The 144,179-nt window shown below is 43.4% G+C and overlaps 1 protein-coding gene across 3 annotated transcripts; it reads right to left on the bottom strand.

Moving 5' to 3' along the window:
- Positions 1 to 37,894: 37,894 nt before the first annotated feature.
- LOC124616146 lies at positions 37,895 to 114,116 on the bottom strand. Of its 3 annotated transcripts, none has more exons than XM_047144422.1 (5): positions 114,042 to 114,116; positions 70,550 to 70,628; positions 38,939 to 39,190; positions 38,191 to 38,854; positions 37,895 to 38,122 (listed from the first exon to the last, which is right to left on the bottom strand). In XM_047144422.1, exons 1-4 carry the CDS (start codon positions 114,087 to 114,089, stop codon positions 38,220 to 38,222), a joined length of 1,014 nt encoding a protein of 337 aa, XP_047000378.1. In that variant the 5' UTR covers positions 114,090 to 114,116; the 3' UTR covers positions 37,895 to 38,122; positions 38,191 to 38,219. The 3 variants fall into 3 exon arrangements, with proteins under 3 accessions (XP_047000378.1, XP_047000377.1, XP_047000376.1); XM_047144421.1 differs by having other exon boundaries at positions 38,200 to 38,854; XM_047144420.1 differs by having other exon boundaries at positions 37,895 to 38,854.
- Between the last annotated feature and the right edge of the window lie 30,063 nt (positions 114,117 to 144,179).

The raw sequence follows: 144,179 nt of genomic DNA, 5'->3' as shown, positions 1-144,179 counted from the left end.
GAGCTAGCTGCGTTGCACAAGAACGATGTTTTCTGAAACCATGCTGATTACGCATCAATAGATCGTTCCTTTCGAGGTGATTCATAATGTTTGAATACAGTATATGCTCCAAAACCCTACTGCAAACCGACGTCAATGATATAGGTCTGTTGTTCGATGGATTACTCCTACTACCCTTCTTTTCCAATCTGTAGGTACAGATCTACCGGTGAGCAAACGGTTGTATATGATTGCTAAGTAGGGAGCTATTATATCAGCGTAATCTGAAAGGAACCTAATCGGTATACAATCTGGACCTGAAGACTTGCCCGTATCAAGCGATTTGAGTTGCTTCGCAACCCCTAAGGTATCTACTACTAAGAAACTCATGCTAGCAGCTGTTCATGTTTCAAATTCTGGAATATTTCATTCGTCTTCCCTGGTGAAGGAATTTCGGAAAACTGCGTTCAATAACTCCGCTATAGCGGCACAGTCGTCGATAACAGTACCATCGGCACTGCAGAGCGAAGGTATTGACTGCGTCTTGCCGATTGTGTACTTTACATAGGAACGGAATTTCTTCGGATTTTCTACCACATTTCGAGACAATGTTACTGTTGTGGTTGGCAGGAGAGCCAACACCGTGTTACTAGAGGAAGCCGAAAGGCACGCGTTTTAGCTCACGCAGGCCGTCGTGAGGTCTGGAACAGGACAAGGAAATTAGAATTTAGAAAAAACGGACGTAGCTGGTGGAACACTTAACTTTAATCCATTCACCGTGAACGTCGCTCTTCACGGTACATGATTCAGTATCAATAGTAACTGGTAATGGCGCCTTGCTAGGTCGTAGCAAATGACGTAGCTGAAGGCTAAGCTAACTATCGTCTCGGCAAATGAAAGCGTATTTTGTCAGTGAACCATCGCTAGCAAAGTTGGTTGTACAACTGGGGCGAGTGCTAGAAAGTCTCTCTAGACCTGCCGTGTGGCGGCACTCGGTCGGTAATCACAGATAGTGGCGACACGCGGGTCCGAAATATACTAACGGACCGCGGCCCGATTTAAAGGCTACCACCTAGCAAGTGTGGTGTCTGGCGGTGACACCACATTCCTCCCCCGCAAACCGGCGCACGGTTGTGGCATAAGGCTTCCGCCCGCCGTGGGGAGGACCCCATGTTGACGTATACGACGAGGTGGGGAGCCTAACAACAGGCGAGGCAGTGCCACCCGCACCCTGCCATTCGGATCGCGGGGAGCTAGGAAACACCTGAAAACCTGCTCCAGGGCGCACGCCAGCATGCGGTGTATGCGCCCGCAGAGACACAGGAGGGGCCGAAGGGTCGACCTCCATCGAGCCGGGGCACCCGACGGGCGAAGACGACACATGGTCCGGAGCGGGAAAGAGTTCCATGTCGGAGGACAACTGGTCACGGGAAGCGATCGGCGGCGCGTGACCCAGGGAAGCGCCCGGCGGTTGCAGCGACACGTCCACTGCGGGCGTCGCCGGCGGGAGAACAGGCGGCGGCGGCGGCGGCGGCGGCGGCGGCGGCAGCGGCAGCGGCGGAGCGTCACCATGGGGCAAAATGGAAGGCAGCGTCGGTAACACCTGGGGCCGAGGCGAGCCAGTTGATGGGTCCCCAGGGCGCTGACCGGACGGCACCGTCGCTGAAAGCAGACGGGGAGCGGCAGATCCCGCGCGACGACAGAGGCACAGCTGATTGCGATGCCGACGCACCTCACCAGAGGCCCCCAAAACCAGAAACATAGCGCGGCCGAGGCAGCGAAGAATGCGCCCTTCGAGCCAACGCCCTGAGCCTCGGAAGTGGCGGTAGTAGACAACGTCGCCTGGGGAAAAAACAGGTGTCTGCCGCTGCACAGGAACCTGATGCGGCGGATGTAGCAAAGAAATCAAGTTTCGATGAGGGCGACCGTGGAGCAACTCAGCCGGCGAGCGACCATCTCGGGGCTGAGAGCGATACGAGGACAAGAAGAGCAATAACGCGTCCTCCCGAGAATGCGACTCTTTCAACTTCAACATAATCAACATCTGTGACTAGAAAGTCCTGACCAGTCGTTCAGCGGCACCGTTTGACTGTGGCGAAAACGGCGCGGACGTCAGATGTTGAATACCACTGGCCTTGCAAAATGACTGAAATTCTGCGGACATGAATTGTGGGCCATTGTCGGAAACAATAGTCTGTGGCTGTGGAAGACCATCAATGCAAAAGATAGCAGATAACGCGTCGATGGTGGCAGATGACGTCGTGGAAGACGTCCAGACAACAAAAGGAAAATTACTGAATGAATCTACCACAACCAACCATCGAGCATTCCAGAATGGACCAGCAAGATCGATGTTTAAGCATTGCCAAGGGGAAGTGGCCTTTGGCCATGCAAAGAATGTCCGCGTTGGTGCGGATTGTTGTTCGGCACACACCATGCAAGAAGAGCGCATATTCGTAATCGCGGCATCGATTCCGAACCAAGTACAGTGCTGACGAGCAAGTTGTTTCGTTATCACTGTACCCCAATGTCCTTGGTGGAGAAGCTGTAAGACAGAGGACTGTAACGAACGTGGGACCACGACCCTGGACTGATCATTATCAGAACGCAACAGCAAAACACCACGTCGTACAAAAAGTCTCTCCTGGTGAGCAAAAAATCGGCGAACCAACGGATCCCTTATCAGTGACTTTGACAAGGGCCATTGCGTAGCAACAAAACGCAGAACGGTAGCAAGGACAGGGTCGGCAGCTGTGGCTGTAGCTACACGACGAAATTCAATCGGAAACGATTCGACCACATCATCGGTTTCCGAATCAATAAACATGCAAGCAAGTTCGGAGGAATCGAATGCTCTATCCTCATCAGCACGCAAATGGGACAACGTATCGGCGTTTCCGTGCTTAGCAGTAGACCGATACAAGATATCGTAGCGGTTCAGCGAGAGGAAAATAGACCAGCGAATGAATTTCTGCACTGTACGTGGAGGTACAGGCTTGGTCGGATGAAAAAGCGATGTCAAAGGTTTGTGGTCTGTGAGGATGGTAAAGTGACGACCATACAAGAAATCATGAAACTTTGTAACACCATATACGAGAGCCAATGCTTCTTTCTCGATCTGTGAATAATTTCGTTGCGCAGACGAGAGCAATTTGGACGCAAAGGCAATAGGGTGATCGTGCGAACCATCTTTGTGCGCAAGCACAGCACCGATCCCGAAATCCGATGCATCCACAATCAAGAAAAGGGGCTTCAGGGATCGAATGGCGTAAGGCAAGTATTGGAAAGCAATGCCGATTTCAACTGGCGAAAGGCGCGTTCGCATTCCGTCGTCCAGACGAATGGAACACCTTTACGGCGTAAGCGATGAAGCGGAGCTGAAATGGAAGAGACATGCGGCACGTATCTGTGATAATAGTTAATTTTTCCCAGCAGACTCTGTAGCAGCTTCAAAGTCTGCGGCGAAGGCAAGTCTTGTATGGCACGGAGGTGCTCGGGACTGGGATGCATGCCTTGGGCATTGAGTACATGTCCCAGGTAGGGCAAGTCACGAGCAAAAAACACACATTTGTCCTACTGCAAGCGAAGACCATTTTGTCGCAAGACCTGAAATAATGTTCTGAGATTGGCTAAATGTTCTTCTTCCGTCTTTCCGGAGATCACAATCTCGTCGAGATAGTTTGCTGCAGTAGGGACCGACGCACAAACAGTTTGTAGATATTGCTGAAACAATGCAGGGGCGGATGCACCCCCGAATGGCAGTCGTTTGAATCGGTACAAACCAAGGTGCGTGTCAACCACCAAGATGCACTGGGATTCTTCGTCCACCGGTATTTGCAAGTACGCATCTGGTAGGTCCAACTTTGAAAAATATTTACCCGGGCACAGTTTGTCAAAAAGATCTTCCGGCCGGGGTAAAGGAGAAGTTGCAATCACTAGTTGTGGATTCATTCTTGCCTTGAAGTCCACACAAAGTCTCAATTTTCCCGAAGGTTTTGGCAAAATTACTAAGGGTGATTCCCAGAGAGAAGCCTGTACACATTCAATTACACGTTGTGATTCCAAAACGTGTAATGTTTTTACAACCTCATTACGCAATGCATGGGGAAAATTGCGCGCTCTGAAAACTTTCAGTTGCTCGTTTACTTTCATTTCCAAATGTGCTGTATATTTCTTAGCGCAACCAAGGCCCGGTGCAAAAATGTCTGCAAATTCTTCACATAGATGAGAAACACTTTGCCATTAATGTCCAAGTCCACAAAAAGTTTATTGCCCTGCTGTCGACAAGAGTGACTGTCTCATGCAACGTGAACTGACACTTGTACAAAATCACTTGCGGCTTGACGGGAGTTCCGGCGACGTCGACGCACACTATTTGTGGGACGAACACAGTCACTGTTAGAGAGAGTGGCACTGGGCGGAGTGGAATGGACTATATGAATTTCCATGGGCGAAGTTTCACCAGCCTGAGTATCCCTGGTTCGATTCCGATTCCGGCCCGAAGCAAAGGGCCTGGAATGATTTTGAGTTTCTGATCTGAGCTTTTTCTGGCAAACACGTTGAACATGTCCTTTTTTATTACAGTAAAAGCAAATAGCTTGGCATGACAGGCAATTCTCACGCGAATGTCGAGCAGCACACCGCGGACATGATTTTAGCACTGCATTTGCTTGCCGGTGCGGTGCACGTGGCTGAGAGCCTGGTGGCAGCGGCGCGGCCGGGCGCGAGGGCTGTTTACTGTTCCGTGCAGCTCGCCCGGCGGGCCAGTTAACCTGACACACAGGTGGCGAAGTTTCAAATGATTACTGAGCAAAGTCAAGTGTGTCCTGCTGATCCAATATGTCACATTTTGTACGAAAGAAGGTATACCGTTTGGCAACTACATTGACTGATTCTTTGAAATATGCATCTAATGCAGACAAAATTTCGTCGTAGCACAGTGTTGCTACGTCGCATCAGGGAAATAATTTGACTATCACACGGTACATTCGTACGTCGACTGAAGACAACAAAAATGGCTGCCGCTCGTTAGCTTGAATTCAGTAGGCGGCGAGATGGAATCCAAATTGGCGTGACCACTCCATCCAGCTGTCCAGTGCAGCATCAAAAGGACGAAAACTTGTGCAACTGCGTGTTGTGGCTGCGTTAGCGGTGGGGCGGCGGCTGCCGCATCATTTTGCATTGCACGTTGACCCTGGACGAGCTGTCCCAGGGCATCGAGTAAGGCCTGCATCTGCAGATTCTGCAAGCGATAAAATTCAGACAGTACATCTGGAGATGGTGGCGAAGCCATTACACAATTAAATCAGGGCAGTATAGTTAAGAACGCGGTATTGCCTCGTCGCCAATGTTGCTGTTGGTAGGAGAGCCAACACTGCGTTACTAGAGGAAGCCAAAAGGCACGCGTTTTAGCTCACGCAGGCAGGTGTGAGGTCTGGAACAGGACAAGAAAACTAGAATTTAGGAAAAACGGACGTAGCTGGTGGAATACTTAACTTTAAACCATTCATGCTGAACGTCGCTCTTCATGGTACATGATTCAGTATCAATAGTAACTGGTAATGGCGCCTTGCTAGGTCGTAGCAAATGATGTAGCTGAAGGCTATGCTAATTATCGTCTCGGCAAATGAGAGCGTATTTTGTCAGTGAACCATCGCTAGCAAAGTCGGTTGTACAACTGGGGTGAGTGCTAGAAAGTCACTCTAGACCTGCCATGTGGCGGCGCTCGGTCTGCAATCACTGATAGTGGCGACACGTGGGTCTGACGTATACTAACGGTCCGTGGCCGATTTAAAGGCTACTACCTAGCAAGTGTGGTGTCTGACGGTGACACCACAGTTTCGTTGTGGAACCTGTTAAAGGCATCTCTCATTGAAGTCCGTGCCAAATTTCGCGCGTCTGTAAATTTTAGCCAATCCTCGGGATTTCGCGTTCTTCTAAACTTCGCATGCTTTTTCCGTTGCCTCTGCAACAGCGTTCGGACCTGTTTTGTGTACCATTGGGGATCAGTTCCATCTTTTACCAATTTATTAGGTATGAATCTCTCAATTGCTGTTGTTACTATATATTTGAATTTGAGCCACATCTCGTCTACATTTGCATAGTTAGTTCGGAAGGAATGGAGATTGTCTCTTAGGAAGGCTTCTAGTGACACTTTATTCGCTTTTTTAAATAAAATTATTTTGCGTTTGTTTCTGGTTGATTTGGAAAAAACGGTATTGAGCCTAGCTACAACGACCTTGTCATCACTAATCCCTGTATCAGTCATGACGCTCTCTATTAGCTCTGGATTGTTTGTGGCTAAGAGGTCAAGTGTGTTTTCGCAACCATTTACAATTCGCGTGGGTTCGTGGACTAACTGCTCGAAATAATTTTCGGAGAAAGCATTTAAGATAATCTCTGATGATATTTTCTGCCTACCACCGGTTTTGAAGAAGTATTTTTGCCAACATATCGAGGGAAGGTTGAAGTCCCCACCAACTATAACCGTATGAGTGGGGTATTTATTTGTTACGAGACTCAAATTTTCTCTGAACTGTTCAGGAACTATATCATCGGAGTCTGGGGTCGGTAGAAGGAGCCAATTATTAACTTAGTTCGGATGCTAAGTAGTACCTCCGCCCATACCAATTCGCATGGAGTATCTACTTCGTCTTCACTACATGATAAACCACTACTGACAGACACAAACACTCCATCACCAATTCTGCCTAATCTATCTTTCCGGAACACCGTCTGAGACTTCGTAAAAATTTCTGCAGGACTTATTTCAGGCTTTAGCCAGCTTTCTGTACCTATAACAATTCCGACTGTTCCTTGATCCAAGCACGTCCTGTATTTGCCACGCACCCTTTAAGATTGCAGCCCACCCCGTACTTTCCCGAGACCTTCTAACCTAAAAAACTGCCCAGTCCACGCCACACAGCCTCCGCTACCCGTGTAGCCGCCAGCTGACTGTAGTGAACACCTGACCTATTCAGCGGAACCCGAAAACCCACCACCCTATGGCGCAAGTCAAGGAATCTGCAGCCAACACGGTCGAAAAACCGTCTGAGCCTCTGATTCAGACCCTCCACCCGGCTCTGCACCAAAGGTCCGCAGTCGGTTCTGTCAACGATGCTGCAGATGGTGAGCTCTGCCTTCATCTCGTAAGCAAGACCGGCAGCCTTCACCAAATCAGATAGCCGCTGGAATCCAGAGAGGATTTCCTCAGATCCAAAGCGACTCACGCCATTAGTGCCGACATGTGCCACCACCTGCAGCTGGCTGCACCCTGTGCTCTTCATGGCATCCTGAAGGACCCTTTCCACATCAGGAATGACTCCACCCGGAATGCACACGGAGTGCACACTGGATTTATTCCCCTCCTTAGCCGTCATATCCCTAAGGCGCCCCATTACGCGCCTAACTTTGGAGCTCCCAACTACCAATAAGCCCACCCTCTGCGATTGCCCGGACCTTGAAGGCTGAGAGTCATCCTCTGAAGCAGGGCAGGCAGCTGCATCTGGCTCAGCCAGAGACAGTACCTGAAACCTGTTTGTCAGACGCACCGCGGAGGCTTTCAGATCAATAATTAAAGTTCATTAACTTGTCGTATACTATTAGAATATCACTTCCTTTCAAGTTCTCAAGTCAGAATAACTGAGAACAAAGTCCGCGCATCTCTATCACTTTTTTTGAATAGAAACAATCTCGTAGCGTTCCGTTTGTAGTACTATAATAACAAGCGGCGCTCTCTCACGACTTGATAGCATGCAAGCCAGCAAGCGACTAACATTTCCATGATTGAGCACTGTAGGCGCATTGAATTTGCTTTTCGCCGCGTTTGCAACTCTCTTTCACAATGAATGTTATGCCTGACCGACATATTACTTTGGATCTAACTTTCGTCGTACTGATTTGCAGTGATTACTGAGATGTTTGATACCTAATTAAAAATAAGTCAACTTGTGAGTCATGTTAGCACCAGTGACACCAATCACCATGGTTCTGATGCTACCCTATCTCCATGCAGGCGGCTCGCGAAAGCTGCTGGCTCGTGAAGGCTGCTGCCCTTGCTGGAGGCTGGATGCAAACAGAGCTTACTGTTTAACGTCTCGAATCCAGAAACAATAGGAGTCCTTTTGTTTGGAGCGGGCAGTTAGGCCTCCGTCGACTCTGTGATGGGCTTGGCTGCAAATTTTTGAACTTGCGTTATGGCGTGGAGAAATGTAGGACTCCTCTTGATAAGTCAGGGGTGCACCACACAAAGGAAGCAACTACTCGCGTAACAGAGCAGTTGCGCGATGCACATTACGCTGTGTGATAGTTTGAGGCCCTGTGGCTAACGTTCGCCAGTAGATACTCAGAGATTAAGCTACACCGCGTACGGTGTAAAGATGTTTAGCATCTCAAAATTGCAACAGTTAATTTCTAGAGACTTCGTAACAAAATTCCTAAAGTTGTCATTCTCGAGAATTAGTGCAGGTGCTAATACTGGGAATCGAGAGCCAGTAGGAGGGCCAGGTGTGTCAACGAAGTGTCAGATGTGAGTTAAAACCTGTGCGAGGAATTCTGGTCATGCACGGTTGGTTAAGTTTACAGACACTCCTCCAAAAAATGGTGAGGTTTTCAGACATCCTTAAAGATGACTAAATTACAGCTTTCTGAACTTCGACAGTTCCGTATTAAATGGAATACGTCTGCGATCTCAGAAAAATGAGACACACCCAATGACACAACAATATTTCAATATCCTTAAAACTACAGAAGTTAATATTTCACAGCAAATTCCCGCAATACAGGTGTCAATGAGCGTCTCCTATGGAAGAAGACGTTTCGCACCCCCCCCCCCCCCCCCATGAAAACGAATGAATCAGAATTCGTTCCTAGTTGCCGATGTCATGGTGTTAAAATTGGCAAATGCATGGGTCGTTGGTTAAGAAGGCCCATCTTTAGGTGTGTTCGGTGCACTGTGTGTTCAGAAACACTTGCACTCTGCCAGCCTAAAAGTCTGATATTAGTTCCTCCACAGTCGACGCCTGTCATGTTTTACTAGTCTGTCCAGCATATGGCATCCGACATCTGTAACGAGGGGTGGCCGCCCAAAATCACGACATCTGGACGTGGTTTCAGCGTGCCTTCACCACGTGTTGAAGACAGTCACCACAGCACACCTCGAACAGCTGATAATCCGTGCAGTTTCCGAAATGACACTTGCTATACCGCGATAGCGACAACAAAAACAAGCGACGCTGTGGGGCGCGTGATAGTTGGGGACTAGGCCAACTTTGCCTCGCAGTGCAGTGCCGCGCAGTTCCGCTGCCACGTAGTGAGTTCTGCGTCATACTACTGTATATAAACAATAGATGGTCGCGCCTTTCCCGCCGCTCTGCTGCGGCGCAGTTCTGCTCGGTACGGTCTTGCCTTTAGGTCCTGTACTCATTCGTACGTAGCGTAGCGGACGAGGCAGTTGCCTGACCAGCAAAATATTACATCTCTATGGGCAGACGCGAGAACAACGAACACAGCCGCCTACGTGCTGCCATCTGCTTCGGAAACGTTTCAGGGTCGTTCAGGTCGTGCCCTTTGATGGAAGTGAGCGGACCGTCGCGAGACACCTCAATAAGCCCTGCCAGCTGCTAAGCAGGTCGCCGGGGGCTTCGATTTGCAGCGTCTCACAGCTGCGTGCTGCCCCTGCGTGATGGAACAATGGGCGCCGCGCCGGCTATCGGGGACCGCCTACCGCCTACCACCACCCCCACCCCCACACCTACCTTTGTAACGAGCTGTCCGTGACAGGGTGGGGGAGGAGGGTGGGGGCTTGGGCCGAAGAGGTGGGAGGAGAATGGGAGGCGGAGGAGGATGGTGATGAAGCCGAGGCACAGAACATACTGTCGCTTATAGTGTGGCAGTTCACATCTACTACCTGTGATTACTACTGTAATAACGCATACGTTGGTAGTAACCAATAGACGTACCGGAGGATTATTCCGCCAGATATGAACGAAATCTTGTTGCAAAGATCTTTACATCTCCGCATCCATACAGAGACTTTACAATACAGAGTGAGTCAAAAATCCTTGGACACCTTCATAAGTTGGAATAATAAAGGGAAAATTGAAATGTGATGATGGAAACATAGTTTTGACGTGGGGCCTCAACTTTTGGATTGAAAGTCATTTATGGCCGCCATCTTGAAATCCGCCATTTCGGATTCAAGTCTTTTTTTTTTTTTTTTAATGGGAAGGGGGGTGATGACACATCAAATAACACTCGCTTGAGCTCTGGAATCTAGTGGTGCAATTTGTTTTTGTCTGTCTTGTACAGTTTAGAGGTTATTAATGTTCAAAGCTGGGAAATTACCTCCATACCGACTGCTACAACACATGTTCCACGTGTTGTCCATCCCGTGCAGTGCACAACTGTTCTTGCCGCAACCACATTAATAACTTCTAAACTTTTGACTCGCCTTGTATTTGAGTGGTGACCATGGAAAATAGTAGGCTTTCAACGGATATCCTGATGAGACGTTAATGTTCTCGCGGCATCTACTTCATCTAATCGGACCCATATGTGATGCCATTCCGTGTAGAATGGAAAGTTTGTCAGTGTCGATGAGTACTGAGGTAGTGGAGGATTACTTTCGTGTGCAGAGCGTTCCAGCCATCCAACGCGCAATACAGTGTGGAAAAGACAGCCGTTCCTGTCTTCCACATAGGAGGACAATTTCCTAATTTATTTGTGTGTTTTCCCTTTGAGCAGCAATGACCATAGAGCCAGCAGTATGTACAACAGTGGAACGTCAACTTAAAATTGCACAGTACAACAATAATGAGAATATGATGTAGAAAAGTAAGTTCCTAATGTAAGAGCCGCACTGGATCAGCCGAGCGGTCTTAGGCGCTGCAGTCATAGACTGTGCGGCTGGTCCCGGCAGAGGTTCGAGTCGTCCGTCGGGCATGGGTGGGTGTGTGTTTGTCCTTAGGATAATTTAGGTTAAGTAGTGTGTAAGCTTAGGGACTGATGACCTTAGCAGTTAAGTGCCATACGATATCACACACATTTCATTTCTTAACGTAAGAGAAGGACAATACTCTACTGAATAAAAGAATGGCCTTAGTCATCTTTTGTAAACAGTTTGAGTGGTAAGGGACTTGAGATGATGATTGGAACGCAGGAAGAATCCGATATTTTCGTGTAACTCTGCAACGAAGACCATGGCGGTCTGTCCGTCTCCGATCCTCAACATTACTGTTCTCTTGTACATGTTTCCAGAGGATTGTGAAACAAGTTTTAATGTTTCATCCATAACAAACTGCAAGAGCCTTAACGGTTACGAGCGAGAAATAAAGTGAATAGGTGTTATTTCTGCAAAACTTCACCTGAGAGAATTGGTCTAAGCATTTCTGACAAATCTTGTGATATCTGATATGGTTTACCTTCATCTTATTATGTTTGTCAGTTAACAGAACCTCCAATATTACCCGGACGTAACCCTTTACCTCATTCATTAAACTTCTTTTGGTAGCCCCACAGGTCGTCGTCTGGTTATCTATCGGAAAATCTACTGCAGCCTTAGGAAGACACTTTTTGAAAACAACAAGGACCAACCAGTGAGTGTATTCGGAGCGGTACGCGACATCGATTAATAGTTTGTTCATTCCAAAGCAGCGGCAGTTTTTCTGTCTGAACGGAATATGATTTCAGCAACATGGAGCTACAGTCCGCACTGCCTGTAATTCATTCACTACGCTGAGGCAACAATTTCTGTATCGATTACTCTCACGATTTATAATATCACCTGGACTTTCAGACCCTGATGATTTTCACCACGGCCTTCTCAAGAACAAAGCTTTTTTTCACGGTGACTCAATAGTACTTAGGAATGCAAAACCACAATCCGCCGCAATAAAGGCCACTCGCGAACGTCTTCAGCAATATATCACCAATTATGGGCCATCTGTATGATGAAACTATAAGAAATAAATTTGCGTTCCGCTGTTTGGTTGTGACAATGTGCATAGCTTATCTGATTGTTATACATGTGCAAATTTACGTAAAATACCGTAATACCTTACTGAACATCTTCTACGTAACGTGTAACTGTTACTGATCCCGTGTAAAAATAATATTCTAGCCGATTGTGTACTCTTCTGTCTCCGAATGAGAAAAACAAAGAAAAAATTTTCAGTTATAAACGTGGGCTTCCGCAGCCATTATCACAGTCGATAATCTTCTCTATTGCCTTCATTCTTTGTCGCCACTGCTTTATCTATTACTTTCATTCCATAACGACTGGTATAAATAATTGGAATTCAGGTTTGTAGTTCTGTGGCCAGATAACGAAAGTATCGTCAACATATCGGAGCGAACATTCTGGGCGTAATGTTTCGGACTGGTGGTTGTTTCTTCGAAAACTTACATAAAGATATCTGCTGCAATTGCTGAGAGAGGGGAACCCATAGGTACATCATCTGTCTGTTCGGGATATTCCCCCTTCCACCTGAAATAGGTGGTCGCTGAACAATGGCGCATTAAATTGCAGATATCGGGTGCCATGCGTTCCTCTAAGATGGTTCAAATGGTTCAAATGGCTCTGAGCACTATGGGACTTAACTTCTGAGGTCAGCAGTCCCCTAGAACTTAGGACTACTTAAACCTAACTAACCTAAGGACATCATACACATCCATGCCCGAGGCAGGATTCGAACCTGCTACCGTAGCGGTCGCGCGGTTCCAGACTGTAGCGCCTATAACCGCTCGGCCACCTCGGCCGGCCCTCTAAGATGTTCACAGTGTCTTGTACCGGTACATTCGAGAATAAAGACTTCACGTCGAACTAACCATCATTTCTGTGGACGAGATACACTTTTCTTTTATAAGTTCCACAAAATTGGTGGAGTCCTTAACGTTTGAATTTGCGTGGCCCACCAAATGTCGGAGCTTTGGAGCCAGCTCCTTTGCTAGACGGTACGTCGGTGAGTTAATGGTACTCACAATAGGTCGTAAAGGAAAGGCCTCTTTATGGATCTTTGGTACACAATATAATTATTGGTGGCTGTGGAACGTGTGGGATGAGTCTTCTGAACGCGTCGAAATTCATTCTAGTTTGCTTTAGCAGTGCTTGCGCCGATTTGATTATCCTGGCATGAGCCACGCGTGGCTCAGGCAGATAGAATTCACAAACTATGTGCTGCTGGAGTTTGCGAAATCAGGTGCGAGTGTGTATTAGTGTATGTAGGCGAGACGGGGCGAAAAATCAGCACACTGATATCAGAACACAAAGGATATATCCGACTAAGACAGCACACCAAGTCAGCGATGGCAGAACACCAGGACGAGTACGGCAAACATTGCTTTTAGCGAAGCCCGCATTCTGGCGAAACAGCCTCTTACTTTCAGGAGGAAGAAAAGAGTGGCAATAGAAAAAGCCAACCGACCGGCCAACATGAACAGAGAAGACGGGTACCGACTTCCGAGGTCTTGACTGACAGCAATAACAGGGCCACGGGACTGTAGCTCACGTGAAGCAACACACACAGGCGCGCGGGCGACCGCAGCAGCCGGAGGTACATAGAGTACTGGTGCGCCTCGGCCGGCGCTAGAAAGCAGTAAAACAACGCCACATTACACCTGCCATCTGGTTTTCCGTTCACCGATTTCCATCAATTACGAATCAAAACATCCGGTTTCCTCTAATGAAAAGAAATAATGAAAACACCAATAAAGACTTCTAACATCCCTCCCCTTCATCCTAAACAGCCTATCAGAATGAGATAATAGCCATGTCAGCAGGTATTTAAGAAATAAAGTTTTGTCATTCGGCAGCATCCAGCATCTCAAGGGTTCGATTCCCTCATTTCGAAGTCGACAGATTACCGCGCGTTGGCTACACTCAGGAAGCAATCTACTGTTTTGAAGCGTGCCTTGCTGTGGCTCTTGCTGCTGCTGTCCTTCTGCCTGCCTGCCTGTTCGGCTGCCTGCGTGCTAGCCAGCCATTTTCGTCCGTCCGCCGTCGCTCCGTCTTGTGTTCACCTCCCGGTGCTCGCCGCCGCGTGCCGCTGTCGCCCTGTTAGGCGGCGCCCGGAGGTCATCGCCGCCGTCCTGGTCTCGCCGCCGCCTGCTGTCCGTCTTACGCCGTCCATCATCGACGTCGCCTGCTGTCCGTCGCCATCCGTCTGTCCGTCCATTTGTCCGTCGCCATCCGTCCATCATGAGCCATCTCACCTCCACTGTCACCTACACCTCACCCTCCCCCACTTCCACTGTCACTTCCTGGAGTGCTGCCCCTGGTTTCCCTCCTTATACCTCACCTCTCCACCCCTGACTCACCCATCCCCCATCTTCTCCGCTGCTGTTTACCAGCCCACATCTACACCCGTCCCCCAGCCTCTACACCCGCAACTGCTCTTTCTTCTGCCCCCACCCGCATGTATGCCTCCACTGCTGCCTCTGTTGCCACCCCTCAGGTGGTCAGCTTCCCCTCTATTATCCCCCCCCCCCCCATAGCTCCATCATCTGCATCCCCCACACACATCATGTCACGCCAGGCCACCAACTTAACCAACCTCATCTCCCAGCAGCTCCATCCACCTACAGGATCTGCTGCCTGCCACCTCCATCTCCTCCACATCTCTCTCCCCTCCTCCCAGGACCCAATGTCCAAAAAACCCCAGAAGCACATCGTTACTGACTCTGCTCCACCCACTTCCCATAAAAAAGTCACCACAACCTCCCCCTCCCACCGTCATCTCCATGGACACCACTCCTCCTCCTTTGTCCTGTCCACCCCAGAACCCAATTTCCTGCCTGTACCCTCACCATGGAGATATGAATCTACTTGGTGCTCTCACCTCCCAACTGATTCCCCACAGGGACTCAGCCTTCATCAATACTCCCTCCCCATCCTTCATACAGACCTCCTCTGTAAACTCCCACACTTTATGTTTGGCCCCCACATGTCCCTGACACCCTTCTTCTTCTCTTCCTCTCCACATCAGCACCACACTCCCTGTCGCTGCGCCACCTACACTGCCAAGATCACCAAGCTCAGCCCAATGATCATGGATGATGAGGTGTTGCCAGAACAAAACTCCCACTCAGACCTGGAAATCCGCTCTACCTGCCATATCCAGTGCCTCCAGTCCCACCTATCTCATGCGGAAGTTTTCGGAGTCTGCCCCCTCCATCGACTACTCCTCCACCAGGTTGCCCTGATTTTTCACTGCTGACACCACGTTAATCCTCTAAATTCCCTCCCCAATATTACCACCGCCAGTGTTGCCTCATGTACAACGTTCACCTGACCTCCAACTGTAAAATCCCCCCCCCCCTCCCAAACGTGTCTCCATTGCAAGTCCTCCCACTTCCCCAAAAACTGCCTCAACCTCGCCACCCATTCTTCCTGTAATACCTGCAATGACCCTATCCCACCTACTCCCACAAGTGTAATGCTAGCCCTCGTCCTGCCACTCCCAAGGTTACTGTCCCTGTCTGTTCCACCAATCCCCCATCCATCCCAACAGCCCTCTGTCCACCCCTATGGCTGAGGATCCATTTTCAATGCCCCCACATCCTCCTACAGATCTCCCTCGCAGCCTGCTCCATCTTTCACCTGAACACCTTTGCCTGAACCAAGCCCACTTTTACTTTCACCTGCCCCTACACCTGAGATGAAGCCTCTTCCCTTCCTTCTCTCCCTCCCCCTCTCTTCCATCTTGGAGCAGCATGAGTGTTGCATACTATTCCATAACATATGCTCCTTCTGCGCCAACAAATATCTACTCATGAACTCCCTCTCCCACCACCAGGCCAACACCTTCCTCCTGAAAGAAATCTTTCTCGAGCCCCACAATACTATCTATACCTCTCCCTATATCCTCCACCACACTGATGCTTCTGGACCTTGAGCAGAGGGTGGAGCCGCCATCGGCCACCTTGAGCTATCCCTGTCTGGCCAAAATCCTTCCTCAATGACACCATATCTTCAGTGTCTTCTTCCCCTCCCTCACCATTACCTGCACCACCATCTATGTCCACTCCACTGCTGCTCTTCTCTTCATCTCCCACATTTACCACACCATTTCTGTGACCGCCACCAACATCAACATCCATAGCCACTCCACTAGCACCCTTCGGCAGTGGCATCAGTTCCTCCACATTATCCAAGGTGACCTTGTTCCCCTGCCCCTGCACACCTGCCCCGAAAGTGACACCACCCCCAATGTTGTCATTGCCCCTGACGACCTGCTTGGGCATACCACAACTGACATCCTTGATCCGACAGGTAGCAGCCATCTCCCTGTCCTTGTCACCATAACATATGCTCACCACTTCTCCTCATGTTCCATGCTCTGCACTCCCTCCCAAGGTAGTTGATGACTACTGTTTGTGCCAACTGGGATGCCTACTGGGAATACGTCACCACCCAGGCCGAAAGGCACCTCCTTACCCATCAGCATCCTGATGACATCATCCACACCTTGTCTTTCCTTCAGAAGCCCATTACTGATGCAGTGGAGGCCCATGTTCCTAGTAAAACCATCCACCTCGACCATCCCATGCTGTACTCATCCTCTGCAAATTCCACCACCTCTGTCACTCCTTCCTGTGCACTCGTGACAGGCATACACTCCAATGCCACCAGCAAATACAGCGACATGTACAGAACCTTATTACAACCAGACCTGTACATGACTCAACACCACTCTCCCTATCAACTGTTGAAAGTACTTCCATCGCCCCCTTCTCCACAACGACCACCCCCTTCCCGACAATCTCACTGAAGCAAACCACTTTCGTTTTCACCTTTCTGAGGTCTTCTCCATCGCTCATGATCCCCACATTGATTATTTTACTTTCCCCACCATCATGGAATGTGCAGATACCTCTGTTGCTCCACTTGCTCCTAGTCTCCAGTACTTCAGGCAGTTAGCCCCCTCTGACATCAACACTCCAATCAAGACACAAGACATTAAACGTATCCTCCAGCCCAAACACAACATGGCCCCTGGCCACGACTGTGTCACCTAATGCTACAGCCACATTAGAAAAAGCCCCTTCTCCTTCCTTAGTGCCATTGCCAATTCCGACAATGTCATCCTCTCTACCGTCTTCTACCCTGAGCTGTAGAAGACTTCCCATGTCTTCTTATTACTCAAACCCAACAAACTCCCTTCCATCACCTCTTCCTATACTGTGACACCATCTTCAGTATGGTCTTTGAATCCATCTACTCCTGTCATATCCATCAGCACCTTAATCACCACCACCTCCTCTCCCTTATTCAGTGTGGCTTCCGACCCTACTTCACCGTTATAGATCAGCTCCTAAACCTGGTCCACCTTCTCTCCCTCCAATGCCTATGACCGTTTATGGCATCCCAGTCCCTTCTTTATACTCCAAACCTACGAGCTGCCTATCAATATTGTCCATCTGATCGCTTCCTTCCTCTTACGCCGCCGTTTCTATGTCACCCACCACAAAAATACCTCCTGTATCTTTTATGCCATTGCTGGCATCCCACAGGGCTCTGTCTTCTCCCCTCTCCTCTATCTCCTGTACACCACACCATCTCGTGCTGATGACACCACCTTTCTGGCTCTCTATCGAACCTTTCAACAGTCCCAATGCACCCTTCAAACCCACCTTGACCATTTCACCACTTGGTGTCACCAGTGGTTCCTTTGTATGAATCCCTCCAAAACCCAGGCCAACATCATAGGCCCCACCAACCACTCCTTGTGTCTCTACGATTTCTATGTCACGATTTATGGGTGTCCCATCCAGCTCACCCCCACCCTAAGATACCTTGGCCTCACCTTCGATCGGCACCTCACTTGGATCCCTCAGCTCCTGACCATCTAGCAGAAAGCCTATTCCCGCCTCCGCCTCCTGAAACTCCTGTCTGGCAAGACGTAGGGATTGCATCCTCCTACCATTCTCCACACCTACAAATCCCTCATCCATCCCATCCTCTGTTAAGCCAGTGTAGCCTAAATCTCCACCCCTTCCCCCTGCTTTTAGAAGACCCTCCAAATCCTCGAACACCATGAACTCCACCTTGCCTTCCATATCTGCCTTCCTGTTCCCACATGACTCCTGTATGACCTCATCCCTTTCCCCCACCTCCTCCTTTTCCTCCATCTCTGCATCCTTTACACAGTCCACAGGCTTGAACCACCCAGCCCCTGGTTTCATCGTTTCTATCCACCCCCCTTTGCCACACCTCTATCACTGTATCCTTCCCTCCCTCTCTTCACCTCCACACCCTCCATCTCCTTCATCAGGGCTATTTCCAGCACCTCCCCCTCCCAGATGTTGAATTTCGCTGTGATCTCGACCCTTCCTTCCAACTGTATTCTGGCCTTGTTGCCCCCTCCCACAGAGCCTCCTTTTTCCTCTCCCCTCCTTTTCCCAGAGTGGTTTTTTTCTCCTTCCCTCCCTGAGTCCGTGCATACCCTCCTGGGCTGTTTTCGTCTCCAGTCCCTTTCCCTCCTTGGCGAACTTCTGTGTGGCCCCTACCTCATCCCCCTTTCTCCTCGCCTCCTTTTTTCTTCTCCCTCCCCCCCCCCCCCCTCCCCAGCAGATCCTCCCAGATTTTTATCCATTACCAGTGTGCTGCATTAGTGTTGTGTTTCGATGGTGTTATGCGGTGTCATCTAATGATGTGGTTTTAATTATGTGCTCGACCTCCATATCGTCCATGTTTGTTCCGTGCTATGCCGTCCGTGACGTGACTCTTTTAATCGTTCTACGAGTTTTTATGCTCTGACCATACTTTGCGTAGTACACTTTAATACAGTGTGTGCTTTTTGTGTAAAATATTTTTACATTTTTACCTCCGTTTTGCTGTCACCACTTTGTGTGCATTCTTTTCTTATATTTCCGCCATTTTTGTTTCTGTATTCCGCCATGTTTTCTTCTTTACATTGTTTTAAATGTCTTCCTGTCTGATTATGTCTCTCGGTTAAAGAGCAGTGCTTATGCTGCTGGGAGTCTGCGCCTGACGAGGAATGGAAATTACAATAAAGGAAAAAAAAATCATTCAGTAGTAAACAAAAACATCCTGAAGAAGGCCGGTTCCAACAAGGACCCAAACATCGGTAGTATTATATATATTGACAATGCGGTCACAAACCCAGGAAAATTCATTGAATTTTTCAGGTGTACTTTAAAGTTTCAGTTTTTATGAAGGTAGATCCCATAAAATTATAAATAGTATCTTACATCACTGATGCACATTCTGAAAGTAATAATCGTTGTGCTCCTCTTCCGTTAGGGGCACAAAGTCGAAGTTGAGATCGGGGAATAGTTTGGCTTCCAAATCAATAACAATAACACTATTCAATAAAATGAAACATTTTTCTGCGGCTGTTGTCTCATGAATCGGGTTTATCAAATTTTGGAGTGTTGAATTGTGGCATGCACCAGATTTCCTGTGTCACATCACGCCTCTGAGACACAAACTATCAGTAAAATAGTACTGATTTTATTTCCAATATACGGTAAGTATGTCGTGAATTACACGAACACTATTAGAAAGTCTGCATAAAACATCCAAATAGTCATCGTAAAGTGCGAAGAATCACAGTACTATCAAAACAGTAATTACTATTTAATGTGTTAATGTATTACAAAGTTTAAAATCAGTTCACTAGGAGCACTGCAATAATGGTACTTTTCTGTTGAGGATTTCTCAACAATATCTCCAAATAAAAAGTGACAGTAATTGCAGATAATTGAAGGTATCCAGCGCCCTTGATAGCGGTGTTCCGAGATAAGAATTTCTTGGTTGAACCACTCACTATATTCATCGTTAAGAGCACCAATGCTTTGAGGGGAAAAACAAGGCAATAATGTAAACACTGAATTCTGAGTTGTAGTCTACACCTTACTTTTCTGTAGTTGTCCAGGGCTTCACTCACTGTAGCTACATAACTCCCTTCTCTGCTATTGTCCACAAAGCCATCAACATTGACTCTGAGAAAAGTATAACCTTCTAATATACATTTGTGTGGTTTGCTTCAAAGATCTCAGTCAGCAAAAGTTTCCTAATTTGTGGTCAAATAAACGCAACTTATCATAACCAGGGCCCAGTGATATGGGGAAAAGCATCTCTCAAATGAGTGAATTCCTCTCCTAGATGATTAAGAACCCACGCAAAATACTTTACCAAGCTTGACGCAGTTGAAGTGGAGAAAATTGGACTTCACTTGACCCAAGTAACAATTTTATCTCAATTTCATTTTTTTCCACGACACAGAATCTTCAGCTAATTAGTTCCTTGAAAGCGATATGTAATTTCGAGTGTAACAAAACTACTTTTTTATCTTTACATTTTAGTTGGTGGTAATATGCTAAGCACACACGTCGACATCAGTTACAAACAAGTAATTTACATGGGAAATTATCAGGAATTATCATCATATATAGTTCACCTAATAAAAGATTGTTATGGATGTCATAATACAGATAAAATGAGAAATATAAATATATACATAACTGTGGCCTTTTTAATTTAATTTCACTTATTGGTTGCGTCCGCTGTAGAGACAGTCATGAAGCGTATTTTTGCTGCTGCATCCTCCCTGCTGGCTTAGCGAAAAGACTAATGATGTGGTGTCGCCTTGTTGCGGCCCTGTGTTTCTCCTCTCGTTGTCCTTTTGTACCTTCATACTCTCCCCATGCTTACACCAGACAGTGACTGATCCGCGAGTCTAAGTTCTGGTCTGAACAGACGTGTTACATTTTTCATTACAGGCGCAGATCCAACAGAAGCGACATCATGTGAGTCATGACCCCATCATAAAATAACATTTTAGTGGAAGTGTTTAAGTTTTTATTACACAGGCGAAACTCTGCAGATACTTCTGTGACTTAGCTTGTCCAAAAGTTTGAAAAAAACTTAACGATTGGTGATGGAATACAACAAATCGGCCGGCCGAAGTGGCCGTTGCAGTCTGGAACCGCCAGACCGCTACGGTCGCAGGTTCGAATCCTGCCTCGGGCATGGATGTTTGTGATGTCCTGAGGTTAGTTAGCTTTAACTAGTTCAAAGTTCTAGGGGACTAATGACCTCAGCAGTTGAGTACCATAGTGCTCAGAGCCATTTGAGCCATTTTTGAACAACAAATCGTTGAAATCTATAGTTTCATTGGATACATAGGCGAATTGAGAGTTCACTGCGTCCTGCACGCTATCAAGCGTAATAGTTCACTGTGAAACTTCCCCTTAGAAAAATTATTGAATTACTGTGCTGATAAACCTCTTACGTTGTTTGATTTTCAACAGAAACAGAACGTAGTCAGACATTTCTCTCGTTACTTATTCTGATCATCACTAAACTGAAGCACAATATTTTTAGCGCAACGCAATCTGACTTTCAATAACCCCTACAAAATAATGGCCCTGACTAACAATAACGTATACCTTTCATGAATCACTTACCTCCAAATATCTTCGTTACTCGAACTACTGTAATACAGCGAGCGCCAACACTGCCAGCTAAATAAAAGATTCTAACTACCGAAGCCACTAACTGCTTATAGGCATAGTTAGCAAATTAAAGATTTTGATAGAGAACAAACAATGTATTTACATTAATAATGATCAAAAATGATCATATATATATATATATATAAATTTGTATTACTAGATATTATGAACAGATATATATATATATAAATTTGTAATACTAGATATTATGAACAGATATATATATATATATATATATATATATATATATATATAATACTAGATATTATGAACAGATATATATATATATATATATATATATATATATATATATATATATATATCAGTTCATAATATCTAGTATTACAAATTTACTCTTTCTGATGAACACACGTCCAGATCGTCCGCTATCAAAATTCTGCCATCTCTCTTCCCACATCCACCACTGCTGGCGGCTCACCTCCAACTGCGCAACGCTACGTGCCGTTCACATCCAACAGCCCAACACTACAATAGCGAATATTCCAACAAACCAAAAAGCCACAGACTGCACACAGCACAGCCAGTGATATTCATACAGAGCGCTACGTGGCGTTACCAACATAAAAACCTAAACAGCCTGCTTACAGCTGGAGCCTTCTAGAAACAGCATCTTGTTTCCCAGCGACAGCAGTCGCTGCTGCAGAAACGTGGCAGTGAGACCTGTCCCAGCTGTGAAATTGTGTGTTATTTTGCGTGATCTTTAGACTTGCCTCAACAAAACTTATTTTACTATTATAATTCGATAGTGCATGCTATTAGCTGACAGTATTATGGCTTGTGCAATGGTGATGGCCTGTATCAGCGTCCTTCTTTGCAGTTTACGTTCTCAAATGACGTGGTGCATGGTGGGTCATTCCGTGGCTAGTCTGTCATGTGTTCGCTCTTGGACATTCGTCCCTTCGATGTGTAGGCGCATATGGGCTACAGGCTGTGCCTTCGCACGCCATACTGTCATCTGTCGTTCCGGTGTGGGTGGCAAGGAGGCCCACTGGCGAAGGACGGTGAAATAAAAATCGAGCGGGCATCGCATCCAAGGAGCGGGCTCACGAGCATACGTAATGGAGGTTCCCCGTAAAGCCGACGCAGTTTAAGCACCAACTGATCGATGTAGGATACGTCGGGAGGTGGCGAATGTACGAATTCCGCGTGTCCTCAACAGCAAGGCGACAACCCAGAGAGGCGAAATGTATGAGGTTTATCTACCAGAGATGTCAGCTGCGCCACATCCGTTGGCCTCGAAGCGTGATGGCACGTATCGAGGCCGCGTGGTCAGGAAAGGCTGCTGGCTACACCTCCGCGTCGCTCACTGTTGCCGCGAGAGAACGGGAGACGTAAATGCTATCGATGTGACTAGACGAGTGACTCATGAAATGAGTGAATTTCAGTCTACTTCCTTGGACATGTTCCCCTGTATCTCCCACCTGGAGATCGCTGATGAGTGTCCCAAGTTCGGGGCATGGTGAATGGTGGGGCAACTGAACTTTAGGTGCCTGCGCGCTGTTGAAATCATCCCATAACCCTAACTCGTCGTGCCTGCCCTGATGAAGCGGCACTATTCCTTCCACGAGGACGAATGATCGGTCTAGACTGCGATTCTTTCCGGAACGAGTCTACACATTGATAAACTGGACGTCTACACGATTACAGCCATTTCTCTAGCGTCGGGGAGATATCGCACTTCGTCCTCCTCCCGCCCCTGCTTGAGGAGAACTGCGACACCACTGTTGGTTGGCGAGGCGTGGGACACACGAGCTGAACAACCACGCATACCCTGAAAATCGTCGACGAAGATCTCTTGGAGAACGACAATGTCTTTGTTTGCTAGCGACAACCTCGTACATGTCTGAATGGTGTTAACGTTAATGGTTGCTAAGCGACAGGCCCGTAGATCATCTACTGCAATGGGGGCTTCCGTCAGCGTCGCCGTAAAACCTGCAGCCTGTTACCTGCAGACCGCGTTCACGCCATCGTCTGCTTCTATTTTGGAGGGGCCAAGGTGTGTGACGAGAGACCGCTCTCCTCATCCACCACAGTGGGCGTAGAATCGTCTTCATTGTTGTCTGCCCAAGGTACGTAAGTGAACTGTGGCTACCGTAGGACACTTTCGAGCTGAGTGATGCCGCGCTGAGTGGCCGCACGATTCTCCATGTCACGGAGTGCGCCACCCCTTCCGCCGGAGGATCGCGACATCCCTCGGACATTGGTGTGTGTAATCACGCTGTAATAGCATGCGTTCCCAGAAATGATAAGTTCACAAAGGTACATGTGTCACATTGGAACAACTGAAATAGTAAAATGTTCAAACGTACCTACGTTCTGTATTTTAATGTAAAAAACCTTCCTGTTACCAACTGTTCGTCTGAAATTGTGAGTCATATGTTTGTGACTATTACAGCACCATCTATCACAAAGCGAAAAAAGTGGTCCAACTAAAACATTCATATTTATATACGTACTACACGAATATGTAATAAAAATGGGGGTACCTACTTAAAAAAAACGCAGTTGGTGTCCATTTGACCTATGGCACCGCCATCTAGGGGGGGGGGGGGGGGGGGGGGGGCAACCATAGCGCCATTTGGTTTCCCCCTTCAAGCAAGACGAGTTTCGTTCGTTGTAGCTTTTTCGTTTGATGTTTTCTCCGTGAGATATTTGGCCCGGTCACTGTCAATGGACCACCTTGTGTACGATATTGGTAGGGCCTGTCTTGTTCATAAGTACGCTGTGCAGTTCCTTCGGACATGCATGTCTTCTGAACAACAGTATCCCATCGTACTCATGAGCAGAGCCTCCGACCAGACGGAGACGGCGAGTTCTCTGGCGATTTGGAAGTGAACTCACAGTGCTCGTTTCTCATCTCTAGTTGGAACGGTACGTCTCGTCCACCAGTCGCAGCCCAGGGCGCTGCAATAACGACAGTACAATGGCATAGTACACTTTTTAAGTGCAGCTCAATTGATATACTAATGCTTTTCTGTGATTAATGGATGTGGTTGGGTTATGTTTTCAGATATACTGGGAAGAGGAGACAAACCAGCGGCTGTCAAAGAGAGTCTGTTAGGTGAACAGAAAGTCTACTTGCCAATGCTCGCCGAGGACCGTTTCAGACATAATTAGTGACAGGTTGCTTTCCTGACGAATCGAAAGTTTCTCGGCTAGCGACAGTATAGCGTGGAGGCACCATGGGGTGAATTTCCTACCGGCCTTCATCCTGGAACGTCCGCATTTCTATGCCGGATAGCAAAGGCAGGCGGCCTAATAGTACACTCAAAGGGTATCTTCGCTACCCCGGGCATGCGACAACTGTGTCCTCAGGTGGTAAATGTTCGCAACATGACCAGTCTCTGGCCAGCAAGTCAGCATTGGTGCAGGAGTCTGAAATGTTTGACACTAACGGCTGTAATCGTTATCATTGCAACACCTTTCAATCTTGTAACAGTACAGAGCACTGATGACAGAAATTTCTGTATGCGGTGGTAAATAGTAATTTGATGTGCGGCTGATTCTGTTTCACTAAGACAATATTTCGCCCATTGGCATACGACCTGTATATTTCAGCCCGAAACAGAAGTTCGAGGGAAAGAAAGGCATACCGTTATATCAAGTGGAGGTCTTCTTAGAAACTTTACATTGTACGTTTGACGACAGGAAGCATAAAATGCCTCTCTGTACCACAGTTCATCCATTTGGAAACAGGAAAAATAATCTTCGACACACTGCCAGACAGTAGCGAATCCAAGGGAAATTGACTGTTCTAGAAGGAATTGTCATATTGGCGGAAGTATGTGGCTGCCAAAACGGGAACGGTCGATCACACTCACTAACCACTACCACAGCTACCTTCATTTGTCGAAGCGTCGGTGTACGTAAGTCTAGTGTTGCTATATTTGGAAAGTTATTCCGCCAGAAGGCAATCATTTGGGTATCCATAGCACAAGGATAGGTCAAATTAAGTTACTGATTCCATTATGGCTACACCAATACCCTAATCTGCTTCTCTTTCAATGAATTAATTCAAAAAATTATGCGGAAATGCTTGTACCTGTGCCCAATGATACGCAGCTCTAATGATATCATGTCCTTCATATGACACAGCCTGTCAAAGAAGATGAAGCAAGGAAAAGGAGACGAGGTAACGAAATTAAAATACAGCATTTAAGATAGTATGTGATAGTATTTGCCACGCGGGATAAGCCGAGCGGTCTGGGCCCAGCAGTCATGGACTGTGCGGCTGATCCCGGCAGAGGTTCGAGTCCTCCCTCGGACATGGGTGTGTGTGTTTGTCCTTAGGATAATTTAGGTTAAGTAGTGTGTAAGCTTAGGTACTGCTGATCTTATCAGTTATGTCCCACAAAATTTCACTCACATTTGAACATTTTGATAGTATTTATGTGATAACAAAGTTGAATCAAGTTTACAAGGAATTGGAAATATCGGCTAAATTATCAGTATGACGGTGCATGCTCTCTGGTCTGGATGGATGTGCTAACTCAAAAGATCGGTTGTTGCTCTTGTGAGGAAAGCTGGCACACAACTGCTGTAATTGGTCCTTCACGTCTTGGGTAATTGTCATGGGATAGAGTTTACGGTCGAGTTGGTCCATTGGTGACGGATCTGGAGACAATGCTGGCGTCGAGAGTACATCAGCATCACACAGACAGTTCATTGAGGCACATTCCATGTGTGGAAGACCATTGTCCTATCGAAAAATGGCATCAAGATACCGCTGCATGAGGAAAAGACACGGGTAGTGCATGAAGTGGCAGAGTGTCGTAAGATTTCCCTCATTGGGTACCAGCCGTGTATTGAAATCATATTCGATGGCTCTTCATAGCATGGCACCAGGAGTAACACGTCTGTGCCTCACCGAAACATTAGGTCGTCACCATACTCGACGAAGATGGATATTCGAGGATTCACCGATGAACACAGTGTGGCAGCATTCATTAGCTGTACAAGCTTCTGCGTCACGGCACCACCCTGAACGCAGTCGTTTATGTGGTGGTGTTAGCGGCAGCCTAAGAGCAGGACGGTAATTCCGTAGTTGCAGGGTTCGCAGGAGAGCTTCTGTAAAGTTTGGAAGGTAGGAGACGAGGTACTGGCAGAAGTAAAGCTGTGAGTACCGGGCGTGCGTCGTGCATCGGTAGCTCAGTTGGTAGAGCACTTGCCCGCGAAACGCAAAGGTCCCGAGTTCGAATCTCGGTCTGGCACACAGTTTTAATCTGCCAGGAAGTTTCATGGTAGCAATGCTAAACACGCTCAGCACTTCTGTACTAAGGTGGCCCTCCTACCTGCCACAGATGACTGCAACGTCGGTCGTTTCGACAAGAGCCGATGGTTCGTACGTTTACGAAGTTTTATTAACATCGGACCATGTTTTACGGGTGCTTCACTCCTTTGTTTGGCAGTGTATATGTCTACAGGGAGGATCTTGACATATCCTTAAATTATGTTCTTCCTAGAACAACACTTATATAAAACAACTTACCAACTGCGGAATAAACTGATTTAAAATACAGCTAGGTAGAATAACGTAGTTCCTCAAGTTTATCGATGCTGTGCCAGATGCTGTGTCAGAAGAAAATTAACGTACCACTATTTTCAGCGTAAAAGCACGTAATCCATTTGAAGCTTTTTTTTTTAGGGCTAAAAATGATAATTACTGGTTGTTGGTGCATATTATAAATACTGTGAACAATATACAGCGGCGTTTTTCCTTAACTCTCGATGTTTGACAAAATAGCACCAAAAGCGTAATGCACTGGACATTAATTTACAGGAACCTCTAGTTTCAAATAACGTCCGGGAATTCAGGCAGGTAACACTTTCAGCGACCGCCGATATTTCGGCGGGAGATCACCCCGTCATTTTCAAGGCCAGGAGAAACTCAGGTCTCACATTGTTTACCTCTACGGGGAGGAAATGTATTGGTGTTTACGTAAGTTGGATAAACTTCGTAGCTGTCGACTTAGACTGCAATGTGCTTTGTCGTTTTTATTGAGGTGTCGTGATGAAAATCATGTCCCGACATTTGCTAAGGTTGTGCACCATATTAATTCTCCTGCCGCCAATCGTATCAAGCAACGTGCTGGCTTGGCTCTTGTTCGCGAAAGGATTCGTTTTACTCGTCGACGTTTGGATTCTGTTCCCAAATAATTGTATCGTTTTCATTTAATGGTTGCATCTGAAGTGTCTGATTTCACTTGGGATTGGTTGGACGGTGCCTCATGGACCCAAGCTGACTGGGAGTACAACTCCGTTACTGCCCGGCATTTGGCTAAGTTTGAACGTTTTCATCGCGCGGAGTCGGATGTTATATCTCGACGTTGTGTGATAAATCTCACAGAGAAATCTTTTGACGACGCAACCTTATCCGTGCTAGGGAAGGGTTTAAATTTTGCACCCACTCCGAAGAATTTGCCGGTAGTTGATTTTATTAGTTCAATTGAACAGGCAGTTTGCAAACTACCTCCTGACGCTGCAGAGGAAGTTAGGAGGGAGGCATGCCGTGTTTTGACTAGGGCTCGTCTACCCAAGAGTAATGTAACAGCAGCAGAGAGGGCTGCTTTACGCTCTCTCAAAGTTGACCCCAATATTGTTATTTTACCTGCTGACAAGGGCAATGCCACCGTTGTTTTAAATAAACATGATTATGTACAAAAGATGCAACGTTGACTATCTGATTCAGCGTATCGCAGAATCGATGCTGACCCTACGAAAAGTGTTAGAGAAAGACCAACAGCCTCCTGAAGAAAAGTGGCTTGTCGCAGGACACAATCAAGAGGCTTAACACCTATAGTGCGGTTCCCCCTAGGTTATATGGCCTTCCAAAGGTTCATAAGGAAGGGGTTCCTTTCCGTCCTATAGTGAGTAACATCGGCGCTCCGACATATCGTGTATCCAAGCATCTTGCTTCTCTGTTGAGTCCACAAGTAGGACGGTGTGAACATCATATCAGGAACTCAGCTGATATTTTACGTCGTTTGGAGGGACTGAGGCTGAATGACTCTGATATTTTAGTGAGTTTCGATGTGGTCTCTCTCTTCACTCGTGTTCCTCTGTCTGATTCGTTGCGGTTAATTGAAGCCAGGTTTGGTGCTAATTTAACTAATCTCTTTAGGCATGTGTTGACATCCACTTACTTTTTATTTAATGACCAGTATTACGAGCAGACAGATGGAGTTGCGATGGGTAGTCCGTTGTCTCCTGTGATCGCAAATTTGTTTATGGAAGACTTCGAGGAACGTGCATTGGAGTCGGCGTCTTTAAAACCCGCCTGTTTCTTTAGATACGTTGACGATACCTTCGTTGTTTGGCCTCACGGTAGGGAGAATTTGAATGTCTTTCTAGAACATCTGAACTCGATCCACCCGAACATTAGTGTTACGATGGAGGTGGAAGAGGATGGTTGCCTTCCCTTTCTCGACGTGTTGGTTAGGAAGAAGGATGATGGATGATTGGGACATGCAGTCTACAGGAAACGTACTCACACCGACTTGTACTTACAAGCTAATAGTTGTCACCATTCGGCTCAGCGTGAAGGGGTACTTCGTACCTTGGTACACAGGGCACATGTTGTTTCTGACGCTGAGACTTTGCCAGCTGAGCTGTCCCATCTTGATGTTACATTTCGTCAAAATGGTTATAGTGATAGATAGATTGAACGTGCGTTGCGCTATCGACCAACTGTACATCGTGTGATTAATGATCATTCTGAGTCAACACCTAAGTCTGCAGCCTTTTTGCCTTACGTAGGAAACACGTCCAATAAGATCGGTCGTATTTTACGGAAATAAGGTGTGAAATGTGTTTTCCGACCTCCATCTAAAATTAGATCACTTTTGGGTTCCGTTAAGGATGACCTTGGACTGCGTAAGGCGGGTGTGCATCGTATTCCTTGTAGCTGCAGCATGGCATATATTGGTCAAACTATGAGGACCGTGGAGGACAGATGTACTGAGCATAAACGGCACACACTATTACAGCAGCCAAATAGATCTGCTATTGCCGAACATTGCTTGGATACTGGTCACCCCATGTTGTATAATAACACCGAGATATTGGCATGCACGTCCAGCTATTGGGGCAGTGTCATTAGGGAGGCAGTTGAGATTAAATTAGCGAGCAACCTCGTTAACAGGGATGGAGGTTTCTGTTTAAACTCTGTTTGGAATCCGGCTCTCTCCCTTGTCAAAAATCAGAGGAACAGAGCCAATGCTGCCTCACCTGCGAATTCATAGTCTCACTATCGATAGCTCTTACTTTGGTCATCTTTGGTGGCACTAGTGTTCAGTGTGTGTGTGTGTGTGTGTGTGTGTGTGTGTGTGTGTTATCTTTCCTGCTTCTGTCCGAGAACCGAGGTATTAAATTTGCATGTACGCCGCCTGTCCGTTGCAGTTTGCCTTGAAAATGGCGGGGTGTTCTCCCGCCGAAATATCGGCGGTCGCTGAAAGTGTTACCTGGCTGAATTCCCGGAAGTTGTTTGAAAGTTGTATACGCCAGGAGAAACTCAGGTCTCACAGGAACCTCTAGTGTCGTTTGAACAAAATCTCTGCTCTGAGACACTGCAATAGGTCACAGACTTTAAGTGGGATGATAGTTGCTGTCACAGCGAAAGAGGGTTGAACGACCACGCAAAAATACAGACTCTTAAGTCAGATAACTGTAAATACTCATGGGAACATGTGTTCACTCATGCAAGGCGACATATACGAGACCTCGCGCCCGTAATCTGTGATTGTTGCTCGTCGGGATGGGACTCAAGAAGTGTTGATTAATGGGAAAAAAGGAAAACATTCTAATGCAAACTAAGTGCACTGGTTTCTCCTCGCAGCATACGGGCCTTACAAAACAAGGAACAAACGGCATTAAAGCATTGTCCATCGTGGACGAACCACTCTTAAAATGTTAAAGGCACAGATTCCCAAGCGAGACAAGAAGCACACTGTTTCTCACACGATACGTCACTCTCACCGAGCAGGACCAAAAAGTAAATACATTTGCGCTCATACACAAAGTTCCCTCATAACATTGGCAGTTCTCTTAACATAGAGTTAAGCAAATTCGAACAATTCGTCGATTGATCCAATCGGAGCTGTGACTTCATTTTCTAAGTATTATTGTTGTGCTAAAAATCCACTGCACTCACACTTTAAGTTATTGTAAAGTGCTACTTTTAATGTATCAAATGCGCATCAACAGCATCTAGGCTGACCACTTAGTACGCCTGAACACTGACACGTTCCCTAATACATCTTTCAAACACCATGTTTCAGAAAAATTCTTCCCTTTTCACAAAACTAGATCTTCTACGCCAAGGAACACCAAAACGTAGACCCAATTTTAAATTACTCAAAGCAGTGGAAACTTATGTTCCTAAAAGAACTATAGAATTTGTCAATGACATAACTTTTACATGTATGCGCCTACAGTTTTGGGATACTTTATCTATTCCATTCTAGGATCAAACATCAGACGTACGAGATCTACATCTGCCTGCAGATAAATCCTCCTTAAGACCCCGCGTGGAGCATGGCGGAAGAAACAACGTACTATTTACTGGCATTTTCATTTCCGCTCCACTTCCAAACAGAGCGAGGGGAAAAAGTCTGTCTATGAGCCTCGCTGCGAGCCCTAATTTCTGTCACTTTATCTTCGTGGTCCTTGCGCGAAACGTACTTTGGTGGCAGGAGAATCGTTGCACGGTCGGCATCAAATGGTAGTTCACTAAATCTCCCCAATAGTGCCTCGCGGAAAGAGCATCGTCATCCTTCCAGAGATTGCCATTTCAGTTAATGAAGCATCTCCCTACTTGAGTGCTGATCGCACCCTCAACCAACACATCTAGCACAGCTGTGAATTGCACCGCCGACTTCCTATAATCCGAGATGGCGGCGATCCCAAACACTAGAGCACTGCTGAAAATGGGTCGCACTACGCCTGTATATGCCGTCTCTTTTACAGATGAGCTAAACTTCCCCAAAATTCTCCCAATAAAAGGACGACGACCATTCGCCATCCCTATTACCAACCTGACGTGTTCGTTCCGCTTCGTACACCTTTGCAACATTACGCCTAGTTATTTAATATATGTGACTGCGTCAAGCAGCATAACACTAATGCTGTCCTCGAAACTTACGGGACCGTTTTTCCTACTCGCCACCATTACGTTACATTTTCCTATATTTAGAACAGGCTACCAACCATAAAACTAACTACATTACTGGCCATTAATATTGCTACACGAAGAAGAAATGTAGATGATAAACGGGTATTCATTGGACAAATATATTATACTAGAACTGACATGTGATTACATTTTCACGCAATTTGGGTGCATATATCCTGAGAAATCAGTACCCAGTACAACCATTTCTAGCAGTAATAACGGCCCTTATACGCCTGGGCATTGAGGCAAACAGAGCTTAGATGGCGTCTACAGGTACAGCTGCCCATGCAGCTTCAACACGATACCACAGTTCATCAAGAGTAGTGACAGGCGTATTCTGACGAGCCAGTCGCTCGGCCACCATTGACCAGACGTTTTCAGTTGGTGAGAGATAAGGCGAATGTGCTGGCCAGGGCAGCAGTCGAACATTTTCTGTGTCCAGAAAGGCCCATACAGGACCTGCAACATACGGTCGTGCATTATCCTGCTGAAATGTAGGGTTTCGCACGGATCGAATCAAGGGAAGAGCCACGGGTCGTAACACATCTGAAATGTAACGTCCACTCTTCGAAGTGCCGTCAATGCGAACAAGAGGTGACCGAGACGTGTAACTAATGGCACACCATTCCTTCATGCCGCGTGAAACGCCAGTATGGCGATGACGAATACAGGCTTCTAATGTGCGTTCATCGCGATGTCGCCAAACACGGATGCGACCATCATGATGCTGTAAAAAGAACCTGGATTCATCCGAAAAAATGACATTTTGCCATTTGTGCACCCAGGTTCGTCGTTGAGTACACCATCGCAGGCGATTCTGTCTGTGATGCAGCGTCAAGGATAACCGCAGCCATGATCTCCGACCTGATAGTCCAAGCTTCTGCAAACGTTGTCGAACTGTTCGTGCAGATGGTTGTTGTCTTGAAAACGTCCCCATCTGTTGACTCAGGGAGCGAGACGTGGCTGCACAATCCATTACAGCCATGCGGATAAGATGCCTGTCATCTCGACTGCTAGTGACACCAGGCCGTTGGGATACAGCACGGCGTCCGGTATTACCCTCCTGAACCCACCGATTCCTTATTCTGCTAACAGTCGTGGGATCTCGACCAACGCGAGTAGTAATGTCGCGATACGATAAAACGCAATCGCGACACGCTACAATCCGACCTTTATCAAAGTCGGAAACGTGATGGTACGCATTTCTCCCCGTTACTCGAGGCATCATAACAACGTTTCACCAGGCAACGCCGGTCAACTGCTGTTTGTGTATGAGAAATCGGTTGGAAACATTCCTGATGTCGGCATGTTGTAGGTGTCGCCACCGATGCCAACCTTGTGTGAATCCTCTGAAAAGCTAATCACTTGCATATCACAGCATCTTCTTCCTGTCGGTTAAATTTCGCGTCTGTAGCACGTCATCGTCGTGGTGTAGCAATTTTAATGGCCAGTGGTGTAAATAGATGTGACCGGCTCAAGCAGCACGATGCTAATACTATCCTCGAAAGTTGCTGGATAGTTCCTCCCTACTTGTCTCCATTACGTTACATTCTTGTACATTTAGAGCAGGCTACCAACCATCACACTAACTATAAATTCTGAGCAACTCATCCGGTCTTGTCCTTCACACTACTTGTCGACGTCTCCTTCCAGAACATCAGAACTTCATCTGCAAACGCTCGTAAATTGCTGCTCATCCCGTCCAACTGATTATTTGTGTCCTTAGAGAATAAGAGCGATCCTATCGCACTTCCATGGGGCACTTCGCACGATACTCTAGTTCATGCTGAATACTCACGCACGAGGACAAAGTACTGGATACCACCACATCGTAAGTGTTCGAGCCAGTCACGTATTTGGAAACCTAACCCATGTTCTCGGAACTTCGTCACCACATCTCTTGCATGTATGCTTTGAATTATACTTATCACTTCTGTTTGTAAGCCGCGTGATAGATCTCCCGACGCAGTTGGTACGAAGTGGCCTGTGTGCATCACGAGAACAATGCTCTCCCTATGGCTCATCCATGGCTGAGGTAACTTACTGTTAAGAAGGTCTGTTACACAGAGTTACAAATGAAGCCGAGATGTCTTCCTGTTTCCTACGCCTCAACCGTTGCAGCAGACGAGCCTCCAACAGCCAACAGGCCATGCAAGACGATCGTAACAACACCACAGCGGACGTGCAGCCTTAGGCCGAGACTCGACACCCAAGGATCTAGAACTACACTACTGGTAATTAAAATTGCTACAACACGAAGATGACATGCTACAGACGCGAAATTAAATCGACAGGAAGAAGATGCTGTGATATGCAAATGATTAGTTTTTCAGAGCATTCACACAAGGTTGGCGGCGGTGGCGACACCTACAACGTGCTGACATGAGGAAAGTTTCCAACCGATTTCTCATACACAAACAGCAGTTGACCGGCGTCGCCTGGTGAAACGTTGTTGTGATGCCTCGTGTAAGGAGGTGACTTTGATGAAGGTTGGTTTGTAGCCTATCGTGATTGCGGTTTATCGTATCGAAACTTAGCTGCTCGGGTTGGTCGAGATCCAACGACTGTTAGCAGAATATGGAATCGGTGGGTTCAGGAGGGTAGCACGGAACGCCGTGCTGGATCTCAACGGCCTGGTATCACTAGCAGTCGAGATGACAGGCATCTGATCCGCATGGCTGTATCAGATCGTGCAGCCACGTCTCGATCCCTGAGTCAACAGATGGGGACGTTTGCAAGACAACAAACATCTGCGCCGGCCGTGGTGGCCGAGCCGTCCTAGGCGCTACATTCTGGAACCACGCGACCGCTGCGGTCGCAGGTTTGAATCCTGCCTCTGACATGGATGTGTGTGATGTCCTTACGTTAGTTAGGTTTAAGTAGTTCTAAGTTCTAGGGGACTAATGACCTCATAAGCTAAGTCAGATAGTGCTCTGAGCCATTTGAACCATTTGACCCTTCACCTGCACGAATAGTTCGACGACGTTTGCAGGAGCAAAGACTATCAGCTCGGAGACCATGCCTGCGATTTCCCTCGTCGCTGCATCACAGACAGGAGCGCTTGCGATGGTGTACTCAACGACGAACCTGGGTGCACAAATGGTAAAACGTCATTTTTTCGGATGAATCCAAGTTCTGTTAACAGCATCATGATGGTCGCATCCGTGTTGGGCGACATCGCGGTGAACGCACATTGGAAGCGTGTATTTGTCATCGCCATACTGGCGTATCATCCGGCGTGATGGCATGGGGTGCCATTGGTTACACGTCACGGTTACGTCTTGTTCGCACTGACGGCACTTTGAACACTGGACGTTACATTTCAGATGTGTTACGACCCTTGACTCTACCCTTCATTCGATCCCTGCGAAACCCTACATTTCAGCACGACCGCATGTTGCAGGTGCGGTATGGGCCCTGGCCAGCACATTCTTCAGATCTCTCACCAATTGAAAACGTCTGGTCAATGTTAGCCGAGCAACTGCCTCGTCACAATACGCCAGTCACTACTCTTGATGAACTGTGGTATCGTGTTGAAGTTGCACGGGCAGCTGTACCTGTGCACGCCATCCTAGCTCTGTTTGATTCAATGCCCAGCGGTGATTGTTCTGGGTACTGATTTCTCAGGATCTATGCACCCGAATTACGTGAAAATGTAATCACATGTCAGTTATAGTATAATATATTTTTCCACTGAATACCCGTTTATCATCTGCATTTTTTCTTGGTGTAGCAATTTTAATGGCCAGTAGTGTAGGAGTGGGACGACGTGAGCTGCAGTGTGGCTGAGCTCCTCATTGGCCGCGGCGACGCTCTGGCTGGACGGGGGAGTGACCGCTCGTAACCAAGGAGCCGGTGGACAACAGAAGAGGCACGTGCGACCTCAGAGAACTTCGCAGCACCTGAGAAACCGGCAGTGTTTGCCCAGAGAGGGGAACCGGTGGAGATGACAGTGGTATGTCTTTAGCAAAAAACTGGTGTTTGTAATGTTTATAAATTATTTCTACTAGTTACAGAGCACCATTTTGACAGATACAATGGTAGAGGTTGCAGCAAATAACTAGTTGAAATGGTTCAAATGGCTCTGAGCACTATGGGACTCAACTTCTGAGGTCATTATTCGCCTAGAACTTAGAACTAGTTAAACCTAACTAACTTGAGGACATCACACATATCCATGCCCGAGGCAGGATTCGAACCTGCGACCGTAGCGGTCTTGCGGTTACAGACTGCAGCGTCTAGAGCCGCACGGTCACTTCGGCCGGCACATAACTAGTGTTTGGTATAATTAGGTATATGCCGGCCGGTGTGCCCGTGCGGTTCTAAGCGCTTCAGTTTGGAACCGCGTGACCGCTATGGTCACAGGTTCGAATCCTGCCTCGGGCATGGATGTGTGTGATGTCCTTAGGTTATTTAGGTTTAAGTAGTTCTAAGTTCTAGGGGACTGATGACCATAGATGTTAAGTCCCAAAGTGCTCAGAGCCATATAATTAGGTATAGTAACCGATGTAGTTTTCATTAAAGGCGGAAAAAGTTACAGTGATGGGAAATAATGTTGTTGTAGCAGTAATAGAGCATATTTCGCTATTACTTATCAGAACATAGGAAAAACATAAACAGTTAATGGCAGTAAGTATAGTGAGAATGAATACCCCTTTTGTTTACATGTTTTCCTGACTGAGCGCCTAGAACCGCTAGACTACCGCGGCCGGCTGAGTGAGTGTGAACGTGGAGTTACAATCGGCTCAAGAGTGACATGACACAGCATTTCCGAGGTAGCTATGAACCATTCTCATGAGTTTACCGTGAATTTGAGGAATCCGGTGAAACATCCAGTCTCCGACATCGCTGCCGCCGGAATGCAACAACGGGGCCAACGATGACTGAAGAGAATCGAGAAGTGAAACTCTTTCCCAAATTGCTGGAGATTTCAATGGTGGGCCACCAGTAACTATCAGTGTTGGAACCATTCAACGAAACATATTCGATACGGGCTCTCGGAGCGGAAGGCACAGTCGTGTACCCTTGATGACTACACGACTACGCCTCGCCTCGGCCCGTCAATCAGCAATGAACTGTTGATGACCGGCAACTTGTTACCTGGTCGGACGAGTCTTGTTTCAGATTACATCGAGCGGACAGACGTGTATAGTTACACAGACAAACTCACGAATCCATGGACGCTGCATGTTAGCTGGGGACTGTTCAGCCTGGTGGAAGCTCTATGGGACATAGGCAGTTGGAGTGATACGGGACCCCTGATACTGCTAGATACGACTCTAACACGTGACATGTACGCAAGAGTCCTGTCTGATCACCTGCATCCATTCTTGTTCATTGTGCATTCCGACAGACTTGGGCAGTTCCAATAGGACAACGCGACGCCCCACAGGCTACAGAGTGCATCCAGGAACCCTCTTCTGAGTTTAAACACTTCCACTGAACACCAAACTTCCAAGACATGAACATTATTGAACATATCTGGGATGCTTTGCAACATGCTGTTCAGAAAAGATGTCCACCCCCGTGTACTCTTAAAGATTTATTGACACCCTTGCAGGATTCATGGTGTCAATTCCCTCCAGAAATACTTCAGATATTAATCGAGCCCATGCGAAGTGGTCTTGTGGCACTTCTTCGTGCTCGCGAGGGGCGTACACGATGTTAGGCAGATGTACCATTTTCTGCAGTTGTTCAGTGCAGATGACAGGCTGCAGCGTAATAAACAAATAAATTAATAAATTTCGATGGGTACGTTAAAATTCAACCGACGCTTCAATCTACATTGATGTAGAGGATGAAGTATTTTGAAATAGCTTAACTGTTTTTGAAACGTCTTGTGCAGTTCATATATCAACTTGGGTATAATGTACACAACTGATAAAGTTGCAGAAGGTCAACGTATAAATGGCATGTTGCCCGTCAGTATACGGACTCTGATGTATACGCTGAGGTATTGTAACGACAGTTGAGAAAAAAAAAAAAAAGATCAATGCTGAAATGAGGTGAACCTATATGCTTCTGGATGTATCATTTGATAAGGATTTAGTAGCTGTTATTCTCTGAAGTGATGTTATTTAACTTTTAATTTTAACAAAATTTTACAGATCCTGTGAAATCATGAGTTAAATACTGGTACATAATGTACCCTTCACCACACACCTTAAGACTGTTTATGCAGTGTAGAGGAACATGTAGTTACGCTTGAGGAAGGGGAAGTGTCACAGCCAAAAAATAAGAGAAAAATAATCATGAAATATAAAAATTTAATTTATTGCAAGTCATTCAACTGTAGCCACAAGCTGCTCAGCGATAGAGACACGGTTTCCTCATCCCTCCTCGAGTGCCACTGGCTCCTTGTCCCAATAGGAGTTGGTTTAGCATATCAGCGGTTGCACCAGGCGATGCTGTTCCCTCTTCTGCGGTCGGCGTCGCGGCCATAGCGTCTGTTGCGCAGAAGCCGCCGCCTCCAGCACCCTGTGGGAAGCAGAGGCAACCATCCACTGGTATACTCGCAATCGGGAAGGGTGCGGGCACTGTCTTACCTGACATACCTGGGTCTGGAATCGGCATATTATTGACGCCGCTGGCACCCGGTGGTAGAAACGGCACTGTGGAATCCTGCAGAAAAGCGGTCCACTAGAGGAGACCTCATCGTCGTAATAAGTGGTGGAAATGGAGCTCTATACAGCTGTTGGCCAGGATAGGTCTGGAGCCCACCAGATGTTGTCGATGGCCTTGGAGGATTGGCGAGCTCGCCAGTGCCACGTACTTGAGGATAACCCGAGAGTTTGCCTAATAATAAAGATGGAGCTCCGTATGTCTGTTGCCATGCATAGGTCGGTGGCGCACTGTATGCAGTGGGTATAGCAGGAGCAATGGCCACTCCGCTAGTGCCCGTCAACAAGCTGTTTAGCAGGGTGGCGATGTCGAATGAGCCTGTGGGCCGCTGGTAGTCTTCCACCTGATCCAGAAGCTCAGCACTGTGGAGGATGTAAGGGTCAGTCGTGATGCCAAGACCCTGAGAGTGTGGAACACTTGAGAGTGGATCAGTGTAAGTTGCCAAGTTAGAAAACTGTGGGGCCATGTAGAAGTCTTCAAGCTTCTGATACTGTTCCAACTCGTCCATAAGTTGGTAACTATCGAGCTTTAAAGGTTGGGACATGGCGCCAAATCCCTGTACTGCCGGAGGAGTGGTGACTGTGGAACCTGCAACAGGAGTACCGTCTAATAAGCCTGTGGCCTGCCAGTGCTGTGCCAGGTCTGCCAACTCTGCCAGAAGCTGATAAGTACCAAATTTCGCCACGTCGCAATTGTAGCCAAAATCCTGTGGCGGCCCGACGATGGCTTCATACAAGATCGGAATCAGACTGTTGACGAGATCTGCAAGGTCAAAATCTGGCTGCGGTGACTGCGTAACGTAGATGTCGATTTCATTTCCCGGGACGGCTTCACTCACGCTGAATTGCTCCGGATCTGTCTCGGAACCTGCTCCTTGCACGGTCACGGTTAGACTTGCATCTTCTTCCCCATTGCCGTCATACACTGCAAAGAATTTTTTTTTATTAATACCACGCAACATGAACGATGGACAAATATGAGAATAGTTCTGGCGTTTGCAGCTGCTAAGTTATTCATGTTTCTTTTGCAAGGTGTATATTACGTGCTGTGGGACGATCGGTATGTTTGAAAATAAATCACTTCATGCGTCGCAAGGGCAGTTTAGACACTTTTGTCGCTCCAAGGTGACCGGTTTCAACAGTTTTATGCTACTGTCATTTGATCTGCGGGAAAAACAAAGATAATAAGGAGCGGGTTGTTGAAGGAGACTAGAATTCACGTGATGGATATATAAAATATACAATATTCCACAATAATGTTTGGTACTTTGCTATAAAACTGCCATGTTTCATTACAGGAAGTCATAGCACAAAAGTCACTCCCCAATACATGCTTGTCTTGACAAAATTCCTGACGATAAAATACACGCAGTTGATATGAAGCACACAAATAATAAAAAGCACCCAGTTAAAATCCTCTTATCGCCATGTAAGCAGGTGGCGAATACGATTCTCACAAGCTTGCCGCACAGCACCACTTGGCCGGCAGAGTGTTGACTAAATGATCACATACAGTGACTACAAGCACAGGAAGAAAGCTGGATTTTTCAAAGTGCCGGTTATTAATGGGTGTCCCATGTAGCAGTCATTTACTATTCCATCTGGACTGAATTATTTTGAAGCCTGGTTATCATATAACGTTGGGTGTTGCAGATATTGCAGACCCCGTTACATCCCTTAGCCATAACATTAATTATGGCCTCAGGCTCGTCTCATCTACTTGAGTTTCGTTAGCTCTATTTTTCTTGAATGCCCCCATTTACAGCAGTGCTTGACCCACAGCATGGGATACAGACAAACTCTACGTGCTGAGCGAGCGAGGTTCCGCAGTGGTGAGCACACTGGACTCGCATTCGGGAGAGACGGTTCAAATCCGCGCCCGGCCATAATGATTTAGGTTTTCCGTGATTTCCCTAAGTCGCGTGAGGCAAATAGATGGTTCCTTTGAAAGGGCACGGCTGTCTTCCTTCCCTCATCTGATGGGACCGATGACCTCGCTGTTTGGCCTCTCCCCCAGATCAACCAGCCAACCAACCTACGCTCTATATGATGTATTCACATATGCTATTACGACCCATCCATAAATTTGATATTGGTGTTGTCATTATGATAATTTTTATGGTATACATCATTTCGCCCGGCCGATGTGGCCGAGCGGATCTAGGCGCTACAGACTGGACCGCGTGACCGCTACGGTCGCAGGTTCGAATCCTGCCTCGGGCATGGATGTGTGCGATGTCCTTAGGTTATGAAACTTCCTGGCAGATTAACACTGTGTGCCGGACCGAGACTCGTTCTAGGAACATTCCACAGGCTGTGGCTAAGCCATGTCTCCGCAATATCCTGTCTTCCAGGAGTGCTAGTTCTGCAAGGTTCGCAGGAGAGCTTCTCTGAAGTTTGGAAAGTAAGAGACGCGGCACTGGTGGAATTAAAGCTGTGAGGACGGGCCGTGAGTCGGGCTTGGGTAGCTCAGTGGTTGAGCACTTGCCCGCGAAAGGCAAAGGTCCCGAGTTCGAGTCTCGGTCCGGCACACAGTTTTAATCTGCCAGGAAGTTTCATATCAGCGCACACTCCGCTGTAGAGTGAAAATTTCATTCTAGAAACGTCCTTACGTTAGTTAGGTTTAAGTAGTTCTCAGTTCTAGGGGACTCATGACGTCAGACGTTAAGTCCCACAGTGCTCAGAGCCATTAGAACCATTTTTTATACATCATTTCGATTGATTCTGTAGCAAACACCCAGTAAGGCTTGAATCTGCTCTTGGATTAGATGACTTCTGAAATACATTCGGCACTGCGCATCCCACGTCCCCTTTTTGTGCCTCTGGGGATTCTTCACGGGACCATTCCAGATCTGGCCAGTTAGCATTTCCTCTGGCACCAGAGCGGTTTTCTTCTTTTTACGTGTTATTAAACTGTAAATTAAAGATACCGGTTTTTCAAGTTTTTGATTTTTACTGTTATTTTCCCACTGTCAGTAAGTACACAGTGTATGATTACTTCAGACTTTGTATGGGTATAGGCCCACGTTAATTGTACCTGTATGGCCAAATGGTATTCCTAATTGTTACATTGGGCACTTTATGGTCCACCGCTATTCATTGGTTGTATGTGATGATGTAACAGGTGCTACACACGCTATCAAGTGGCGAGGAGATAATTGGTAACGAGTCTGCCGCCTCTAAGTCAATACTCTACCGGATGTGTGGTGCTGTGGTGCAAGCTTGTGACAATCATGTTCGCATGGACGACACGACGCTTTTAACAGTGTGCCCCTTATAATTTGTGTTTTTTACCAACTGTGTGCATTTTACCAACTGGACATCAAGAAGTCGGGAGCGCCTTACTTCGTGTAATGTAATACGGCAATTTTATAGCAAGTTCCAGAAGGTACAGTGGTAAGCACACTGGACTCGCATTCGGGAGGACGATGGTTCAAACCCGCGTCCGACCATCCTGATTTAGGTTTTCCGTGATTTCCCGAAATCGCTTCAGGCAAATAGATGGTTCCTTTGAAATGGCTCGGCTGTCTTCCTTCCCTAATCCGATGGGACCGATGACCTCGCTGTTTGGCCCCTCTCCCAGATCAACCAGCCTTCCGCCGCCTATTATTTTCGGTTTTCCCTTAGACCAGATGACAGCAGCATAACACTGTTGAAACCGGTCGTCTTGGAGCAATACACGTGTGTACACTACGACCGCAGCGTATGAAGTGTGTTCATTTTACACATGTTCCTTTACATAATTCTTGTTCACATACTGCACGATACAAAGGTCACCATAGGTCAGTTGAGCGCAGAAGATTCTAAAATGAGATGATAATGCTATGAGGGGGCTATAATCCCATGCAAGATGAATGTAAGTCCCTCAGTGACGTGGCACTGAGTGGAGTGTCTGATCTGACCTAGGCCAGCGAGACAAAGAATGAATTTTGTAGGAATATCCTAACGTAGAGATCCCCTGTTCAAATCCCCATCTGGCCTCCAGATTTTGGGTCTCCAGTGATTCCCTAAATCGCTTGAGGCCGTAACAGGGATAGTTCATTTGAAAACTACAGGGTCCACTTCCCTCCCTGCCTTAGCACCAGTTTGTACTTGTATTCTGTCTCCAGTGACCTTGTGGTGTACGTGAATCTTAACCTTATTTCCTTTCCGTACACTCACGGAATGCCGTTTCCTGACTCGATTACTTTAGTGAAACTCAATGACGCTGAATTGCTCTAGATCTATCTTGTGTTCTGCTCTTTGAGTGGTGAGGCATTAGCAACTGGGGTGATCTAACTCTTTCGGCGTTGATGACATCGTACTTCGTGTCACCCATAAGGTGTGCAAAATTTTGATGAAAACCTATAGTACAATCTATGATAGAAGACAACATATCAAGAAATAAGCTGGTCTGTCACAGACGCATATGATGGTTGAGAAATTAATGGCATTTGTCTGTCACATCGATTGAAATACACTCCTGGAAATGGAAAAAAGAACACATTGACACCCGTGTGTCAGACCCACCATACTTGCTCCGGACACTGCGAGAGGGCTGTACAAGTAATGATCACACGCACGGCATAGCGGACACACCAGGAACCGCGGTGTTGGCCGTCGAATGGCGCTAGCTGCGCAGAATTTGTGCACCGCCGCCGTCAGTGTCAGCCAGTTTGCCGTGGCATACGGAGCTCCATCGCAGTCTTTAACACTGGTAGCATGCCGCGACAGCGTGGACGTGAACCGTATGTGCAGTTGACGGACTTTGAGCGAGGGCGTATAGTGGGCATGCGGGAGGCCGGGTGGACGTACCGCCGAATTGCTCAACACGTGGGGCGTGAGGTCTCCACAGTACATCGATGTTGTCGCCAGCGGTCGGCGGAAGGTGCACGTGCCCGTCGACCTGGGACCGGACCGCGACGCACGGATGCACGCTAAGACCGTAGGATCCTACGCAGTGCCGTAGGGGACCGCACCGCCACTTCCCAGCAAATTAGGGACACTGTTGCTCCTGGGGTATCGGCGAGGACCACTCGCAACCGTCTCCATGAAGCTGGGCTACGGTCCCGCACACCGTTAGGCCGTCTTCCGCTCACGCCCCAACATCGCGCAGCCCGCCTCCAGTGGTGTCGCGATAGGCGTGAATGGAGGGACGATTGGAGACGTGTCGTCTTCAGCGATGAGATCGCTTCTGCCTTGGTGCCAATGATGGTCGTATGCGTGTTTGGCGCCGTGCAGGTGAGCGCCACAATCAGGACTGCATACGACCGAGGCACACAGGGCCAACACCCGGCATCACGGTGTGGGGAGCGATCTCCTACACTGGCCGTACACCACTGGTGATCGTCGAGAGGACACTGAATAGTGCACGGTACATCCAAACCGTCATCGAACCCATCGTTCTACCATTCCTAGACCGGCAAGGGAACTTGCTGTTCCAACAGGACAATGCACGTCCGCATGTATCCCGTGCCACCCAACGTGCTCTAGAAGGTGTAAGTCAACTACCCTGGCCAGCAAGATCTCCGGATCTGTCCCCCATTGAGCATGTTTGGGACTGGATGAAGCGTCGTCTCACGCGGTCTGCACGTCCAGCACGAACGCTGGTCCAACTGAGGCGCCAGGTGGAAATGGCATGGCAAGCCGTTCCACAGGACTACATCCAGCATCTCTACGATCGTCTCCATGGGAGAATAGCAGCCTGCATTGCTGCGAAAGGTGGATATACACTGTACTAGTGCCGACATTGTGCATGCTCTGTTGCCTGTGTCTATGTGCCTGGGGTTCTGTCAGTGTGATCATGTGATGTATCTGACCCCAGGAATGTGTCAATAAAGTTTCCGCTTCCTGGGACAATGAATTCACGGTGTTCTTATTTCAATTTCCAGGAGTGTATGTACCCTTCTGAGAAAGAAATAGATGACATGCTCCATCATGACCTACTCGTACGCCCACGCACAGGTGCCAGGAGTGGTGGAATTTGTCTGCTCAGTCGACAGTGGGGTCCTGTGATGGGACGCATGTTAAAAAGCACTGTAGGGTAGAGTTTGCGTGTAGTGGGGACTGATGGTTCAAATGGCTCTAGGCACTATGGGACTGAGATAGGGGTTGTACACATATTATATTATTCTGCCAAACCTATATATATTAACGATATAAACATTTCCACACAATCTAAATAACATGAACCATATGTTAAATATTAATAATACAGGATGTTCCAAAAACAATGACTTTATTTCAAGACTTCATATTTATTGATAAAAATATATTAAAACGTCGGATGAACTGCAAAATAGTCAAATAATCTTAACGTTTCAGCCGTGCTATGCTCTACGTGTCCAGCAGCAACAACACGAAAAACATCTAGACGATAGGCAAGTTCGTAGCACACGTTACACAATGTATCTGCTTTTCCAGAACTTATGGCAGCTTATGTTCTGTTCTTCACTTGTTCTACGAGGTAAAGAGCAAATGAACACACATTGCTTCACATATCCCCACAAGAAAAAATCGCACTGGTTCATGTATGGCGATCTTGGAGGCGAAGAATGCAGGGCAGGGTTTCGGAGTCCCATGCGCCCTATCGAACGTAGAACGGTCTTAAACCACTGTAGAACAGGCTACTTTCAGGACTGCCAGAGGACTCAGATGACTTCATTTTCCAACAGGAAGGAGCTCCACCATACTGACACAACAACTTATGTCAGTGTGTTAATGAGAGCTCGACAGGGCACACGAAAGACCGAGACACTGTCCTGCATTCTTGGCCTCCAACGTCGTCAGAAGTGATCAGATTCGATTTTATCTTCTGGTGGTATGAGAACGAAAGTGTATTCATCCGCCCTGTTCCTCATGACATAGAATAAGTGACTAACAGAATAGCAGCCACCGTGACTTCTGTAAGAGCTGATATCTTGTGCATAGTTTAAGACGACTGCAGCTATTGTATAGATGTTGTTCATGCTCCTGCTCATGGGCACGTAGAGAATTTGTATAAGCATAGCTAGAGGTTTACGATTTTGTGACTATTTTGCCACTTATCCTACGTTTGTAGTATTTTTTACTAATAAATATGGGGTTTTGAAAACAGGTTATTCTTTTTGAAACACCCTGTATATAGATTATATACTGCACAGAGTGAATCCTTGCATAAATCTGGCACTGGACAGTAATATTACAGTTAGAAAGAAACACTTCGAGATATATCTTGAAAGTAATAATGGCATTGGCAAGCTGCGACACTTGAATGACCTTGAAAAGTGGAAACATTGGAGTGGGTTTCCTACATACAGGGGCAGTAGTCAATGACCTTTCCCTTGACCTTGACCCTTACCTTTATCTCATGATGTAAGCAAACCCCTCTCCATTGCCTACTCCCACCTCCCTCCCTTACCCTTCACCCCACTCTGTCTCCAACAAATCGTAGAAATGAAACGTAGCCCACTTTCATTAGAGGAAAATTGAAAACCATGTTGTCCTTGCCATATCTGCAACCATCCACACACTGAAGTACTTATCTCCAGTGTAGTATTAAAACAATACGATACAGCAGAAATAGTCAAGCTGTCTTTATGGGAATTTAACAAGTCCTTTCGCTGTACCTCCAAACAAACATAGAATGATATTAAAAACCCAAGTAAGTGATGGTAGACCATTTGTGTGCATTATATGCCACACACTCTCCTCTTTCCAACGAGTCGGCGCATATATCAATTAAATTGTGGAAAGCCATACAACACTTATAAACACACACTCACGAGAGAGATGACCAAAGACGACAACATTGAGAGACTTGACCTCTCCAAAGATAATCTCAGAGTTGATATTTCGAAAATAAATAAAAGTGTTTGTAGCTTATTGTGAGATATTTAACATTTTTAAGCACAATTAAGTATCAGAAATTATATTTCTTCAGCATCTTCTACATTGGTAGCATTAATTACTAAAACACGTACTTATCATAATTTATGACATATCTCCAAGAAACTGTAGCAAAATAATGTTGCTTTATATGTAACATTTCTCAAACATTCCAAGTACAACTAAGCTTCAAATTAAATACTTCCACTCCTCCACTTTACTCATTACAACTCTCGCAGCTCACTTATTGACACTAGGAAAGTGTGGAACTTGGTTGCACAGGAGCTCATGATGTTAATAGCTGCAAAAATGCAACAGAATGCATGGGGCAATTTGATACAGTTTGAAGGATAATTTAATACACTTTTGGGACCAACTGATGCAGCTTGAGAGCCAGTTTGATAAAGTTTAATGGGTAAAATGACACAGTTGGTTGGGGAAATCGGATACACTTTATGATAACAGGATACATTTTACGGAGGAAGTTGATACAGTTTGAGGGGCAAGTTGAGATTGTTTGAGAGGCAAGTTAATACAGTTTGATAGACAATTTGATGTATTTTGGGGAATATTAACTCTACTAGTGCCACATTGATACAGTGATGGGCTAGTTATCTAGGATAACTGATCCTTGGTGATCAATGATGGTCAGCAATAAATGATGATCAGTGATCAGTTGGCCTTATGAATTGGGCCTTACGTTATATGTTAGCCCCTAGGCCTTTACATTATACGGTATGTGTAGGAAATTAGATGTTACACATTGGCTTTTAGTTGTTAGCCACTATCCATTACAAGTTCGACCTTAGACATTAGGTATTAATCATTATGTATTAGGGACTAGGTGTTTGTTGTTAGGAATTACATGTTAGCCATTAGATGTTAGGCATTAGGCATTAGCTGTCAGCTATTAGACAATTAGCCATTAGGCACTAGGCATTATCTGTTAGCTATTACACATTATGAGTTATGTAATGTATCTGAGCTGTTAGGAGCTATGCATTATTTGTTATGCACTGCTCATTGGCCGTTCACCACATCCCTCCGAACTGGAGGCGTTTGGATCTAGACGTCCTCACTTCATGTCATGATGCTGGGGGAACTTTTCCTATGATGCCATGAGTCACCTTCCAGCCAAGTGGTGTCCTGTAAGGTTAATGACCTTGACATTGTGATTTCATCAGGAAAGTTGATAGTTTAAAGAAGTTAAAATAGAATTGGTAGAAATTGTGCTTCGACGGCAGTAGTAACTGAATCATCTTAGCCCAAAACTGAAATACAAATGTCACAAATTGTGTTATACGGTTGATGTGACACATCACAGAACATGTATGTTTTTGAAGTGATAACTAGCTTCCTTACAACAGATATATTATGTACGGGAATTCTTAATTTGAAGCTTCATCGTGCTTCCACCTAGTATGTAAAAACTTACATATAACACAATTTTACTGTCGTTCGAAATTTCGTAGAGGTCTTGTATATATTACGATTAACGTGTAACTGTGTGCATTTTGATAAATAATACCGAAGTTTATATGCAGAAATATGTACTCTGAAGTTTCGTTGTGCTTGCAGTATGTGATAAATTTTACATTTAACGCACCTATATTTAGCTTGTATTTTTGTACAGCTACATGTACATATATATGCATATATTATTACGAGCATGCATTTCAATAACCAGAATGGACAGCGCTGGACATTCTGAAAATATTTAATTTTTGAAACTTCCTTGAGCTTTCAAAGTGTTAGAAATTTCACAATAAATGATAAATAATTTGATTTATTTTCGAAATATCGTCTTTGACATTGTCTTTGGAGATGGTATGTCTCTCACTGTTGCCGTCTCTGTGTGTGTTTCTAAACCATTCACCTCATTCTACAGTTTAGGTGGCAGATCATAATTAAACACTTTATTCGTTCCTAAAATCGAACACCTAAAAACCTTCCTTCCACGAACAAAGTCGTAGGTGTTTGCTTGTGCTGGTACCTTTCTTTGGATGTTGACGTAGATGATTATGGTTTCTGATTTAGAGATCCATACACTCCTGAAATTTAGTAGCAGTTTTAAGTATTTCTTTTCATTGCGTGTATCCTTTCTTGTGATGCAATATCTACTCTATCCACATCCTATAAGTGATGGCAGTACACACACACATTATAGGTTTGCAACACATTAAATGTATTTACATACTGTTACAACACGTACTTTACATCTTCTGACGCATTTTGGAGTACGTATCATAGCAGGATTAAAGTAATTAATTTGACCCTTCCAATATTTATTGTCTACTTGACCTCAACTAGCTGTTCAAACAACTGTGCGATAATTATTACCCAATGTACAGTTCTAACGATACATTATCTTCCATCTCCCCCAGCAAATACAATGGGGGTTCTTTAACTATTGTCACTAATTTTTTTCACGGCTAGTTTCGTTTGGAAAATTCGAAGTTTCCTTTGGGACAAAGTGGAATATTCACGCTTAAGCCTGTATAGTTCCATAAAGTTCCGATACCTGTCGACGATGTACGTAGTCTTCAAAATGGCATCTGTAATATAGATACGTTAGAAGCAGAGAACTGGCGTTAGGTTTCTTTTGGTGGAAACCAAAGAATGAAATGTCTTTGCAGTTGAGAATATGGACAACAGTCAGCTGTATAATGGATTAGAGACAGTGAAAATTTGTGGCGGACCGTCACTCGAACTGCAAGTCCCAGCTTATTATGAGCGGTCGAGTTACCATCAAGCTATCCGCGCAAAGATCACTACCAGACAGAAACTTCCGTATCTCGGCAACTATTTGTCTGCAACACAGTAACTGAAATATCGAAAACCCAGGGCTTCGCAATACATTCATAGGCTCTTGCAAAATGTCTACAGAGACCTGATAGTGAACAAAAGCAAGAGGAGTCGTTGTCTGAGACGTCTTTCATCATCGCATCTAGGTTGCGCAAACTATCTCCTGCGTCCCGGCCACCCCCACACTTCTGTCACCACTGCAATATAGGAACATGCAGACAGTCTCGTTCGAGGTGACGGACAGATCACAACTATACACTTCGCAGCACATCTGGACGCATGTGTTGGTATTGCTAATACACCGTCCATCATTTGGGTTACTGCAAGGTATATACCAGCTGGATTCCTCCCTTCCTAACAGACGAACATAAAAGGCAACGAAGGATATACTCAGTAGTAAGCAAGACATGTGTAATAGGGAGGTTATAGATGCAGCGAGAGGCCTTCGATCTGACGTCGATAAGTAAAGTGGTACCTCCCACTAAGGTGGTGTGAGGCCGTAGTTCTGAACGGAGATTCTTTCGAAAAAAAAAGAAAAGTGTTTTGCAGCGAAAGAATGGGGAAATAACATGGTGTACTGAAATACTGAATATAGCCACCCTACTTTCAGAAATAAAATGTGTGCAGGATAAATTCGAAGTAAAGACACTGTGACAGTCCTCACATAAAGCATGCTTCTTATGACAGATTCAATACACTTTACATACTGAAATACTGAATAAAAAGAAAAAGAAAATTTTTTTTGCAATTTAGAATATTGTGACCTCACAGATGACGTAAGATATTTACTTTGAGCGTTATAGCGATTTTTATTGTGCTTAAACTCTATTTTATCATCTACAATATATGTAAAAATCACACATTTTGCAGTGCCAAGAATTTTGCAGACATTTAGAATACTATGAAATCATTGATGTGGATTACAATTAATTTCACTTTCAGTTGTGCCTTAAACGAAGTGTGTTTCGTAGAGCAAGCTAGAAACTCTTTTACCTACAGCAGACTCACCTGTTGGTAACACAGAACGAATGTTTGTCAATTTTCTGGCGAGCGTGGCCTATATGACACTACGCACTCGTTGCTGCCCTCAGAAAATGATTAACTCTCTCTGCCATTTCTAGATTAGTGTAGTGTGATGAGGTGGTCAAAGGTTTATTTCCCTTGAAGACTCGGTGCGTAAACACCATGGCACTATCAGATAATAAAACATGGCAGGGACAAAATGGATCGAATGGCTCTGAGCACTATGGCACTTAACTGCTGAGGTCATCAGTCCCCTAGAACTTAGAACTACGTAAACTTAACTAACCTAAGGACATCACACACATCCATGCCCGAGTCAGGATTCGAACCTGCGACCGTAGCAGTCGCGAGGTTCCAGACTGTAGCGCCTAGAACCGCTCGGCCACTACGGCCGGCATGGCAGGGACACGATTAGGGACTTCTAGTTTGTGACGGACCTAACATGCCCATATGCCAGTTATACTTCCATTAGGGACAGTCCAATATGATCAAATGGGTGGCACTGTCTCCTCCTGCAATCAAGTATGCCGCTAGAACATTTCTGCTGAGGACTAGAACATTCGACCTCACTGTACTAATGGAGTCAACGGATCCACTCGATAGCCAAGTACGTGGAGTATCGTTGAACTCAGTTCCAAGTTCAGAGACGAAGTCTTAATTCCTAGTCAGTAAAGAACTGACAGCTCCTTTATTCCTGCAAATAATCTCGGCAACCCATCCTCTTAATTTTATATCACTCTGCCACTGGTGTAATTGTTCCCTAATAACAACAACTCTTTACATAAGAAGCTAAAGGTAAAAGCTAATAATATCGATATCCTCCTCACTCTTATAAAAAGTATACTCCGTGGCGAATGCTAAAAAACCAATACTCCAGGCTATCTGCAGCTCTCAGAGTTGTTTTGTCATGCTTTTTAGACAGTCGGGAAATGATAATCAAATTAATGCACTTTTTTAGCATGGCCTGGACGCCTAACTACTTCCGGCAGAGTTCCTTCCTTCTAAATGAATGCTTTCAACTTGGCCGTACTAAGCGGATAAGTACAATTAACTGCACAATTGTCCGGGCGTCATTATGATGCTAACCACGGCGACTTCCCCGACGACAATACAAAGCCAACTTCTGCTTGTCTATCACCCACTAAAAGATCTGCACAGTGGGTGGGTTTCGTCGTGTCACACTTGCGACTCATCTGTCATCCATCCTTAGCACTTCCCTGTTGTAAGGCTCACCCACAAAAGCCACAGAAGTAGCCTGCACCCGATTATATAAAATAATGTTAAAAAAGGAAATGAAATCAGTTTATGAAACCAATCTAATCGTACTAATCCACATTAAAATGTATATTATCAGAACATTTCTAGCTCACCTCACATATAATCCAATTATTTTAGCAAATACGAATGAAATGAGATGAGTCAAACAGCTTGTCGCTCTTAACGACATCCAGCTTAAACAAAAAGTTCGCTCAGATGTTGTCTCATTAAAGAAAAGCTTGGCATAAACAACCAAGACTTCAGTGAACAGTTCTCAGCGACTTGGAAAAGTTTCAGTACTTGACTCCCGTTGTCATTATCTGAAGAGAGGGTAACAAACAAGAGGTACCTTCGCCATCCAGGACACGGAAATAACGACTCCAAATAAAAACCACATATTCATCCTCAGGGAAACCACCGCCTGACATATTCGTTCTTGAACATGTTCATGTTGCTGAAAGCTACTAGATGGTGCTACAGAAGACTGTGGTTCATCCACAGCTTTAAAAATTGAACATCAAATGTCCAGCTGTTGTAAATATTCACTCCTTTACCTAGGCCAGAGCGTAAATTATTTTACAATGTTATATTGTTACTCTGCTCTTCCTTTAACAGTGGTTACCTAATTATTCTGTAACGAATACAGCTGATCACCAACTGACTTAAGATCCAGTCATACCAGTCACACACAATATTGATCGCTATTGATGTATAAAAGTTTTAAAAGGAATACGTGCTTCACAATACTAATATACTGTTACAAAAAATAATGATGCTATGTAAGCGAAGATTACTAATAATATACTAATAAAATATTGTTATAATAATAAACAACTGAAATGTGACATAATGTAACACACTACTATTGTCATAAAGAAAACAGCTGTAAACCAACAAAACAAATACCTTAACTTATATTTTACAAAATAATCAGTCATTCTCCTAGAGCTACCCATTTTTCATGCCGATATTATTTATAAAGCATCCCTTAGATGCAACAAATAGCAACACCAGAAAATTAATGAAACATCAAAATCTAACTTGAAAGTAAGTGAAAACATAGCGTGTGCAATTATTTTGCTGTGACAATTGCTATATAATATATAAGCTGGCATTATGCATGCCATGTTGTTGTTATTGTTATTTGTAACCAATACAACTATAGTCCAAAATATGATAAATAATTAGTATAGCCACAAAAGAGAGCAAATAGAAAAATGCCGTCCGTCCGTAATCATGTGGTATAATAACAAAAGTGTTGAGTACACATCATTCATCATTGCTACAAAATAAACTGAAGTACATGTATCATCTAAAAAAGAAGCTTACAGTAATAAAGAAATAAAAGCCTTCTGAAAGAGAAAGAGTATAACATTGATCTACAGATTTCTTGGAGAGAACGGTTATTATAAGAAGCCCTGGAAACAGAGAAATTACATCAAAATGTATAGTGAATGGGGAAACAGGACACAGAACCGTTGAAATATATGTAGATTCAGGTTGCGAGATTTCCTTGATCTCAGAAGAATTTTACCAGTAACAGGAATAATAGGAATTACTGGTACTTGGAGTAAATTAATTAGAAAGAATATCAGGACAACTATAAATATAGGACTATTCTGTTCGATACAGATGTTACTTGTAGAGCCTAGTATAAATTGGCAAATACTATTAGGTGTAGACTGATGACATAAGTACAAAGTGATTTTGGAATTAAGCACATCATTCCTGTGTAATTTATATAATGTTGCAGTACATTTAAAGCTGAGGCCATTATTAAGAAACATAAACTAATTATTAATTAGGCTACATTAGATGAAGATAGTAGAAAAGCCTTGCATTAACTATCTCATGCTAACATCTTCCAAAAACCATATGAATGTGTTCCATTAATGGATCAACAAGAGGATAATTTAAATCTAATTCCACGTACTTATGAAGCACCTATTTTTGGACAAAATGGGCGTTAGAGGTGACTACATTTGCAGCTTTAACATCAAAAACCTCTGTTTTGTATGGCTTATCCAGTACCTGTAAATTTATAAGCAGGAGTAAAAGAAGAAATCAACAGAATAATAGACATCCAAGTAATGGAACGTAGTTTACATGTTTCTAATAATCCATTACTGCTGGTTAAGAAAGCTACAAACTGAGTTCGACTCCTGTTGGACGCACAAATTTAAGTATACATATAAAAAGTTACATGATAGCCTTGAAGCGTCCATGAGTTATTGGCAAAGCTCGAACAAGCGAAATACTTTAGTGTAATGTATTTAGTCGTTGTTTACTGGCAGGGAAGATTAAGTGAAGATCGTAAACGGTATACAGTATTTCTATATAATAGTTTATTTTGTCAGCTTGAAGTGTTATATTTTGTATAAAATACTTCCGTTTCATTATTTAGTAGAGCGATTGATCAAGCTCTGGGAAGAGAATTGTACAAGAAGTTTTAATTTGTGTAGACGATATTTTATTAGTATCCAATACTTGGGACGAACATTGTCCTTCGTTAACAAAGATATTCTAGAAATTCTATGAAAACGAATAACTATTAAATTTGCAAAGGACTTTTTGGCCGAGGAGAATTAAAGTTTCTAGGACACATAGTGGGCCCAAATGGTATAAAGTGGGCCAGATCTGGAACAAATAAAAGCAATTTAAGATTGCCCATAACTACATGATGTAAAACACTGACGTTCATGATATAGAACCAGCCAGGGTTCTATCATAGATATAATCAGGAACAAGAAATCAACGAACCATGTTTACATCCATTATTCAAATAAAGATATGTTTGTATTTGGATAGGAGTACTGCAAAAGTTTTTCAGAATATCAAAGACGCATTGGTAAATGTGCCAATATTACGACATACAGTAATGAACTAGCAACTGTACATCAGACTACGGTAAAGACTGAGAATTACTTCTGGGGGAGTGGGATCCCAAAGTCAGGGTACATAGAACAATGTCTTCCGTGAGTAGAAGCCTAAGCAAAGATGAACTAAGCTATTCAGCAACCGAAAAGCAACTATTAGCCACTATTTGGAGCATACAAAAATGTGAAACATTTCTTTGTGGATGACGCCTGTTGATGTCCACTAATCATCAAGCAATAATCTTTTTAATGGAAAACAGATTGTTGCAAGGGTGTTTGATGAAAAGGTGTGTGCCTCTTTAACAGTTCGGCATTGACGTAAAATGTATAAAGTGTTCTACAAATCAAGTTCGAGATGCCTTGGCAAGGTTACCTATAGGTGTGTATGATATGAAAAGAACTAAATCGACTGGAGTAAGATTGTCAATGAATTTATTAAGTTTAAGTGATACGAAGAATGTAGTAAGAAACATAGCACGACAGATAAGGCAAGGATTAAAAGAGGATGATAACTTTAAAATTAAACTGCAACAGTGTGAACAAGAATCATTACCGTCATTTGAACAACATGTATGGGTACTTGTGGATCAAATGTGTTTTTCTAGAGAAATTGGAGACACACAGAGTATTAAAAGTTATGCATTTCGCAATGTGTGGAGATCGAATTAGTAAGGTTCATACATTAAGTCTATGGTCACTTTGCTATTCATAAATACATAAAACTAATGAAAACGTTTTGCTACTTCAAGGGATCAAGTAAGAAAGTTATAAGACTGATAAAGACATCTCATATTTGTCAACAACCTGTTTTATTGGTCGATTCCAATAACGATCAAGAAAAAGGACTATACAATGTAGATTTGCTAGAGATCTACAAATCATTACTTTGTCAAAAGTAAAATAAATAAAGAGAACACTGTCAGCAGTTATTTATGATACGCAATATAATAAACAAACCACAAAATGCAAACACTTATAATTGGTCCGCTATTAATTGCACGTGAGGTATGATATCGCTGACAGTTAGCTATGTGAACTTTAAAAAATCGTAGATTTACAGGTTCTAATATGGCACCTCACAGAAGGCAAACCGTCTGTGTCAGTAAACACTAAACTGCCATCAGGGGGAAATGCTGAGCGGGTTGCAGCAAATACGGAAGCCATCGCGTCACAGCAAAAACATCGAAAGCCCAGATCCACAAGCGAATCATAATGACATCATGGAAGTAGAGACATGCCGACAAAGCTGAGTTTCGTAAGGAAGGCAACATTAAGTGTTCAGGCGTCGAGATAATAGAAAAGACCTTTTGAAAGGTGAAGTAGCGAAAGTCTGAAGTCAGTAGGAGAGCTGACAGCGAGAAAAAATCTAGAACACATCATGTCATAGCCCCCTCCACATAGTTTCTTAACCTTTATTAACAAGTGTCTGATTGCTGATTACTGACCGCCCAGTGTGTAGCTCCAACCCTTGTGTCAGTTGTAATTATCCCGTGAGAAGGAGGGCTATGAAGGTAGACGGTTGTCTTGGATGGTATGGAACCATGAGTTTGGCTGAAAGGCCTTTCCAGCTGCAGTGCCAATTTCTGAAGCAACACTGATGGGTTGTGGAGAACGCCATCACCCTACATGCCTGCTGAAGGCTTTACATGCATGACCTGGATGCTGTACATAGTCCGCCTTCGAGATGGGGTCACTACAGCTGTTTATCCTGTTCCTGTGGCAGACACCAATGCTGCTGGCTTCTGTTTCCCAAGTGGGGGCTGAGAGCCGACAGGTGTGAGCCAGCCATTATTTCAGGTGGACCTGGGGCGAGACTTCTGAGTGTAAACATTCAACGTCAACGAGAGCACTTTGCAAATCGATACATAGAGCTGGAGGCTGCCAGATGCCACAGGTCGACGGCCACCCCGTGCCATAGCCGCTGCCCCTTCCCCACCCCCACCTCCCCCGCCCTCACACACACTTCGCTATGCTGCCATACTGTGAGATGGGCACATGCCAATCTTCTGCAGCTGACAAGGCGGTACTCCGCTTGCCTGGCTGAAGTGCAACGCTTTGGAAAAAATGCTGTGTTGCTGTCCAATAAATGTGTCATTGTCAATTATGTTGTCTCGGCACTCTCGAGTATAACTAAATCCTCACTGCCGCATCCTTTCTGGCCTTTATGATGACAACAGGTGCCTGGGACCAAACTCCTACAACAGTTATTACGTGAATCAAATACATTGCAGAGGAATTACGTGAAAGAGGTTATTTTGGAAGAAAATGTACGAATATATTGGTAAAACTACGATGGTGGCCATGACTTGAGACAAGAACGATTTGCGGCTGGCGAATTATGGTTTACAAAGGTTTTTTTACATATGGTGTTAGACCACTCTCTCCAGGCACACAAGAGGAGTTTGTTGAATTCATTTTTGGGGTGTGTACGATAAAGATTAAACAGGCCAATCTGTAAGGCACATTAACGTTCTTCGTCCTCTGGCGTTTCAGTGAAGAACTCATCCACACGGGATCCTTTTTTAGGGTGGGGATTGTGACGGGAGTCTGTTTTTGCGGTCTGTCTTCTTTTCTTCTTCGATTTCAACAAATCTGTTCTACTTCTTCCTTCCTTTATTCTCCTTTAGGAGGTTTGCTCTTATTTTAGCCCCTTTCGTACGCAGTAGTCTCAATTGTGGAACCCTACCCGTTTCCATTTGCCTTCAAGCAGTAAGACCTTAGCTTCTCCTGGCGTATCCTGTGTTCAAATAACTTACGGAAATGTCACCGGGTTATATAACCGCCGATATTTCCTCAGGAGTACACCCTGCCATTTTCAAAGCAAACCTGGAGCAGGGAAGCGCTGTTCACAGCAGTTTGAACCTTCATTTTCAGAGAACTCCGTAAAGATAACGCACACACATACTAGCGCCATCACAACCAAAGATGACTGGCATCAGAAGTTATCGAAAGTGAAATCAATAATCAGCGGGTGAGGTTGCATAAACTCCAGAATTGAGAAAGCAGGATTACATGCAGAATTTAACCAAAAACCACCGCTTCTACGTATAAACATGCTTGTTAATTTAATTTCAACCGCTTCCTTTGAACCGACTGACAAGCGTTTGCCGTTGGATGATTTTATTGGTTGTATTGAACAGGCTGTTTTAAAACTACCTTCTGATTTGACAGAGGAGCACAGGGGGAAGGCATGTTTTGCGTTGGCTAGGGCGCGTCGACCCAAGAGTAACGCCACAGCGGCTGAGAGAGCTGCTTTATGTTCACTTAGAGTTGACCCGGATATTATTTTACCTGCGGACAAGCACAATGATGCCGTTGTTTGGGACAAGCGGAATTACCTTCATAAGATGCTGTGTTTACTGCATGATTCAGCGTATCGCAGGCTCAGTGCTGACACAACAAGAAGTGTTGTAAGATTAACACCGTTTGATGAAAAGTACCTTATCTCAGGCCACTATCGAGAGTCCCAGTTTTCATTATGCTGTTTCACCAAAACTATATGGCCTCTCCACCGTCCATAAGAAAGGGGTTCGTCTTCGTCTGATTGTAAGTAACGTTTTGATCTGACATATTGTGCAGCAAAACACCTTGCAACTCTGTTGAGCCCAAAGTAGGCAAATGTGAGAACCACATTAAAGACTTGGCTGATTTCTTAAGTCGGTTAGAATGGCTCTGATGTTCTAGTATGTTTAGAATGGTTCAAATGGCTCTGAGCACTATGGGACTTAACATCTGAGGTCATCAGTCCCCTAGATCTTAGAACTACGTAAACCTAACTAACCTACGGACATCACACACATCCATGCGCGAGGCAGGATTCGAACCTGCGACCGTTGCGGTCGCGCGGTTGCAGACTGAAGCACCTAGAACCGCTCGGCCACACCGGCTGGCTATGTTTTGATGTGATCTGTCTGTTTACTCGTGTTCCTCAGTCTGATTCGTTACGGTTGATTGAAGTTAGGTTGGTTCTGAATTAACGAACCGATTTCGACATGTATTGACTTCCATTTATTTTTTATTCAAAGACCAGTACCTCGAGGAGAGAGATGGAGGTGCGATGGGAAGCCCGTTGTCACCAATTAATGCCAAATTGTTTATGGAAGATTTTGAGGACTGTTCCTTGGAGTCTGCGGCGTTGAAACCTGCGTGGTTTTTCAGGTATGTAGACTATACTTTGATTGATTAGCCTCGTTACAATGAGAATCTGAACGAATTTCTACAACACTTGAATTCAATTGATCCGAATATCCATAACACGATTGATCTCGTAAAGGATAGCTGCTTTCCCTTCCTGGACGTGTTGGTCAGTAGGAAGATGGATGGTATGTTGAGACACGCCGTTTGTAGGAAGTCTGCTCACACTGACTTTTATCTGTAACCAGATACTTGTCACCAATCGCCTCAACGTGCAGGTTTCCTTCCTACCTTGGTTCACTGGGCCCATGTCATCTCGGAGCCTGAGAGTTTGCCAAATGAGCTAGCTCAACTCGAAGACACCGTTCGACAAAATAGTTATAATAAAAGACAGATTAGAGCCGCGTTGCGCTATCGACCATTGTGCACTGGGTGAGTAATGGTAATACCGAGGTGGCACCAAGGTCTACGGTCAGTTTGCCTTATATAGGAGCACTTCGTACAGGTTTGATGGTATTTTGCGGAAATATGATGTGAGCTGTGTGTCTTGACCAACATCTAGGATAAGGGTTTTCTTAGGTTCCGTAAAGAATGATCTTGTTTTGCTGAGGCGAGTGTCTGCCATATTCCTTGCAGTTGTGGCATGTCATACACTGATCAGACTATTAAGACTGCGGAGCACAGGTATTCTGAGCACTAGCGGCGCACACGCTTACAACAACCATGCATATCCACCGTTGCAGAACAATGCCCTTTCACGGGGAATCCGATGGAATATAACTACATGGAAATTCTGACATGCAGGTTTTATTAAAGGAAGCTGTTGAAATTAAAATAGCAAGGAAACATAAATTGAGATGGTGGTTTTTGTTTAAATTCTGCATGGAACCTTGCTCTTTTGCTTGTCAAAATACACAGGGACAGAGTTTATGCTACCTCACCCATTGATTATTATTTATTTCACTTTCGATAACTTTTGTCGTCGGTCATCTTTGGTTTGTGATGCCGCTCGTGTTTACATAGTGTGCGTGTGTGTGTGTGTGTGTGTGTGTGTGTGTGTGTGTGTGTGTGTGTGTGCGTGTTTGTGTGTGTGTGTGTGTGTGTGTGTGTGTGTGCATGTGTGAGTGAGTTTAATTTCACAGTTGAAACTTCCTGGCAGATTAAAACTGTGTGCAAGACCGAGACTCGAACTCGGGACCTTTGCCTTTCGCCGGCAAGTGCTCTACCAACTGAGCTACCCAAGCATGACTCACGCCCCGTCCTCACAGCTTTACATCTGCCAGCACCTCGTCTTCTAGTTTCGAAGGTAGGAGACGAGGTACTGGCAGAAGTAAAGCTGTGAGGACGGGGCGTGAGTCGTGCTTGGGTAGCTCAGTTGGTAGAGCACTTGCCTGCGAAAGGCAAAGGTCCTGATTTCCAGTCTCGGTCCGGCACACAGTTTTAATCTGTCAGGAAGTTTCACATCAGCGCACACTCTTCTGCAGAGTGAAAATCTCATTCTGGAAACTACACAGTTTTTTCTGAAAACTGAGCTTGAACAGCTCCTTCGTGCTGCAGTTTTGGACTGAAAATGGCAGTGTGTGCTCTTGTCGAAATATCGGCGGTTATCGACGACGTCACCTGGTTGCATTCTCGTTAAGTTATTTGCACCTTTAATTTGTTTTCACAGAACAGTCGAGATTGCTCGGCTCTCACGTGACATACAACGTTGACAATTTTGACAAGCGATTTGGGTGGTCATAAGTTTAGACGTGCGAAAAATTTTAGGAGAAATAGCCAGGCTCGAAGCAGAATACGCTATAAGATGCATTCTAAGATGCACCCAATACATACACTAATTACGAAAACAGAGTAACAGTGTCTCACATGCAGTAACGAATAACGTCGTTAATAATGTTAAGTAGGGAAAAGCGTGAGCTTTTGCATGTAATACGAGGGCAGGCATAAATCTTTGAGCCTTAATTAAATATGTCGGATAGGTAATTATTTAATAAAAATTATAAATATGTGGATTTTTTTTACTAAATGGAGGTAATTACAGTATAAGTAAGTGGAAGGTATGAAATGAGGAAGAGTATGGGTTGAAATCTGGGTACAATCAAGTGATGGAACCTGTTGGAACCGATCTAGGGAGAAAACTAGGAGAAATGCTGAGGATATGCTGTGCAATTAGTTTAAAATATCTCGCATAAGGGAAGATGAAAATAAAATGACGGATAAACATATCCATGAAAGAGAATGATTTATGGTGTGTGCCAGGCACATTTCGGAAAAATTGGCCTATAGCATATACTTGTAGGGAATTTGTTTGAGGCACCCTCACAAGGTTACAAATAAGCTTGCACAGTATTACCCACTGAAGGTAATCAGCGATTATGAAATAAAACGCTTTAAAGAGCTGTAATGACAGCTTAATATCACATGTGATACTTATAAAGAAGAATGTATACTTGTTTCAAACATATTTTTTAAGTATGATTAATTACGAAATAGAGTGAGAGTCAATAATGAGATGTGTAAATGAAATACATGATACAACCAAGCACTTTTTGCTTTTTCCTCATACATCCCATACTTAATGTGTTTTCTTTGCTTTAAGTACACACAAACATGGTGTTGTGATTCTTCAACTTCTCCCGGCGTATTTCTTGCTGTAACAGTCCACAGGTGTACTGCCGGTCCATAGTGTCCAACGGGCACAGTATTTCGGCGATCAGACAAGTCGCCATCGTCAGGGGCGCTGACGAGCTGAGCTCCTGATGGCCGGCGGCCGTCCTAAATCCCCGAGTCGTTCTCTCCGTGGTCCGCGCCCTCGGCCGCGCGTCGGCGGTCGCTGAGAGGCTGGCGTCGGCGACTGTGGTGGCGTCGGTGTAACTGCCTCGTCCGGTCTGGTCACTCGTTCGTTTTCTTTGCCGTGCCTCTTTTTAATTAGACTCAGTGCTGGTTCCCATGCCTTGCTGATGTTATAGCCACAATCACTGCTGATGAGTCCGTACCCGGTACGAATTTCGATAGACTCTGTAACGACGCTGTCCCAATATTTAGATGTCTGTGCCAAGACTCTGGTATGTTGGTTGTCCATTTCGTGATTTTCGGACAAACAGTGCTCTGCGACTGCCGAATTGTTGGGGTACATAAGTCGAGTGTGCCTCTGATGTTCTCGGCAACGATCTTCGATGGTGCGCACTGTCTGTCCAATGACAGGACGGCCGCCCGCCCTCAGGAGCTCAGTTCGTCAGCGCACCTGACGATGGCGATATGTCTGATCGCCGAAATATTGTGCCCGTTGGACACTATGGACCGGCAGTACACCCGTGGACTGTTCGAGCAAGAAATACGCCGGGAGAAGTGGAAGAATCACATCACAAACCACTACGGGGGGAGATGTATCGGAGCATGAAGAAATTCGACAAGCTGCGCCACCGAAGGAGCCGTTTCCTGAGTGTTCTTGCCTTTCTGAAGAGATCTCATGCCGATCAGATTGTGCCAAACTTTGCTAAGGTCACGCATCACATCGACTCTGCAGCAGCTAAGAGAATCAAGAAGCGTGCTAGCCTCTCCTTGGTTCGTGAGCGGGTGCACTTTACCCTCCGCAGCCTTGAATACAACTCCCAGGAACTACTTAAACTACACCTACAACTAGCCAATCATTTTAATTCCGGAACCTGGGACTGGATTGATTGTGTTACCTGGGTGACCGCCGATGCTGCACATAAGAAAGCCTCAGGACGTCAGATATCTAAATATTCTCGTGTCTCTGACAAACCATCGCTGGAGGCCCCACGCAAGACGGTCATCAATCTCACAGACATTTAGCTGACTGGTAATGCACTCTCTGTTCTAGAGAAGGAACTTAATTTTGCGCCCACACTTTGTTCACGCCGGTAGCGGACATCGTCAGTGCAGTTGAACAGGTTGCTGCGCGTCTGCCACCTGAAGCAGCTGAAGAAGTGCGCCGGGAAATCTGCCTTGCTCTGACGAGAACCAAACCGATCAAGTCGAATATTACTGGCAGGGAGAGGGCAGCCATTCGAGACCTGAGCCCTGAGATTGATGTCTTACCAGCTGGCAAAGGCAATGCTACAGATGTCCTTTCCCATAAGGACTACATTGAGAAGATGCAGAGCCTGCTAAGTGACGATTCTTACAGGAAGACCAACGCTGACCCCACAAAGAAGGTGGAGAACAAGACTAGGGATCTTCTCAAGGACCCGAATTTACCAGAGGGTGTCGCCAAGAAACTGACACCTCAAGGACCTGTACCGCCAAGACTTTATGGACTCCCTAAAGTCCACAAAGAAAGGGTGCCGTTACGCCCAATTGTCAGCAACACTAGGGCACCTTAATATTTGCTGGCCAAATACCTGGCAGAACTACTAAGCTCTTACGTAGGTAAATGCCCTTCTCACGTTCAGAATTCTATGGATTTCGTAAAACGTCTCGAGAACTTCAAGCTGAAAGACTCAGATATCCTGGTGAGTTTTGACGTTGTCTCGTTATTCACCAGGGTGCCTCTTCGAGAGTAAGTTGAGCTCATTGCACAGAAATTTAACGGGAAGACGACCGACCGTTTCAGGCTCTCTCTGACCTCCACGTATTCTCTGTTTAATGGAGAATACTATTAGTAAACAGAAGGAGTCGCAATGGGGAGCCCACTTTCGCCTGTGGTCGCGAATTTCTATATGGAGTATTTCGAGGAGGGAGCTTTGGCGTCATCCTAATGGAAACCTACTTGTTTTCTACGTTATTTTGATGACACGTTCGTGATATGGCCCCATGGAAGGGTCAAGCTCCTAGACATCCTTACACACCTGAACTCCATACATCCGAACATCAAATTCACTATGGAGACCGAAGCAGAAGGAAGTTTACCAGTCCTGGACGTCATGGTCAAAAGAAGAGCGGATGGAAACCTGGGCCATGGGGTATACAGGAAGAAAACGCACACCGACCTGTATTTGCATGCAAATAGCTGCCGCCACCATTCGCAGAGGAAATGGGTACTAAAAACACTGGTACACAGGGCGCTCACCATCTCGGACGCAGAGAGTCTGACTCATGAGCTGGAACACCTCAAAACTGTATCGGAAAAACAGGTACTCAGAATCGCAGATCAGACGCGCTCTCCGCCCCACCTCTACAGTAAGCGAGTGGAGATGGACGAAGTCACGTAGGAAGAGATATCCATCGCCTATATACCGTATACTGGTGCACTATCGGGGAAAATAGGGCGAATATTGAGGAAACACCGAGTAGAAACTGTCTTTTGCCCGGCCAATAAAACACGACCATTATTGGGAAGTGTCAAAGACGATCTCGGTTTGCGGGAGACCGCCATATACCAGACTCCCTGTGAGTGTGGGGAGACTTACATTGGACAGACAGTGCGCACCATCAAAGATCGTTGCCGAGAACATCAGAGGCACACTCGTCTTATGTACCCCAACAAGTCGGCAGTCACAGAGCACTGTTTGTCCGAAAATCACAAAATGGACTACCAACATACCAGGGTCTTGGCACAGACATCTAAATACTGGGACAGTGTCGTTAGAGAGGCTATCGAAATTCGTACCAGGGATGGACTCATCGACAGAGATTGCGGCTATAACCTCAGCAAGGCTTGGGAACCAGCACTGAATCTAATTAAAAGGAGGCTCAGCAAAGAAAACAAACGAGCGACCAGGGCGAACGAAGCAATTACACCGACGCCACCACAGACGCCGACGCCAGCGTCTCACCGACCGCCGACGCGCGGCCGAGGGCGCGGACCGCGGAGAGAACGCCTCACGGGGGAAGGGGATTGAGGACGGCCGCCCGCCATCAGAAGCTCAGTTCGTCAGCGCACCTGACGATGGCGACATGTCTGATCGCTGAAATATTGTGCCCGTTGGACAATATGGACTGGCAGTATACCCGTGGACTGTTCGAACCATGGTGTTGTCAGAGCGCCTACCGTTACGAAATGCTTACAAAAATCGTGTGTGTGTGTGTGTGTGTGTGTGTGTGTGTGTGTGTGTTGTGGCGTATGGGCACTCAACGCCGTGGTCATCAGCGCCCTGAGACACATTAAAGGGAACGAATGTGGACAGACATGCAAAGAAAGCAGGAAAATGCTACACAAGAAAGTAGAATATTTGTAAAAACATTTGACATGGCACAGAACTTTAAAACTTTAACCACATTCATCCGAGTGTTGCCTAAAAGAGATGGCAGGTCCGCTGGCAAGTCAGCCGCGGCCCGCTGGTCAGAAAATAAAACGCAATCCAATAAAGCGTGGCGCACAGTGACCTGGATGCCACAAGCACCACACGTTGGAGGGTCCTCCCGCCGGAGGAGGAAGCCATGCGTCATAGGGCTGTGGTCTATCCGAAGCCGAGTGAGGAGAACATCGTCCCGTCGACGGGGCTGAAAGGAAGTACACCACACACGCGTTGTGGGCTTGACTATACGGAGCTTATTGTCAGTTATTTCCATCCACTCATCCTCACACCGACGCATGACTCGTGAGCTCAACAGCGAGGTGAGTGCGTGCAGAGGGATAGCACAATGGCACGCAGGAATCCTCTTAGTCTCTTCCTGGTTCTTGGTAACAGGAACTGTTCAATGTCCTCGATATTATCAGGCCTGGGTGACACAGGATGAAAGTTATTGAAGTATATGGAATAAAATCGTTGTAATATCTGAACAGTTTGCGTTAGGACGTTCAAACTCTACGATTCGCCGCGGAGCATGATTTAGCATCGAAGCCCACTTTCACTTGAATATTTTCGTCACTGGGCAATAAGCAATAAGCAAACCTGGAGCATTTGCGGGACAGAGAATCCGCATTTCGCGATCGAGAAGTCTCTTCACTCTCAATGGGTAACTGTGTGATATGCTACGTCCAGTGACGGCGTAATCTGTGTATGGCATAGTGAGTACCGAACGGTATGTGAAGGTTTTCAAAGATGATCTCTGATTTCGACAAGATGTGGTTCATGCAAGACGGAGCTCGACCCCATCGAAGCAGGAAAGTGTTTGATATCCTTGAGGAGCACTTTGAGGATTGAATTCTGGCTCTGGGGTACCTAAAGGCCACTGGTATGGGCCTCGATTGACCACCATATTATCCAGGCCTGAACATATACGACTCCCTTTTGTGGGGTTGCATTCAAAACAAGGTGTACAACAATAACCCAAAACCATTGCTTAGCTGAAAACAGCCGTCCAGGAGGTCATTGAGAAGTGTTCCGACACATCGTCGCGTCATGCAGAATTTCGTAATTCGTCTGCGCTACATCATCGCCAGTGATGGTAGGCATGTCGAACATGTCATAACCTAAACCCTAATATCTGTAGTGACGTGTACATGCTGAATAAAACGCGTGTACGCCGTAGTTTGTAACTAATTTACGTTTCTTTGCATATAGTTCAATAATTGTCACACATTATGCCGTGTTCCATAATAACGAGACCCAAGAATTCTATCTTGGTCGTCACAAAACAGGGAGTTTAGCATGTTGGTGATTACTCCATGACAGCTTAAGGCTTTGAGCAGCACTTTTAAAACTCTTTTATGGTTATTCCAAGACACGTCTACTATTAATAGATGGTCACATGTTGTTCCCATGATTCATCAAGGATCCCATCTAATCCACTACAGAAGATACGTTAAGACCAAATGTGAGGCGACGTAGCTGATAGAATATTTGAAATGCAGCAGAGGATATAGGATGTAGGATATAGGATGTAGCTCTACCTGCCAAAAATTTTATCTGAATACTCTTGAGAGAAAAAGTCATTTTCCCATGGAACTTTCCTGGTAATATTTTGAGTTCCACTGGCCTGTCTATTTCTGGTGCTTGGGATATAGATATGTGTGAATAGATCCATCCATTTTATCAACAACCTGCAACAGACTAGTATAAGTCCACAGAACTGCTTCAATCGCTACATTTTCCAACGTTAGCCGAAATTCCAGAAACACTTCACGTTTGTAGACAAGTGGGGTACGATACAAGGATATGAAGACTTCTGATGATGTTTTACTTGAAATGCTTATTGGAAGTTTTTGATCATTCTTGGATTTGGTGAGAAGACGCCTTCATTACTGAGTAATATTTTGTATAGTTCTTTCCTTTCTTACAAAATAATGTTTTGGAGTTGTTCCACCTGCTCATTACTTTTTGGAGCGATTTCACATCTCTTCTTCCTGAAATTGTCTTCCTTGATCGCAGTTACTGCTACATTTTACTTCTGCACAGTCCCCATGTTCAAAGCATAGCTTCAAGCAACTCTCTCGAATTTGTGCTCATGGAGCTTGCTCCTCAAAACAGATGTGTATTTTCGCCCTTACCTGTAAAACCGTCTCCAACATCCAAGATCTAATACTGCTTGACTATCATTCAGAAAATCTGTACCCGTAGTCAATTTGATGGCCACCACGAAATTTACTGTCAGAATGTTTCCTTGACGTACAAATTCTAGTTTAGTCTGTCACTCCACTTCTGTGAATGCACTCACGGTGGATCTTTCGATTCTTGATGTGCAAGACTCCTACCAACAAGCTTTGTGATGAGGCTTGGACGTCAAGTCCTTGTCGCCTACTAATGAAACCATCGTCCTCCGATTCGTTTCTACAGCTGTTCCTGATTGCAGCACGCAGACAGCTCACAAGCTTCGCAGGCGGCTGGCCATAAAATTCTGCCTTTTGTTAAAGACACTTATGCCAGTGGATGTCCCGAATTGCGGCCCGTATGGTCACTGTCATAATTTCTCATACATCCCTGCTCACCTGTATATTTTCCTAACCATGTAACTCATGAGGGGGAAGATTTTTGTGATGTGACAAGAAGTAACAGGGGTCGAGTTAGAAGAGATAATGGGTCAAGTATTAGAATCAGAATTTAAAAGAGGTTTGGAGGAATTAAGATAAAATAAGGCGGAAAGGATAGATAACATTCAATCAGAATTTATGAAATCAATGGGGGAAGTGGTGTGTAGAATGTATGAATCTGGCGACATATCATCTCATTTTTGGAAAATATCCACACAATTACGAAGACTGTAAGAGCTGTCAGGTGCGAGAATTTTCATAAAATCCACTGAGCAGCTCATGCATCCAGGTTACTGACAAGGATATTATACGGAAAATATGAAAAGAAATTTGAGGAAGTGTTAGATGGCGATCAGTTTGGCTTTAGGAAAAGTAAAGGCGCCAGAGAGGCAATTCTGACGATGCGGTTGATAATGGAAGCAAGAGTAAAGAAAAATCAAGAGACGTCCGTAGGATTGGTCGAACTGGAAAAGGCATTTGACACTGTAAATTGGCGCAAGATGTAGGAAATTCTAAGAAAAAATATTCATAATCTATATGGAGACACTGGTGATATACAGTATGTACAACAGCCAAGAGGAAATAATATGAGTGGACTGCCAAGAACGATGTGGTAGGGCTATAAAGGGTATCACACTGGGATGTAGTCATTCGTCCCTGTTGTTCAATCTGTACATCGAAAAAGAAACGTTGGAAATAAAAGAAAAGTTGAGAAGTAGAATTAAGAATCAAGGTGAAAGGATTTCGATGATACATTTCCCTGATGACATCGCTATCCTCAGTGAAAGTGTGAAAGAGTTACATGATCTTATGAATGAAATGAACAGCTTAATGAGCACAGAACAAGGATTGATAGAAAATCGACGAAAGACAAAAGTCATTAGCAGTAGCAGAAATGAAAACAGCGAGAAATTTACCATCAATATTGGTCATGAAGTAGATGAAGTCGAATATCTGTACTACATAGGTAGTGAAATAACTAAAGACTGCCGAAACAAGGAGGACATCAAAAGCAGACTGGAAAAAAGAGCATTTCTGGCCAAGAGAAGTCTACTAGTATTAATCATAGAGCTTAATTTGAGGATAAGCTATCTGAGAATGTAAGTTTGAAGCATAGTATTGTATGGTAGTGTAGCATGGACTGTGGGAAAACAGGAACAGAAGAGAATCGAAGCGTTTGAGATGAGCCCTACAGATGAATGTTGCAAATTACGTGGAGTGATGATTGATGAGGGTCTGCGCAGAATCGGAGGGGAAAGGAAAACAATGACAAGGAGAAGGGACAGGATGGTAGGCATCCGTTAAGACATCATAGAACGACCTCCATGGAAGTAGAGATTGCTGTAGAACGCAAAAACTGTAGAGGAAGAGAGAAATTAGAATACATCCAGCAAATAATTGAGGACGCAGGTTTCAAGTGTTAGAGACTGATGACTCAAAAAAAAAAAAAATAAAAAGAATAAAAAAGAAATCACACATAAGGCCAAAGAGAAGTTAATGGGAGGCTGTTAGTTGAGGATTAAAAGATCTCCATTGAAGGGTAGAAATCATACACTTCAATATAAATATTACTTTTGAAAAGTTGCTAGAAGCTTTCGTAACATGACTTATGGTTTCCAACGTTCATCGTGGGTACGGTTTATAGCTATAAAACTTTTAATAAACTGTCAAATTAATAATTCAGCGATTAAACTCGGCTCGTCACGCTGTTAGCCGCAGACACGGTAGAGTGCATATGTTTTCCTTCTCCCTTATGTTTCCGCTATCCATAGTGGAAGACGGAATTATGAATTACCTATCTTGAATAGTCTTTCTTGATCAACAGTCTGTACACAGCGAGTGTATAACGAGAATTCTGGTCTGCCATTAGAAGAAGCCTACGCAAATGGACGGAGGCCGTTACTATAGTGATTTATTCAAGCAGAGTATTACAGCCATAATTGTGAATGAAGCTGTATACAGTAAAAAAGTTTTGTGCTCCACGTATTCAAATATACTGTCCGATTCTAATGGAGGAAAATAAAGGTGTATTCTATATTTTATTATTTCTTGCTGAACAATACTGTCTGGGTTTGTCTTCTCGAATCCTGTACCAGCTCCAAAGTCAAATGTATGTTTCAAATATATACTCAGTAATAACCACCGGTATGTGATCGGTAACTTAACACATCGCGAGGAGGGCATCTTACACGACACTACACGTTACCAGTTTGTCCTCGCTACACGGATACGGTTTCTGTTTCATTTTCATTTACGTAACGTCACAAACTGTATCGCTAACCTACCGAATTTCCTAGAATCATGTGTTGTTATTAACAAAAATAAATTTTATACGCCTTGTGTTGAAGCGCTAGGAGTCCTTAACATTTGCTTACATCTGTGAATGAATTCATATTAAAATATAAATTTAACTTTTCTTAATTCTCCCGTAGAATAAACATTTTGCTTCTTCTGTTTCCTAAACTTTCCCCGACAGTTTGAATATTTCATCGTCTTTAGGGCGTGAATGCGGGATATTATTAACTGTACTTCCTACATTTCGGGTGACAGCCTTACGCCCGAGAGGAGATGAAATAATATGCTTCTTGTATTTTTCCTTTTGATATTTTAGTTGATGTCAGGGCGTGATAAAGCATGTAGAGGCTACCTTTGAGAGCCGTTCATACTCGCGTTCTCCAACTCGATCGCTGAAAAAATATTTCTCAACACGTTACTCTCAAGTGATAACATTTCTCAAAATTTTGGAGGCTAAAAGGGGATATTTGTTCCGTTAACTAACTTCACAAATACGCAGCAAGAGCTGGCACTATTTGGCTGGAAGAATGGTGTAAGGTTTCTTGGAAATTAATAAACGACCAGTACTTATCAATTACGAGGGGAATGGAAACTGTTTTAAATGGTTTTTGTTGCTTCCATATTTTTTTCCACCTCCTGTTCCCATTTGTAAGAAAAACTGGTTAATTTTGACGTAACACAAATATGCAGAATTATTTATAAATACTTCCAGAGTTTCAGAAGAAGACTGAGCTAAAACTACGGCAACCCGGCACAAAAATAACACATATCTGTTGACCTAGAATCTTTCCAAGTTTAGATTCGTAACACACACCGTGACATAGTTATAAAGGCCATCACATCGGAGAAAATTTATCAGAACATATAGATCCACTTCGTAACATCACATTGAACTAGTTAGCATCTGTATACGGGCAACCCAGTGAACAGATTTCAAAAGTGAGCTGTTGATATGTCTTACCGGGCAGTAGCAGCAGCTATCACAATTACCAATACGCACTGACCGACGTTTGCCACTTCATCAAAAAAAGTTGTAGAGTGTGAATTAAGAACTTGTTGAGATGTTCTGTCAACTGATAAATTTCTGTTCCTGCATGTGTTGTAATTTTCTTGCAGCTGTTTTCAGCAAGTGCAGAGGTGTTTACGAATAACACTGTATTGATATTTTGAATTGAAGCTTCCACTGCGTGAGATGGAGACATGTACTTACTGCCAAAGATTCCTATATACTTACAGGCAGCACTCTGATCTTCCGGAGACAGTACCAGAGTATTAGGCTCCAGTAGTCCATAGTCCACCGTCTCTTGACAATCCTGCAAAACACAGAGACTACCGTTTTCAAAGCATTCTATTGGCTGCAGACGTGTGCTTGTTTTGGTATTGTCCACAACTCGTGGTCGTGCGGTAGCGTTCTCGCTTCCGACGCCCGGGTTCCCGGGTTCGATTCCCGGCGGGGTAAGGGATTTTCTCTGCCTCGTGATGACTGGGTGTTGTTTGATGTTCTTAGGTTAGTTCGGTTTAAGTAGTTCTAAGTTCTAGGGACTGATGACCATAGCTGTTAAGTCCCATAGTGCTCAGAGCCATTTTTTTTGTTTTGGTATTGTTGCTATGCAGCATTTCTGTACCAAGAATTGAACGATTTACAAATAAAACAGAATGAAGTTCAGGAATAGCTTAAAAATCTGGGTGAAGAGTCACAAACAGAGAAAACGCATAGGCTAGCCTCTTTAAATACAGATAACAGCAAACTACTGGGTTTGTCAACTTAGAGTCGCGATTTTGTCTCAGCTATATCGTGCTGGTAACAAATAAAGGGTAATGGTTATTCATGTTCCTGTTTCAAAACTCTGTAAAAAGAGAACCACTACTCAGAATGACGTGAAAACGGAACGGACTAATGCCAGAGAAGAGGGCAACATTATTTAAACAACATTCGGTACAAATTTGACATCAAATTCAAATTTGACATCAAACTGAGAGGTAGTTTTTATGTAAGTGCGTTTTGAACCTAGAACTTTCGTTTTAACTACCCTGCGCATTGTAATGTCTCTTGGAACGTCACCCCCTGGAAACAGTACTTCACTCCAAGGTACCTAGATTTAACACTGTACCGCTCCTTCGCCTTCCCACAATACTGCTCCAACGCCATACAGAACACAAGCGCTCAGAATAAGATTTTGAGAAAGTTGTGATGCGCAAACTGTGGAGCTAAGCCACAAGTTCATCAAACCACCTCACGGGACATGTGCTATTCTGCAGCAAAGTATGCTTCTCCTGCTTGGTGTAAGGAATTTTGCTGTCTTGTTACAGGACGCCGAAGTGGCGTCAACTCAAAAGACTTGCACCAGGCGACACGTCTACCCTACGGGAGGCCCTAGCCACACAACATTTCATTTCACTCCTCAATTTCCGTCAAACTTTCTTTTCCTTAATTCATTGCTCAACTGAAGTATTTCATCTGTTACCCTCGGTTTCTTCGCAGTTACCGCCTTTGTTTTTCTTTCCAAATTCCATGATTGCCCTTTGTAGGGATGTCCATCCTTTTTCAACTGCATTGCCTACTGAGCTATTCCTTATCGCAGTGCCTCAGAGAAATTCAAGCGCATCTCTTTATTCCTCAGTAGTTCCATATCCAGCTTCTTTGCGCACTGATTCTTCCTGATAAGTCTCCTGAGTTGCAGCCTACACCGCGCGATCTGAAGCGTCTTGTCACAGCCCGGGTGGCTCCCTCCGTTTGAGGTTCGAGTCCTCTCTGGGGCATGGGTGTGTGCGTCGTCCGTAGCGTAGCTTAGTTTAAGTTAGATTAAGTAGTGAGTAAGCTCAGGGACCGATGACCTCAGCAGTTTTGTCCCGTAAGACCTTACCACAAATTGTCATATTTTTTTGCAGCCTACTCCTCATCACTGCTAAATTGTGATGTGAGTTTATATCTGCTCCTGTGTATGCCTTACAATTCAGTATCTTTGCCTGACAATTATGTTATCTAACTGAAATCTCACCTTATCACCCGGTCTTCTCCAAGAATATCGCTTCCCCTTGTGATTTCCTGAACAGAGAATTCGCTAGTAGTAGCGGAAATTAATTGCAGAACTCAGCCTTTCTCCTCTCTCATACCTGCTACCAAGCCCATACTCTTCCGTAACCGGTCTTCTAGGCCATCCAATGCAACCGCATTCCAATCAACCATGACTATTACACTTTCACCTCCCTTTGCATACTGTACCCGTTTAATATCTCCATATACGTTCTCTGCCTCTTCATCTTCGGCTTGCGAAGTCTGCATATATACTTGAACGGTTATTGTCGGTGTTGGCTTGCTGTCGATTGTGACGAGAATAACGCTATCACTGAACTGTTCACAATAACTCACTCTCTGCGCTACCTTCCTATCCATCACGAATCCTCCAGTTATTCCACTTTCTGCTGCTGTTTATCTTTTATTATACTCATCTGTCCAGAAACCCTTATCTTATTTCCGTTTTACTTCACAGATCCCCACTATGCCTGCATTGTGCCTTAGCATTTCCCTTTGCAGATTTTCTAGCTTACCTGCCGCGTTCAGACTTCTGACATTCCACGTCCCGATTCGTAGAATGTTAGCCTTTCGTTGGTTACTCAGCATTTTTCTTGTGGTCACCTCCCCCTTAGCAGTCCCGTCCAGGAGATCGGAATGGGGGCTATTCCGGAATCTTTTGCCAATGGAGAGATCATAATGACTCTTCTCAATTATAGGCAGCATTCGCAGGTAATATACAATATGTGTTTTTAATGCAGCCGCTTCCTTTTCCTTCTGCATCCTCATACTGTTAATCATTGCTGATTCTTCAGCCTTTGTGGGCAGTTTCCAACCGCAAGGGGGATCTCTTTGACAAGACCGCTGGCTGAATGAGGGTTACTTCTTATACTGGAAATCTTCGGCCGCCAACTGCTTTGATTATGTCCATCAATATCAAGTTACCGTGTGTAGTATGTCATCAGTATATCAAATGGCCGCCGCCATTCTCCAGCTCTATCTTGTGCTACATCTCTCTCAACCTTAAATATATATTACACCAATTTCTTCCCCAATCTGTTTGGCGTAGTCTCGAATCTGTCTGCCCCAACCATTTAATCCTTATAATGAACGAGGGGATGTTGAAAAGTAGCACCTCCGAATCTTTTATATGAAAACCATTAAAGCATTTTAAATAAAACAAATGTTGTTAGCATTCTGGATCTTCGTTCTTCGTCGCTACATATTTGTAGACCTTTGCCGCTTGAGGACGCAGAATTGTAGCGTATAACATAGTGTCGTGTAACATAACTATGATGACACGTGAGAAACGGTGTTTTCTAATTGAGTTTCGAATTCGAAGAGTTCGTCCACCCTTGAAGCCCCCCATCCTCCCCCCTTGAACATGACAATGCCGGAACATGCAGAAACATTACGACACCTGCAACAATCCGACGTATAGGCTTCGTTGCCAAGGGTCATCCACCATACAGTCCCAACTCGATCCCATGCGATGTCCATCTGTTTCCAGAACTTAAGGACAATTTCGATGACTTATCTTTTATACTGATGAAACAGTGCAAGCAGAGGTGATGTTGTGGCTCTGTCAACAAAGTCAGACATTCTACAGAGACAGTGTCAACAAACGAGCCTCTTATTGGAAGAAGTGTGATTTATTAAATCTGCGACCGGTTTCGCATCACTTATCGGTGCATCCTCAGGCAATCTGTAAAAAAAATTATATAATAAGAGCTCATATAAAATATTCGATCTCCCAGTTCTGAGGTACAAACAGTTTTTTGAATGAGACAAGAACGTACTCACATACGCTATTTATAACATAGTAACGTTAAACATTGCCCTGTAGCCACTTCCCACCATTCACGTCCAACATACAGTCATCTGGTGAAAGCGGTATTTAACATTTAAAAACCATTTTAAAATTTTTTATTAAATGTTGGGAGCGGCAATGACCAAGAAAATAAAAATAAAATACGATACTGTTAAAATTCCCCTAAACACGGACGACGAAGAGCGCAAACATTGGCATGAACAAACAGCAAAATTAGGGCCATGTAAACAATAGCGGACATTGTACTTCTCACACCCAGTGTATTTCTCATGAACGTCTAAAGATGTCCACCAACTATCTGGTACAGTCTGGTGTCAGAAGAGTGGGTGGGACCTCTCACCTTTCAGTCTGTATGGGTGGCCTCAATTTTGTGGATAGCTGCCATGATTTGAACATTAATGCTGACGAAGAGCGAAGGAGGGCGGAGCTCAGTCAATCAAAGAGTCGTCTGCGTCCGTCAGTGCTGGGAATGGGCGCATCTGCTCAAGCTGCGTGTTCCATTGTCGTTGAGGGGCGTGATGTCAGCTCAGTGATCTGATTCAGCGATTTGGTAGTGACAACACTGAAAGATGGGAGAAACTCGGGAAAACTGGCACTTCCCATGAATTTCCACTGTACTGCGTATTATGGTGTTACAAGCCAGCACGTCGCTAACGCCGGCCGGCGTGGCCGAGCGGTTCTAGGCACTTCAGACTGGAACCGCGCGACAGCTACGGTCGCAGGTTTGAATCCTGTCTCGGGCATTGATGTGTGTGATCTCCTTAGGTTAGTTAGGTTTAAGTAGTTCTAAGTACTAGGAGACTGATGACCTCAGATGTTAAGTCCCATAGTGCTCAGAGCCATTTTTTGACGTCGCTAACCATACGTGGCAGGACGGAAAGTTTTCCAAGGGTGGCAACTAAAATCTGAAAGCCTATCGACACTCTGTTCAACTACAACGAAGTTTTACGTCGTCTAAGATTAACGCCAAATGAGGCCTCTGTAGGGGCGACAACATGATTAATAACATGTGAACGTGTTTACATAGACAATTTAGGAAAAATTGATGTGATTCCTGGTGTGACAGTCCTGTCCAGCATACAGAAAATAATGGATGAAGAGGTAGGCGGACAACGCCTCCAAACGGAGCAATGTAATTTGTGAGCAGATCACAGCATAGGACGTTGCCACTTACGGAAGCTTGCACAATCACACCACCCCTCAGAAACGACTTACAAGCTGTATCATCTCTTTGAATCAAAGAAAAGCCTGTTACACGTAGTGTTAGAGAAACTTATTTATTTAGGTTTTTTTTTTGTCATCAGTCTACTGACTGGTTTTATGCGGCACGCCACGAATTCCTTTCCTGTACTAACCTCATCATCTCAGAGTAGCACTTGCAACCTACGTCCTCAATTAATTGCTTGACGTATTCAAATATCTGTCTTCCTGTACAGTTTTGGCCCTCTACAGCTCCCTCTAGTACCAAGGAAGTCATTCCCTCATGTCCTAGCAGATGTCCTGTCATCCTGTTCCATCTCCTTAACAGTGTTTTCCACATATTCATTTCCTCTACGATTCTGCGTAGAACCTCCTCATTCCTTACCTTATCAGTCCACCTAATTTTCAACATTCGTCTATAGCACCACATCTCAAATGCTTCGATTCTCTTCTGTTCCGGTTTTCCCACAGTCCATGTTTCACTGCCATACAATGCTGTACTCCAGACGTACATCCTCAGCAATTTCTTCCTCAAATTAAGGCCAGTATTTGATACTAGTAGACTTCTCTTGGCCAGAAATGCCTTTTTTGCCATAGCGAGTCTGCTTTTGATGTTCTCCTTGCTCCGTCCGTCATTGGTTATTTTACCGCCTAGGTAGCAGAATTCCTTAACTTCATTGACCTCGAGACCATCGATCCTGATGTTAAGTTTCTCGCTGTTCTCATTTCTACTACTTCTCATTACCTTCGTCTTTCTCCGATTTACTCTCGAACCAAACTGTGTACTCATTAGACTGTTCATTCCGTTCAGCAGATCATTTAATTCTTCTTCACTTTCACTCAGGATAGCAATGTCATAAGCGAATCCTGTCATTCATATCCTTTCACCTTGTATTTTAATTCCACTCCTGAACCTTTCTTTTATTTCCATCATTGCTTCCTCGATGTACAGATTGAAGAGTAGGGGCGAAAAGCTACAGTCCTGTCTTACACCCTTCTTAATACGAGCACTTCGTTCTTGATCGTCCACTCTTATTATTCCCTCTTGGTTGTTGTACATATTGTATATGACCCGTCTCTCCCTATAGCTTACCCCTACTTTTTTAAGAATCTCGAACAGCTTGCACCATTTTATAATGTCGAACGCTTTTTCCAGGTCGACAAATCCTATGAAAGTGTCTTGATTTTTCTATAGCCTTGCTTCCATTACTAGCCGTAACGTCAGAATTGCCTCTCTCGTCCCTTTACTTTTCCTAAAGCCAAACTGATCGTCACCTAGCGCATTCTCAATTTTCTTTTCCATTCTTCTGTATATTATTCTTGTAAGCAACTTCGATGCATGAGCTGTTAAGCTGATTGTGCGATAATTCTCGCACTTGTCAGCTCTTGCCGTCTTCGGAATTGTGTCGATGATGCTTTTCCGAAAGTCAGATGGTATATCGCCAGACTGATATATTCTACACACCAACGTGAATAGTCGTTTTGTTGCCACTTCCCCCAAACGATTTTAGAAATTCTGATGGAATGTTATCTATCCCTTTTGCCTTATTTGACCGTAAGTCCTCCAAAGCTCTATTAAATTCCGTTCTAATACTGGATCCCCTATCTCTTCTAAATCGACTCCTGTTTCTTCTTCTATCACATCAGACAAATCTTCACTCTCATAGAGGCTTCCAATGTATTTTTTCCACCTATCTGCTCTCTCCTCTGCATTTAACAGTGGAATTTCCGTTGCATTCTTAATGTTACCACCGTGGCTTTTAATGTCACCAAAGGTTGTTTTGACTTTCCTGTATGCTGAGTCTGTCGTTCCGACAATCATATCTTTTGCGATGTATTCACTATTTTCCTGCAGCCATTTCGTCTTAGCTTCCCTGCACTTCCTATTTATTTCATTCCTCAGCGACTTGTATTTCTGTATTCCTGATTTTCCCGGAACATGTTTGTACTTCCTCCTCTCATCAATGAGTGAAGTATTTCTTCTGTTACCCATGGTTTCTTCGCAGCTACCATCTTTGTACCTATGTTTCCCTTCCAAACTTCTGTGATGGCCCTTTTTAAAGATGTCCATTCCTCTTCAACTGTACTGCCTACTGCGCTATTCCTTATTGCTGTATCTATAGCGATAGAGAACTTCAAACGTATCTCGTTTTTCCTTAGTATTTCCGTATCCCAGTTCTTTGCGTATTTATTCTTCCTCACTAATGTCTTGAACTTCAGCCTGCCCTTCATCACTACTATATTGTGATCTGAGTCTATATCTGCTTCTGGGTACGCCTTACAATCCAGTATCTGATTTCGGAATCTCTGTCTGACCATGATGTAATCTAATTGAAATCTTCCCGTATCTCCCGGCCTTTTCCAAGTGAACCTCCTCCTCTTGTGATTCTTGAACAGGGTATTCGCTATTACTAGCTGAAACTTGTTACAGAACTCAGTTAGTCTTTCTCCTCTTTCATTCCTAGTCCCAAGCCCATATTCTCCTGTAACCTTTTCTTCTACTCCTTCCCCTACAACTGCATTCCAGTCGCCCATGACTATTAGAGTTTCGTCCCCGTCTACATGCTGCATTACCCTTTCAATATCCTCATACACTTTCTCTATTTGTTCGTCTTCAGCTTGCGAAGTCGGCATGTATACCTGAACTATCGTTGTCGGTGTTGGTCTGCTGTCGATTCTGATTAGAACAACCCGGTCACTGACCTGTTCACAGTAACACACCCTCTTCCCTACCTTCCTATTCATAACGAATCCTACGCCTGTCATACCATTTTCTGCTGCTGTTGATATTACCCTATACTCATCTGACCAGAAGTCCTTGCTTTCCTTCCACTTCACTTCACTGACCCCTACTATATCTAGATTGAGCCTTTGAATTTCCCTTTTCAGATTTTTAGTTTCCCTACCACGTTCAAGCTTCTGACATTCCATGCCCCGACTCGTAGAACGTTATCCTTTCGTTGATTATTCAATCTTTTTCTCATGGTAACCTCCCCCTTGGCAGTCCCCTCCCGGGGGTCCGAATGGGGGACTATTCCGGAATCTTTTGCCAATGGAGAGATCATCATGACACTTCTTCAATTACAGGCCACATGTCCTGTGGATACACGTTACGTCTATTTAATGCAGTGGTTTCCATTGCCTTCTGCAACCTCATGTCGTTGATCATTGCTGATTCTTCCGCCTTTAGGGGCAATTTCCCACCCCTAGGACAAGAGAGTGCCCTGAACCTCTATCCGCTCCTCTGCCCTCTTTGACAAGGCCGTTGGCAGAATGAAGCTGACTCCTTATGCCGGAAGTCTTATGCCGCCAATGCTGATTATTTATCAAAGTTTAGGCAGTGGCAGGATCGAACCCGGGACTGAAGACGTTTTGATTATGAATCGAAGACGCTACCCCTAGACCACGGGTAGAAAGTGAGAAATTTACATAGCTGTTTAATGATAGGCAGTTCTTTACAGCCGTAGATTAAGTGTACCGTGAAATCCTAACAGGGAATGGCAAACTTCGCCTGTAGCCTCCAGATGTTTTGACATAAGACCCTTATAACACTGCTGGAAAACAAATTGGTACACCCTTTTAGAGATTTCCAGTCCATTAAAGATTTTTCGCTGAAACAAGGCATGTAGAGAACATGAAATGATTACATTCGCAGATACATAGCACAATTGGTTCTGAGGTACTAGGTATCTACCCATGCTAAAACACCAATTTTAGTAGCTGGTGTAGCTTCCACGGACGGCAAGGCGGGTGCTCACTTTGCTACTTCTGCATGGTTCGCAGGAGAGCTTCTGTGAATTGTGGAAGGTAGGAGACGACGTACTCGCAGAATTGGAGCTGCGAGTGCGGGGCATGAGTGGTGCTTGGGTAGCTCAGATGGTGGAGCACTTGCCCGCGAAAGGCAAAGATCCCGTATTCGAGTCACCGTCCACACACAGTTTTCATTGGCCAGGAAGTTTCATATCAGCCCACACTCCACTGCAGAGTGAAAATCTCATTCGGTTACTGATTTGTGTGACTGATGGGGCTGCTAAGTGCTATGCCACATACTGCCCTCCACGGACTTTAGCACTCGCAAATTCAACTCGAATTGTAAACTGATGTAAACACTTCACGGCATTCGCTTCAGAACTGCTACAAATTCGTCGGACAATAGACCGCGCCGCTCGAACTGTCATTACAACTGGCACTGTTAAGAGAATCCTACGACATCCACAATGCTGGCATCGGGTCATATACAATGCTGGTGGCTACTTTGAAGGTGAGTAGTACTTTGAAACGCGTATCTATTTGCAGGATCTGTAAATAAATAGTTGCCATTGTTAAAGTTCCAACCCTCGTATTTACAATTCATTTTATATAGCCACAACAGTCGCTATTACAAATCAACTGTGCCCATCTTCACGAGTTCGTATATGGCTGAAGAATGAGTTACCCATAGAACTGTGTTAATTGTTACCAGATTTTGTTTCAGGTGAGATTAAATTGTATAACAGATGTAGGATTCGTTATGAATAGGAAGGCAGGGCAGAGGGTGTGTTACTGTGAACAGGTCAGTGACCGGGTTGTTCTGATCAGAATCGACAGCAGACCAACACCGACAACAATAGTTCAGGTATACATGCCGACATCGCAAGCTGAAGACGAACAGATAGAGAAAGTGTATGAGGATATTGAAAGGGTAATGCAGTATGTAAACGGGGACGAAAATCTAATAGTCATGGGCGAATGGAATGCAGTTGTAGGGGAAGGAGTAGAAGAAAAGGTTACAGGAGAATATGGGCTTGGGACTAGGAATGAAAGAGGAGAAAGACTAATTGAGTTCTGTAACAAGTTTCAGCTAGCAATAGCGAATACCCTGTTCAAGAATCGCAACAGGAGGTGGTATACTTGGAAAAGGCCGGGAGATACGGGAAGATTTCAATTAGATTACATAATGGTCAGACAGAGATTCCGAAATCAGATACTGGATTGTAAGGCGTAGCCAGGAGCAGATATAGACTCAGACCACAATATAGCAGTGATGAAGTTCAAGACATTAGTCAGGAAGAATAAATACGCAAAGAAGTGGGATACGGAAGTACTAAGGAATGACAAGATACGTTTGAAGTTCTCTAACGCTATAGATACAGCAATAAGGAATAGCGCAGTAGGCAGTACAGTTGAAGAGGAATGGACATCTCTAAAAAGGGCCATCACAGATGTTGGGAAGGAAAACATAGATACAAAGAAGGTAGCTGCGAAGAAACCATGGGTAACAGAAGAAATACTTCGGTTGATTGATGAAAGGAGGAAGTACAAACTTGTTCCGGGAAAATCAGGAATACAGAAATACAAGTCGCTGAGGAATGAAATAAATAGGAGGTGCTGGGAAGCTAAGAGGAAATGGCTGCAGGAAAAATGTGAAGACATCGAAAAAGATATGATTGTCGGAAGGACAGACTCAGCACACAGGAAAGTCAAAACAACCTCTGGTGCCATTAAAAGTAACGGTGGTAACATTAAGAGTGCAACGGGAATTCCACTGTTAAATGCAGACGAGGGAGCAGATAGGTGGAAAGAATACATTGAAAACCTCTATGAGGGTGAAGATCTGTCTGATGTGATAGAAGAAGAAATAGGAGTCGATTTAGAAGAGATAGGGGATCCAGTATTAGAATCGGAATTTAAAAGAGCTTTGGAGGACTTACGGTCAAATAAGGCAGAAAGGGTAAATAACATTCCATCAGAATTTCTAAAATCATTGGGGGAAGTGGCAACAAAATGACTATTCACGTTGGTGTGCAGAATATATGAGTCTGGCGATATACCATGTGACTTTCGGAAAAGCATCATCCACACAATTCCGAAGACGGCAAGAGCTGACAAGTGCGAGAATTATCGCACAATCAGCTTAACAGCTCATGCATCGAAGTTGCTTACAAGAATAATATACAGAAGAATGGAAAAGAAAATTGAGAATGCGCTAGGTGACGATCAGTTTGGCTTTAGGAAAAGTAAAGGGACGAGAGAGGCAATTCTGACGTTACGGCTAATAATGGAAGCAAGGCTAAAGAAAAATCAAGACACTTTCATAGGATTTGTCGACCTGGAAAAAGCGTTCGACAATATAAAATGGTGCAAGCTGTTCGAGATTCTTAAAAAGTAGGGGTAAGCTATAGGGAGAGACGGGTCATATACAATATGTACAACAACCAAGAGGGAATAATAAGAGTGGACGATCAAGAACGAAGTGCTCGTATTAAGAAGGGTGTAAGACAAGGCTGTAGCCTTTCGGCCCTACTCTTCAGTCTGTACATCGTGGAAGCAATGATGGAAATAAAAGAAAGGTTCAGGAGTGGAACTAAAATACAAGGTGAAAGGATATGAATGACAAGATTCGCTTATGACATTGCTATCCTGAGTGAAAGTGAAGAAGAATTAAATGATCTGGTGAAAGGAATGAACAGTCTAATGAGTACACAGTATGGTTTGAGAGTAAATCGGAGAAAGACGAAGGTAATGAGAAGTAGTAGAAATGAGAACAGCGAGAAACTTAACATCAGGATTGATGGTCATGAAGTCAATGAAGTTAAGGAATTCTGCTACCGTGGCAGTAAAATAACCAATGACGGACGGAGCAAGGAGGACATCAAAAGCAGACCCGCTATGGCAAAAAAGGCATATCTGGCCAAGAGAAGTCTACTAATATCAAATACCGGCCTTAATTTGAGGAAGAAATTGCTGAGGATGTTCGTCTGGAGTACAGCATTGTATGGTAGTGAAACATGGACTGTGGGAAAACCGGAACAGAAGAGAGTCGAAGCATTTGAGATGTGGTGCTATAGACGAATGTTGAAAATTAGGTGGACTGATAAGGTAAGGAATGAGGAAGTCCTACGCAGAATCGGAGAGGAAAGGAATATGTGGAAAACACTGATAAGGAGAAGGGACAGGATGATAGGACATCTGCTAAGACATGAGGGAATGACTTCCATGGTACTAGAGGGAGCTGTAGAGGGCAAAAACTGTAGAGGAAGACAGATATTGGAATACGTCAAGCAAATAATTGAGGACGTAGGTTGCAAGTGCTACTCTGAGATGAAGAGGTTAGCACAGGAATGGAATTCGTGGCGTGCCGCATCAAACCAGTCAGTAGACTGAAGGCGAAAAAAAAAAAAAAAAGAGAGATTAAAATCTAACCAAGACACTTAAAAATTATTAGGCGGAATGGGCAGCAAAATAAATTAAAGCTAATAGCCTGACAACTAGAGGCAATAAAGGCTCTGTGCTACCATCTTACCAGCTGGATGACTGGCTCCTGTTGAGATATCCAGCAGTAAAAATGGGAATGAAGAAAAATCGTCCCAGGCCTATGTAAGACCATACTGGATTATGCGTCGACACCCCCTGTCAAAGCCGAAATACAGTTAGCAGAGCCTGCTGTAATTGTGCAATTCTATTGGCTAAGACCACATCGTTGCCATCTTATATCACCACCAGCTGTAGTCCATGTGGATCCGCCACATATCATATCCAATGCTATTTGAAGAGTGAAGAGGCGTAGAGGCCTTCTGTTTCTGGCGGTCTTCTGAATACGTAGTGTTGTAGTTTCAGTATCAACTGTGACTGACGAAATGAATTCCACCACATGTGGTAACAATTTCCATCGCTCTCTTCAGAAACCTTTCTCAGTGTGCTTCGACCTCCCATCTTTACAAACCTCCTATATCATGTAACCAGTTATACACTGATCAGCCAGAACATTATAACCACCGACGTACAATATATATATATAAACCCCTCCAAACGATAGCAGAGTCATCTGGCGAGGAATGACTCCTAGTTAGACCCATGCGCGGTGCATATACTACCAGTGAACAGGCTGCCCGTGTGTAGAATGGGGAAGATGCGCTAGCTACCTGAGTTTTAATGAGGGCCCTGAGGCTTGGCAAGGATATTTGGAAACTGCATGACTTATCAGGAGTTCAAGGAATGCTGTGGTGAGAGTCTTCAACACATACCGAAACAATGGTGAAACCCCACCCAGACGTCGTGGGGTTGGGCAGCCACCCCTCCTTACAGATCTCCTACGTCGTAGGCTGGACAGACTGGTAAAACAGACAGGCGCTGAATTGTGGCAAAGTGCAAGTATATCTGAGCACATAGTGGACCGAACATTCCTAATGATGGGCGTTCGCAGTCGACGATATTGGCAACTACTACTGAAAGGGGCACATGAAAATTGTCACTGCACGTTGATACAGTACCAGAGCGTTGCAGGGCCTGAGGAATCCCGATGTCTTCTGAATCGTATCGATGAGAGGACGAGAATTCGTCGTCTTCTGGAGGAACAGCTCTTTCACATCTGTACTGCAGGACAGAGGAGATCTGGCGGTAGCTCCATTACGTTCTGGGAATATTCAACTGACCGTCCATTGGTCGAGCGGAGCTTCTGCAAGGCACCATGAGGGTGAAGGACTACCATACAGTGGTTTCAGGCCACGTAAACCCCTGCATGACGATCATGTTTCCCGACAGCAATGATATACTTCAGCATGATAGTGCGCCATGTCACAAGGCCAGGAGTGTGGTGGAGTGGACGGAGGAAAACAGTGGCGCGTTCCAATTGATGTGCTGGGCCCCCATCTCGCCAGATCTGAACCCGATCGAATCCATCTGGGATGTGACTGGACGCAGTGTCAGAAGTCATCGCCCCTTTTCCAGGAATTTACGGGAATAAGGTGACTTGAGAGCGCAGATGTGGTGCCAACATCCTCTAGCGACCTAATAAGGCCTCATTGGTTCCATTCCATGATGCGTCGCTGCTTTTATCCTTGCTAAAGGTGGACACATCGGCTATTATATAGGTGGCCATAATGTTCTGGCTGATCAGTGTATTTCAGTTAAACGGGAATAGTTTTCATGTTGTGAGTCGGGTAAGTTAGGAAAACATTCTATTCTGCTAAGGTGCAGTGAGAACAGCTGGTTAGATCATAGAGCAAATGTTTCAAATGTCTCTAAGCACTATGGGACTTAACGTCTGAGGTCATCAGACCCCTAGACTTAGAACTACTGAAACCTAACTAACCTAAGGACATCACACACATCCATGCCCGAGGCAGGATTCGAATCTGCGACCGTAGCAACAGCGCGGTTCCGGACTAAAGCGCCTAGAACCGCTCGGCCACAGTGGGCGGCGAAGATAGAGCATGGATGCACACATCTTGAACACTCTGCTGAAAGTGTCCCCTTGTGTGGTTGAAGAAACGGATGCTGCATCATGCAGAGCAGAGCTTGTCACAGCTGCCACTTCCTCTGTAAGCCTCCTTCTCCCCCCAAGTGCAAGGGCCCAGCATCTATATCTTCTCAGCAATGCAGCTGTCTGTCCTTTCCTTCACCTGCATGTTCTCATCTGGCGGTCATTGCTGTTAGTTAGCATGGCATTATGAGCGACAACTTCCCTAACGTCTCTGTCACATGCGACCGAGTACTGTCGCCACTGCAGATAAATACTGCACGCCCAGGTCTCAAGGCAGTCGCTTTTCGCGTGGACCGCGTGATCTTCTGTCAATGAAGCGATGTAAGCAGTTCCAAATTCGTCCTCTGTCTATTTCCCACTATTCGTAATTCAACTAATGGCATCCCGTACAAAAAAGGATATCGGAAATGTTGTGTCTAGGCAAGACAGCCTAGACACAATGCGAGGAAGCCGAAAGGCACGCGCTATAAGCTCACGCAGGATGGCGTGAGGTCTGAAACAGTATACGTAATGAATGCTATAAAGAAAAGTACGTAGCTTCTGGAATACTTAACTTTAATCCATCCTTGTGGTACATCGCTCTTGATGAGACAAGTGAGACTCTTTAGATACAAGCTATGTTAGGCTAATGGCGCCTTGCTAGGTCGTAGCCATTGACTTAGCTGAAGGCTATTCTATCTGCTCTGCAAATGAGCGAGGCTTCGACAGTGTACGTCACTAGCTACGTCGTCCGTACAACTGAGGCGAGTACTAGTCAGTCTCTCTAGACCTGCCGTGTGGTGGCGCTCGGTCTGCTACCACTGAAAGTGGCGACACCCGGTTCCGATATGTACTAGTGGACCGCGGCCGATTTAAAGTTACCACCTAGCAAGTGTGGTGTCTGGCGGTGACACCACAGGAAACACTGTCGTGTCTGCCTCTGAAATATTTTGGTTTTCATGTTAGTTGCGTCTGCAGTTACCATAACCCATCTTCATAGGCGGTACTAAATTTAATTCTGTTTTTGTTCTTGTCTTATATACCCCTTTATACTCTGCTGCTTATTGATATATTTGTACTTAATTACTATATGTGCATTAGGATCTCCTAGTTTGTAGAATAATTAACTCAATACGATGGCTCACTTCAACCTCAAGTGGCTGGTATCTATCCTATATAGAGGTAGTACAGGAGTTGGCCATGGAATTTCAAAGTTTGCGTAGAGTTCGTAAGAGTCACATGTATGTATTATTTGTGCGAAGACTTCAGTTTTGATGTGGTGCAGAGCACAGCCGACCGAAGAAACGTTTATTCTCGTTCGGTACATAGAAGTTTGTCTGAAAGCAACTTTAATTGGTAGAATACATGATACAAATTAAATTAATGAAATTGTAATTAATGCTGCTCTTTCAGTGTCCGATGTCAATAGCATGCAGCTATCGTTGTTGCCCCAAGCTTTGTTAATGAATAAGTAAGGACTGTGGGTTTCCTAAATTATCTGTATGGGCTATTAATATGGCTTACCATATTGTAACTTGTAATGAACACTGTAGTTACTTGAGAAAAAGTGCGTTGTGATTCTGTAAGTAAGCAGTGGCCACAAATTCAAGTCAATTTTGCTGATAGGAAACCCCATGGTTTCAACACTCCTAAGCAACTCTCTCATAGTTATTATAAAGGCATATGTCGTTCAAACAGTTCTCATTCTTTTCGGAGCTGTAATTTTCAAGACTATGTCAGTCCTGATCCTCCTTCTGAAGCTCATATTTTGGATGGATCTAAATGTGTTTTCTCTAATAACTTCTTACTACACATGCAAAGTTTACTTACCAGCAGGGTATACTTTATTCACCTTTCGAAAGAAAGGAATCGAGTCTTGAGTATTAGATGTAGCACTATACACATTATTTACTTATTGCCGTCCGGTAGGTTCCTTGTCATTTATTTTATTTGATGATGCACCATTAATAGTTCTGCCCTCTAACTTTTTCAGTTTCAGGTCATGCTTTACGAAATAGTGATTTATTTAGCTGCATCTTCCTGTACCAATGCCAGTGACATGTCATTTTCCTTTATATACTAAATGTAAAAGCAGACTTTCAGTTTGAACTAATCTTTAAGACTGTTGGAAGGTACCTGTCAAATTTCCTAATGTGCATGCGCACACGAGTATCGCAGACTTTGAATACGTCTGATGAGTCAAGTGGTCTGTTAATCTTTAGTAAACTTTAAGTACACTGAAGGATATTTAATCCCTCTTTAATTTAATGCAAGGTTCAATCAGACTGGCAATAACTAGCGCCACACCGATCATAACTGAAGTTATTCTCATACGCCTCTTTAGCTTTAGACTAGAGGGTTTCGTAAAGTGTCCCCTAGGTTTTAAGCCACCACTATTGGTTCTTAAATTGTAATACCGTGGCATGTTTAATATCTTTGTGAAAGAGAGCTGCAGGAAAATAGAAGTACTACTACAACATATTTTCTACTGTATTCAAGAATGCTAGTTAAATATACACCTAAAAATAAAAGAACAGAAAAAGGGTAAGCGATGCACCACATATTGTGCAGCTAGTGCAGGTGGTCTACTTATTCTGGCCAACAGATACTTATCCCTTAATTTTCACATGATACTTTAATTCCTTGATTGACCCTTTGTCTTGTAAATTGCTCTTTCGTTTCCTATCCATTTAGCGTATGCAGAAAGGTATTTTCAAATAATAACATGAATTTATAATGTATTATATTAAATTTTGTACCAACAGTTAATTATAATTTTTCCCATGTAATCTCTTGTAAGTGGCATAAACAGTGTGAATTAAAATATCACAATTATCCTGTATTCTACATCTACAAAACAGGAGCAGTTTTTCATGTTGTTGTTGTTGTTGTTGTTGTTGTAGTCTACAGTCCAGAGACTGGTTTGGTGCAGCTCTCCATGCTACTATATCCAGTGCAAGCTTTCTCAGCTTCGAGTAACTACCGCAATCTACATCCTCCTGAATCTGTTTAGTGTATTCTTGCCTTGGTCTCCCTCTACGATTTTTACCCTCCGCGCTTTCCTCCAGTACTAAAGTGATGATCCCCTGGTGCCTCAAAACATGTCCTACCAACCGATCCCTTCTTCTAGTCAAGTTGTGCCACGAATTCCCCTTCTGCACAATTTTTTCAGTACCTCCTCATTAGTTACGTGATCTACCCATCTAATATTCAGCACTCTTCTGTAGCACGACATTTAGAATGCTTCTATTCTCTTCTTTCCAAAACTATGTATCTTCCATGTTTCAATTCCATACTTGGCTGCACTCCATACAAATACTTTCAGAAAAGGCTTTCTGAGACTTAAATCTATATGTCACGTCAACGAATTTCTCTTCTTCAGAAACACTTTCCTTGCCATTGCAGTCAACATTTTATATCCTCTCTACTTCGACCATCACCAGTTTTTTGCTCGCCAAATAGCAGAATTTATCTACTACTTTAAGTGTCTCATTGCCTAATCTAATTTCCTCCGTATCACCTGATTACATTCAATTATCCCCGTTTTCCTTTAATTGATGTTCATCTTCTATCCTCGTTTCAAGACACTGTCCATTCCGTTCAACTGCTTTTCCAGGACCTTTTCTGTCTCTGACAGAACTACAATGTCGTCGGCAAACCTCAAAGTTTTTATTTCTTCTCCATGGATTTTAATCTCTACTCCTGATTTTTCTTTTGTTTCCTTTACTGCTTGTTCAATATACAGATTGAGTAACATTGGAGATAGGCTAGAGCCCTGTCTCACTTCCTTATCAACCATTACTTCCCTTTCGTTTCCCTCGACTGTTATAACTGTCCTATGGATTCTGTACAAACTGTAAATAGCCTTTCGCTCCCTGTATTTGACCGCTGCCACCTTCAGAATTTGAAAGAGATCATTACAGTCAACATTATCTAAAGCTTTCTCTAAGTCTAGAAATGCTAGAAACGTAGGTTTGCCTTTCATTAATCTGTCTTCTAAGAGAAGTCTTAGTGCCAGTATTGTCCTATGTGTTCCAACATTTCTATGGAATCCAAACTGATCTTCCCCGACGTCGGCTGCTACCAGTTTTTCCATTCGTCTCTAAAGAATTCGTGTTAGGATATTGCAGCCGTGACTTATTAAGCTGATAGTTCTGTAATTCTCACATCTGTCAACATCTGCTTTATTTGGGATTGGAATTATTATATTCTTCTTGAAGAATGAGAGTATTTCCCCTGCCTCATACATCTTTTTCACCAGATGGTAGATTTTTGTCAGGGCCAAGCCCTTCCAAGGCTATAAGTAGTTTTAATGGAATGTTGTCTACTCCCGGGTTATTGTTTCGACTGAAATCTAACTCTTCACAGAGAATCATATCTCGCATTTCATCTTCATCTACGTCCTTTTCCATTTCCATAATGTTGCCCTCAACTACATCGCCCTTGTTTAGACCTTCTACATACTCCTTCTACCTGTCTGCCTTCGCTTCTTCACTTAGAAATAGTGTTCCATCTGAGTTCTTGATTTTCATACATGTGGTTCTCTTCTCTCCAAAGATCTCTAATTTTCCTTTAGGCAGTATCTATCTTATCGCTAGTGATATATACCTGTACATCGTTACATTTGTCTGGCAGCCATCGCTGTTTGCCCACTTTGCACTTCCTGTCGATCTCACTTTTTTCCGCTTCATTTACTACATTTTTATATTTTCTTCTGTCATCAATTTGCCAGTTTATTTTCCATACACGCTACATAAAACAGATATATTCTAACAGTCGCAACCACTCTAATAAATCTTCAGCAGCTAACATTATAAAATTGAACAGACATCCAATAAACGACATCCACAATAGCCTAATGATACTCCACACAGAAAACAATGATGGAAAACTTGTTCAACTGGAGCAATTAAAAACACTGTCACGCAAAGAAAAATTTTCATGAACATCTTAAATCAACAAATAGGTTTTAACAGCGACAGGTTTTCTCAGTATTTCCAATGCTGACTTTCTCTTGAAGAAACACGTATTTAATAGTTGCAATCAATTCACTACATAAGACAATATAATGTGAGTAACGACAGTCGAAATTCGTGGTAAACTGAACTTGTATGGAACTACAAACAGCTTTTAATTGAAGATTGATTCACACGACCTGTTTCTCTGCGTGAAAGCAGCATTTTTAGGTGATGACACGTAGAATAGAAACCATCGTTGTAGTTTACATAAATATAAAAATTAGGGAAACCAACAAAAATAAACATTAACGAAAAGTCCCTACAGTAGCGTGACATAGATATACGGCAGTCTTCGCCTGTTTAGTATACAACTGGCTGCCTCCAGCTGACTGCCTGCCTTCGGGTTAACCAACTAAAGGGTATGCAAATTTCGTGTATTGGTATATTTGAACATTCAGGTTATATTAGACAGTTATTAATCTGATCTGCCTTCGTGGGTTTGCATGAAAAGTGGAGTTTCCTACTGTCTGATAAGTTCATTTTCGGTTGTGAACAGTCTGTTATTCGTGAGAGTCTTAAATAAAGTTTATGAACTTAGTCCCTTATGTGCCTTCTATTTGCACATTAATGCACATGTCGGACCAATAGCTCAATTAACTGCTCGCTTTCCGATTTTTAATCTTGCATAATTTTTCCATCCCAGGGTTCCTTATTCGTGTAGCAACGGGCAGGTTAATGTGTTACGTTGCTCAGATAGGCGATCGTATTCTATGCTTCTTTTATTAAATGAAATTTTTATTTAAATCAAATTTATTACATTTAACTACGGTTCTTTCTGTCACATTGCTTCATCCCATGTACTATTCGACCCATGCTCTGCTGTTTACTGTTAACTGAATGCTTCCTATCTTCACAGGGTTGGATTCTATGAAAACGAACCTTCGGGGCGCTTCTGTATGCTAATTTGTGTGACTCTGCTGAGGGTACGAGGGTTTTTGAGAAAGTTATGCCTCCTTTTTTTGTGGTGACTTTGGGTGAACGCACCAGATGTCGTTGCTGTAGTGGTAATGCTTGAACATTTCTCTTTCATTTGCATGTGGTTCCGTTGTTCTGCGGTAGTTCGTACCAGCGGAGGAGTGTTCCAAAATGGAGTCTGATATGGATGCGCGTATAAAACTGAGATGTGTGACTGAATTCCTCAATGCTGAAGAAACTGTGCCGATTGAAATCCATCGTCGCTTGCTAAAAGTGAATGGAGACGATAAAATAGACGTGAGCAATGTGAGGCGCTGGGTACGGTGTCGTCAAGGTGGTGAAAAGGGTGTGCATGACAAGCCATGGCCCAATCGACCATGGACAGTTGTTATCCTTCGCAAGGAAGAGCGTCTTGATGAACACATCCGCGCATATCGGCGGATAAAGACCAGAGAATTGTGTGCAAAGCTGAATGTCGTCTGTATTGCCTTGGAAACAATGTTGGAACATCTTGGTTATCGCAAAGTCTGTGTGAGATGGATCCCGCGTATGCTTACAGAACCACAAAAAACTTATCGAATGGAAATTTTTCGCGAGCTGATGGACCAATATGAAACTGAAGGTGACAATTTTATGATTAGCATCTTCACTGGAGTTGAGACGCGGTGCCACCATTGCGAATCCAAAAGAGAGTCGATGGAATGGCGACACGCGAGTTCTACGTCAAATAAGAAATTCAAGACACACCCGTCTGCAGGCAAAGCGATGTGCACAGCCTTCTGGAATAGCCAGGGGGTGGTTTTTAGAATGTCCTGTAACCTCGACAAACTGGCAATTCAGCAATCTATAAGACGACACTGACTAAGCTCAAAGCCCGAATTTCCAGGGTAAGGCCAGAGAAGAAGACCAACTTTCAGCTGCAACCTAATAACCCTAGGTGCCAACCCAGTTTCGGGACCATGCAACACATTGAAAAATTGGACTGAACTGTCTTACTACATCCACCGCACACTCCCGACTCAGCGCCTTCAGAGATCCATCTCTTTGGGCTTCTGAAAGATGGACTACGTGGCGCACATTTTTCAAGACTGGGATGCGGTTCTCAGAGCCGTACGAAAGTGGTTAGCCTCAGCTGGTTCGGATTTTTCCACGCGCTGCTATGGGTCATCGTTGGCAAATGTGCATAACGTTATGGTGATGATTATGTGGAAAAATTACAGTCTATTGCTGAAATATTGCTTAAGATAGCTGTGTTGTTGTGATTTATGTATCTCCTGTAGTGTCCATGAATAAAAATAGGAGGCATTACTTACCCCCGTACTTTTCATTTAAGTTTATTTGTACTGCACTTAATTATTTGACTTATATGGTTTACAAGGATGCTTTCCTATCTGTGTAGTCTCACGAGAAGATGCTATATTAACGCAGAGAAACCGATCGTGTTGTGAAGAGTCCACCTGTACGTGGAGCCCTATTTTGTAATATTTTTCATGAAATGACACGAAATGGTTATCTTTGCTACCACTGATGTTGCCTGACTGGCAGAATCGATTCTAAGTAGGGGCTCACAGAGCGCAGTAGCAGTGGCCGTTGCACTGTGTTAAAAGTAGGATGTAAACTTAAAGCTAGTGGCTAACTGTGAGAATTCAGCTGTTGGCCTATTGACGCAGCATAATACAGTTTTGTAAGGTAATGAAATTTTGTATGTATAGTATTAAGTATGCAGCAACACAACGTGGAGTTTGCTAATTCTAACAGTACCGTCCATTGAATGTAAGAACCAAGTATCTTCCACCAGATTTAATGTATAGGTTGATTAGGTACGATTTGTAATATTTTGTGTGTTTTGTAATCCTGATACAGACAAGTTAATTTCTGGAATCTACTTTGTCAAACGATATAAGACCTTTGGTCATCTAACTGTCCAAGTATTGTTAACTATATCAATAAGTGAGAAATGTAGGACAGTTGAGAAGTTCACTGGTTTTGAAAGCGACGTAAAATGTTTCATGTCAGATTTTGTAACGGAGAAACTTTATTTTCAATCCAATTTTTGAACTAAAGAATTCGCTCTTAGCATATCCCGTTATCAGCAGTTCATCCGCTTTCATGTCGCATTTGTTTAAATCCAATGAGTATTTTTTAAAAGAAATGAATTTTCAATCAGTGTCAGAATAATAATAATGTGCAAGAATCAGAAAAGTATTAATGTTTATAACAGTTTCAATGCGGTCAGCATTACACAGCGCTGAGCCAATATTCAAGATTACCATTGAACATTTGCAAGGTTATTCATATATCAATTAATCAGCTTACATTATCTGCATGAAGCTATATTTATTAGAGAACTAAATCAGTCGTTCTCCTTTCTCATTCCTAGTACAAAGTCCATAATCTCCCATAACCCCTTCTATTACTTCCTCCCCTACAACCGCCTTCAAGTCCGCATGATCTTTACATTTTCGTCTCTCTTTACATAATGAATTATTCGTTCAGAATCCTCATGTGCTTTCACTTCCTCTTCATGTTCTGTTTGTGACGTTGGCATGTATACCTGGATTATTGTAGTTATTGTTGACTTGCTGTCAGTTCTGATGAGAACAATTGTTGAAATGTTCATTTTAAATCACTCTCTGCCCTACCTTCCTACTCACAACAAATCCTACTTCTTTTATGCCATTTTCTGACGCTTTGATATTACCCTATAGTCATCTGGCGAGAAGTCCTTACCTGCTTTCCATTTCATCACACTGCTCCTCGCTACATTTAGGTCGAACCATAGTATTTCCATTTTGACGTCTTCTAGCTTGCCTACCACGTTCACCCTCTCAACATTCTGCTCGCCGGTTCGTAGAGCATCATTATTTCGTTCGTTATTCAACGTTTTTCTCATAGTTACCTTCCCCTGGGCAGTCCCCTCCCACAGATCAGAATGGTGGACTACTCCGGAATCTTTTGCCATTGGAGAGATCATCATGACACTTTTCAATTACAGGCCGAACGTCCTGTGGATACACGTTCTGTGTACTTTACGAAATTGTTTCCACTGCCTTTTGCAGCCTCATTCCGTTGACCATTGTTGACTCTTCCACCTTTCAGGCGCAATTTCCCACCTCAAAGGCAAGTGAATGTCTTGAACCTAAGGTCGATTCACCACTCTCTTTGGCAAAGCCGTTGGCAGAATGAGGATAACTACTTATCCTCAAAATCTCATGCCGCCATTGTTGATTATTTTTATTCAAAAATTTCGGTAGTGGCGTGATTCGAGCTCGCGACCGATGACGTTTTGATAACTTGTTACAGCCGTTATCCCCACACCACGTGTGTACTATGTGGAACTTAAGCAGATACAGACAAACATTTTTATAACAGGGATGAATGTCATTTGCAAAACCATTATTTCTGCAGACAAATATGACCCTACGCAATGATAAACTGAAATTCCAAGCCCCGATTGGTAGAACGTTATTCTCTCGTTCGTTATTCAGTCTTTTTCTCATGTCACCTCCCGGAGATCTGAATGGAGGACTAGTCTGGAACCTTTTGACATTGGAGCGATCATTATGACTTTCTTCCGTTACAGGCCACATCTTCTGTAGATACATATTACGTGTTTTTAATGGACTAGTTTCCACTGCCTTCTGAATCCTCATGCCGTTGACCATCGCTGATTCTGTCGGGTTTTAGAGGCAGCTCCCCATCCCAAATGTAAAACAGTGCCCTGAAACTCGGTCCACTTCTCTGCCATCTTTGATAGGGCTGTTAGCAGACTCAGAGTGACTTCTCATGCCGGAATTTTTCTGCCGATTTTGCCGACAACTTTTATACCAAAATTTAAGCATGGGCGAAAGTCGAGTCCGAGACCGAGATATTTTGATTACTAGCCAAAGACGCATTGGGTAAAAGCAGAAATATTTGAGCGGATTATTCAGGAATTCAGAAATACAAAAAACTTAGGAATTAAATAAATAGGAAGTACAGGGAAGCTAAGGATAAATGACTGCATGAAAAGTGTGAAGAAATCGAAAAAGAAATGATTGTCGGGTAGACTGACTCAGAATACAGAAAAGCTGAAACTATGTGGGCAAAATTGAAAGCAAGGATGTAACATTAAGAATTCTACTGTCAGATGCAGAGAAGAGAGCGGATGGATCGAAAGAGTACAAGGTGCTATTGGCAGCGTAAATTACACTGACATTATAGTCGAGAATGATAATGTTGAAGTAAATGGGGAACAAGAGATAAATGGTAATATAAATGATGTCGAAATGACAGATTTGTCAAGCAGTAAAGATGAAATTTATATTGGGACTCCCACAGGATCCGAATTTAGAAAGCTGTTACATGGAATAAGAGAGATGTCAAAAATTTCATTATATTAAAATAATTTGTCAAAAGAATTTCGTAGGGATCTGGCACTAACCAATAAACAAACCAGTGAGAGTTTAGGTACGAGGATTGATCAAATTAAGACTAAGATTGACAAATCTAGGAAGGAGATCACAATTAAAATTAGTGAGCTAATTCATCAGCTGACCAAAGCTTGTGATTAATTAGGAATGGAGGTTAAAACTAATGTGGTCGAAATGATCTATGAACTGATGCATTTAGATAAATACGTAAAAGTCTATGAAGTAGGAGAGGTTATTTGTGATAAAAATAAAGCACAAAAATATGCTGGTGAAATGGGAAATAGTGGGGATAAGGATTATGATTTAAACTGAGACATAGATCTCGTAAGTGACAATATAGCAACAGAGTTGTTTGAAGGAGAACCAGGGTTAAATATCTAGAAAATGTGTTGAAAAAAATAAACAGTTAATGATTAAGTAATGGGAAGTGTAAGTGTATTTAATTGTTGCACAAAACGAAGTAGTAAGGGAATTATGGCAAATTCAGATAACATGATTGAGGAGTCCAGAAATAAATCAACTTCTCAGATGGATAATACCGCTTCTGATGTTGAAAGCCAGAACACTGCCTGTAAAGAACTTTATTTGGTCGATGAATTACATTAGTGCTGCAGTTTGCGATCAGATCGATCAAGCAATAGCTTATGGTGAAAATAACGCATTGCTAAAATTATTGAGAACAATCAGGAAGCATTTTCTGAAATTTGTGTTATTTGGAAAGACTATGCTTACTGGTTTTAAGCGCAAGAGCATAGTCCTTTTAAACAAATGCTTCTGGTCATGTCATGGTAGGATGAGAAGCGATAGATGATAACAATATGAAATTGTGTATATTGTTACAAGTGTACCAAAAATGTAGTGTCTATTCTGAGATCATTTTGACCAAGGGATGTGTATGCTTTACAAGTTTAAGTAGGAGAGAGAATTCGTGCAATGAGAGCACAAAACATGGACTGTTAAAATCAGCTGCAAGCGTAATAGCTGTTCTAAAGACTTGATTAATGTTGCATGAAGTGGCCGACAGCTGTTGCAGCAAGGTCGTTGCCACAGTTCTTGACAGGTCATCAGATGAATGAGGCATCGCTGTAACGTCTACAAACCAACTTGGGACCTAGTCTCTTATGAGACGAAGATGAATATTTTGTAATTAATGCATATGTAATTGTGTTTAGACTATATCCATTCATGTAATTCTTAATTTTTTAATTTTCGATTTCCAGCAAGATTGTAATATTTTTTATGTTTAATGTTTTCATAATTTAACGTAGGTTGAATGTATCAAAGTGTACAAGGGTAATAGAGAGAGTATGCCAACAACATCAGGACAGTACCATATCAGCATATAATTGTGCAATTAGTCATACAAAAACAATAAATGGGTGTAATGGTGTTGGAAGTTAATTAATTAAGGAAATTAATAAATTTGATACTGAAAAGTGATATTAAAATAATCTAATACTGAACAAATTTTGAAAATAGTGCAAATTTGGAGGAGCAAGAGGTTTTATATGAATAATAACTATACACACACTGTGGACAAGCACCTTGGGGATTAAAGGAAATCTAAAATACTGAAAAGACAGAATAGTAGGGAAATTTGATGTATCAACTAACTAAAGGTCATAGTAGGTTTGGAGTTCTTTCTTTTTTTAAAAAAAATTCTAGTTTTTTCAGAACAAGATAGTATTTAAAATCATTCATGCTGGGGCATATGTGGCGTATATGCCACATCTCTGCCCACGTTTATTACATTTTTGTTGCTATATTTTAATGTACACTATAGGAATTGTTCGTTAGGGGGAGGCTAGCAAGTGGGTAGCATCACAAAGCAGACCCTAAGAACCACTCGCCAGATGCTCACATAGCGTGATAGCAGCCGGGTGAGCAAGAGCCGCATCGTAGTAACAGAGAGAGAAAATGGGGACTACCAACAACGCTGGGCGCCAAGGAGCAAATCTTCTGTCATTTGTATTCACTGCTTAAATACTAAGATTCAGCTCCAACCGAGCCGATGACCTTACTTGCACTGGTTACTTGTTAATAATAAATTCAGTACCAGTCAATTCAGCAGGAAATGCTAATTTAATTTTAGTTGCTATCAGTGCTTACTGATGAAAGGGATGGGCTAATCGTAAGTGAGGCGCGAGAGGGCAGGCGCCAGACTTCTGAGATAGCTATCAGTCTACGATCGGATTCCGATGACGTAATACATGAATCCGCGTATAAAATCTGCTGTCAAGTAAAGACAAAATAGTTCGTTGAAAAGTGCCTCGGATGACGTACTTGTGCAATGTTGCGTTAATCCAAGACAGTCTACAGTCCACATGAAAACACGCGAACTAGTGTGTGAAGTGCAACTTCGCGTAAAGACGGAAGTAAATGGTAAAGTTGCTTCGGAAAACGTATTTGTGTGATCTCCTGTGGATTCTAAGGTGATGTGACGCATTTTGTGACTTTTACGGTGCTAGGTGGCAAGTGATTTATGACCGGGAATCCTGTTATGAATATAAGGACCAATTTCCTCTAATTTTGTAATTGGACATATAAAATTAAATTAGTTGACATCCTAACCTTTTACGATTCTTCTTATGCTTAGCATTAAATCTATTATCTTGCTACATCATTAAGCACTGTTTATTGAATAGGTGTTACAGCTTGTTACTGACGGAGAAGAAACCAATTGTGACTGTGTGCGAGGCGCATGGTATGCAATTTGACGACAATCCAGTCGCGAGAAGTAGGGAACGGAGGCACTAGACTTTTGTCTGTAAATCAAATGTGCGACCCTGAGTACATATTGCAGCAGACGATATTTCATTCATTCCTTCGTCTGCTGTAATTGTGTTACAAAATCTACACATACAGTTATTTGGTCGTTCTGAGTCATTCAGTTCCCACTGGGCGACTTGTGTCTCCTCTTTCTCTTAAAGTCTTCCACAAAAATTTGCAGTTCAAGCTACAGCAGTCACTTATTCTAAATTAATACATTCAAAATTACAATTCATTTGAAATTACTTATCCGGTTCAAATGACTCTGAGCACTATGGGACTTAACATTTGAGGTCATCAGTCCCCTAGAACCTACAACTACTCAAACCTAACTAACCTAAGGACATCACACACATCCATGCCCGAGGCAGGATTCGAACCTGCGACCGTATCGGTCACGCAGTTCCAGACTGAAGCGCCTTGAACCGCTCAGCCACAACGGCCGCCGACATTACTTATTTCTTCGATTATTTCCATCGTTGTGAAATGTCACCAGTCAGTTATCATCCTTTCGTGATACGAGTTCGTCCCGCAGAGATCAAAGTACTTGTGGGATACTTTCCACTGTTTGATATGGCTGCAACATACGTTTAATCTTTTGAAATTAATGGCTTTAGAAACTGCTTTTAAAAACTGATGTTCAATTCTGTTTATGGAGTTTACGATTTCCCATGAGATGGTGTACGATTTGAAAGGTCTTCGATTGCTTCTGGAATCGAGAAGCTCGACCATTTTTCCTGTTATCGAGAATGATGCTGGCAAAAATCGGTCACAGAGATTCCTATATTAGCGTGAATGTTTCAATTTTAACAGTACAAATGTGGCATAAAGTGATGCCGGAGGCAGCCTGCCATTATTATAATAACGAGTAGTGGGCTTCAATAGTCTGCGAATCTTTGTTTCACATACTTGTGTCCGCACAGACAATGGGACGGCGTGTGGAGCGCTACAAACTGACGGTACGGTAACCAAACGCCGCATTACGTGCAGTAATCGCTTCGGGACATCTGACCATGGATAAATTCCGGAAAACTTTTACGAGCAATAAAGTCGTTGCTTGCCTTATGTTTGACTTAGTCAGCCTGAATGCAAAACTGATGTTCGTTTGAATTTAATGTTTGACGTTGGGAAACGCATGACAGAAGAAATATTTTTATCATGTCATATAATCACAGATCAATAATTTTCGGATTTTTTTTTCTTCAATGGTACTGCGAAAACTTGCTTCTTGCCAAATTTCATGATTCCAGGTTTACGTGAGGTACCCCATGTGACACGAGTGGCCTTATCTTTCGATGCACTGGCTTAGAAGCTTCAAATCCTCACGCCACCGTGGGACGATAGGCTTTCGTATGTGAAATAAATTGCAAAGTGAAACTTACGCTTGTTCTTCAGAAAAAGGGGTCTTAACAGACGAACGAGAGACTATTAGTCAGATACCAAATGAGACAAGACATCTTTTTTCATGTCATATAATTACAAATTTACATTTTTCAGGTTTTTTCCTTTGGTTGTACTTACTGTAAAACCTTACTTCTTGCCAAATTTCATGCTGCTAGTCCAACGGGAAGTATCGCGTAGCTCATATGAGTGAATTTGTGAGCATAAAAATATGTGACATGAATGACCTTATCTTTTGACTGCATTGAGTTAGAAGCTTCAATTTTTTACCCCATCTGGGGACCGTAGGCCACAGAATGTGACAGATATTTGTACGTGGTCGTCTACCCGTTCCTAAAAAGGAAGGACTCGTAACAGGCGGACGACCAGTGTGTCGGGTCTGAAATGACAAAAAATATTTTTTTCGTCTGATATCATTACAGATGTACAGTATTCGGATTTTTTGCTTTGGCTGTGCCGTTAAATTTTCCTTTAGGCCAAATTTCATGAACCTGGACGAACGGGAAATATCCTGTAGGTTTCGATGAGTGAGTTTGTGAGTATTAAAATATATAACATAAATGGCCGTAATTTTTTTATTGATCTGCCTTAGAAGCTTCAGTGTTTTACACCGCCAAGTGTCTATCGGCTTCAGTATGTGACAAAAGTTTCAGCGTGATATGAATACCCATTCCTTAGAAAAATGGCAATATCAGTCGGACAGAGAGATGAACGGAGAAACAACAAAGTGATCCCACAACCGTTGCGTTTTTATCGACTGAGGTATAGAACCTTAAAAATGAAGTGTGTATGTAGTTAACATCGGAAAAATTTCATTTCCATGTATTCGAGCGAACACTTTTGAGCTTATGAAACATTCGTAGAAAGAAATACGCATAACATACAAATGTATAATAGCAGTAGGGGAGACTGGGACAGGTTGGTCCGCTTTTTCTTCTTGTTTTTTTCAGGTTTGAATTTTAAATGTTTCATTTGATTTTTATTAGTGGCAACATTGGTACACTGTTTCAGCGCATTAAAACGTGATAATTAAGGCTTACGACTGTTTGCCTAATCATTAAATAATATATTTACCATGCAATACTACCTGGGACAACCTACCCTACCCACGGAGCAAGATGGCCCAGCACTTGGGGCAAGTTGGCCCATATGATGGTATCATTTAATTTACTTACGGTATTGGTCGTTTAATTGAAAATATGTCACATTTCGTACTCACTGTTTACTTTAACAGCAATTCCGACAGTTATATCAAAGAAACTATGATCACAACTTGCGTTAGCGTGGTTGGAATAAGTGTGAAAGGAAAGTATGTCCAAGATTTTTATCACTCTCCGTCTAAGTGCCTGAAAGTAACTTCACAGTTGAAACATTCACAAAAAAGTTAGCTTTGATTACAGTTTTAACGCTTGATGGATGTGCACACTGCGTACAACTTGTACATTTAAGCCATTCGTAACCTGGATTGGTGTGAGGGAATGGTTTCAGACATCTAAGACACCGGGAATCTTGAACTTCATCTTGAATAACCTTCTTCAGAATACCTGCTTGCTTTATGTGTTTTAGGAATTTTGTGTATGATTTAGCTTCAGCATGGCCACTTTGTTTTAGGAAATAGTTTTACGCAGAACGTCCGTATTTCTCTTCAAAGTGTGCTCTCTCTATGGATGCTTCTTGTTCGTATTGTAATGCATGTTTTACTGCAGTGTCTGCGTCAATATCACTGAAATTCTTCTTCGTTTTTTTGCCGGCTTTTTTCTTGGTTACGAATTTCCAAATGATTGTTGCTTGACAACAAGGGATATGTGTACCAAGGTTGGCTGAAAGTCGTCCATTGGTTTAGGAGGACCTATACAAAGGTTGGAGAACTGTTGCCCTATCCGGCATGTTCTCAACGTGTTTCATCCATTGAAAGTAACTGGCTATGATCCGTGGAGGGCCTGACACGCTACCGCTAGCCAGCCATAGTGGCTGATGAACTCGGCTATAAAGTTCAACTTACATTTAACAGCCCAGCAGAGGTAGTTCTGAGAAAGATGTTGAGTTGCTAAAGGTGCAGTAATTTTGATTTTCAGGTATGATGTATGGATAACGCCTCTCGAGAAAAGCCGTAGTTTCTGACTTGCTCGCCCTTATGCGTGGTCCATCATCTTTAAAAAACCACCAAGTGTATCAAATCAAACTTATTTCTGTTTCTCCTCAGTAACTCACATGTGACACATTTTAGGCAAAAATATACGAATATCAGTTTTATAAAACGTTACGTTTGCTGCAACTTTCAAATATAACATCTTAGGAAAGTCTGAACAAACACCTACTGGCGTACGGGTCTGGGAAGGGAAAACATGCGGAAAGTCAAGAAATCGCGGAAAGTTATATACATCAGTAGTTTCGTCTTTATAAATTTTTTAGAGCACTTTTGTGCACAACGCATAATAACCAGTGCTGTGGAGCATTTAATTTTCTTCAAGATTCATTCAAAATACTTGTAATAACTCACCTTATACACAGAGAAATTTGGAATTAACAGTTTCAGTGGAAAGGGTCTCAAAACTCAAAATACGACACTGAATCAAAAACAACCGTTATGTATGTAGTTCATGAGACTGATGTAGTTTCTAGTGAATAGGTATTTTTGCAAAACTAAAACACAAATTTTAAATACATTTACACCTACTTATATTCAAACAAAACAGAGATTAAAAATAGATTGTAAATTTCATTTTAATGATATACAGGAAGATCAATTTCTGTTATTTTGGCACAGATGTGGTTGATGCGTACAATTCCTCACTTCATTCAGTAAGAAGTGAATTATCTAGCTCGTCTTTCTCCATGATGAATTCAGTCTGTGGTGCATCACCGCATTATTCGAATCCACAATGAATACATACAATGTATGATTGAAGTCCTGTTGTTTTGCAGCTGCATTTGTTGCGAGAAATTTTCTTCCAGTGGCATGAAACCGTCCTCAGCGATGCCTGTGGAACTGATTTTTGGTTCATTGGCACTGGAATTAAACCAACCTTCATCGAGCCCCGCTTGACGATGTCTTTTTCTTACCCCATAAACTTTCGAACTTGCAGATAAGCTGAGTATGAATGATACTGAACTGCATCCCCTGTTGAAGATAGGCACGCGAAATCGTATTTTGTGTTTGTAGCAGCCTTAGAAAAGCGAACATATCGCAACCTATCTATAAAACTCTTGGAGATAACTCCATAAAGTGCCAGAACGAAGAAAAAGTAGCTCTGGATCCTCACATGCTTTTCCACAGTACGGTCGTCTCTAAGTACAGTGATAACGTCCTGAAAAAGCAGTTCCAGTACGAATTTGATCATTTTCCAATGTCACTTCTGACTGAGGAAGGCATTGACAAAGGGATAAAGTTCACACGTCTTTCACATCCTTACCAAGAGACACAGAAATGGGAAAGAGCAAAGCTGATGTTATGGATGGTGGCTACCTCCTACACAGAGTTCACTGGAATCGCAGCGAATGTTTGTATGCTATTTTGAAAAGATTTGTGGCCTACGTACAGCGACATCATCGTCAAAATGATGTGGTAGTCTTTGGTGGATACCCCACAGAATCCACAGAAGGAAATAAAAGGAGCACAAAAAGCACTGAAACAGCTCATCGCCCTAGGCTACGGTCTTCTGTGAAAGTGCTCTTTGATGATAATTTCATACCACAGATTCCAAAAGATAAACTGATGTCGAATGAAAAAAAAGAAGGAAAACAAATCCCGCTTGACCTCATTGCATCAAAAGGAATTTCTGCGAGCACAAATGGTCACTAAGCAGTCAGTATAAGATGCAGATGTGTTAACTGTGAGAAGTTCCTTTTCGATGCCTTCCGAACACGATTTTGTTATTACTGGAACAGACATTGATCAATTGGTTTTTATGACGGCTTTAGCGTCAGACAATATTTTCTTTAGAAAATCTAGAAACGGTAATATAGGAGATGCGCTGTATTCGAAAGAATCATTCAGATATAAAGATATTGGGAGAAAAGTTCTTTTCGTCCATGCGATATCTAGTTACCATATACTTCTGCTCCTTTTGAACATGGGGAAGCTAAACGTTTCCACACTCTTGAAACCGATGCTTCATACAATTACACTGTTTCTACACCGATGTAAAACAATCGCAACATAAAAAGTAATTGATGTAGTGTAATGAAATTTCGGGAAACATTTGTCTAGGTAACATATTCAAGTGATTAACACTGCAAAATCACAAGTTATTATAGGTGCGAGAAGAGCCACAAACAGTGTAACTGACAGAATCTCGAATACAAGTGTGCAAATGTGAATACATTGTGTTGTACAGTTCCTGGAGTCAGTTTGTTACAAGCTTGTAGCACCCGGTCGGTCAATACAAGGACTCGTAATGCTGTTTGTGGATGACTCTGTTTTGCCGTCCCATGATGTCCAATACGTGCTTGATGGGAGACAGATCGGGTGCTCGTGAAAGCCAAGCAACATGTCGACACGCTGTAGCGCATGTTGGGTTACAACAGGAGTACTTGGGCGAGCATTATTACTCCTTGGTACTCTGTCATGAATGGCAGCGCAACAGGTCGAATCACCAGACTGACGTAGAAATTTTCCGTCAGGGTGCGTGGGATAGCCACGGAGTGCTCTTGCTGTCATATGAAATCGCACCTCAGACGATAACTCCAGGTATAGGTCCAGTGTGTCTAGCACACAGATAGGTTGGTTGCAGGCCAAAACTGGCCTCCACCTAACCAACACACAGTTATCACTGGTACCGAGGCAGAGCAAGTTTTCATCAGGAAACACAAGTGACTTCCTCCCTGCCCCGTAATGAGCTCTCACTAGACACCGCTAAACCCAAACGGCTGTACTTTGGGGGCAGTGGAATGCCCGCTACAGTGCGTCTGGCTTGAAGCTATCCTTGACGTGACCTAATTGTAATAGTTCGTCACGTCACAGTTGTACGAACTGGTGCTCAAATTGCTGCTGCAGATGCAGTAAGATGGGCAGAGCCAAATGTCAAACACGATTATCTTCCTTTTCGGTTGGGCCATGCGGCCGTCCAGAATCAGGTATTGTTTCAAATGGCTCTGAGCACTATCGGACTCAACATCTTAGGTCATCAGTCCCCTAGAACTTAGAACTACTTAAACGTAACTAACCTACGGACATCACACACAGCCATTCCCGAGGCAGGATTCGAACCTGCGACCGTAGCGGTCACGCGGTTCCAAACTGAAGCGGCTAGAACCGCACGGCCACACCGGCCGGCAGAATCTGGTATTCTTGCGCCCACACATTCCATGACCGTAAATGCCAGCATTCATATACAGTGGCTACGTTCTTGCCAAGTCTTTCTGCAGTATCGAAGAAGGAAAATCCAGCTTCTCGTAGTCTCGTAGTCTCGTTCAAACTCAACGAGATGTCGATAGTGGCGTCTTTGTCGCCTTAAAGTCATTCTTACCTAACATCAACTCACCGACCATTAAAGCATGTATTTAAAGCAAATCTGATTTGCATTCTCATAGTCGTGCTACTATGCGATTGGTGCGAAATCTTAATATCTCTCATCCTGCATTTGTAGAAATGCGCCTACAAACTTTCGTTTGTGTCGCAAAATTTCATCTTGGTACTGCACTATTTTCCGTCAGTGTAATTTCAAAGATTCGGCTGCAGAAAATGACAATACTATGGAAGCAACTGAAAATTTATTTGTAGCATCTTATTGCGGTGTCTCCGACAGTTATATAGATGAGATAGGATATCTCTCCTTTTCTAAAGCTGCTACAAACTTCAAATTCGATTTTGTCCGCCAGCCTCCAAGAAAGGATGCAGTTCTGTATCATGCGCATTCAAATTATCTGCAAGCTCAAACGTGGTTGTGTATGAAACAGGGATCGAACAAGGATACTGGTGGTCTAACTGCAATCCAGTCAATAAAGAACCTGTTTTACAGGCATTGCTTAACGTGATGTCATGTCAGTAGAAGACGGCTCGTGGTAACAATGCAGCTACAAAAATGCAGGTTTTTGATGGTCCATTGTGTGTTCGTTGTGGATTTTAATCATGAAGTAATGCTACAGAGATTGAATTCAACATTGGAAGAAGACGAGTTATATGATCAACTACCTAACATTTCAAGAGATAAATTCTACACATGAACAACAGCCGAGCCAAAACAGCGGAAAGTGATTAGTTTTTTACTTAAAATGTTGTATGTATCATTAAAACAAAGTTTACCATCAATTTTTAAATCATATTTTGTTGCAATAGAAATATATCTATAAGTTTTGAAATTTTCGTAACGAAGACACGTCAAGTTGCAGACAGGTCCAATTAAAAGTCACTTACATGAAGTTGTCGGCCACAGCCATCGATAGTAAAAAAGAGACACACACCATTCACACACACAACCAAGCACACCTAATGCACACGTGGCTGCCATCTACAGCATCTTGGGCCGGAATGCCTCCTGCTGGAGTTGCTGGAGTTGGCAGTTGTGTGTGCGGGTGGTGGGTTTGCTTGTGTGTGAATGGTTTGTGTATCGCTTTTACTGAAGAAGGCTCTGGCTCAAGGCTTTATCCATGTGTCTTTAAACTGTGCCTGTCTGCAACTTGACATGTCTTTTTGAAGTTGCACTCTGTCTTTTCCTGCATTGTTGACATCCTACTTGGAGTATCCATTGATTTATTTTTGAAATTTTGCTCTTTTTCAAATATACTTGTCCCAAAGAAATTACATAAATCTCATGAACTGAATGTCTATCTTGCATACATAATGGCTTACAGATGAGGTTTCTTTCTGGAATACTGTTTTTGATGACGATAGTATTTATAGTTTCGAGTATGCTTTTACTGAAAGTGTTAGGCAATATTTCTCAGGGTGTAAAATGAATAATTAGACATATATTGTATAAATATTGAAGGAAATTAAGACCTCTATGGCACTGGTTCTTATGCACTTGGCATAAAATTGGACTAAAAGAAAGTTATTGAGACAAAACCACTGATGTATCCAACATTTTGCGATTCCACGATATTTTGGGAGAGTGTCGCAGTCTCGTGTCTCTGTAGCTGTTCCAAATTTTCTATCATGTTATGTATTTGAAACATAATCTGCAACTTGGTACTGTCATTGCGTGCTAAGATGCATTGGAAAAACCGGAAAAAGCGCAATTCCTTAGCGGTTTTTTAAAATGAGCAGTTATCGCAACAAGGGGGTTCAGGTCTAAATCATGGATATTTCATGCGAGGGGTAATACATACAGCATCTCCGAAAATCAAAATTACTCCACCGTTTGCAGTCAAAAATGCTATATCTACTGTGTTATAGTAATGTGTGCATATTTGACATCCTTGTTCAGTTCCACTCCATGCCCAGCTGGGTTACAGCTGTTCTTCCTCTTAGGGGGGACAGATCTGTGTTCTGGTACTAGGTTTCGAACCCCCCCTCTCTCTCATGTTATACATACTCTCTGAGCTGCCCCTACTAAGGGGTCTTAGGGAAGCCTCAATGCATTCAAAACCACACGTGAGATATTCATATTCACTCGCTCGCTACATACAAACTATTAGTCGTACAGAAAAAAATTAAAAGGACCTTTTGTTGGGAAATTCAATTCAGTTAAATCTTGTATTGGGATACTATTTTACTGGAGGACACGCTTTAGATGTTATTCAAGATAAATGCACAAAAGTGAATTTCAAACACACCTCATCCCTCACATTTCAGAATTTGTAGTGTTTTGTTTATGGCACTCCATCCTACTACTATACGAAAATTTCCGACTTCACGAACTGTTCCCAGTATTTAACGTCTTTAGTTATCTATTGAATGTTCAATTATGCCAGCACCATAGTCAGTACCCATTTGTGTAATGAAAGAAAAACATCTTCCGTAAACGTCAAGGTAAAACTAGTTACCTCGAAAATCCGACCCAAACACAACTGTTACAAGCATAAGTATCGTAATCAGATTCCTGACGAATACAACGATGTAACTGTTCACTTTGTGCTGCTTAAATTCACAAAATTGTCAGATAAAAATTTACACAAACCTAAATTTTACAATTTGTAGGAGCTTGGCAAAGCCAGTGATGTAATAAGGCCAGTCAATGAAGGTAAGAAACATCCGAATGTGGGAAATAACTCGTGTAGTCGCAAATGTTTGTACATTTGTAGGATGGTGTGCCATAAAAAACGTAATAGAAATCCTGAACAGTGGGACTGAGTGTGGAAGCAGGGGCCCGTAAGTTTACTTTTGTATGCCTTTCCTGAATAACTTGAAAACTGCAACCTCTAGCGCAAAACGTATTCCATTACAAAATTCAGTTACACGCTAAGCTTCACTTCATCTTTTCTGTAGGACTAATAGTTTCGACAAAGCGTGCGAGAGTATTTGAATGCGTTGAGAGTTGCATAAAACCCATCAGTAGGGGCATCTAAATCACCCTGTAAACAAATATAATTCGTATTCATCTTACTACACATGTGTCAATAAATTACTTTACAGCTAGAGCGTCATGTAACTCGAGTTGATGAAAACTTAAGGGAAAAAAGTAAAGTATGTCTGATGCACCAACTCAAAAAGTTCTTTTTATGTGAGGTACTATGTAAATCTATTTGGCTCTCCAGGTGAAAAGAGCAACATAATTGAAAAAAATTCTTTGTTGAGTTGGCGAATGGAGTCAGTGCAAAAAAAGCTTAAAGAGGTTGCTTGGTTTATGGAAACTATGTCAGATACCGAAGTTCAATTAAATTTCGGAATGCGATACAGGAAACCACCACCTTCTCAGCCACCATAAAAAAAAAATGGAGCAGGACATTCGTGAAAACAGGGATTATGGATCTGAGCACCATGTAACCCGGCTAAATAGAAGTGACGAGGCTACGAAGAGAATTCGACAGGTACATCAGCGTCCACCACAGACGTGTTTCCGCAAAGCATCAGATCCCTTATACGACGGTGCACCAGTTAATACATGAGCGTCTTCATAGGCTAAATACTGTACTTACCACAAAAGAAACGCTTGTAAAACTTGATTAAAGACCCAGAATAAAACTTGCTGAAATGATGCGCCAGACAAACTTTACTTTTCACTTTATGAAAATTGTAAGGTAACGTACATTTTGGGACATCCTGTACTGTATGAAGACAATAAGTAAAATTTCGCTCCTTTCTATTATCTTTGTATATCTGAAGGTACTATCTGTGCCACCGTATACTGGTTAAGATTCAGCAGTGAGGGTAGGCGACTTACATAGTGACTGCTACTTGCAACACACCATTTGGAAACGTGGCGAATCCAGTTTTGCGCGAGTAATGCGTCTTTAGGTGTACTGGTTGTCTCAGTGAAACTTCTTTCACTTTATCGTGAGCAGCTGGTGGTCGATAATGAAATGTCTCGGGTCCCTGAGAAAGGCGTATCGAAACTCATGACGAAATGATAGTGGAAGAGCTATTTGCTACAAATATGTTCTTGTATCCTTCGGAGGAATGAGGTGAACGAGTGATTGCATAAATGAAAACAAAACGATTGTGGACATATGTCTATAAACATTTATGTACAGTAAACGATTCTAATCTTCAGTGTTGCATCCATTTACGTTTCCTGCTGTCATCAAACTTTTGTGTACATAGGTATACGCGAGGTCACTTTTGCCTCCACATGGACAGTCTGAACTACTCTGTTCGGGCACTGCCACTAAGCTGACAAGGGCTGCAAGGAAACAGGTTTAAGTATGAGAGTTTAGAACTCATACTACCTGCTGTAGATTTCATTAGGCATGTGCATATTCCAGTTTTATTTGTTATATAAGTAACTGAGCACCTGGTGTCTTCCGGGTATATATTCAGCCCTTTTCTATTGCCCATTCTCCCCTCCCCTCTTTCACCATCTCCTCCTCTCCCCTTTGGGTTAATCTCCTTCTGCCCCATCTCTCTGTCCACCTCCTCCTCATCCTACACCCTGTCCATTTCCTGCTACCCCTCTCTGTGCCCATCTCTAACTCCATCTCGTCGTGCCCCCTCTATCTCCCAGTCTCATCCCATTTCCTCCTAGCTATCTCCTTCTTGTCATGTCCCTGCCTATCGCCCCCTCTCCCCCCTGGTGGCCCATCTACTCCTTATTCCTTCCCATGTCGATATCTTCCTTTCCTCCATTCTCTGCTCCACGTCCTCTGTCTATTTTCCCCCGCTCTCTTTCTCTCTGTGCCACCTCAAATATCTGTGCGCTAGTCCAACTTCTCTGTTTGTCCATCTCTCCATCTCCTCATTCTTTCTCCACATTATCACTCATTCCGAAAAGGAGTTTCCTGGTTGTTACTGCTACAGCAAGTAATATTAGTACAAGGTTTGGTTGCAGTCAATCCAGGGGTCTGGGGCATGTTTTTATCCACAGCTTTGTCCACATATCTTTCACGTGTATTTAAAGTATTTCATGCACTTTGGTGCGTATATTGCACCTGCATCTCTTGCGAATATCGTCTTGTAGTTTCCTTTTCACACGTCTGAATGTTTGCTACGTCATGTCGCCTCAATTATGTCTCGCACAATGATACAATTTCCAAGCACAACGGTAGAATATGTCACTACATAAAGCATTTGTTGATGACTCTGTCAACAGTTGGAGTTTTAATATTTAATTTTGACTTGCAGATAGAGGTCCCAAGGGTGCGATCGATCTTTCGAAACTATCCATACGGTGATGTAGGTTAAGATCCCAGACATCACACAGTGCATCGTTCACCCCGGTGGGCCCTCACTTGCGAGTAACTGATGAAGAAAAGTTGGGAATTTTATGTGATACCCAGCAGCGTTAAAAAGTGTCATGATACACTGAAGAGCCAAAGAATCTGGTCCACCTGCCTAATGTCGTGTAGGCCCCCGCGAGCAAGCAGAAGTGCCGTAAGAAGACATGGAATGGACTCGACTAATGTCTCCAGTATTACTGGAGGGAACTGACACCATGAATCCTGCAGCGCTGTCCGTAAATCCATGAGAGTACGAGCTGAAGGAGCATATTGCAAAGCATCCTATATATGCTCAATAATGTTCATGTCTAGGCAGTTTGGTACCTAGCGGAATTGTTTAAACTCAGAAGAGAGTCCCTGGAGACATTCTGCAGCAATTCTAGACGTGTGGGTGTCGCATTTTGTTGCTTGAATTGCCCAAGTCCATCGGGTTGCGCAATGGACATGCATGGATGCAGGTGATCAGACAGGAGACGTACGTACGTGCCACCTATCAGCCGTGTCTAGATGTATCACTCACTCACTCCAGCTGCTCATGCCGTACATCATTATAGAGCCTCCACCAGCTTCAACAGTCCGCAGCTGACATGCAGGGTCGATGGGTTCATGAGGTTGTCTCCACACCCGTACACGTCCATCCGCTCGATACAAATTCAAAAGAGATTCGTCCGACGAGGAAACATGTTTCCAGTCATTAACAGTCCAATGTCGGTGCTGACGGGCCCAGCGAGGTGTAAAGCTTTGTGTCATGCAGTCAAGATGGGTGTACTTGTGGGCCTTCGGCTCTGAAAGCCCATATCGATGATGTTTCGTTGAATGGTTTGTACGCTGACACTTGTTGATGGCCCAGCGTTGAAATCTGCAGCAATTTGCGAAAGGGTTGCACCTATGTCACGTTGAACGATTCTCTTCAGCCGTCATTGGTCCGTTCTTGCAGGTTACTTTTCCGCCCGCAGCGATGTCGGAGATTTGATGTTTTGCCGGATTCCTGATATTCACGGTACACTCTTGAAATGGCCGTACGGAAGAATCACCACTTCATCGCTACCTCGGAGACGCTGTGTCCCATCACTCGTACGCCAGCTATATCATCACTTTGAGACTCACTTAACCGAGCGAGGTGGCGCAGTGGTTAGCACACTGGACTCGGATTCGGGAGGACGACGGTTCAATCCCGCGTCCGGCCATCCTGATTTAGGTTTTCCGTGATTTCCCTAAATCGCTTCAGGCAAATGCCGGGATGGTTCCTTAGAAAGGGCACGGCCGATTTCCTTCCCCATCCTTACCTAATCCGAGCTTGTGCTCCGTCTCTAATGACTTCGTTGTCGAAGGGACGTTAAACAGTAATATCCTCCTCCTCCTCCTACCCTGGCGCAAATCTGCTGCTGAGACTCACTTAAATCTTGATAATCTGCCATTGTACCAGCAGTAGACGATATAACAACTTTGCCGGGCACTTTTTGTCTTATATAGGCGCTGTCTACCGCAGCGCCGTGTTCGGCCTGTTTACGTGTCTCTGTATTTGAATACGCATGCCTATGCCAGTTTCTTTAGCTCTACAGTGTATATGGCCTGGTTGTGTGCTGCATTGGAAAGAATAAGAACTGTACAGGCAAGAGCCTATGGGTTTGAGTCATGTGAGATGCAAAGACTTCCTTTTATTTTTAAACCTTTTTCGAAATGACTTTAATTTTATTCACTTAATTGTTTAAATGTAATTTTTTATTTCAGTTGCTTTGTCACACCATTTTAATCACCGTGCCAATCTCTTAATTTGTTTCAGTTTCTCATGTCATTCTTTTTCCAGTCGGAATTTTAGTGAGTATGAATTTAGTTATATTTATCTACTAAAATATTCATTTATCTGAAAATTCCGATCTATCATTTAAAAGACAAAACATGAAATAATGTGTTTATATTTGTGTAGAAGTGAAAAAAATGTATTTTTGTTACCAGATTGCAATTTTTTTGCCCAGTCACACAAATATTTAAAACATAACCTAAATACCTATTGCATTATGGACAAAATAATGCAGGTGGAAATTTAAATGAAAGACGGGTTTATGAGTAAAAAGAAATTAAGCAAAATGAGAAGTAGATACATTGAACGCATTAATGTGCCCAGTCACACAAATATTTAAAACATAACCTAAATACCTATTGCATTATGGACAAAATAATGCAGGTGGAAATTTAAATGAAAGACGGGTTTATGAGTAAAAAGAAATTAAGCAAAATGAGAAGTAGATATATTGAACGCATTAATGTGTTCGAAGAAACATCTTGATTAAACAAAATAGATTAAATCGAAAATAATACATAAAATTAATTAAAACCACTTGAACAAAGATTTCAAGCCTGATAGGAAGAAAAATGAGAGGAAATGAAGATAATGTTATGATTAAAATTATGTGACAAAGCAATGGAATTAAAAATATATTTAAATCAGTTAATATAAATGATGATCAAAGTCTTTTCGGTGAAGCTTTAAAAATTAAAAAGAGTATTTGCATCTCACGAATTACGAATCCACGGCCTCTTGCATGTGAAACTATTATCAGGCGATGTATAGCGGAACATTTTTAACGCTGTTTAGTGCCCCACAAAATTCCGATTTTCTTTTTTCCTCAACTACTCGAAACCGAGGACCAACAGAGTGAATGGCAGCAGTGTGTGGTACAGAGGGTACTCACTTTCTCAAATACTGGATGAATAAAATCTGGGTGTTCGCGTGTCGTGGGCTGCACTACTTTGCCACTCCCACCACGATCCTTCTGATGGACGGCTGGTTCTTACCACAACAACGATTCTTTCCACGCAGTGCGTGATAGGTGAAGCATGTCTGGTTGGAACTAGTCCAGTGGTTTCCAGATATGCTACAGAATTCTACCAGAGGCGGGTACTGGTATGTAGTTATGTGCATTTTTGTAAGCGCAAGTAACCGGTGGCTGTTTATCTACACGGAACTGTTGACTAGAAGACATAGTTTCAGTGAATATGTGGTAGAGGTGGATCTAGCTTTGCAGCATAAGCCGGCGGCCGTGGAATGTGTTACACTGCCAAAACCTGAACCTGCACCACGACCCTTTTACTCCAGAATTTTCATGTGTCCAAGGTTTTTCTGCTGCCCCGACAAGTACAGGGGTGGCAGCAGCCGAATTCGGGAAAAGGTTACGGGCAGAAAGTCATCATCGCGTAAAGTTATTGGAAAAACTGGTGAGATCGCGAGTTACCATACATCGATTACCGCGGGCGCGGTCCCACGCACAACAAAGGGGTGCATGACGCAGGGCCATGTCAGCTGTGGTGGGGTGGGAAGACAGACGTCATCGCGTCCATAGACAACCTGGTGGAATGTCTCATAAAGGGGAGGCCCTTGAGACCCACACCTGTCCAACTCCAGGAAACTATTGGGCGTGTCAACGGGACTGATTGGGTAATTGCTGAAGGACAACTGACAGTTGTCAGTATGTAGGAAGGATGGAAAGCTCTTTTGTCATACCGTCACGATCTTAATACGAAATGACACATGCGGTAGTATAAAGCCGGACCCCACACTACAGTTCACATCGTAACGACACAGTCAGGAATGGACAGATCCTTGTCTGGCATGCAGTCCATTAAAGTGTCACCATAGAGCCTGGGACGAGAAGGGAAGACGTATACTTTAGGCTTTAGGCTAACTCTAACATGAACCTACATAGCAGACGTCTCAGGCACGGCATTATATCTTTCAAAGAGACGTTCAGAGGGCGCTTGCTTCAATACAGGTGCGTGTCGGGTAACATCTCATACTGACGCCTATTATGGACATCTGTTCCGAATGGAATGAAACTTGCGTTATTTAATATCGCTTGTGTCTTGAAGATCCCTACAACGTTTAATAATTATTGGAATAGTGTTTCGTGGTGTAACACTTTCCAGGAATGTATTAAGTGTAAGCAGGTGCCTTCCACGCTATGAGCAAACGTTTTAAACTGCTGAAGTTAATCACACAAATTTGAACTTGTGAACTGTACGTGTTACAAGAAGATGATATAACTGTGTGGGAAGTTATGATAAATTTTGCCTTTCATAGAGCATAAGGTGAAATAGAAAATTTGAACACAAATGCTATCGACAAATTTGTCTATGAGTGTGATATGGCATCGCAGTACGACAGTGGTTTACGTTGTTTAGATGAAGTACGTACCACCAAGGTGAAAAGTAAATACAAGAACCCCACTATCCTGTATTCCATAGTAGTGAGCCGCGTCCCTGCGCTCAGGAGAGTGGACGGGAACTGACGTCGAGTGAACGCTCGCACGATTGCGTTGTTACCTGGAGGTCAAGGCAGTAATGGTACCGTAAATCTGGGAGATCGGTTTATTGGAAAGTTATCTATTCCTGTGACCCTGTAGTAGCTGTATATCAGTAGTCCACGACGTGCTTTACGCGTGTTCGACTTAAATCATACAAAACACTAATGAACACCAACATACATTAACGAATTTACGTCTCTAATTATCGAACATAAAAACGTAAATGATGCCTATAATCGAACGCCAATATGGGCGAAGCTAAGGATAGCGTTCACATCAAATGCGTTTGTAGTTAACAGTCTTGTACACCTGCAATAATGCAAACATGCGTTAAGAGCAACAGGGTAGTACTATAGTTTACAAGGCTTTTCTACATCTACATCTACATCTACATCTACATCCATACTCCGCAAGCCAACTGACGGAGTGTGGCGGAGGGTACATTGAGTACCTCTATCGGTTTTCTCTTCTATTCCAGTCTCGTATTGACACTAGTCTTTTACTGTGTCTAATTCATATGAATAAATCCTAATTGATATTTGTTTCAGTGGTCCTTAGAAACAGCTGAAGTCGCTAAAACAGAACTACGTTCCGAGACCGTAAGAAATGCCTAGCAGATTCTATACAGAATTTTCAGGTGACTTTGCCCTCAATTAACTATACTACGTTATCAGTTTCTCGAGCAAAAGATTGTGCCAGTATTTTGAAGAAATCGCTGATCACATCCATCTACGAGGGTCGTTCAATAAGTAACATCCCACATTTTATTTCTCAGAACATATTTATTGTTGAGAGTCAGAATTTGGTGACAATATACAACAACTGTCTTCTCCATGTCCTATTTTTCTACGTAGCCTCCATCACTTTCTATCGACGTGCGCCAACGTTGTGGGAGAGCATGTATTCCCTGCTCGTAAAAGCTCTTGTCCTTTAGGCCCAGGCATGTTTTCACTGCGTCACTGACGCTCTAGTGCCGGTCGGAGTGGCCGAGCCGTTCTAAGCGCTACAGTCTGGAACCACGCGACCTCTACGATCGCAGGTTCGAATCCTGCCTCGGGCATAAATGTGTGTGATGTCCTTAGGTTAGTTAGGTTTAAGTAGTTCTATGTTCTAGGGGACTGATGACCTCAGAAGTTAAGTCCCATAGTGCTCAGAGCCATTTGAACCATTTGACGCTCTAGTCATCTTCAAAGTGTGTTCCCTGTAGGTGGAAGTCTGAGGGTGCCAGTTCTCAACTGTAGGATGGATGGGGCAATGATTCCCAAACCAATTTGGGGATGTGTTCCCGGGTTCTTAGACTTGTGTGTGGGCGTGCATTATCGTGTTGGAGCAAGATTTCTGTTGGATACTTGTCCGATCGAACACGTCGGAATCGGTTCTTGAGTTTATTCACTGTCTTCACATATACCTCTGAATTGATGGTTCACCCTCCTGGAATCACATCCACGAGGATGACGCCATCACAATCCCAGAAGACTGTCACCATGACTTTTGCGGCAGAAGGGGTTATCTTGAATTTCTTCGCTTGTCGAGAATGAGGATGATGCCACTCCATACACTGCCTTTTTGTTTACGGCGCAAAGTGGTGCACCCACCTTTCGTTCCCTGTAGAGATCCGTGACAGAAAAGCCTCTCCATCGGTCTGAAAGCACTTCAACATTTCACATGAAATGGCATTTCTATGTATCTTAAAGTCCACCGTGAGCATTCGTGAAACCCATCGTGAGCACCTCTTTAAATATTGGAGGGTCTCGATGATTGTAGGAGCAGATCAAAAGCTGATCCATAACTGTTGCGTTTTGATGCCCCGGTCGGCACGAATAATGGCATCCGCACCATTCAGCATGTCTAGAGCACTATGATAGGACGCCCCGAGCGTGGCTGATCAAGGAGCTCTGTTGCTGCATTTCCTGAGGTTGTACCTTTGTTTACCCATCGCTCAGTTGTACTCCTATCAACTGCTGCATCGGCATACACTGCACACAAACGTTTGTGGATGTTCAGCGCAGTTTCTTTCTCTGCACACAAGAATTCGATAACAGCACGCTCCTTGTAACCGCATTTTGACGCATTACTACGGCTCTAACATCCGCGAGAACGCTCGAAACTTCACCGGCGCATGGAACAAACATCAAATGGGAAGTAGCAACAAGGACGTTTGTCTACGTATATTAATAGTTTTTATGTTGATAGTTACTTATTGAACGACCATCGTAAAACAAGAGTAGTGCTAATTATCAGCAAAACTACTATTCAGCATGTCTACAACTACTTACATACCTGGCAGCCACCATAAGGTGCATGACGGATGACACCTTGTACCACTGCCAGTAGTTCTGTTTTCTGTTGCACTAGCAAATAAAGCGAGAGAGAAACGATTGTTCATATGCCTCCGTCCGACCCTTAATTTCTCTTTTTCTGTCATCACGGTCGTTACGTCAGTGGCAGTGGATTAATTCTGCAGTCAGTGGCAAATTCCGGTTTACCGTTCTCGATAGCGTCTCGCGGAAATAACGTCGTCTTTCTTCAACGGGTACCAATTTGAAGTTCATGAAGCATCTCCGTAACACTCGCATGTTGGCTGGATGTACTGGTAACAAATATAGCAGCACGCCGCTGGATTTTTTTAATACATTGGCTTTAATCTCATCCTTTGTGGATCACAGACGCAATAGCAGTAGTTTTCTACAAAATCGCTCCTTTATAGATGAGCTACAGGTTGCTAGAATTCTCCTTGTAAACGGAAGTCGACCTTACATCTTCGCAATTACCAACTGTGCACCTGCTCGATCCATTTCATAGCACTTTTTAGCGTTACGCCTGGAAACGCAATCAACGTGACTGTGTCAAGCAGCACTCCACTAATACCGTTGCCAAAAATTACGTGAATTTTTTTCCTGTTTAGCTGCATTAGCTTACATTTTCCCACATTTAGGACAAGCTGTCTTTCATTAGAGCATATAGAAATTCTGCCCAAGTCATTCTATATCACCTGCAGTCTCTCAAGGACGAAACGCCCCAGATTCTATAGCGTCATCATGAAACTGTATCAGACTGTTGCTCACCTTGTACGTCACATTGTTTATGTATTCGAAGAGAACGGTCCTATCACAGTTCAGTGGGGCGCTCCTGGCCCCTGATGAAAACTCGCCATTGAGGAGAACTTATTGGGTTCTTTTATATGTGTTAGAGACACTCAGGTATCTGTAAGCACAGAATTTGGCTAACCGCTGCATGGGGCACTGTGTCAAACGCTATCTGGAAAGAAAGGAATATGGAATACACTTCTTGTCCTTCACCCATGGTTCGCAAGATACCATGTGTAAAAGGGCAAGCTGAAATTCGCTTCAAGTGCATCCTGATTTTGGACAGAATTTTTTTCTATGTCAAGGAAATTCATTACAATGGAAATTCAAATCTGCTTACGAGTTCTCCGGCATACCAACTTTAGCTTTTTTCCAGTCGTTTGGAACTTACGGCAGGACGAGAGATCAGCGACATATTCAACCAAAGTAAATGGCAATGCCGAAGAGCATTGTTTGTAAAATTGACCTGCACGCAGCACGAATTGGGTCATTAGTCCTCTGGCTGGTTTGATGTGGCAAGCCACGATTTTTCTCCTATACCAACTACTCATCTCTGAATAGTACTTTCATACTTCGTCCTCAAATATTTGTTTGATTTACTCGAATCTCTGTCTACTGCTATAGTTTGTACACGTTACGGATCCTTCAAATACCATGGAGGTTATTCTCTGATGTTTCATACGTCATATCATACTGTTCCTTCTTGTTGTTAGTGCCAAACAACGGGATTATCTGAAACGGGCTGAAATCGGTTCAAAAAATGGTTCAAATGGCTCTAAGCACTATGGGACTTAACATCTGAGGTCATCAGTCCCCTATACGTAGAACTACTTAAACCTAACTAACCTAAGGATATCACACACGTCAATTACAGAGGCAGGATTCGGACCTACGACCGTAGTTGCTGCGCTGTTCTGGACTAAAGCGCCTTGAACCGCTCAGCCACAGCGGCTTCTGAAATAGGTTGACGTGATTTACACGTACAGACAAACAAATGATTGCAGTTTCAGAAGACGTGGGCGATTAATGCAAGATAAAATCAAGATTGGTAAAATCAAGAAAGTGTGGGTGCGCTTCTAGTCCTAGCTAGCTGTTATTCGGCTTCGCACTGATTGCTAGAGCTGCTTGATGTCCCCCTGAGGGATATCGTTGCAGTTTCTGTCCAATCGGTGCCTTAGATCGTCATAAGATAGTAGGGAACTGCCCATAATTCTCAAAACCTTCTCATTTGCGGAGATATCCAGGTCCCCTTACTGGCCAAGGGAGGGTTTAGCAAGCATGAAGACAAGCAGTAGAAACCCTCGCCGTGTGCGGCCGAGCATTGTTTGTTGAAATGTAAGCCCAGGATGGCTGGGCCTGAATGGGAACTTAGCGAGGCGTATAATTTCATCGACGTAGCGCTGTGCTGTAAGTGTGCCGCGGATGACAACTAAAGGGTGTTGCTATGAAATGGAATGGCCCCTTAGATCACCATATATGGTTGTCGGGCCATCTTGTGGGCGATACGTTGTTATGCCACTGCTATGGGGGGCGTTTGCAAACACGTCTTTGGCCTGTGATCTCATTGACTGGAGTAGACTTGTCTTGATTGATGAGTACCGCTTCGAAATGAGACAAAATGAACAGCGATAGTGGTAGAAACGTCCCCTTAGAAAAATTAGTGAATTACTGTGCTGGTAAATCCCTTACGTTATTTGATTTTCAAACTGCTGAGCAGAACTGAACTTACTCAGATATTTCGCTCTTTACCTATTCTGATCAACACTAAACTGACACACAATATTTCTTTAGCGCAACGCAATCTGACTTTCGATAATCCCTACAAGGGAATGGCCCTGACTAAATTAACCTATACGTTTCACAAATCACTTACCCCACAAAAATCTTCGTTACTCGAACTACTGCAATACAGCGAGTGCCACTACTGCCAGCTAAATAAAAGATTCAAACTACTGAAGGCACTAACTACTGATAGGCATAGTTAGAAAATGAAATATTTTGATAGAGAACAAACAATGTATTTACCTTAATAGTGTTCAGAAGTCATAATATATCTATCAGTCCATGATATCCAGTCTTACAAATTTACTATCTCTGTCCAGATCATCCGCTATCACACTCCCCACATCCACCACTGCTGGCGGCTCACCTCCAACTGCACAACGCTACTCGCTGTTAACAGCCAACTGCCCAACACTACAATAGCCAACAACAATGCAAACCAGCCACAGACTGCACACAGCACAGACAGTGATTTTCATACAGAGCGCTACGTGGCGTTACCAATATAAAAACCTAAACAGCCTACTTACATGGTGCTATACCGACTTTACTGTCATCCGCCAAACGGCTCGAGAACCAGGAGTGATCGTCTGAGGTGTCATTCCTGTTGAGAGCAGTACTCGTTTTGGTTGTATACTTGTACGCTGGTTGTCCTGTATCTTGTTTCACAGTATCCCATACACTTTTATCTTATTTTCTGCGTTATTAATACTTTCCACGACCTGCATATCTCTGGGCATTTTAATAACTTTCCTTAAGGTATTACGGTATTCTGTGTAGAATGCAAACAGCCTGTATTAAATTTCTCTTTTCATCTTACAAGAATCTTTAATCCCTTTAGTTATCTTTCGCTCACATGTTTTTTTGGAGGAAATTTTGTATAACTATTTAGGACACACAAATTTACTATGGAATATATTGAATTTCACGTTCTCATCTAACATCTCCTCTTTTCATCTAACATCTCCTCTTTTAACTTATTCTTAAAACACAGCTCCCTGTTTCCGTTAATAAGCCGCTTGCCTTGTATAATCATGTCCCAGAGCTCGAAGGTGCTCCGTTGTTTATTTCCAATAACTGTGAATCATATTCATACAGCACATTAACAATTCCGTACACAAGAATTGTTTCTACCTGAGCTCTGTACATAAAAATTTTATCAATCACGACCCTCTAATCATTATGCAACTGAGGTGCCAAATTTACCACTGATATCAGATTTAAATAGCGAAGTAATGCTTCCAGTTCACTTTTTTTCTCATAATGTTTTAAGAAATACACGAAAATGTCCGCAAACTACTAATTACTTCTTCTTTAACAGGTAGCTCAGTAATGCATTCACATTTTTCGCAAACAGCTGACAGTTTCTTTGAGCTGATCTGTAGACTGTTACAATTACAAGAGAAGTATTCCGCAGTAACAAATCTGAAGTACATACGTCCACCAAAACTGCTTCTTACAGTATTTTTGACTTTGTGTCTGTGTATATATGTTGGAACTCCACTTCTTTCCATGTTAACTCTACATTAAAATATTGCTGTTCTAAAATCCGTTAACTTTAGCTTCTCTATCTTTGAACTTACATGGCCTTCAGAAATTCACAGAACGTCTGCCACTTCATAAATTTTCACATTTTCTAACCATAAAATGCACTTGTAGATTGTTTTTGAGCCTCCTCATCTTCTGATTGAACGAGTTAATTCTACTTTTCTGGAAACCTGGAAACTATTACTTATGGTCTTCTACTGCTTTAATATATTTCTAGACTGACTATATCTTGACTATAACCTAAAAAATCTACACTTTGGTTCCCAGGAATCACGAGATCTCTGCCTTGTGTCCACGTGTCACCTGTTATGCCTTCTGCAGTATGCTCAAGTAATCTTCCCTTCCCTCTCTTATTCAGATGCAGGCCATGGTTTGTATATTCCCATTTCCCATTTGCAAGAATAAGTACAACACAGATATTAGACTCTGTTTCACTCAAATACAATACTCTCAGCTCTTTGTTCAGATGGCTGAGACTATGTTAACACAGAGCTGATCGTGGTGCAGCGAAAGCTGCACAAATTCCACACAAGTGCGTGCTGTTGCTGCAGCTATGTCCCTCAGGTCACCTTTCTTATCATACTCTAAGTTACTATCCTAGCCGCTTTCTCCTCCTCCTACTATATGTATATGATCTTCATCAACATCTGCGAAAAAGCCTCATTTCCTCTGTTGTCCTGCTAAACTTGCCACTAAGTATCACGATTATAATGCCTTAGTATTCTACACATAGCTTTTCCTGTAGCGTTTGGCCTATACCCTCCAAGGGCCACTGTCTAATGAGAGGATTCTTTTTTACCGACCTACCTTAAAACTTGTTCCTACGAGAGTGTTGCAATTTACTTGGCTCAAAAACTGGTTGATGGTCTTCCATACATCAGTTAATAAAAGATAGTTCCAACCAGAATTCTAGATGTGTCTTCAGAGGCATTTTCCCTTCGATTATTACTTGTTTGGTACTCATTTCCCCTTATATCTTTCTGTCTTCAGTCTGCCTAGTTCAAAATACAGAATTTTTAATTCTACAAATGAAATGACACAATTTCAAAGACTTAACAGGTCTGTTCCAGGTATGATATTATGTAGACGGACTGAAGCTGTCAGTGAAAATTTGTACCAGGGCTGGGAATCGAACCTAGGTCTCGTGCTTACCAGACTAGTGCGTTGGCCACTGAGCAACCTTGGTGCTGCGGTTCACGCAACTACATTTAAGGTAGGCTGGGACTGTGGCAAGAATTTGGATCGAGGAAGGAGGCATGCCAGGGTCATCCGTGCTGTGTCAAGGTGGCTCAGTGGCTAATGCACCTGCCTAGTAACCACGAGACCTGAGTTCGATTTCTGGCCTTGGTACAAATTTTCACTCTCCGCTTCAGTCCATACATATAAAATCATATCTGTATGAAATCAGTAAAGTTTCTGAAATTGTTCGATTTCATTTGTATAAGTACCTGTATCTGGGGTTCAGACTGGATCCCCAATTTACGTTCTATGCTGAGGTTCTATCCCTCAACATGGACAGTATGCAAATTAGTTCGTGTGAAAAGGGGAATTTAAAGTAGACTGAGATGGCAGTGAGTGTTAGGATTGAGGACGAAACCGGGCCAGGGTAATCTGTGATTTGAATGTCGGTCTCGACGCGAAACTAGTCATCGAATGAATAAAAAAAAATTGCAGCTTGGACTGGGTTTTCATCCTACTTATCACTGATGTGTTTTTCCGTGTGCGTCCATGGCCTGATTTCGGAAGCTATTTTTCCGCATTATATTTTGTTCAGTGGCAATGAAACCTTTTCTTATGAAAGTGATACTTCTCATGAGGCTAAGTGAACTGTTACACGCCGAGTTAATTCTTTTTGAGGTTCAGCTGCGAAGTGCATTACATTCCCTATATGTATTAAATTTTATGACATGATGCTAAATATCTGTTACGTATTACATAAAACCTCATGGGTGGCCTTTATTACTAACTCCGTATTTCGTATTTATCTAAATCTGTGTGTTTGCTCCTTAACACCTTATTAAAATTGACGAAAACAGCGATATTGACGGAAACCACATCGGCTAAAACCCCTGTGGGCCGCAGGTATGCGCGTACTTCCCAAAATCTCCTTAAACATTGCTGGAAACAAATCACCCTTAACATCTTTATATATCGATCTCTCACATAATTGGCACTTTCATGACTCCTGAAACAAAATCTCCCCTAACACAGCCCCTTTTGGCTGGCTTACCTGTCGGTGTGTATTTCTCCTTACAGCGGCATGAGCGTCAATGACGGACACTTCCTCACCTATAAAAATATCCAACGAACGCATTTGTGGCGAAACTGTACCTCCCCTAATTAACTCTTCTTATACAGCATAACATTGTTTATACTCAGCCCAGTTTTTACTGTGCTATGACCCCGAGACTGCATACTGTTTTCAGCAATTTATATTACCACTTGTAAATTACAATCGCTGTCGTAGTATATTCACTTACCTTGTCTTGGTTAATCTTCTTCTACTGCAGCGGCGAACTTATAAGATATGAAATATAGTGTTTTATGTGTCGGTTTTCAATTATGTGGCATCATGATTGCCATCTCAGCGTATCACCTTAAATGAATTCGTTTCTAATGTCTTAACTTTAATACACAACTGCATCTTTCGTATACTGTATATGTTCACTCAGAATGAGAAATGAAGGTCCACAGTATTCTATAAATTATTCATATTTTAACTTTGTTTCCATCAGCTGTAGAATGTTGGTTGCCAAAACTAAGCGATAAAGTTTGCTCTTTAATCACTGCCTGCTATTGATTCTAGTTTTCTTTAGTTGCAAGAAGCTTAGTTTCATGGATTGTCTCAAAATATATGTGTTCGTAGTCGATCAATGTCACATTTTGGCATAATATCATTGTATATAAATATTCTCATTTCATGTTCACCTGATATCTCCAATTTAACATATAACACGTTACCTCACGTCAATCTATTTTTACTCTGTACATAATCCCACTTACCTTAATTACTACTTTTTAAATATCCCTCACATGTTACAACTCATCCTCTCTGTGACACTGAAGAACTTCAAAGATGACAGATTTAAATGTGAATGAATGAAGAGGCAGATACACTCCTGGAAATGGAAAAAAGAACACATTGACACCGGTGTGTCAGACCCACCATACTTGCTCCGGACACTGCGAGAGGGCTGTACAAGCAATGATCACACGCACGGCACAGCGGACACACCAGGAACCGCGGTGTTGGCCGTCGAATGGCGCTAGCTGCGCAGCATTTGTGCAACGCCGCCGTCAGTGTCAGCCAGTTTGCCGTGGCATACGGAGCTCCATCGCAGTCTTTAAAACTGGTAGCATGCCGCGACAGCGTGGACGTGAACCGTATGTGCAGTTGACGGACTTTGAGCGAGGGCGTATAGTGGGCATGCGGGAGGCCGGGTGGACGTACCGCCGAATTGCTCAACACGTGGGGCGTGAGGTCTCACCGGACCGCAGCGACGCACGGATGCACGCCAAGACCGTAGGATCCTACGCAGTGCCGTAGGGGACCGCACCGCCACTTCCCAGCAAATTAGGGACACTGTTGCTCCTGGGGTATCGGCGAGGACCATTCGCAACCGTCTCCATGAAGCTGGGCTACGGTCCCGCACACCGTTAGGCCGTCTTCCGCTCACGCCCCAACATCGTGCAGCCCGCCTCCAGTGGTGTCGCGACAGGCGTGAATGGAGGGACGAATGGAGACGTGTCGTCTCCAGCGATGAGAGTCGCTTCTGCCTTGGTGCCAATGATGGTCGTATGCGTGTTTGGCGCCGTGCAGGTGAGCGCCACAATCAGGACTGCATACGACCGAGGCACACAGGGCCAACACCCGGCATCATGGTGTGGGGAGCGATCTCCTACACTGGCCGTACACCACTGGTGATCGTCGAGGGGACACTGAATAGTGCACGGTACATCCAAACCGTCATCGAACCCATCGTTCTACCATTCCTAGACCGGCAAGGGAACTTGCTGTTCCAACAGGACAATGCACGTCCGCATGTATCCCGTGCCACCCAACGTGCTCTAGAAGGTGTAAGTCAACTACCCTGGCCAGCAAGATCTCCGGATCTGTCCCCCATTGAGCATGTTTGGGACTGGATGAAGCGTCGTCTCACGCGGTCTGCACGTCCAGCACGAACGCTGGTCCAACTGAGGCGCCAGGTGGAAATGGCATGGCAAGCCGTTCCACAGGACTACATCCAGCATCTCTACGATCGTGTCCATGGGCGAATAGCAGCCTGCATTGCTGCGAAAGGTAGATATACACTTTACTAGTGCCGACATTGTGCATGCTCTGTTGCCTGTGTCTATGTGCCTGTGGTTCTGTCAGTGTGATCATGTGATGTATCTGACCCCAGGAATGTGTCAATAAAGTTTCCCCTTCCTGGGACAATGAATTCACGGTGTTCTTATTTCAATTTCCAGGAGTGTATAAAACGAAAATGAAGTAATATCGCCAATAACTTCAGTGTCTGGTGGTCATTAGCCACCTAGTAATGCATAGGTCACAATTCTGTCATTCATATCTCAGTTGTTGCAATGGTGCTACATCGCATTTCATTTACCATCTACAGCTTTCACACGAACTCAGCAACAATGTGTACACTTTTGTTAACCACCTTCCTCGTCTGAGTAAATTTCAGTTTCTTTGTCGTGTCCACATAATCGGAATATTTATCTCTAACTGAAGCACGAAGGTCAGAAAGCGCACGTTCCTTTCTGTTGAGACAACGTGATATTTGCCTTCGCGACGCACCCTGCTGCGACACTTTCACTAAAGCTTCTTATTCTCTTTTTGCAGTCGTATTGCAGTTTAGCTCTGTATTTAATGCTTCCTGTGTGATTAGTAACTTTAGTGATAGCCGTTTTGTTAACTGCTCTGGTAAGACGATTTACTGTTTTCAAGACATGTCTCAAATTAAACATATCTCAAATTAACTTGAATCACGCACGTACTGTCCTTATAAACAGATTTTACATTGGAAATATCACTGTTACGTTCACACAACTCTTTAGAGGAGGCATGCGCAACCTTTGGTGACCCGCGGGCCGGATTCACACATATTTCAGCACGCGGGTCGCATTGTCACATGACGTGACAGTAGTGTTCCTAACACATAAAATCAAAACTAATGGGTCTGTGACGGACCGATGTGAATGAAACCCCTTTCCCATCATCCCATGACAACCAATTTGACTCGAAAATAGAATTGTTTAATGTAAGTTTATATTCACCCAATCTTCACGTTTTCACGTATTTGCGTGTCGTAAACAATGTCTTTTTATCTAGGACTTTTTGCAATACCTGGCTTAAAACTTCCATTGGGAAATCCTACAAATCCGTTAACAAAGAAGCTATGCTCATGACATGTAAATAAATGAAATTATGTGAAGATGGTGTGCCAGCCATCTTGAAATGTCATCATTGAGAAATAAATTCCTATAAAAGTAACTGGTTGCAAATAATTCATTAAACATTATTCACAATTTCAACAGTTGCGGTTTTCTAATACGTCAACAACAGACGAGAATTAGTTGCTAATGTTTGTACGAGAAAGAACTGTAAACATGCGAACTGATTGGTGATTTGTCAATGTGATAATAATTGTCCTCAAACACGCAATACATGTTGGTAATGCTGACAGTACTTTGGACGGCATCAGTACTGTTCTTCGATATTTCCAGTATTAACAATAATATAACACTCGTACTTGGACGTTCATTATATTGACACATGGACAATAGTACTGAACGTGTGAGGGCCTCCTGACTTCCATGTGATATTTTTATCATCGCTAATGGTACGCACAAATCGTATGTTTTTTACACTGAACGAAAAGGCCGACACTGCTCACACCAATGACAGCATAGGTTTTATAAACAGTACTCATGTGATGCCATGGCGGCGCCTGTAATGCGAGAGTTCGAAAACATCTGTGCATCCAGGTTTCCAAATTATATACTTGGACTCCCCCTTAAACTTATCAACAGAAAATGGATGTTATCATACACAGTGAAATACAAACTCTGGGCTATACAGCCAAAAGGAAACTCACCTGGCTTGACAGCAGCTTGCCAAGCGAATAAGATGGAATTTTTCCGTCCGTGACTGTGACAATACACGACACCCCATCTTCAGATGTTTATATTTATTGTAGCGCCGTACTTTAACTCGATATTTTGGTTCCTTACTATTGATCACAATAGCTACTATCCCAAAATAGAACTTTTCAACAACAAGTGATTGCACAGGAACCCATGTCAAACATGGCGACTTTGTCTAATTCAGTGCACTAAACACACAACTTTGGCATAAGCCATTAGGAAAGCTGAAACGCTACTCTTAATAAATGTATTTACAGTGGTTTATTGATTTAAAAATGTTCAACAGCAGGTTAATCTGAGCTCTGGGTTGAATTTCTAATACAAGATTGTTGATATCTGGATTTGAGTCTTTCCAGTTATTTTCCAGGTTGTCGCCTGTTAACCTTGTATGTGTCTTGCATTTATTTGCTTTCATAATAGAAAAAAATTGTTTACATCTATATGTACTTCAAAAATGACAAACGGTCCGTCTTGCAAATGATCTCAGTTGCGGATACTTCTCTTCGGTCAATTAAGTTTTATAAAATTCGACAAGGTTTACTTTTTCAAACATAGCTTCTATGGATAAATCTTCCTGGAGTTCAATAATTTCCATTTGAAGCTTTTCTGGGGCCTTTTCTAGATCACATGTTATTGGGTTAGCAAATACAGCAAAAATGCTATATTTCCTGCATTCCTGATATCAGAAGACCTTGTGTTAAATTTCGCAAATAATGATTGCAGATCATCAGCATAAGTAACATAATCAATATTTTCATGAACTGACACTGTAGGAAAGTGGTAACGTTTTCCAGCTCTCATCTGCATTTCAGACAAGCCCATCTTCGTTTGAAAAGCTTTCAGATGGCTCTATAATTCGTGAATTAACTGTCCTTGTTTCTGGAGTTTGTAATTTATGTCTTTTAATTGAGCTCTGATATGAACCAGATATGTTAACTCGCAAATCCACTGGGAATCATTTATTTCGGCCAATGGTTTCCTTTTGATAGCCATTTCTTCTTGAAGGTCTTAAAAACGCTTCAGCGTTTTGCCTTTACTTAGCCATCTCACTTTGCAATGTAAGTTGAATCTTCATGTTCAGAGCACAGGTCGTCCAAATGTTTTTTTGAATTCGCGATGATTTAGTGCGTGGGACTTAATGAAATTGGTGCTCGTGGTAACCACGACCATGACATTTTCATTTTAATTGATTTAGCTCACAGATTTTGTTGGCAACTAAGGCAATGAAGAACTGTTAAACTTCCTTCGTCAGTATTTAGTTCAGAAGATTTTTCATCTAATATGCCGTTAGAACCTTTTCATGAACGACCATTGCAGGGCTGTATCAGAATAAACTCCAGCGAGTTGACTCCACTGCAGGTTGCAGGTTTCGATGATTTTTTCAACTTCGTGAAAAACATCTTTATCAGTAGTTGTTTCTTTTATTGGCTGTAATGCTAATAATACTTTCGTTATTTTTATGTCCCCTTGTAAACCACGAACAAAGACTACTACTTTCATTGAGCTCAGTCTGACAAATTAGTGCTGTCGTCCATACACAGTTGCCCTGTTAGCTGTTGTTGAGCAGTGTGTTTCGTATAAAAGTGCCTTTTCGCTTGATATTCTTTCACAACACAAAGAGCACACGGCTTTATTGTTGTAAATCTTGAAGAAGTAATACTCAGCTATTTCTCCTGGAATTGACGAGTTTCAGCATCTACTTTCCTCTTCTTAACGTCAGATATTTTGAGAATAAACTCGACGCACAGAGACACTTGTACAAAAATAAGAAACAACTAGCGCAGAATTCACGCTCCAACTCACAACAGAGAAGTAGTTTGTTGAGAGGTATCCGCTGCCGTTGTTGAAGTCGGCACATTCGGCGGGCAGTCGGCAGTTCTAGTGTCATTGTTGTCTACTACGAGTGTCGTAGCAACAGGAACAGCTGAGGCTTGTAAACACCGGCCATCTGCCACGACCTGATACGTGTCACCAGGCTGCGTTCTGTCTACCCACGTCCTTAAGCAAGACTTTCACTGCTCTGCATCATGAGCTGCAAACCTGTGCCGAGCCTAGCCGAGCTTTGGCAAGAATACCCGGAAATGCGCCCCTGGTGGAGCACAGTGTGAGCACCTTGTCCTTTCCCGTGGATATCGTGCGCAAGCCGGATTGAAATCAATCGTTGGCCGGATGCTGCCCACGTGTCGCCGGTTGTCCACCCGACTTTTAGGGATTAAAACAGTCGGCACATTCTGAACAGCATGGTGAGTGCCAACAAATAGATTAAATCCAGTCTTTGTTTCACAACGTCACTAATTTCAGTTTCGAATTTTGCAAAACAGTAATTTCATTGTTAAGTCCGCTTAAGTGAATCTTCTTTGATCATTTGTGTCACGCACTTCACCGATATTACTCGGTTCCTTAAATACTGCGTTATCAATTTCCGAGTTTAACTGACTGCTTTGGCCTCGAGTCCTTATTACAGCAATTCATTTATTTTGCACTGTTTCTAATTTACCTTTAGTTTTGCTTTGCAATCTTCAGCTTTGTCTTGTTCTGTATCGACGATGGGTGTTAAATAAGTGATGCAGCACAATTTTTCGCGGCTAGTTTCAGTTTAAGAAAAGCCGGAATTTGTTATGGTACAATGTGGTATATTCCCACTTCAGCGTCTATTGTTTCATGAAGTTGCGATAGGTGGCAGCACTATGTACGGCTTTAAAAAAGGCGTCTGCAATGCAGTTGCCTTCGAAAGAGAGAGTGATGATTGATTTTGTTTTGGCGGAAAACCGGAGCATCGGAAACATTCATAGGCGCCTGTAGAATGCCTACGGGATTCTGGTAGTGAAAGGAACCACGATGAGTCGTTGGCAAGGCGTCTGCCATCATAGCAAGCACGTCACGGAAACCTGTACTATCTTCTGTGTGCGGGGGCCCACTGCACGCAGATGTAACTTCCGTAATATTGGATTTATACAAAGAATAACGACTGCAGTCTTAGAAAAAAGGGTTCAAATGGCTCTGAGCACTATGCGACTTAACTTCTGAGGTCATTAGTCGCCTAGAACGTAGAACTAATTAAACCTAACTAACCTAAGGACAGCACACACATCCATGCCCGAGGCAGGATTCGAACCTGCGACCGTAGCGGGCGCTCGGCTCCAGACTGCAGCGCTAGAACCGCACGGCCACTCCGGCCGGCTTGCAGTCTTAGATTTTTCGCGGATTCTGTGTCACAGTATATCGTGTGTCTGGATGTAGAACCGTTGTGAGCGAAGAGGCCAGGAGTGACGGGTAGATGACACAGGATGACAATCAGTACTGACCCAGGAAGCAGGGCTTAGCCAGGAGTTGTTTATCCGGGCCACAGGTACTCAAAGGTTTTAGAAATCTACACCCCGCGCATAGAGGCGGAGGGGAAAGGAAGCGTGGCAGGATGAGAACTGCGCATAAGATGCAGCAGAGAGCGGGCAAACAAAGTCCACGTTGCCGAGCTGCATTGCTGCGCCGGCCGAAGTGGCCGTGCGGTTAAAGGCGCTGCAGTCTGGAACCACAAGACCGCTGCGGTCGCAGGTTCGAATCCTGCCTCGGGCATGGATGTTTGTGATGTCCTTAGGTTAGTTAGGTTTAACTAGTTCTAAGTTCTAGGGGACTAATGACCTCAGCAGTTGAGTCCCATAGTGCTCAGAGCCATTTGAACCATTTTTTGCATTGCTGCGGATAACAGCCAGGCTCTTTTGCATACGGTACATAGTATGATACGTTCAAATCTATGAGGGGAATAGTAAATATTAAAAGCAATTTCCATCAATCGTCATAAGACCGATATTAATTCACGTCCACTACTCCAAAGATTTACTCTGAGTGACGCCGGGAGGCGAGAACAGCTGACACAACTTTGTGAAGACGTGAAGTACATTTTTTCTCAGAACTACATTGAAACTACTGGCAATAAATACCATTTTTAGCATTTTGTACAACATTACAAGTAAAAATTCAATACACAACAAAATAAAATTCATCCAAAATCCGAAATTATTATATTTGCTTGACAACTGCTTTTGCTCAATAGAATTTCTTAAACGGTATAAGGTCAGGATATGTTTGACGATAGTTAAGTATACTCACTGCGTGCAAAAAAGAATTAATTGTAGAAAAGACTAAAGTAAAAGACTATCGTAAAAATGGTCAGCAATTTGTCATATTTTTCGTTGTTAGCAGGCATTATGAATGTAAACTAACATGTTCGACATTACAGTGAGAGACCGCATGTATAATCCATTGAACAAGCAAACAATTAAACGCCATCTGCCAGTAACTCCAGGGAATCTGACCAATAACATCGAAAACTACCGATATCTCGAGAAGTAAAAGTTACTGTCATTTTAGGACCTTATCCAGTTCGTGCCTTGAAAATGACAGATGTTTGCAACATGGTGGGAGAAGCTTAACTTATCCTTGGGCAATATGTTGAAAACAGTAGTTTGCATAATTAAAAGGATATAAAGTCTCAATCAAAAAGGCTAGGACGTTCTCATTATTATGCATGCAACTGATATGTTGACAAACACATTTTTCCGAAATATCTTCGTCACTTCTATTTGAGTTTGTTTCCGAACAATGTGATTATAAATTTACTACGATAGGTTCAAGGCTTATATCCATAATCACTTTCCCGTCAAATTCTTCTTTCTGAAGCTTTTCAGCATGCCACACGGTCTGTACCCACGCTACAGGTGATATGTTTTCTGGTCACTGTACGTTATCTTGAATGTTTGTTTTCTCCTACATAGTCTTAAAACCCTTTGCCCAAATTAATTCCATCGGGCTACAATGAAAGTGGCACCTGGGTTAACGCAAAAATGTGTGACCCCTTTCACGTGCAAGGAAGTCAAGTTTGTACATTCTGTAGCGTGACTTGTATAATATAAATAAACGAGCTTCAGTAAATCAGCAAGAGATTGGTTTATACGGTGCTTAATATTTTTATTTTTAATCCAAGGAAAAACATCCACTTTTATGGTTCTTGTACTTGATTTTTTCTCTATAAGAGATGAATTATAACTGGCAATGACCGACTTCGAAGCAAGGAATGACAATAATTGTGAATCACGTCACGAAACTGATAGCGTTCATTGCCGAATGGTAAACACTTCTGTTTTTCTTGCAAGTAAATATCAGTTTATTCTCAGTAATAAAACTAGAAAAAGAATCAGCATGCAGAATAGTTATCCGAGAACCTATCCCCATGGGAACTAGAAAACAGCTAGTACCATCAGTCATTTTCCCACAGATCTTCTTGGAATGATTCTAAATGACCCATGTTTCATCAAGGTAATACACTGTTGAACTGCCTCCTTCCATTGTATCGTGAATCGTTATGTGGGATGTAGTTCATGCTGCACCTAGGTCACTTCTTTGCACTAAAAACTCTCGTCTTAACTTATCTGCAACCAATGTCGTTTACAATTCTTTACATTGGCGAAGCGCTGACCATTGAAGCCTGCATAACTGTAACACGTTTTTTTTATGTCAGGCATTCGTCATCCACATGGACCACTTTAAAACATCATTGTCAAAATTATCCATTTCTTTTACATGTTCCTTACGATTTCGATGCTTTCCAGGCGACAGGAAATCAGCTGTTTCTACAATCCCTGCAGCTCTGACAGTTTCCTTTATAATTCTCTTTACACTTCTCTTGGCTAACACAACATGGTCCTGGAGTCCGTTCTTGTCTTTTACAATGTCAATAGTACCAGACCTGCTTTGAAATTTACATTTGAAATAGTTATAAATGCGGTAAATAATCCGCCTCGCCTACTTGTGAAAGATTTCACGTTTATTGCCATCACCTGACTTTTTTTTAATTGCGCTTAAACACTTACAAGACACACATTCACAACTATACTGCTGCAAGGAAAAAAAACAGAATTCAAAAATACTGATATTGGAACAAATAATTCGTTTGTCGAGAAGTGCGGCAACAGTGGAACACGTAGGCGCGAGATTCTCGCACTCAAGCAAGAATTCTCCGCTAGCCTCTGAGAAACAGAATGAATATTATTGGCCGCCTGTGGCTAGTGGAGAGGGGTGCGCAGAATGGCTGAAAATTGGGCTGCCTTCTTACATGATGCTAAGAATTGGATTGTCGTCAAGCGAAGCATTGGGTTGAACATAGGTGCGGAATACTTAACGTGTTCCCGAGTTACAAACGCAGGATAATGCCTCTTCAAAGAGTCCGTTGGCATCCAGCATTTCACACACAGGCAGTCGACTGCTCGCCGGATATAGTTAAAGTAAGAAAAACGTATGTTCTTTCTTTGAGTGTAAGTGAAACATCGTTCACAGGTAGCAACAACATCAAACACTCGACCTTGTAGAAGTTGAAATCTTTATTTTTACGAACACATCATGGCAAGCACACACATTCGCAGAATGATTTCCCTTAGTATTTACAGTAGTTCTCATGTAGTACTCTCACTCTGGAGCTTGCCATCGGTTTTTACCCGACAAAATAGCAGTTCATATTTTTGTCCCGTCAGATCTCGACAAGATACAAATTTACATATTGCGCACGTTCCAATTGGAAGCAATAACAGTTTTCGTTTGAATTACTAAGTCATTCCCTGTCCCTTACAGAAGCGTTTAATTTGCATCTCATTACATGTAGTAAAGCCAAATAAATAACAGTCAGGCCGGTCTGGTATTCAGAATCGCATTACGACACCGAAGCTATACTACTTCCAATTCAGACATAAGGCATACCCCATATCATGTAGGAAATATCTGTACACGCCAGAGCAAGAAAAACTGAAAACGTGTTTAAGTCACAGCAGAGAAAGCATGCTGCAACACTGGACAATGTACATACAGTAAACTTCATCAAAATTTTCGTCCATTAGGTGCTACTGGTTTCTTATTCTCAACGAAGCTATCAGAACAGTACCTTAAATAGGTTTCGAAGCTGCTGCCATGAAATACCATAAGATTGAGATTACCCATTTAAAATACTGCTTGGATGAACAATTTCTTCGGCGCTCGCCATAAAAGCTTGTGTTACGTGAATTAACGGGTTTACAGCAATTTAGTCGGCAATCCGCTGCATAGAAAAACGTATAAATTAGTATGTACAATTAAATGCAGCATAAAATCGCGCATAGTTGCCAAAAACAGTATAGTTCATGCTTCTTTTACTTGTTCTTAAAGCACGAGTATACAGACAAATTGTTTGTTCAGGATGTACTCATTGGTTGTATGTTAGTATTATGAAAACTATAAGCCATTTTTATTTACAAATCTTGCTTCTAGCGACTACAAGTTTCTTGATAACGCAAACAAACAGTTAAAATGAGACTGTTCTTCGAAAGTAAGTGCCTGTCTTTTCCTGCAAAAGAAGAAAATGCAGAAAGTAAGTGCCTGTCTTTTCCTGCAAAAGAAGAAAATGCAGATACAGAATGGATATTTGGAGACCAGATTACTCTTCAGTCTTTCGTACCAGCTACACTTAATTCGAGTATATTTAGTATTCCAAAATTAATGACTTTTCATGGAACGTAGTTACATGGACAAAGACCTGAATCCATTACAGCCGCGAGGAGTGACCGTGTGGTCAGTGGCGCCATGTCACTGATCATGCGGGCCCTCCCGCCGAAGGTTCGAGTCCGCCCTTGGGCATGGGTGTGAGTGCTGTCTTTAGAGTTAAGTTAGTTTAAGTGGTGTGTAAGTCTATGGACCGATTACCTCAGCAGTTTGATCTCTTAAGAATTCACACACACCCTCTTTTGAACCCGTCACAACATTTCATACTCTACTGCTAGTAAACAGGCATACAGGTACTTTATCATGATTCTGAACTTGAAAACTTGGTAACTTGATGGGTAATTGCGTAAATATTTCTTCAGATCCTGGTAGGCATATTAACTTTTAATTTTCTCTGATCTTTGGAAAGCCAAAAGATAACTGTTAAGGTTCGGTACGGTAATAATTTTATACAGACCGCTGTAAATCAGTTGCCATTTGCTATTGTGTTTACGTAGAAAGGAAGATCCCGAATGAGATTTCAGTAAACCTGTTTTTCCAAGAGTTCAGGTTTGAACTCGTCGTAACTTTTTGTCGTGCGTTTTCTTTCGAATCCTGGAGTGTTCTGTCCGTGTCATTAGTGTCTCTCCCACCCTTTCTGTTAGAGTGACTTCTTCTGCAGACGTGTCAAATGATGTGTACGTTCATTTACTTCTTTGTTGTTGCTCTGTAATTCAGCAGGTGTGTAGGATGTCATGTAAACTGGAAAGTCATTTACTATTTGCTCGATAGGCTCTATGAGATCGACCCAGCATGTGTGTTGTGAATTTGTATATGTTCTTACAAATCCGTTAAATACCTTAAGAATACGTTCGACGGGATTACTTTGCAGATGAAAGCGTAATATCAAAATATGCTTAAGGTCATTATCTTTGAAAAAGTGTTTCCATTTTCTACACACATTGTTCAATGCAGACAAAGGAATACAACGCGTTTGCCAACCTTGGGTATCTCCTTTTTGTGAATTATTTTTATAACATATGACGCTGTTGAGATCAAGTAATATAGTTCTACATATTTAGAGAAGAGATTATAGAAACCTGTAAATATTTGACACCACCTCGTGCAGTCTGCGCTGGTCCAGCTTTATCGACAGATACTAAATGCACTGCTTGTGTTGGTAGTATTGAGAGCAGTTCAGTGTTGCAGCGTTTGTTTGTTGGCTGATATGTAAGACAGATATTTAAAAGATATTCGGCGTGTACCCACATATTTGGAAAGTAGCAGTATAAATTCAGTTTCCTCGAGCATTTAGCAGAACCGTAGTGACATAGAGAGCATGTTAAACTAAGAATTCTCTGCATGTACTAGCGCTACATACACACCAGCGATCACTATTGTCTTTGCGTTGGTAGAACAATACGTCATTGTGAATCTTGTAATGTTGCTGTATTCCGTCAGGCGTGCTGTCTATTAGAAGAACTCTTAGCTAATACCACCTAGGATCTGAATCCTGTAATGTTTCCATATTATCACACACATGTAAATAGTATTGAGTTTAGCGGCCGTCTTTAATCAAAAGTATTTTGTAGTCTGTATTTTGTTCAGTGATATCAGAATGTTTAACTACTCCTTTTGGCAGCTGTGATAAAGTGTCAATGACGACATTATCCTTACCTTGTATGTGCATTATTTGAATGTCATATTCCTGAAAAAATGCTGTTCATCTAACTGTTCTATGGTGCAGTAACTTACATGTTAATAGAAAGCTAAGTGCCCAGTGATCGCAGTACATCCTCATATGCTTATTATAAATGTAATAATTAAATTTCTTAAAAGCTCAAATGACAAACAGAGCTGGGAGCTCGGCAGTTGACTATCCACGTTCTTACTCAAAGTACTACTTGCAAAACTGATCAAGTCAATCTGAACTTTAGCATTTCACTCTGGGATCTGAAACAGAAAAGCTCTGATTCCTTTAAAAGATGCATCAGTGGCAATCTAAAAGTCTAACCCCATGTCAGAGAGACCTAGAATATCGGAGTTCAAAAGTGCAACCGTAATGGCATCAAAATGTGTTTGACAGCTATCTGACCAAAACCCAACTGTGTCTTTCTTTAGTAATCTTAAGAGTTCCGGGCTGTTCGGTAATTGATTTTGCACAGAACGACTCAAATGAATACTTTTGACCACAGTTCAGTGCGAGGGTGTGGGAATATTCTTGATTGCAGTTAGTTTGTCGGAATGAGGCACTATACCTAATGGGGAAACAAAATGATGCAGAAACTTTCACCGAGCGAGGCGGCGCAGTGATGGGCACACCGGACTTGCATTCGGGAGAACGATGGTTCAAACCTGCGTCCAGCTACCCGGACTTATATTTTCCATGATTTTCGTAAACCGCTCAAAGCAAGTAACGGGATGGTTCCTAGGAAAGGGCACAGCTAATTTCCTTCCCCATCCTGACACAATCTGATATCGCGATTCATCTCTAATAAACTTGATGGTGACGGGATGTTAAGCCCAGTCTCCCTTCCTTCCTTCTAGAAAGTTACATTTCTCTCTACCAAACTTCGACTTCTGCAGATTAGGTGCCACTCCACTCCTTGAAAATTTGCACAGTATTCTGTCTTGTAAAATCAGGTGTTCTTTGCACGTGACAGTAACAATTAATATGTTGTCAACGTGTATCAAAAAGAATCATCCGATTAGGCACGTCAACATTTCTGAAACTAATAAACATATAGAATTAATTTTGTTTTGTGATGTATGTGAAACTCAAGAAGATTACTTTAATATCTTTTCATAGGTGTTCAGTTTGCCCCCCTTGAGATGGACGGCATATGTTAATGCGGAATTCTGATTGTTCCCACAGTTCAGCGAGCATGTCTTGAGTTACGGATTCCACAGTTGCTGTTATGTCATGTCTCAGTGCATTCATTTTTGTTAGTAACGGAGGCACGTAAAAAGAGTCTTTTATAAACCCCGGCAAGAAATAATGACATACAGTCCGGTCTAGTGACCGTGGAGGCCAGTAATGTGGACTGGGTGTTGTGTTGCTCTCATCATCATTCCATCCTCATCACCGGCACGCAAGTCGCCCAATGTGGCGTCGCATGAAATAAGGCTTCCACTTGGCCCCCAATAGGGGCCTCCCGACCAACGATGCCATACTCTCATTTCCATTTCTTCCATTTATGGTTTCATGTGTAAACATTGACGCAGCACACGCCAGACGAACACCGGCACCATGATGAGCTGCCGAGCTGCACGGCAAATGGATTTCTGTAGACTCCCTGTGAAACTATGGCGGATGTGTTCGAAGTCTATGTCAGACATTCGGGGACGGCCCGGCGATTTGCCTGTATACGGACAACCTGTTCCTCGGAACCGTCGATACCATCGTCTAATGCTCTGTGCTGTAGGACGATCCACACCGTAACTAGTACGAAAGTCACGCTGAGCGGTTATTATTGACCTGCAGCGCGCTAAACGTAGAACCTAGAACGCTTTCTGATGTCTCGGCACAATTTTTACTAGAACTGAAGCGGGCGCACACTGCTGCCACCTAGCGGGAACCACGTAGGACTCGAGAGTTTGCTCTTTCCAACGCTACGTTCTTCACGCACATATCTGAAATAACATAATAGTTATGAGAATGAGATTTTCACTCTGCACCGGAGTGTGCGCTGATATGAAACTTCCTGGAAGTTTAAAACTGTGTGCAGGACCAAGACTTGCCTTTCGCGGGCAAGTGATCTAGTTTTAATCTGCCAGCAAGTTTCAAACTAGTTACGATATTTTTTTTAAATCGGATGATTCTTTTTGATCAACCTGCATAACGTTACCGTATCTACCAAATCAGGTTAGAGGACAGCGTCTAGCGCAGTAAAAAATACACCAGAACTCACATTTAGATCGAACGGCAAAACGAAAAACTAGTAGCACCTGCCATTGTGAACTAAAGCTGTGTTTTTGCTAGATTATTTTACTAATGGGGCCTGTCAGTAGGAACATCTCAAACTTAGAATAGATAAATAGTGTACACTGTGAAAGTTTTGTAATTGCTCCTCCACATTCTAAGGTTTTCTACCTACTCGTATAATAACTTTTTAATGGTTCAAATGATTCAAATGGCTCTGAGCACTATGGGACTCAACTGCTGTGGTCATAAGTCCCCTAGGACTTAGAACTACTTAAACCTAACTAACCTAAGGACATCACACACATCCACGCCCGAGGCAGGATTCGAACCTGCGGCCGTAGCGGTCGTGTGGTTCCAGACTGTAGCGTCTTTTAACCATTCGGCCACTCCGGCCGGCAACTTTTTAATCACATGTGCATCTAGGAGCAGACGTAGGTTTCCATTAAGTTTCATTACAGTTAGTAAAGGACCACAATACTAAGTGCGTTGCAATATCCACCCAATCTCGCGACCTTCAGCGTCGTTTCTATCAGGTGATGGGGTATGACGTCCTGCAGAAAGTGCCAATGGCTCTACATCCATGTGACACGTATTAAGTGTTTATCACTCTAGGTTGTTAATCGAAATTTGTAAATGTGTCGCCGGCCGGTGTGGCCCAGCGGTTCTAGGCGCTTCAGTCCCGAACCACGCTGCTGTTACGGTCGCAGGTTCGAATCCTGCCTCGGGCATGGATGTGTGTGATGTCTTTAGGTTAGTTAGGTTTAAGTAGTTTTAAGTCTTGGGGACTGATGACCTCAGATGTTCAGTCCCATAGTGCTTAGAGCCATTTTTGTAAATGTGTCGTCAGTAATTCTTTCAATTGTTGTCTTTGTTGCTCATCAAGATATGGTGATTTAAGTACATCATCAAGGACATTTAGTGTTATCCGTCCAACTCTTACTATAGCAAGCCGATGTATCTTCAACAAGTGCACTGTTAGTCTTTAAAAATCGTACTCTTCTTCCTTGACAGCATTTACCACGTTAACTGTAATTCATGTTAAATCTGTCGTGGCTGTACCCTCTTGTAACGTTTTGTGCTTCCTAGCTGGATGAGGAGAGGATGGTTTTATAGATGTGTTGCCGGTTTCCTATCACTACAACACATAGTGCTCACGTGATTAAAATATACTGTAATACAGAAACCAGTTGACCACTTAACTTCAATGATTTCCAGTCTGAAGTTATGAGGTTACGGGCATTCAAATAACATGTACTAATTCTTGAATCTTGTCCGTGTCCATATCACAACTACAGGGTGTTCAAAAAGTCATTATAAATTTGAAAACTGAATAAATCACGGAATAATGTAGATAGAGAGGTACAAATTGACACACGTTCTTGGAATGACATGGGGTTTTATTAGAACCAAAAAAATACAAAAGTTCAATAAATCTGATCAGAATAGCGCCAGCATAACAAAGTAAGACACAGCAAAGACGATGTTCTTTACAGGAAATGCTCAATATGTCCACCATCATTCCTCAACAATAGCTGTAATCGAGGAATAATGTTGTAAACAGCACTGTAAAGCATGTCCACAGTTGTGGTGAGGCATTGGCGTCGGATGTTGTGTTTCAGCATCCCTAGAGATGTCAGTCGATCACGATACACTTGCGACTTCAGGTAACCCCAAAGCCAACAATCGCGCGGACTGAGGTTTGGGGACCTGGGAGGCCAAGCATGACGAAAGTGGCGGCTGAGCACACGATCATCACCAAACGACGCGCGCAAGAGATCTTTCACGCGTCTAGCAATATGGGGTGGAGCGCCTTCCTGCATAAACATCGTACATTCCAGGAGGTGTTTATCAGCCAGGCTGGGGATGATGCGATTCTGTAACTTATCGGCGTACCTCTCACCCGTCACAGTATCAGTTTTACTGTCCAGTGCCATCTGTCGGACATTTTGTGAACTTTTTTTTGGTCTAATAAAACCCCATGTCATTCCAAGCATGTGTGTGAAATTTTTACCTCTCTATATACATTTTTTCGTGGTTTTTTAAGTTTTCAAATTTTTACTGGCTTTTGACTAACATTCCTTTACAGCTAGCTAAGGTGCGACGGGACAATTATCTCTGTGGAAGACTAGAGCAGTGTGCGACGTATTGAGGTGCAATGCAAACTGAGTCCCAATGCAACGTACTGAGGTATTGAGATTTAGAAGTTGAGACAGCTCGGTCGGCCGCGGCAGCATATATGCACGCTGCACAGGGGGCGTTAAAATGTTTAAAATGTCGTGTGACTAGGACCTCCCGTCACACTTCGGCGACTTGCGCGTGGATGGGGCTGAAAAGATGATGATTAGAACAACACAACACCCAGTCACTGAGCGGAAAAAAAATCTCCGACAAAGTCAGGAATCGAACACTTCCCTTACAATTTACATTCTCTCGCTCTAATCACTTTGCTACGAGGGGGGGGGGGGGGGGGCGCTCCAGTGGGGCGTTAATCGACGTGTAGCCTGGGGGCGTGTGTTGGTCTTCTCTTGTCATAGGCACGCCTAGTTCACCGCCTGCTACACAATGCCTCCTAGTGCCGACTAGTGTGCTGGCGACGGCATATGCCAGCACAAAATCGACTTCATCGTGTTCGCTCTCTATGCACAAGTACCACACCTTGGGAGGAGTTTATTTTTGATTCGTTCTCCCTCAGAAACTCAGTACCTATCAGACACTCAACTTCAACATTCTTTATAATTAGATGTGGGCATAAAGTCACTGCATTTCCTATAAAGAACTTCTAATTGAGTTTGCTATTTGATAGGGTGCGCCCTTGGATCGAAAGCTCTTGCTATCCGTCAACTAGGTACTTTGTTTGCTTTTTTGTGTTATGACGTTTACAAAAGCACCAGTCTCTAGGATAATAGTGGTAGGGATTGTTCGTGCAGCTGCAATAGTTGATGCTTGCACCATGGCTTGCGTTCGTTTAAATGTGTATGCTGATCATTGTACTGTTCTTGTCTAGTGTCATTACCGTCACTATAGCGCAGCATGTTCACGTGACTGTCAACATTGTCCCCAATATCCGGGGGCTTAGTGTGGTGGAATCTACACTATTCAAATGGTTCAAATGGCTCTGAGCACTATGGGACTTAACTGCTGAGGTCATCAGTCCCCTAGAGCTTAGAAGTAATTAAACATAACTAACCTAAGGACATCACACACATCCATGGCCGAAGCAGGATTCGAACCTGCGACCGTAGCGGTCGCGCGGTTCCAGACTGTAGCGCCTAGAATCGCTCGGCCACTCCGGCCGGCGAATCTACACTATTGGCCATTAAAATTGCTACACCAAGAAAATATGCAGATGATAAACAGGTATTCATTGGATAAGTATATAATACTGGAACTGACATGTGATTACATTTTCACGCAGTTTGGGTGCATAGATCCTGAGAAATCAGTACCCAGAACGACCACCTCTGGCCGTAATAACGGCCTTGATACGCCTGGGCATTGAGTCAAACACAGCTTGGATAACGTGTACAGGTACAGCTGCCCCTGCAGCCACAGTTCATCAAGAGTAGTGATTGTCGTATTGTGACGAGCCAATTGCTCGGCCACCATTGACCAGACGTTTTCAGTTGGTGAGAGATCTAGAGAATCTACTGGCCAGGGCAGCACAGGAACATTTTCTGTATCCAGAAAGGCCCGTACAGGACCTGCAACATGCGGTCGTGCATTATCCTGCTGAAACGTAGTGTTTCGAGGTATTGAATGAAGGGTAGAGCCAAGGGTCGTAACACATCTGAAATGTAACGTCCACTGTTCAAAGTGCCGTCAATGCGAACAAGAGGTGACCGAGACGTAGAACCATTGACACCCCATGCCATCACAGCGGGTGATACGCCAGTATGGCGATAACGAATACACCCTTCCAATGTTCGTTCACTGCGATGACGCCAAACACGGATGCGACCATCATGATGCTGTAAACAGAACTTGGATTCATCCGAAAAAATGATGTTTTGCTATTAGTGGACCCAGGTTCGTCGTTGAGTACACCATCGCAGGCGCTCCTGTCTGTGATGCACAGTCAAGGGCAACCACAGCCATGGTCTCCGAGCTGATAGTCCATGCTGCTGCAAACGTCGTCGAAATGTTCGTGCAGATTGTTGTTGTCTTGCAAACGTCCCCAGCTGTGGACTCAGGGGTCGAGACGTGGCTGCAATATCCGTTACAGCCATGCGGATAAGACGCCTGTCATCTCGACTGCTAGTGATACGAGGCCGTTGGGATCCAGCACGGTGTTCCGTGTTACCCTCCTGAACCCACCGATTCTATATTCTGCTAACAGTCATTGGATCTTGACCAACACGAGCAGCAATGTCACGATACGATAATCCGCAATCGCGAAAGGCTACAATCCGACCTTTATCAAAGTAGGAAACGTGATCGTACGTATTTCTCCTCCTTACCCGAGGCATCACAACAACGTTTCACCAGGCAACGCTGGTCAACTGCTGTTTGCGTATGAAAAATCGGTTGGAAACTTTCCTCATGTCAGCACGTTGTAGATGTCGCCACCGGCGCCAGCCTTGTGTGAATGCTCTGAAAAGCTAATCATTTGCATATCACAGGATCCTCTTGCTGTCGGTTAAATTTCGCGTCTGTAGCACGTCATCTTCGTGGTGTCGCAGTTTTAAAGGCTAGTAGTGTAGTTTGTTGCAGCTTCAACACGAACAGCAGGTGGCGGCTCATTCGTTATTTCTACGATATTCACGGAATGACCTTGACTGGGCCAGCCGTTGTCAGAAGGACTCATTTGTAGCTGACTATGGTGTGGGTAAGTCCTTTTTCATTTCCCTGGCTCTGGTTTGCACTGAGTGCACGCCAGTAACCATAGCTGTTGTTCGTATATTTTCGTCCACCGTCACTTCCCTGATAACCGGGGTGGTACCGGATGTTGTTATTGTGTGTCCTGTTACTATTCCTGCTCATAATGGGCGGGCGCCGATCAGTTCGCGTCGCGTCATATCCGGATGACGTCGACTGCGATGTCACATGCAGATAGCGGAAGCCATGGCGACCGGAGGTTAGCGTACTGCTGCGAGCGCGGCTGGCATAGAGGCGTCGAGCTGTTACAGCTGGTACTGTTGTTTTTATTAGTTTGTTATTATTTGTAAAAAGTCTTTTGAATCTAGAAACGACATAAAGTGTTGTAGGTTATCTTCCTGTAAATGTATAAACTTTTCACAAATATCTAACGGCAATTTTGCGTTAAAAATTCTAAGTATATCTTTGTGCGAGATTGGTTCATTTTACTTAAGTACTTTTCGCAGTATGACGGGTAGTGCCTAGTTTATAATTTAATTGTTTAGGGATGAAAAATTATTTTCTAAGTATCTCCTGAAAACAACGGAACCAATGTATAGATAAAAAATAAAGGGCTCGTTCGAATCGGTCCCAAGTTTCACAGTATTCAGGCGTTTGTGTTGCCCATAGGGCTAAATTTCCTTGTCTGTATCCTGTCGTGAAGCGTATCTGGTGCAGCTATGACCCGCATGACGACAGCACACCTTTGAAGGATCTAATTAACACAATTGGAGGTGGAGCATTCGTTTCTCTGATATAAGGCTATACTTCCCTGTGTTTGAGTATTCTCTCTTCAAGCAAAGCATTGGGCAACTTACAGGTATCCGGTATTTCGTACGATACATTGCTGGGTAACAAACAACTAAAAATCACAGAATTTTGTACGGCGTAGAAAAACAGTGGGATTAGCACATTCGTTACAAATTTGGTTTCCAGTCGATGTTGCACATTGAACTATGCCTTTGACTGTAGATACTTCTTGCTACATGGTACGATTCTGCAGAGTCATCTGACCACACCATTCTGATAAAACTTTATTTACAGTCTGTTCAAGCTGTTCGAGTCCTAAGTAGACAGACTCACCAGAATAGTCACAAGTCGACATTGTGGCATTGATCGTTTCTCTCTCAATTCCATTGAGTTCAGAATTTAATTTATCATTTATCTCGGTATCTTTCGGTGCC

The sequence above is a fragment of the Schistocerca americana genome, chromosome 5, assembly GCF_021461395.2.
Source record: "Schistocerca americana isolate TAMUIC-IGC-003095 chromosome 5, iqSchAmer2.1, whole genome shotgun sequence".
In the NCBI taxonomy this organism is placed as follows: Eukaryota; Metazoa; Arthropoda; class Insecta; order Orthoptera; family Acrididae; genus Schistocerca; species Schistocerca americana.
Note: the sequence above shows the minus strand (reverse complement) of the source record. Positions and strands in the feature narration are given on the sequence as shown.

What these genes read in the sequence shown, in the direction of transcription:
- LOC124616146 (XM_047144420.1), bottom strand. Translation starts at nt 114,089, where the DNA reads ATGGAATACAGGATAGTGGGGTTCTTGTATTTACTTTTCACCTTGGTG. An exon ending in ATTTACTTTTCACCTTGGTG is followed by an intron (nt 70,629 to 114,041) that starts GTACGTACTTCA and finishes TGTGTTTTGCAG; the next exon opens with GATTGTCAAGAGACGGTGGA. An exon ending in GGAAGATCAGAGTGCTGCCT is followed by an intron (nt 39,191 to 70,549) that starts GTAAGTATATAG and finishes AATTCTTTGCAG; the next exon opens with TGTATGACGGCAATGGGGAA.